Source organism: Pyrus communis, chromosome 3 (assembly GCF_963583255.1).
Source record: "Pyrus communis chromosome 3, drPyrComm1.1, whole genome shotgun sequence".
Taxonomy (NCBI): domain Eukaryota; kingdom Viridiplantae; phylum Streptophyta; class Magnoliopsida; order Rosales; family Rosaceae; genus Pyrus; species Pyrus communis.
The window spans coordinates 17,753,872-17,885,519 of record NC_084805.1 but is presented as its reverse complement, the minus strand read 5'-3'; the positions used below and the strand labels follow the sequence as shown (position 1 = coordinate 17,885,519).

At 36.5% G+C, this 131,648-nt stretch overlaps 14 protein-coding genes and 3 pseudogenes across 15 annotated transcripts; 12 read left to right on the top strand and 5 right to left on the bottom strand.

The window, feature by feature from the left end:
• Window positions 1-4,974: 4,974 nt before the first annotated feature.
• LOC137730311 (large ribosomal subunit protein eL32z) lies at window positions 4,975-6,728 on the bottom strand. The gene is made up of 4 exons (XM_068469381.1): window positions 6,681-6,728; window positions 6,440-6,534; window positions 5,431-5,612; window positions 4,975-5,334 (listed from the first exon to the last, which is right to left on the bottom strand). The coding sequence occupies exons 2-4, from the start codon at window positions 6,527-6,529 to the stop codon at window positions 5,205-5,207; spliced, it is 402 nt and encodes a 133-aa protein (XP_068325482.1). The 5' UTR covers window positions 6,530-6,534; window positions 6,681-6,728; the 3' UTR covers window positions 4,975-5,204.
• Window positions 6,729-6,861: 133 nt separating this feature from the next.
• Window positions 6,862-10,623, top strand: LOC137728336 (protein NRT1/ PTR FAMILY 4.2-like). Its single transcript, XM_068467149.1, has 6 exons — window positions 6,862-6,909; window positions 8,020-8,158; window positions 8,702-8,919; window positions 9,023-9,430; window positions 9,543-9,661; window positions 9,748-10,623. The coding sequence occupies exons 1-6, from the start codon at window positions 6,862-6,864 to the stop codon at window positions 10,460-10,462; spliced, it is 1,647 nt and encodes a 548-aa protein (XP_068323250.1). The 3' UTR covers window positions 10,463-10,623.
• A 12,520-nt stretch (window positions 10,624-23,143) lies between these two features.
• LOC137727470 (protein NRT1/ PTR FAMILY 4.2-like) lies at window positions 23,144-26,055 on the top strand. Its single transcript, XM_068466325.1, has 5 exons — window positions 23,144-23,264; window positions 23,654-23,871; window positions 24,231-24,635; window positions 24,817-24,938; window positions 25,194-26,055. The coding sequence occupies exons 1-5, from the start codon at window positions 23,144-23,146 to the stop codon at window positions 25,930-25,932; spliced, it is 1,605 nt and encodes a 534-aa protein (XP_068322426.1). The 3' UTR covers window positions 25,933-26,055.
• Window positions 26,056-29,629: 3,574 nt separating this feature from the next.
• On the top strand, window positions 29,630-30,523 carry LOC137728928 (auxin-induced in root cultures protein 12-like). Its single transcript, XM_068467735.1, has one exon. The coding sequence runs from the start codon at window positions 29,675-29,677 to the stop codon at window positions 30,440-30,442; it is 768 nt and encodes a 255-aa protein (XP_068323836.1). The 5' UTR covers window positions 29,630-29,674; the 3' UTR covers window positions 30,443-30,523.
• A 4,172-nt stretch (window positions 30,524-34,695) lies between these two features.
• LOC137728927 (cytochrome b561 and DOMON domain-containing protein At3g25290-like) lies at window positions 34,696-36,986 on the top strand. The gene is made up of 3 exons (XM_068467734.1): window positions 34,696-35,363; window positions 35,784-36,038; window positions 36,443-36,986. Exons 1-3 carry the CDS (start codon window positions 34,740-34,742, stop codon window positions 36,731-36,733), a joined length of 1,170 nt encoding a protein of 389 aa, XP_068323835.1. The 5' UTR covers window positions 34,696-34,739; the 3' UTR covers window positions 36,734-36,986.
• A 6,579-nt stretch (window positions 36,987-43,565) lies between these two features.
• Window positions 43,566-49,142, top strand: LOC137729484 (uncharacterized). The gene is made up of 14 exons (XM_068468446.1): window positions 43,566-43,915; window positions 44,016-44,125; window positions 44,220-44,282; window positions 44,384-44,558; window positions 44,653-44,757; window positions 44,860-44,993; window positions 45,111-45,678; window positions 46,193-46,258; window positions 46,419-46,495; window positions 46,932-47,213; window positions 47,311-47,650; window positions 47,737-47,889; window positions 47,988-48,524; window positions 48,698-49,142. The coding sequence occupies exons 1-14, from the start codon at window positions 43,658-43,660 to the stop codon at window positions 48,878-48,880; spliced, it is 3,051 nt and encodes a 1,016-aa protein (XP_068324547.1). The 5' UTR covers window positions 43,566-43,657; the 3' UTR covers window positions 48,881-49,142.
• A 3,612-nt stretch (window positions 49,143-52,754) lies between these two features.
• On the bottom strand, window positions 52,755-54,799 carry LOC137728910 (ras-related protein RABA5b-like). Its single transcript, XM_068467710.1, has 2 exons — window positions 54,368-54,799; window positions 52,755-53,271 (listed from the first exon to the last, which is right to left on the bottom strand). Exons 1-2 carry the CDS (start codon window positions 54,696-54,698, stop codon window positions 52,955-52,957), a joined length of 648 nt encoding a protein of 215 aa, XP_068323811.1. The 5' UTR covers window positions 54,699-54,799; the 3' UTR covers window positions 52,755-52,954.
• Window positions 54,800-64,833: 10,034 nt separating this feature from the next.
• Window positions 64,834-65,740, top strand: LOC137730151 (cysteine-rich repeat secretory protein 55). The gene has a single exon (XM_068469217.1). The coding sequence runs from the start codon at window positions 64,847-64,849 to the stop codon at window positions 65,645-65,647; it is 801 nt and encodes a 266-aa protein (XP_068325318.1). The 5' UTR covers window positions 64,834-64,846; the 3' UTR covers window positions 65,648-65,740.
• Window positions 65,741-65,959: 219 nt separating this feature from the next.
• LOC137730318 (asparagine--tRNA ligase, cytoplasmic 2-like) lies at window positions 65,960-68,958 on the bottom strand. Its single transcript, XM_068469386.1, has 8 exons — window positions 68,419-68,958; window positions 67,976-68,215; window positions 67,168-67,758; window positions 66,899-67,084; window positions 66,733-66,797; window positions 66,516-66,645; window positions 66,334-66,392; window positions 65,960-66,214 (listed from the first exon to the last, which is right to left on the bottom strand). Exons 1-8 carry the CDS (start codon window positions 68,836-68,838, stop codon window positions 66,031-66,033), a joined length of 1,875 nt encoding a protein of 624 aa, XP_068325487.1. The 5' UTR covers window positions 68,839-68,958; the 3' UTR covers window positions 65,960-66,030.
• Window positions 68,959-71,235: 2,277 nt separating this feature from the next.
• Window positions 71,236-72,547, top strand: LOC137727558 (EPIDERMAL PATTERNING FACTOR-like protein 9). Its single transcript, XM_068466402.1, has 3 exons — window positions 71,236-71,362; window positions 71,854-71,936; window positions 72,054-72,547. The coding sequence occupies exons 1-3, from the start codon at window positions 71,287-71,289 to the stop codon at window positions 72,228-72,230; spliced, it is 336 nt and encodes a 111-aa protein (XP_068322503.1). The 5' UTR covers window positions 71,236-71,286; the 3' UTR covers window positions 72,231-72,547.
• A 6,068-nt stretch (window positions 72,548-78,615) lies between these two features.
• On the top strand, window positions 78,616-80,181 carry LOC137730265 (uncharacterized). Its single transcript, XM_068469323.1, has 2 exons — window positions 78,616-78,868; window positions 79,629-80,181. Exons 1-2 carry the CDS (start codon window positions 78,746-78,748, stop codon window positions 79,911-79,913), a joined length of 408 nt encoding a protein of 135 aa, XP_068325424.1. The 5' UTR covers window positions 78,616-78,745; the 3' UTR covers window positions 79,914-80,181.
• Window positions 80,182-81,356: 1,175 nt separating this feature from the next.
• On the top strand, window positions 81,357-81,475 carry LOC137730356 (5S ribosomal RNA; annotated as a pseudogene).
• A 67-nt stretch (window positions 81,476-81,542) lies between these two features.
• Window positions 81,543-81,661, top strand: LOC137730357 (5S ribosomal RNA; annotated as a pseudogene).
• A 5,978-nt stretch (window positions 81,662-87,639) lies between these two features.
• On the bottom strand, window positions 87,640-89,702 carry LOC137729893 (uncharacterized). Its single transcript, XM_068468942.1, has 2 exons — window positions 89,595-89,702; window positions 87,640-88,336 (listed from the first exon to the last, which is right to left on the bottom strand). The coding sequence occupies exon 2, from the start codon at window positions 88,295-88,297 to the stop codon at window positions 87,839-87,841; it is 459 nt and encodes a 152-aa protein (XP_068325043.1). The 5' UTR covers window positions 88,298-88,336; window positions 89,595-89,702; the 3' UTR covers window positions 87,640-87,838.
• A 15,755-nt stretch (window positions 89,703-105,457) lies between these two features.
• LOC137728335 (uncharacterized) lies at window positions 105,458-106,678 on the bottom strand (annotated as a pseudogene).
• A 1,082-nt stretch (window positions 106,679-107,760) lies between these two features.
• LOC137729687 (uncharacterized) lies at window positions 107,761-110,435 on the top strand. The gene is made up of 5 exons (XM_068468692.1): window positions 107,761-108,125; window positions 108,214-108,374; window positions 108,625-108,655; window positions 109,134-109,233; window positions 109,849-110,435. The coding sequence occupies exons 1-5, from the start codon at window positions 107,814-107,816 to the stop codon at window positions 110,019-110,021; spliced, it is 777 nt and encodes a 258-aa protein (XP_068324793.1). The 5' UTR covers window positions 107,761-107,813; the 3' UTR covers window positions 110,022-110,435.
• A 2,397-nt stretch (window positions 110,436-112,832) lies between these two features.
• Window positions 112,833-120,573, top strand: LOC137728945 (AUGMIN subunit 3). Of its 2 annotated transcripts, none has more exons than XM_068467758.1 (18): window positions 112,833-113,147; window positions 113,249-113,285; window positions 113,399-113,502; window positions 113,891-114,086; window positions 114,527-114,593; window positions 114,836-114,939; window positions 115,508-115,592; window positions 116,192-116,246; window positions 116,841-116,972; window positions 117,092-117,161; window positions 117,496-117,553; window positions 117,671-117,726; window positions 117,839-117,991; window positions 118,258-118,369; window positions 118,482-118,623; window positions 119,396-119,471; window positions 120,039-120,134; window positions 120,226-120,573. In XM_068467758.1, the coding sequence occupies exons 1-18, from the start codon at window positions 112,972-112,974 to the stop codon at window positions 120,355-120,357; spliced, it is 1,851 nt and encodes a 616-aa protein (XP_068323859.1). In that variant the 5' UTR covers window positions 112,833-112,971; the 3' UTR covers window positions 120,358-120,573. The 2 variants fall into 2 exon arrangements, with proteins under 2 accessions (XP_068323859.1, XP_068323858.1); XM_068467757.1 differs by having other exon boundaries at window positions 116,189-116,246.
• Window positions 120,574-131,648: the final 11,075 nt, after the last annotated feature.

Genomic DNA, 131,648 nt, shown 5'->3' with positions numbered 1-131,648 from the left:
ATTAAATTAGGAATGTAATTGTGTAAATCCTAGTAGATATGGAAATATCTCTTATATTCTTATTAGAAGTTGATTACCTATTAATGTTGTCATCCTAAGGGGTAAGGAATTAACTTTTCCTATTACTATAAATAAAGACACAATGGGGTGGAATAGTACATACCTCACAATTACACTTCTCTCTCTTCTCTCTACTATTGTCGTACCTTCCCTCTCTCTATGACCTCCATAATTGTTCAATAACTTATGCCTACAACAGAACGCTTAATTTCAACAAATGCAAAAGGGAAATTTCATTGTTTTTATTGATCCAAGTTCAAATTATAGGCGACTTTTCAAGTGAGTTTTTTTTGTTTAGTTATATTTTTTTTGCCTATTTCGCCCTTTGAGGTAGAAAAGGGAAGATATTTGAATTCCTTTTAACGAGTGCATCAGTTACATAATTTTGAATTTTAAATAGAGAGATTATATTCATACACCCTAAATTACTTCTTCCATATCCGTTTAGTTTTTTAATATTTATTTATCAAGTGCTAGTGGTGTATAGAAAATATTAAAAAAATTAAAAAGGTGTGGGAGAAGTAATTTGGGGTATGTGAATATAATCTCTCTTTTAAATATTTTTATTTTTGACAAGAAATGATAGAGTGGCATTTCATTAAACTTCATAAACAATTACAAGGGTTGCCAATCGGATACATAAGCTCAAGTGATCAAGAAATTGATCTGGAGTAAATTTGCGCAAGTAAATAAACGACAATAAACCTCTAAACGGCTACCACAAGCACTGCCCTACCCTGCAAGATGTCTCCAGTACGAATTTGTCACAAAAACATGATAGACGCAACAAATTAACATTGACAAACACATAGGTCATTGCATAAGTGCGAGGCTGCATAGAATCATCGCAAGTGAGTTCACAATAAATCATCGTTGAAGGACAAGACCACATACTAGTTGCATAAAGAGAAGACAAATCTAGCAACCACAAAACATGCGACCACAATTTACAGGACGAGGCAATAAAACCAACCACATACTACTTCGAGAAAGAAAGGAACCACCGGTCAGTTCATAACTTCATCACAGTGACCAAGACCTAAACCAGGACCACACCATTAGTACTTTTTATACATCACAGAGGTTGAAAAATGATGAAAGCATACATGATACCTATATACTGCATGTACAATGTACCTATGTTGTATATAAAGCATACACAAAAAACTCAATATTTTCCTTTTATATAGGTAGAAAATAAATCAATTTGTAATAGGGGAAGGTAAATCAAGTTATAGGGCAAACACAAAAATAACCTATGAAAGTGGTAGGTTTAAAAAAAAAAGAAGATATGGTACATGTAGGTAAATACCTTTAATCTACAACACAGGTATAAAACCCGGCAAAAACTCGTAGATAAGATTGTAGACATGCAAATTTCGGTGAAAATAGATATTTACCAACACATTAAATTTCGGCATCCAAGGGTTTACATGGCATGCAAGAGCATACGTGGCATGCGAGGGCGGATAAGTCATCAAGGACACATGTCAACACTTGGTGAAAAGTAATATTTGATTTTAATTTAAATCAAACAAATTAATTAATTTAAATTTAAATCAAATGAAAATGCCAAATTGGGAAGATTGATTTGTTTGATTTTAATTTAATTTTTATTTGATTAAATGAAATATTAATTGAATGAGTAAAATCACAAATGATTAACCAAGACACAGATCAGGTCTTGGTTCTTTCATAGGAAAAACTTGGAGAATCTATAAATAGGAGGCTCCAAGATAAAGAAAAGGGTCCAAAAAATCATTCATGTACAGACGCTAAAGCTTTGAAACTCTAAAGCTCTCAAGCACTCAAACCCCCTAAACACTCAAGAAGACTCGAAAACCTGTCGTGTTCTTCGTCAAACCCGTGAAGAACCACCAAGCACCCCTACACGTGCCAGTTCCTCCATTGCCAAGAGCCAAAACCTTGCGGCATCCGTTCATTGAAGATCAAGTCATCGCGACCCTTGGATCAACAACCCCTACATCACACATCTACAAATATTGGAGATCGAATCAGAGGATCAAGTTATAAGGAGATTGTAACCCTACAAATTCGTTAATACAATCTTTTTTCGTACACGTGTTCTCTTGTCATTTGTTCCAAAATTTTCGTGTTTAAGAATTAAGATAGAGATAAATTAGAAATTATAGGTAGATAAATAACATGCGTAACTAGGAGAAGGCTTCCATACAAGAAAAAAAAAATGTAGGAAACCTACATCACAGGTTGATGATCCATGATAAAAAAACTGAAGAAAACACAAAACAAAGATCATGCGTAAGGTAAATAACCAAAAAGAAAACAAAAGGTGAAAATGGTGTATATAATTCTTCCACTAAGTAAAAAAGACGACATGTGATGAATAAAATAAAAAGAAAACTATAAAAGGAAGGATGACCGGAAGAAGAAAGTGAGGAGGAGACATACGAATTCTCACGAGGGTAAACCAGACGACTATAAGGTGTACAGGAGACGTGCGATTTCTCACTCAAAAGAGAGAAATTATAAGGGATGACTATAAGAAAGTGAAGAGTGAGCGAGACATATTAAGGCAATAATAGCCTTTGTCCTATTGCATGAGCAATTATTGCCTTGGTGGTGACGTGGAGTTTCTCTACATATAAAATATTTTGAACAACAAAATTTATAGCAACATTTTATCTAACTATTTTCTAGTAAAATAAATAGAAGAGATAATTGGATCAATGGTTCATGAATTTTAGCTCAATTAGAGAATTGGTTCCTAAATCAAAAGTCTTTGAGTATTGGTTCATGAATTTGTTATAATGTAGAGTAATGATCATTTTGACTAACTCCGTTGGAAGTTCTATCTATTTTTTGCCCATTTAAACTAGGGCTGGGCAAACGGGTCATGGACCCGCGAGTCGAGTCGGGTAATGCCAATTCGGGGCAGGTATGGGGCGGGTACAAATTTCAGAGAAAATAAGCTCCTGGCCCAAACCGTTTCAACCGTTCATTATAGGGAGATCAAATATCCACCGTTGATTTCTAACACATAGGACTTGAATTCTCGAATCCTCCCGACTCCTCTCGTCTCGACCTCAATCTCGATCTCGAATTCCAGAATCCTCCCAACTTCTCTCGGCTCGATCTCGACCTCGATCTTGATTTCTTCGTTTCAACAACCATTTCCTTCGCACAAGTACTAACTGCCGCTGCAGCAATCACCCATATTCTCCTTCCCCTATCTTCTGCAGCAATCACCATCACTACTACAAACAAACCTAAACACACCGTTGCAAATTGTAGTGGAGGTGAGCGTGCAGCACGAGAACTAGCAACCGAGCCACCAAACTTCCGTGCCATTTGACTGATCTCTCAGGCGCCATTAAAGCAGCCATAATAGCTTGCCCATATGCATCCAGTTCCTGTATTCATGATCTATTCACTTCTGATGCCATCGCCCAGTTTGCCAATGCCCATGTAGCAAAAGGAACAGCAACATTTTAACAATTCAAATCATCCTAGAGGCCAGGAACAATAGTAGAAGACAAATTACTTTGTGCTAGAGAACTGGCATGCATATTTTGTAGGAGCTTGGAGCCTTTGGATAGGGTGATGTTGATGTGCTTTAGTAATTTGAAAGGAGAGTGGGATACTGAAAATTGATCAATTTCATCGCTCCAGTTCTCTGATTTGTCTCCGGCGGCACCCTCTTCCTGTCCTGATTCAATTCGAACTCGAATCTGAAGTCGGTCGAGTGCAAATTCGACTGGGAATCTGGTTCTGGGTCCCGAAAAAAACAAAAAAAAAAAAAAAAAAAAAAAGGGTACCCGTTGGACTCGTAGGAACTGGCTTGTTTTATACGGGCCGGGTTAGGTCTAATTCTTAGTTTTAATATAGTAAAATCCGCCCCAGCCAGGCCCGTTGTATCTTCAAGCGGATCCGGTTTGGTCCCTCCAATTTTGGGCCCGGTCCGGCCCGTGCCCACCCCTAATTTAAACCCTTCATTTTAAGACCTATTTGACAATTTTCCCATCGAACTTGTATAGAGATGCTAATTTCTCCCATGAACTTTAACTTTAGTCAATAACCTCCTAAATAAATAGTCAATTTCTCCCTGGTGATAGATTTTGAAATTTTCCATCCATATTAGTCATACAGACATCACATAACAAACTGTATGAAGGCAACAATGTAATTCTATTTTAGTAAATTGAACGCAAAGCCAATACATTGTAGCTGCTAATTGGACTGTCATGACTAATTCAACCAAAATGTGTACATAATTAGCTAGTGGGGGAGAAGAAGAAGAGAAAACAATTATGTTGTCCACATTAGGATAAAATTACTTTATCGCCCTTAAATGTTTGCCATGTGACCAAAATTGATAAAAACAAATGATGAAAAATTAAAAAATCTAACGCATAGAAAGATTTGACTAATTATAAAAATTCAAGAAATAATCGGCTAAATTTAAAGTTATTGAAAAATAATTAATATCTCCTTACAAGTTCGGAGGGAAAAATCGACAAATACCTTTTATTTTAAATGAAATTTCTAACATTGTTAATTAAAAAGATCATTACTTCACATTGTGACAAGTTCAAGAACCAAGACTCAAGAATTTTTAGTTCAGGTTCCAATTGGGACATAGTTCAACGAATTGCTCCAATTCTCTTATAAAAATAACGTTTAATCGAGTCTCGGTTCTGAAGAATTTATAATGAGATAAGCATTTCTACAGTTCTAGTAGAAGCAAGCATACGCATAATTGCTTAGTAGAAAGGCAGTCCCAAGCGAGGTGAACAACTAAGTTAAACACGTTCCAAATTATAGCATAAATCACGGATACAGCAATGTAAAACATAGATAATTCGATTCGATTCATTTCGTTTGGCAGATTATGCTGCTTCAAAAGCGACACTAGATAGTAAAAGTGAAAACGAGTAATAAAAACTGAAAATTTACTCAAGGAACCGGCAGTAACATGGCAAGATCAAACAAACTGGTAGAACTTCATGTCGTCTAACAGGGCTAGATTAGTAAAATTCCGAATAAAATTCAACAGTACCAAATTGAAAACAAAAGTAGCATCCTGAATAAGATTTCTCCCAAAATTCTGAAAAGTAGCATATAGGAAACACCCATGGCAAAATAAACCATAACAGTTGCAAGGTTTACTCGTCCTCCTGGCTACGCAACCTGGCAAGTTTGTTGGTAACAACAACATCCAACTGGGCTGCACGCTCGACGATCTCCTTCCTCTTCCTGGTGGAAATGTTGTGTGCAATCTCAGCACAGTAAGTCCTGCAGTTATATTAGAGAAACAAACGGTTAGCAAATTCTAATTCAAACGAGATAGGTGGAGGTTGTGATCAGTAATTTAAAGGGGCTGTTTCATACCTGTTGTGCATCATTAGAAGTTCAACCTCTTTGACATTGTGCACGACAAATTTCTTGAACTTGTTAGGCAGATAGTGACGAGTCTTCTTGTCTGACCCATAGCCAATGTTGGGCATCAATGCACATCCCTTGAACTTTCGCCTGACACGTGAATCAATACCCTTGGGCCTTCTCCAGCTTTCCTGCCATAAGCAAAGTACACACATTAAAACAAAACAACTTAATGCTAAGGCTCCAGGAAGTGGAGATGCACAGAGAAATATGCATCCCCGAGTTACTTAATCAGGTCACAAATGAAGGAATAGCAATGTCTCAGAAATAAGACATTGAACCACATGATCACCCTACATGCATCAACCATACAGACACACGGAGACAGGGGTAGAAACATGGATGCTTAACAGGCCATACTATCTACCCTAAACAGAGGACAGCAACAATTTCATTGCTGATCAGGAAAAGATGCACAATGAATTCATTGCCTCTCTGCAAGTTATTTTTGATCTTTGTCACATTCTAATTCAATTTTCAGCCATTGAGATATACAAATCTCAAACTGCAAACAAAACTACGAATCATTCCAACTTCAGGCAACTGCAATGAACACGCGCCATGATTCAAGGTTGTGAAGAGCACTTGACTACTGCTATGCCCAACATCATTAAAGCGATACAGAACGGGCACTGTAAAAACAGTTTGACACCTCCCATTCAAGATTTAAGTTTAAATGTTAACTTTATTCGACCCAAATCACTACAAACAAATACAACTGTAGTAACTAGTACTTCACACCATTAACTAGCAGATATCACAATTAAGTGAATTAACCCCAATTTACCCATAACTTAATAGGTTATGAATTTATTAATCCCACTCAAATAACCCATTAAAAATTCATATCCAAAACAGAAAATTTCTAATACATTACAGCTGAAATCCCCACATAAATGTAATGATTCAAAAAATTAAATAAATATGAATAGAAATGAAATGAGCCAAAGATTCATACCTTGACGCAGTGCTTCCTGTCACTCTGGGGCCTCTTGAAGTGCGTCTTGCGCTTCTTCACAATCTGCTTCTTCAGCAAAGGGACGGCCATATTTCCTGTCACTCAAAAAACAACAGCAAAATCACGCGTTCAGTAAAATTAAATTTGGGGAAAAAACGCATCTAACCATTGTTGCAGATACTAGGTTAGAAAATCTTGGATTTTTGGAAACGGAGGAAGATCAAAGATTAGGGTTTCGAACCTGACTGAGACGAAGAGTAGTATGGTGCTTTGGAGTCCTGGGAGAGGCACGGATAGAACTAGGGTTTTAAGTGAGGGAATATATATGGAAAAGTTGTAATCCGCTGCATCAGGTACGCACCGTAAGATTATTGTTGTTTTTAGGCTGTGAGAGAAGCTTAGGCCCACTCAATTTGTTAGTGATGGAATTGGTCCTCAATTGCCTTCAATCAAAGTCCAATCCAAAGCACGTATATATTTGAGGTTTAGGGCCCTTAATTTATAGGGCACATATGATGACTATTTTAGAGTCTTTTGACAAATATTTAATTTTTAGTTTGGAGTAGGAAAATTATTTTTTAAAATTATATTTTTTAAATCACGTGATGTGGTGGTAGGTGGTTGGATTCTAACTAAAATTAAAATCTTTTATGATGCATTTTTTTATGCTTTATTTTATGTTGTTTTTTCTCATTCAAGGGAAACTAAAAACATGTAGGACTCATATGGTAGAAAGGATTGGATTGAAAACGATAATTCTCTAAATTCAAGACATATTGATGGTAGATGAAAATGATTTTGCATTTTGAGGGAATTAGAAGAGGATTAGACATAAATAAAATACTCCCATCTAATCCTCTAGAAGATTAACTTTTCTTCTTTAGGGAATAAAGTTGTGACTTTTGAATTACTAGGGGTAAAGTAAGATTAAAATAGAGTTTCATGGGACGTAGCTAAAAATAAGCCTAAAAAATTAATAAGTTTTCTGATATACAAATAATTAATCTACTTCAAATAATATTATTATTTAGACATAAAAATGACACGTTTGTGTCTATACTAGTATATGTGGGATTCATTCATATTAGAGAATAAATGCGTTAATTTTATGAGTCTATATAGAATTACTGATATAGAAACACCTTAAACACCATGAATTGAGGGATTGGAGTCTTTGGAAACGTGTCAAGACTAGTATATGTGGGATTCATTCATATTAGAGAATAAATGTGTTAATTTTGTGAGTCTATATAGAATTACTGATACACAAAAACCTTAAACACCATGAATTGAGGGATTGGAGTCTTTGGACATAAGTGTCTATTTCTGCATAACCTTTTGCCACATCAAATTATTGTTTGCCTGAAAAGGCTGTCTGCACACGGAGCTTAAGTTTCATCTATCTTGCTCTTATGTATCTCTCTTATTTGTGCTTCATTTTTTCGTAACTTTTTGCTTCCAAGTTGTACCAAAACCAAACTGTGAATCCTAATGGTAAGTAAGCCCATAAACTGTTTCTGGTTTTTGTCTCTATAATTTCTAGTTTTCACTTACAACTTTGTTCTTTGTTTGCAACATAGGCCTTGGAGATCAGTACGGAAAGAGATGGGAATGTTCTCTACCAGCAGAAAGAAAGTGATGATCAGTTTGTTGACTGGAGAGGAAGGGAGGCAAATCCCAAAAAGCATGGAGGAATTAGAGCTGCTGCCCTTACATGTGGTACTTTATCTCAGTCCTATCTAACCCTTTACTTAAGTTTAAATTTTTATGAACTACATTAGCAATATGTTAGAATGTGAGTATCAAACTCAAAATTAATTGACATTGAGTATATAGATCATTTAAGCACGTACGTCGTTGGGCCTAACAAGTGAATAGCATAGCCAATGACTCATTACTAACCACACTAGTATTGTCTCTTAACTTGCATATTACCACCTGCACAGCAAGGCAGGTGTGAGAGTTTGTTACAAAAAGTCTCAATGTAATTACTAGTGAAACCTAGCTCCTCGATATAAGTCATATTTAGTTTTGTCAATTTTCTGATGTAGGATTCTCGTGTTCTTTAACACATCCAATCCAAGATCTTTTAAGAACTTAATTACGACTTCTATCTTCAATGACTAAGATTTTTAGGATGGAACCTCAACTTTCACCACAATCTGGGGTGCCCGTCGATTCCACAAAAAATTGATTTGTAACAGTGTAAGAAGTAGTTCTATATGATGAGGAAATTTCTTCATATATTTTTTTTGTTTGCAGTTGTTGGGGTGCTGATCAACATGGTTTTCTTATCCAATGCCATCAACTTCGTTTCATACTTCCGGTTGTCAATGCATTACTCACCTGCTACGTCAGCAAACATGGTGACCAATTTCATGGGAACCTCTTTTTTGCTCTCCATCGTGGGAGGCTTTATTTGTGACTCGCTCTTCACAAGCTTCACAACCTTCATCATATTCTGTGCAATAAACTTAGTGGTATGCTTTTCTTTCAACTATATATATGTTTCATGGCATGTTTTCATGATTTCATCCAAGTATGTAATACGAAATTGAATGAGCTTTTCGATACCAATTATAGGGAGTAATCTTGCTGGCTATCCAAGCTCAATTCACACATTTACGACCGGCTGTGGATGTGAAGCCTACTCTGTTTCAAGCAACCATTCTATACATTGGCCTCTACGCATTTGCAGCTGGTATAGCTGGACTCAATGTCGCCTTACCTGCACATGGTGCTGATCAGCTTGATCACAACGATGCCAGGCTCATCTCTGCCTTCTTAAATTGGTTTAACTTTGCCATATGCCTAGGGGGCCTAATAAGCTCAACTGTTATGGTTTGGGTGGAAGATCATATTGGCTGGAATTGGAGCTTTCTGATAACAGTTACGGCCTTGAGTTTTTCGCTTGTCATTTTCGTCACTGGGACTCCATTTTATAGGCACAAACGTCCCACTGCAGGGAACTCGTTAACACGAATCATCACGGTAAAACTGAAATTAGACAAAATGCTATTGATGACATGGTAATATCAATTATCAAGTAGACTGTTGTCACTGGATTTTAATTTTGTTTTTTTGGGTGCGTGAATTGTGAAAGGTACTTGCTTGTGCAGCTCGAAACTGGAAAGCCTCATCGAACGAAAGAATGGGGAACCAGTATGCAGTATCTCCAATCAATCGGAGCAGAGCGGATGGACAATCCTATGACAAGCTTAAGTAACTTCTTCTCTGTGCCTAATTAAGTTAAGTGATTATTAGTACATAATTATTATTAATCTAAGAAACCCTATATAATTTCTCAGGTTTCTAGACAAAGCATTAATTGGTAACACAATTAGTGTAGCACATGTTGAGGAAACCAGAACTTTTCTTGGCCTTCTTCCCATCTTTGCAAGCACAATCATGATGAATTGCTGCCTAGCCCAAGTTGAGACATTCTCAGTGGTACAAGGGAGCAAAATGAACAGAAAACTACACAACTTCGAAATCCCCACTCAGTCCTTAAACGTACCCCCTCTCTTCATCATGCTTGCTTCGATTCCCTTGTGCGAACGGTTCCAACACAAAAGTCGCATGCTCCAACCCCTTTGGAGGATCGGACTGGGGATAGCACTGGCGTCGGGGTCAATGGCTGTAGCTGCCCTAGTCGAAGCTAAGAGGCGTGAGGCGGCTCACAATGATGTCACATTGTCGGTGTTTTGGCTAGGGTGGCAATTCTTCTTGTTAGGAGTTTGCGACGTGCTTACGCTTGGAGGAATGCTTGAGTTCTTTTACTCAGAGGCGCCAAGTACCATGAGGAGCATGTGCGCTGCATTGTCATGGTGCTCAATATCTCTTGGGTACTTTTTAAGCTCAGTTCTGGTGTCCATTGCAAATTCAGTGAGTGGAAAATTTGGTACACAGTGGCTTGGAGGAGACGATTTGAATCATATGCGTTTGGATTTGTTCTACACACTTCTTGGCATTCTTAATACCGTCAATTTTCTTAATTACATATATTGGGCTAAGAGGTATTGACTTGAGGGATTGGAGAGTTTGTAGGTTGGTACTGTCTAAAAAATAAGAATGTCTGGAGTTCTAGACGTTGCCACTTTATAAGGAAAGGGAGAAACTCTTTATCTTGTCATATAAGACAATAAGACTTTGTTTGAATCCAAAAGGTTCATTGTTTATAAACAAGGGAGAAACTCATATGCTCTCAATAAGACATTAAGACTTTGAATGATAGTTGAAATTTTAGGGATAAGCTTCAATGGGTATATTTGAGCAAAGTGAAAAAGGATTGAGGGCATCCATCTCTAGTTCATAACCCAACTCGAGTGCTAACTTATAAAATCAAGTCACCGCATTATTAGACCATCTCCAACCGATCCACCGTGAACAATTTTGAAGGCAAGAAATGAAGTTTTTCTCTTTTCCTACTGATATGCCAAGTCTAGCTGGTTTGACCTACTTCTAGTTGGCTGCCAAAATCGGCGCTCCCATGTAGAAACCTCTTTATGTTTTATTTAATTCATTTGATCCTGCATTTCAATATTTAGCATGTTGCTATAAAGTTTGCATATTTCACACTTTAATTTTGGGTTCATTTGACTCTAGCAGGAGTTTTAGAATATATCGATTTGCCATATCAACCGTTAAAAATGGATTTAACTTTCGAGCCGTAGTGGGGATGGTTGTTAAATGGTAAGCCTCAAAGCCTTTTTTTATTATTATTATTTTTTGAATTTTTTATAAATATTATTATTAAGGGAAGGATACATTGACTTTCGAGCCTTATTGGAGATGGTTAGGGGTGGGCATAAAAATCGTCAAACCGCAAAATCACATCGAACCATATGAAAAAAAACCGAAAAGAACCATGTTGACAGGAAAAGTCAACTTTGAGTAAAACATCGAACCAGACCGTTCAAATCGATTCCGATTCCGGTTTTGAATGAACAAGAACCAGGCAGAACCGAACCGAACCATTTTATTAATAATAAATAAATAAATTATATACACACACACATGTCATGGTATAATAAGTTGAAAAATTAGTTTCACCACGTTGCAAAGTAGTGGATCCCATCCCATTTAGAGCTTACTCACCTCACCCTCACCTCACAGCCTTACATCCCCATTCCCCCATTTTACACAGTCGACCCCTCTTCCTTGTTGACGCTCTCCGTTGATTTCTTCGTTAATGGAGAAACGTCCTCACCTTAGAGATGGTTTTTGCGCCAAAATAATTTCCTTGATGAAAATGTATTTTATAACATGCCATTGTTCCATAAGCATGATTTCTGTGATCAAGTCTATTAGTTAGACATTGTACATCGTGCTTAGGACTTCTTGCAATAATAACATGTTCCACTCACGAAGCAGAAAAAAACCTACTATTTAATTTCTATTACTTTTATACTTGAGATTTTTACATATTGCTGCTTATTTGTTTCCACTTAATCAGTTTTACTATTATATTTGTTCTTTGGTATCTGCCTTCCAACTCAATTTCAATAATTGAGTAAGGGCCAAGGCTACTATCAAATGTTATATTGTCTCCATTTACACTTAGTATTCAGAATCGTAAATTGGCAAGAACCGAATCGGAACCAAGGTAGACCGAACTATAGGTTCTAGTAATAAATTTAAGCGGAACCGCACCGAACCGCACCATGCCCACCCCTAGAGATGGATGTTAAGTGGTAAGCCCCAAACCTTTTCTTTTTTATATAAAAATATTATCATTATTAAGGAGCGAGGAAGAGGATTCAAAATTATTATATTAATCTAAGGAAGAATAAATTTCGAACTTGGGATGTATGGATAGAAACCTAACACCCAAATTTTCCCAACCCTTAACTCTTATTTTTCCACAACTTTCAACCGAACACAAACAAAATATAAGAAAATTAGATCTTCTACATGGCATACCTCAATTTATATATCCACCTCTTAAGTGTAACTATATTGTGTTATATAAGAAAAAGGTTATATAATGGGTCATTTTGGTTCTGGTCCCTAATCAACCTAATTTTTAGATTGCAACATTATTTGTGAGATCCCACATCGACCAACGGAAATGGGGTAATGTGCCTTATATGTACATACTCCCCTCCTCATAGCACGAGGCCTTTTGGGAACTCATTGACTTCGGATTCCATCGAAACTTCAAAGTTAAGTGAGTTTGGGCTCCCAAGATGGGTGATCCATTGGGCAGTTGCTTGGGAGTTCCCAGAAACAAAACCGTGAGGGAATGGTAAGCCCAAAACGAATAATATCGTGCTGCGGCAAAACTGAGACTGAGATGTGACATTATTAGTTTAAATATTTTGATCGAGATTTGTAGCCTAATTTAAAAGATTTAACTCATGCATTTATGCATTTAATGTCACATCCCGACCCGGGTGGGACCACTTCCCGGGCCCGCTCCACCACCGTAGCACGATATTGTCCGCTTTGGGCTTACCATTCCCTCACGGTTTTATTTTTGGGAACTCACGAGCAACTTCCCAGTGGGTCACCCATCATGGGATTGCTCTAGCCCCCTTCTCGCTTAACTTCGGAGTTCCTACGGAGCCCGAAGCCAATGAGCTCCCAAAAGGCCTCGTGCTAGGTAGAGATGAGAATATACATTTAAGGATCACTCCCCTGGGAGATGTGGGATGTTACAATCCACCCCCCTTAGGGGCCCGACGTCCTCGTCGGCACACCACGGCCAGGGTTAGGCTTTGATACCAAATTGTCACATCCCGGCCCGGGGCGGATCACTTCCCGGGCCCACTCCACTACCGTAGCACGATATTATCCGCTTTGGGCTTACCATTCCCTCACGGTTTTTGTTTTTGGGAACTCACGAGCAACTTCCCAGTGGGTCACCCATCATGAGATTGCTCTAGCCCCCTTCTCGCTTAACTTCGGAGTTCCAACAGAACCCGAAGCCAGTGAGCTCCCAAAATGCCTCGTGCTAAGTAGGGATGAGAATATACAAATAAGGATCACTTCCCTGGGCGATGTGGGATGTCACAATCCACCCCCCTTAGGGGCCCGACGTCCTCGTCGGCACATTTCTGGCCAGGGATTGGCTCTGATACCAAATTGTCACATCCCGGCCCGGGTGGGACCATTTCCCGGGCCCGCTCCACCACCGTAGCACGATATTGTCCGCTTTGGGCTTACCATTCCCTCACAGTTTTGTTTTTGGGAACTCACGAGCAACTTCCCAGTGGGTCACCCATCATGGGATTGCTCTAGCCCCCTTCTCGCTTAACTTCGGAGTTCATACGGAACCCGAAGCCAATGAGCTCTCAAAAGGCCTCGTGCTAGGTAGAGATGAGAATATACATTTAAGGATCACTCCCCTGGGCGATGTGGGATGTTACATTTAATGTCCCACAAATTATGAAATTCAACAAATTCAAATAATATTTTTAAATATAATAAATACTTAAAAATTAATTTTAGAGTAATATATATTGTTCTTCACAAAAATTATAGCATAATAATAATAATAATAATAATAATAATAATGTACCCACATAATTATTAACATATTTTAAAAAATAACTATTGATATATTTAGAACATAAAATAAATACATATAATTAGCATAGGTACATTTAGCAAAATTAAAAATAGGTACAAATAAATTAAAAAATATGGGTACAAATACAAATAAGAGTTTAAAAAATATAGGCACAAAAAGGAATTAATATATGGGTACAAATTGAAACTGAAAAGAAAATTGGTACAAATTTAAAAAAAAAAAAAAGTTGCAAATTAAAAATGGGTACAAACTAAAAAGAAAAATATATGATAAAAAAAATTTAGCCATGAATATAAATATAACAAATGTAACGTTTCTAACACTATATGAATATATTTAGAAATAAAAAAAATATTTTATTGTTGAAATAATTAATGACGTTTATTAAAATCTAAGGATCTTGTTCAAAATTAAAAGGAATAAGGTTTTAATCAATAAAGTAGGAAAAATAGGGATGGAAACCTAATATTTCCTTATATAATATTTTCAAGCTTCAACATTAAGATTGAGTCAATCAAAATATTCTGTTTTTAAGGATAGGTCAATGAAAATTAAATTAAAGCGAATGATATTGCCCTATTGTGAATATAAAATTATTGATAACACTAGTAAAAAAAACACTTTGCGCGACGTAGGGACTTTCGTCGCGCAAAGTAAAAAATCGTTGCCTAAGGGTTTGCGCGACGCAACCTTCGTCGCGCGTTAATCGTCGCGCAAAGTCTGAGACGCTAGGGTTTGCGCGACGGGCCGCGGGGCGTGCGTCGCGCAAAGTGGGTTTGCGCGACGGCCACGGCGTGCGTCGAGCAAAGTGGGTTTGCGTGACTACCGGAGTGCGTCGCGCAAACCCACTTTGCACAACCCATTTGTACGTCACGCAAACCCACTTTGCGTGACTAACGGAGTGCGTCGCGCAAACCCACTTTGCACTACCCACTTTGTGCGTCACGCAAACCCACTTTGCGTGACTAACGAAGTGCGTCACGCAAACCCACTTTGCGCGACGTACGCATGAGTCACGCAAAGTGGGTTTGCGCGACGGAGCCATGCGTCGTGCAAAGTGATTGGTCGTGCAAAGTGGGGAGTAGTTTTGGTCAAACTTTTTTTTTTTTTTTTTTTAATTTTTGATAAATATTGTAATTAAATTCGAAAGAATAATTAATTAACCAAGCAAAAGTATTTAATTATAAAATATATGAAAATGTACATACAAGATCCGAACAAAAAAGAAAAAACTAAAAGTGAACTAGGTTTAATACATCAAGCTACTAGGTATCAGCAGGGCGAGGTGGCTCTGAGGTCGAAGGTGGACCAAGATGAAGTGCTGGTAGTGAGATTTGAAGGCCGGACATCTGTATGGCTTGTACAAGGTCTCTCCACGCCCCGGCATATGACCTCATCTCCTCGCCCTGGGCCCTCAGCTGCTCCTTCATCTGCTCGCCCTGGGCCTTTAGGGTTGTCACTTCCTCCTTCAATGCATCTACCTATTCATATCCATTTCAAAACTGTTTTCCCATAAGAGAAAGAGGACGACATAATTCTCAAATGCAAACTACTTAACAATAAACTCATTATGGTGTCAATGCTGTAAGTGGGTGTATATGCTGGTGGTGCATTTGCCAAGCATGGACAACAATAAGCCAAAGCCATGGTAAATGGAAAACGAGGAAACATTATTTCAATAGGCAGGGTCAACATAATTCAAAAAAGGCGTGCATAAAGCTCTCAGAATAGAATATATATATATATATATATATATATATATATATGGAGAGAGAGAGAGAGAGAGTATACGACAAGCTACACATGTAATATGCAAAAGAAATGCACTTGACTTGGTTAAAAGCATGCCAAAATTGGAATAAAAAAATTCAGTTCAAGCAAATGCAGACTTCAGCCTGAATTAGAAATATATAGAGCTAGTTGATTGCAATTAAAAGAGTGTAGAAGAAAAAAAATTGTGCCAAAAGCTTATTTGTTTTGTTCTGTTCGTATCTTTGTTAGTGCCAAAAGCTTATTTGTTTTGCAATTAAAATGAGAATTTGATGATGTTAGAGAAAATTTAAACATTCATAGAGCAAATTCAACAGACCCCAAATCATATCCAAATCAAGAAAGCAAAATGATATCCAGATTTCTCTAAACAATCGCAACTTGTTCTTTCCAACAGACAAATTGGGTGCAGAGGCAAAATTTTCAAAGCATAGCATAGAAAAGTACCTCCTTTAGAATTAAAGAAATTTGAAAGGCAGCAGAAGTTTAGTTCAGTTGTTGCCGGCTTTGGAAAAGTTAAATACAGAAAGCGCTTTCTGCAGAAGTTCGAATCCAATCCATTGTTCAACCATGTTGCAACTGCAAAACATAGATAGGAATCCCACAGCAGATTGACATGGACGCTTATGAAGCAATGTAAGCAAATATCAAGAATTCGATGCAAAATCACGAAAAACTAGTAAGCAAACCATTATAACATTGAAACTAAGCAAACAATTACTGCGTTGGGTTGGCACAGTTCAACAGCTACACATTTGGGTATAGATTAAAGCAAATTATAAATGCAAAATCGAAATTGAACACTATATTTGGGTGAAAAATCACCTGGGTTCTAAAATATAGTTGAATTTCAGACCAAATTGACAGAAAATATATCCAGATATCAACTTAACCAACAAAACAGGGAACTAAGATGCCCAAAGTTCAAGGTTTTCAAGCGGATTATGATATCAATTTTCAATTTCTACTAATAAATTAAACAAAGAAACATTCTTTACTATAACATCAACAGTTAAGTAGGAATTAAATGGATGAATCAAGTATCAGAATATTACATGTATTAAAGCTCAAAGTGCATGAACTTCCAATATGGATCAAAGGATTCAAATCCCATATGTGGAAAACTAGGACTGAACAAAACCCATGTAGTGAAATTTTGTAATAGGGAGGACATACTAAGGATTCATGCTTTTAAGGTTCTTCGAGAAAACCCACCACAGAGATCATTAAATAGCTAAAACCCAGTTCTGGAAATATGAAATGGAATATTTATGGTATGAGAAGATGGGGTTTCCTGAATAGGGTTTTAGGGGATTGGGATTAGAAAAGTGGGAATCTCTACTGTGCTAAATATGGATTGCGGTTCCAGTGAGAAGTAGAGGACTTGTATTATACATCTGTATGTATGAATTTAAAATAAAAGATTAGAGAATACAGATACAGAAACAGAGAAGAGAGAAGAGATATGGAGGAGTGTAGAGTTGGTGACGGGCTAGAGGTCGTACCTGCAAGTCAAACTCATTTCTTTCGAGTTGGTGCTGGGATTCCTACCCTCACAAATGCTCACAAATCCTAAACCCTATCAAATCAGAACCTCAAACCCTATCAACTGAACAAAATCAACAGACCTACATAACATCAAACCTTCACAAATCCGAAACCCTATCGAATCAGAACCAACCTCCAAAATCAGAAACCCTTACCTTGATTTTAGGGTTCACGGGAAAAAGAGAGGAAGATATGAGTGAGAGGGAGATTTGGGGTCTAAGGGGAAAGAAAGAGGGAGGGTTCAAGATTTAGAGGAGGAGCATCAGAAGTTCCTTGAAGCCTTGAAATTGTACGGCCAAGGTTGGCGTCGAATAGAAGGTATAAGCTCAGTGCCTCGTAACTTTGTCTAGATTCTGGGTTCATGGGAAAGAAAGAGGGAGGAGGGTTCAAGATTTTGTCCAAATTTGGAAAATTGAAAAAAACCGCCTATTTTTTACTATTGCACCGCCAAAATTATCACAACTGGCGCGACGTAGGTGTATAATTTGACGTCGCGCAAAGTTGTTTTGCGCGACGACCACATTAAGGCGTCGCGCAAAGTATTTGTTTTTAAATTATTATAAAAATTACTAAAAATGTGACTTTCTTCTTTTCAAATTCAAATTTTTTTTAGTAAGCCCCACAATAATATATTTTTCTAACAAAAACCCACAATAATTTTTTTTACATATATATCATTCAATTTCTTAAGTGCTATAAGTACAAAATAAATAAATTAAAATCCACTTAGTAAATATATATACCATTGAACTTGATGGGAAACGCATTGTACGAAACTAGTTTCAAAGATCCAACCGTCAAACTTGTTTGTATATACTTCGAGATCGCATACACCAAAAATCGCAAAAAACAAACATGCAGAGATCAAGTAACGGGACAAAACTTTTCGACGGTTATAAACGAAAAAGCACGATTTAACGGTTATTTTAACTCCGATTTTGATGATTTTTTACAGCTACACTCTTTGATCCTATATGAATACAATAAACTAATTCGATTGCCAATTTAAAATATTTACACAAGTGGATACCATAAAATCTTATGTTATACTTAATGAAAGTATAAATAAACTCCAAGTGTTAGTTAATCTAATGTTTTGATGGGATACGCATTATATGAAACTAGTTTCAACGATCCAACCGTCAAACTTGTTTGTATATGCATCGAGATCGCATACACCAAAAATCACAAAAAACAAACATGCAAAGATCAAGTAACGGGACAAACCTTTTCGACGGCTATAAATGAAAAATCATGATTTAACGGTTATTTTAACTCCGATTTTGATGATTTTTTTACAGCTACACTCCTTGATCCTATATGAATACAATAAACTAATTCGATCGTCAATTTAAAATATTTACACAAGTGAATACTACAAAATCTTATGTTATACTTAATGAAAGTATAAATAAACTCCAAGTGTTAGTGAATATAATGTTTTGATCGGATACACATTGTACGAAACTAGTTTCAATGATCCAACCGTCAAACTTGTTTGCATATGCTTCAAGATCACATACGCCAAAAATTGCAAAAAACAAACATGCAGAGATCAAGTAACGGGACAAACCTTTTCGACGGCTATAAATGAAAAATCACGATTTAACGGTTATTTTAACTCCGATTTTGATGATTTTTTAAAGCTACACTCCTTGATCCTATATGAATACAATGAACTAATTCGATCGTCAATTTAAAATATTTACAAAAGTGGATACCACAAAATCTTGTGTTATACTTAATGAAAGTATAAATAAACTCCAATTGTTAGTGAATCTAATGTTTTGCTGAGATACGCATTGTAGGAAACTAGTTTCAACAATCCAACCGTCAAACTTGTTTGTATATGCTTCGAGATCGTGTATGCCAAAAATCACAAAAAAAAAACATGCAAAGATCAAGTAACGGGACAAACCTTTTCGACGGCTATAAATGAAAAATCACGATTTAACGGTTATTTTAACTCTGATTTTGATGATTTTTTACAGCTACACTCTTTAACCCTATATAAATACAATGAACTAATTCGATTATCAATTTAAAACATTTACATAAGTGGATACCACAAAAGAAAAAGGCAATGCAAGAAAAAACCCCCCAAAAAAAAAAAAAAAAAAAAAAACTTTGCGCAACGAAGGTGCCTCTACGTCGCGCAAAACGCTTTGCGCAACACAGTTGTACCTACGTCGCGCAAAGTCTTTTTTTTTTATTTTTTTTATTTTTGCCCCTTTTGCTTATGAGTACAAAATAAATAAATGAAAATGTACTTAGTAAATACATATACCATTGATTTTGATGGGAAACGCATTGTAAGAAATTAGTTTCAACGATCCAACTGTCAAACTTGTTTGTATATACAACGATCCAAGAACCCCCTCACCAAGAAAAAAAAAAAAAAAAAACCTTTGCGCGACATAGTTATACCTACGTCGGTCAAACTTTTTTTTTCTTTCTTTTTTTTAACCTTGTTGCGTATGAGTACAAAATAAATAAATGAAAATGTACTTAGTAAATACATATACTATTGATTTTGATGAGAAACGCATTGTACAAAATTAGTGTCAACGATCCAACCATCAAACTTGTTTGTTTATATTTTGAGATCACATACGCCAAAAATCGCAAAAAAACAAACATTCAGAGTTCAAGTAACGGGACAAAACTTTTCGACGGTTATAAATGAAAAATAACGATTTAATGGTTATTTTAACTCTAGTTTTGATGATTTTTTACAGTTACACTCTTTAACTTTATATGAATACAATAAACGAATTCCATCATCAATTTAAAACATTTACACAAGTGGGTACCACAAGAGAAAAAGGCAATGCAAGAAAAACCCCAAAAAAAAAAAAAAAAAAAAAAAAAAAAAAAAAAAAAAAAAAAGACTATGCACGACGCAAGTGCACGTACGTCGCGCAAAGTTGGAAAAAAATGGTAAAGTATTTTTTGTTTGGCGCCAAGATCTTGCGCAACGTTTGTGTGTTGTGCAACAGGCCTTTGCGCAACAATTCTTTGCGCGACGTTAGATTTCGTCGCGCAAAGATGTTTTGCGCTACGTAGAAACTTGTACGTCGCGCAAAGCTGTTTTGCGCGACGCAGAAACTTGTACGTCGCGCAAAGCTGTTTTGCGCGACGCAGTCTAACGTCGCGCAAAGAACAGTCGCGCAAAGGCCTTTTGCGCGACGTTTTGTGTTTTGTGTCGCGCAAAACTACTTTGCGCGACGAAATTTGCTGCGTCGCGCAAGATTCCGTCGCGCAAACATGTTTTTCTACTAGTGTAAATTTATAAACTTTAATTACCAAGAATTAATGGTGCTCAATATCAATGGGGTCCTAAAGCTCAGTGACTGGTATATATAGCAAATTCAGTGAGTGGAAAAGTTTGTAAAAGAATGGCTAGGAGGAAATGATGTGATGTGAATCATAGACGTATTGGTATTGTCCAGAAATAAGAGTTTCTAGACCACAGCCATTTAATAAGGAAAGTTATTTCTCTACTAAAAGGAAAGAAACTCTTACCGCCCGTTCGACATGTACTGCTTTTCCACGCGGTTTTTGTTTTGCAGAAACGAAAAAACGCTTAGGATCTTATGAGTTCAAAAACTCAGCTGCAAAAAAATCAAAGAATTACCCACCTTCTTCCTCACCTCCACAAATAATCCTCCCGTCTACCCATCCAATCTACTCTCTGTGCTAGGTCTTTAAAGAAAAGCTACAACGGTACGAGGGAGAGTTTTACTCTGATAGGTCTTCCATTTGCGTCTCCTTCAAGCTTGTTCAGACGTTGATGATGAGCATCCACTAGAGTTTCTCGATCCAGCATTCTGGCTTGTTGTAGTCGAGTAATTTTTCTACTATTTTCTTTTATCACCATGCATGGCTTCTACTGCTTCTTATATGGACTATTAATCAAATTAAGAATTTTAATTTGAGTTCATCAAATTTGCAATTATATATGTAAATTTCCCATACCATGAACTATTAATCATCAGTTTTGTTTTAGGCGCTAGACTGTTAATCACTTTTACATGGCTTATTCCTGATATCCTGTTTAAAAATCGATTTAATATATATATATATATGTATGTATGTATGTATATGTATGTATGTATAAGATGGTGATGAAATTCTACTGCAAACTCCTTAATTAAATTGAAAAGAATAATGTGTCACATATTACTTCTAGGGAAAATTTGAAATAGGTCTAATTTTATAGACTACTTTTTGAAATAGGTTTAATTTTTAGTGACTTTTGACTTTTGAAATAGGTCCAATTTTTAGTTACTTTGGACCCATTTCAAAAAACCCCTACTTCTAAACATATTTATTGTTGTGAATCCTTTTATTTTTATTTCAGTGCCAAACATGTACTTGTTACTAGAGAACTGTTCAAGAATTATACCGCCAAATGTATTCTGATCATATCTTAAAACAAAAAAATCGTTATATTGTACTTAGGGTAATGTTAGAGAAATTAAATTTTGTAAACGAAATGACATGGAAGTTTATGATTAGATTATTACTTAAGTGTTGATTAACGTGCTTAGTTCTTATTGCAACACATCGTTTAGTTTGCAAATTTAGTCTCCCTAACATTACTTATTGTGCTTATCTTTAAAAAAAGTTTCAAAAAACAAAAATAATTTACGCATTTGTTTTCTCTCTGCATACCATTGTTTACATATTTTATTACAAGAGGTATTCTACACAAATTTACACTAAGGGAGAGCGTAGAGTTTAAACCTGGGATGCAGTGGTTGAAGAGGAAGACCCTAGCCACCAAGGCAATCCACCACTTACCACTACTATGTATTTTTATTTTTTTGGATGCTCTTTTGATTTATTCAATTCAAAAGCTTGGAAGAAAAAAAAACCATAGGTGTATGTGTACACGTGATAAAAAAAAGATGTATTAGTATTGTAAAAACGTTAAAAGACTAGTAGCATTGTCTCAAATAAGATAATAAGAGTTGTATCAGAGTTGATTCAAAGTCAATGTAAGTCAATGGTTTGCATTTATGTAAGAAAAGCTTACAGGAAAAAGGATTCACTGTACATGATTTCAAACGATTAGCTCTTTGTACATGATTATTCCAACTCTGTAGCATTACACTAAATCAAATCATTTTGAATAAATTATAGTCTTATATAAAAATGAAAAAGCACATTCTTTTGAATTTCTCCATTAAAATTGCCACAAAAAGTAAGAACACATTCTTTTTGAATTTCTCCATTAAAATTGCCCCAAAAAGTAAGTATGATGTGTCAACTGTAACAAAAAGTACCCCAAAAACTCATCAATCTTCATTGTAAATGGCCTAGTTCTTTGCTGATTAAACCTTTGAAATTCAAGGTGCCATGCAAACCAATGGGCAGGCATTGAATGCAGGATTCTCAGGAATCCGGTTCACTCTAACCGCCTTTGACAAAGCTTTAATTAATTTCCATGCAATGTGACATTATTCATGCAGGATTTGGACACAAGTGTCTGCATAGCCTTTAGCCTCATCCCCACAAATGCAAATCAATTTAATTTTTCCCCAAACCTCTGTACAGCCTTATCAGTTCTTCTTCTCATCTATCTGTCCCCAAACATTTCTTGTTTTGGTATAATTGTTCCTAATACCGGTAAGTTCATGAATCCAGAATATTCCCTGTAATTTATGGTACAGATCATGGTGGCCTAACACAACCCAAATTATATGCAACTCAACTCTTCCCTTCTGCAGAAAAGTTTTTTTTTTTTCCTTATTAATTTATATATTTTCTGGCTGCTTGATTTTCTTCTTCAACTGCAAAATCTTCACTTACAATTGTATATTTGTTAAAACCTATAGGGCACAAGGATGAGTATAGAAAGAGATGTCTTTCAGAAAGAAAGTGATGATGACCGATATTTTGACTGGAAAGGAAGAGAGGCAGATCCTCGAAAGCACGGTGGAACCAGAGCTGCTGCCTTTGCATGTGGTATGTTGCAATTGCAGGGATATATATATATTTTTTTATTCGAGTGTGTTTTAATTTAACTGGAAATATATTATTGTGAGAGGATTCGAACTTGGTGTACAGAGGTAGCATCGATCTTAGTTTAATTATCATAAGATGAGGTTCAAGATGGGGATCTAGAAAAAACCCTTAATAACTTGGAGTGATTTGCTATCTTTTTTGCGTCCAATTTTTTTGTTTCTGAAACGAATGAATATTAAGTAATTTAATTACATTCATTATTTTTTTAAACAAAAAATGGGATCCAAGAAGGATACCAACAAGCCCTTAGGATCTAGCAAAAGTTTGCTATGGGCAAATGTTGTATGATACTGGAATAATTTTGGGAATGAATTTTTTTGTGTGCGCAGTTGTGGAGGTGTTGACAAACATGGTGTTTTTAGCCAATGCCAGTAACTTTGTGAGATACTTCTTGTTGTCAATGCATTACCCACATGCTACAGCAGCAAATATGGTGACGAATTTTATTGGAACCTCCTTTTTGCTCTCCATACTGGGAGGATTTATCAGTGACTCACTCTTCACAAGATTCACAACCTTAATCATCTCTTCTATCATAGAGTTGCTGGTATGATTTGTTCCCCCCTTTTTGCGAAAATTTTAGCATAACCCTGAATTAGAAACTTTTCATTTTTCAATCTGCACTTATGGATTTTAATTTAGTTATGAGCCCGTAATTTTCTGAATTGTCTAGTAATTTGTCCCAGTTGTCAAATCTATCAAAAAGAATTTTAAATTTAGAGTTACTTTCATCTATTTGATGGGGTAAACTAATAGAAAATGTGATGCACATGACGGTTCAAGAAAAATTGACACGCTTTAGAAGTTTTAAAGGAGGCTCATAACCAAATTGAAAGTGATTGAGAACCTATATATTTTCATATAAGTATGTGACAGGAAATGGAACAAAAAATTTGTATCATGTAGGGATTAATTTTGCTGAGAATCCAAGCTCAGCACGCAAAATTTCGACCAGCATCGGGTGCTACGCCTTCTCGGTCTCAAGCAGCCATTCTATACACTGGCCTTTATGTCGTTGCTACCGGTGTAGGTGGAATCAATGCGTCCTTACCTGCACACGGTGCTGATCAGCTTGATCACTGCAATCAGAGACTCATCTCTACCTACTTCAATTGGTTTTTCTTTTCCCTGTGCCTTGGGGGCCTCCTAAGCTGTACTGTTATGGTTTGGGTGGAAGAGAACAAGGGCTGGAATTCGAGCTTTACTATTACAAGTATAGCCTTGAGTTTGGCACTTTCAATTTTCATCAGTGGGAGTCCATTTTATCGACACAAACGTCCTGGAGGAAGCGCATTGACAAGAATCTTTAAGGTAAATGTAAATTTAGAAAAGATGCAGTGTTTCATTAGCATTCCAAAATAATCATCATGCACTACTTTTTAAGACTGCAAAGTGGCTATATATAGCATACGCTAGTAACAACTCTCAAAAAATACTATCGAATAGAATGTTGTATTTGGAATTTATTAAATTTTTTTTTGTGGTGTCAAAGGTTCTTGCTTCTACAGTTCGAAACTGGAAGGCCTCACCCGAAGAGAGAGTATTGGAGAACCAGTATGCAGTATCTGCAATCAATTCGAACGGAGTTAATGTGCGATCCCATAACAAGTATAAGTAAGTTCTTTTCCTCTCTTCCAGTTCTTTCTTAATTAGGTGATTAGTGCATATGCATAGTAACATAGGACATTTATGATTCTTTCAATTTAGAGTGGGATTAATTTATAGTGCACACTTGTGGGGCATGCTAAACAAGTTCTGGCCTACCATATGAGATCACTCAAATTTTGAGTGGGACGAATAGAGCAATTTAAACTCTGTACACAATTCTTTTCATGTAGTTTTGGTCTAACAAACACTATACTTTATCAGGTTCTTAGACAAAGCACTAATTGATAGCACAGTCAGTGCAGCTCAAGTTAAGGAAACAAAAACTTTTATAGGCCTTCTACCCATCTTTGCAAGCACAATCATGATGAATTGCTGCCTAGCCCAACTTCAGACATACTCAGTGGTACAAGGGAGCACAATGAACCGAAAACTACACAATTTCGAAATCCCAGTTCAGTCATTAACCGTACTCCCCCTCTCCGTTATGCTTGCTTCTATTCCCTTATATGAACGATTCCGAAGAATCTTAGGAGACAAAAACTCAGCAAAAAGTCACATCTTCCAACCACTTTGGAGGATTGGAGTAGGGCTAGCACTAGCATCTGTATCAATGGCTGTAGCTGCCATAGTTGAATCTCAGAGACGTAAGGTGGCTCATAAAAATGTCACATTGTCTTTCTTCTGGCTTGGCTGGCAATACCTCTTCCTTGGAGTCTCAGACATGCTCACTCTTGGAGGAATGCTCGAGTTCTTTTATTCGGAAGCGCCTGATAGCATGAGAAGCATGTCCACTTCATTGTCATGGTGCTCAACATCAATGGGTTACTTTTTGAGCTCAGTTCTGGTGTCCATAGCAAATTCATTGAGTGGAAGATTTGGTAAAGAGTGGCTTGGAGGAGCTGATGTGAATCATTCACGTTTGGATCTGTTTTACACACTTCTCTGCATTCTCAACACTCTCAATGTTCTTAATTACCTATACTGGGCTAGGAAGTATTAGAAGAATGCCGCCCTTCCTCACCTACAGCTGCAAATCATATACTGGCACATATGCATAAGTAATTTATTACAAGCATTTAAAACAGAAAAAGCTTCTTGTACGTGTCAAACTATGACACTATGCAGTGAGGAATGATATTTACTATTTACATATAAGCAGGAAAATATATATTTTTCGCTGTTGTATGTTGTTGTAACAAATTTCAATTAACCAATAATACCGTCATAATCCATCACATTATTAAATTTATTAATACTGTATGAAGCCACAGTTCAATGGGCCTCCACCACTCTCTTCATGATGAAACTTTTATTTCTGGGGTCACGATGTTTCAGTTTGGTACACAGCAGGCTTGTGTCGAAATATGTTTAGGGGTGATTGTGTCAATATAAGTCGTAATCAAAGTGGCTGTTGGGTATGTTGAAGAGAAATGAAGGTGATGTGGTTGTGAAGTGTTAAACATCATAATCACGGAAAATGTGTCAAGACTTTTATATGCTGTCTTCTTGCTCTATCTGTTGTCCTCATGAACTTTGATCCTGTTTTAGTTGTCAACCCTCTAGGATCATGGCATTAATTCGTATGTTGTATTGTTTGCTAGAGTGATTCATATTATACTGCATTGCAAGGGCTCCGCGAGTCCAAATTTTTTTAATAATGCACATAATCAGGGACGGATCTAGAAATTTCTTTTAGAGGGGGCAACCCGAAAATCAATTAAGAAAACCTTATTATAGTATGACTTATAACCAATATGAAAATAGGGATGATTTCAAATGATAATGTATCACAATTCCAATGTTACAAAAATTTCAGTGTAGTAGTGGAAAGTGACAAAGTGATAAGAAAAATGTTAATACATAATTACGCAAGAGTGAGGTTTTTCAGTTTGAATGATAGAACAAGAGCACTTTTGCTCATATAATATTTGATATGAAGTATACGCAGTATGAAACTATGTTGGATACTAGGTACATATATTTTCTTCAAAAATAATGTGTGTATTATATAATTGTAATCTGCGACATAATAAGCAAATCACTTGAGTGGGGGCATATGCCCCCAGTAAGCCTTCATTGGCTCCGTCCTTGCACATAATCATTTAGTTTAGTGACACTCAATTTACTTAAGAAGTTACGAGTTTAAATCTCACATCAGATTATCAAATTACATACTCAAAAATTAATCTTCCTACTATATGACTTAAATTTATAGATCCAATATAAAATGTCAAGATTATCTCATCCAATGTTCGATTCCAAATGATCAGAAAGGAAGTGGATCATACATCACTTCAATTATACTACAAAGATCTTCAAGACTTTGAAAGCTCTCTTTTCCAAGATGCATTAACATCAAATACAAGAATTCTAGTCAAAGCTTTCAATTGTCAACTAGACCTATTCACTGAATCTTGTGATTTACAAGACATTTTTCCTAATTTTCTGAACTGAAGAAATTATATAATCTTTCAGCTTTTGCATCATCACGCAAACTATTTGAATCGACATAGTGGGAGCATTTAACGGCTAAACATTTCATAATCTAATCTGTTTTGGCTTGTCCTTCCGTTAAAAAATTAAAAGAGAAGTTTCTTGGCCTGCCGTGCATGTGAGGGTTAATAATATCGTTTGGACCATAACGTACAATTTCTCTACATTAAATTTTTAATTTTTTTAATCCCTCTACATCAAATTTTTTATAAACAATTTGAAGAGAGGAAGATAGTTTTTGAATGAAACAAAAAGAAGACATAAAAGCGGAACAAAAATAATTGAAAATGCAAAAATCAATTTCAAAAACATTGGGAGAATATTAAAAAGGTTAGGAGACTCCTAACAACTCACCTGTGGTTCGACCAGTAAATTTCATAGTCAGGGAGACTTGTACCATTACGCTCAACAGCATAATCTTAACTTGAACACGTAGTTGAAGAGTACTTTAGGAATACATGTATCAAATTTGGCTAAGAAATTTGAGGCGTCATATTTTCTAATAACCTTATCGAATTGTGATATTTGGAATGGGGTAAGGTATTAGTGAATTCAACACCAATATATTGGAATAATATAGAAAGTATTCCAAATATAACACTCATTTGAGATAAATGATTACTCTCACTTGCAAAAACAATTGAAAGAAGAAAAAAAAACATGGAAGCATTGCACATGAATGACATTCATTGGAACATCCGTATGTATCACATTTTCAACAAATTAAAGAACGAAGAGGCAAAAGCATTTCTCACACAAGTAAGAGTATGAGAAAGCTTTCTAAAGAAAAATTAAACTTGGGACATATCATATTTATTTGCCACAACTTTGTTCCTCCTGTTCCATTCTTTAGGAGTTGGGATTGTGACAACCGAAAATCGCCATTGATATGTGTGGTAGCAAAATTTCACCTCTTTCAATCTTGACGAAATTGTACTTACACAACAAATAAACACTTTTAATAAAGACAACCTCACACGCTCACGAGGTTGAGGGGTTTGAAGAGAGCGAGTTTAGGGCTTAAGTGCGCAGTAAAATCTTACCAAAATTGGTGGAGATGGGTATTTATAGCAGCTAGGCCGTGACCACATGTAGGTTTGCCACGTGTCGGCATTCGATTGCCCAAGACGAGTTATCGATGGATGAGGAAGGAATAATCCCGAAGATTTTTTTTTTTTAATAAACGATATTATCTACACTAAAGGAAAGGGGGTGAGCTTAGACTCGCAATGAGCAACAATAATGTAGTTCAAATTCGCTTTGGGCGAGAATCGAACCTAAAACCTCTCACTTACAAGTAAAGAGGAATACCACTAGACCGTAATACTAAGTAACCCCAAAGATATATTTATCTTGGGTTTTAGTAATAATCATATTTTTAATACCTTTAACTTTTCTCCTAACAGAGCTTGATGAGGTTGTAGTTAACTGTTGAATCTTCAATAGAGTTGAACTGCCGGTGAAACGAATATGGGATTTGCCAGTTTAATGAGGACATTTTGTCACTTGAGAGTAAAAATTCACTTGTCAACTCTAAAAAATTTTGTATTATCTTTGACTCCATAATATGTTTGTGGCCAATGTAGAATTCACAAAGGGAAAGGAATCAACGTCCAATTCCATGTCTTCTATTTTATTTTCATGGATATAAGTCGTCTCCAACACAAAGTGGAAACAAAGCGAGAAAACAAATAAAAGTCGATCAATTCCCAAATGCACCAATCCCCATTCACCAACGCAAAAGAAAAAGAGTACAATGTATATAACTCACATTCACGGCTCCATTGTTTTAATCTGACGGTACTCTTTCCATGGTCCAAGTAGTCCACATGCTCCTCCTATTTTCTTTTCCATTTTTAATTTTTAATCATCATTTAGTTCGCATTACCCATTTTGCCTCCTTGCAAGAGTGGAAAATGTTCTCAGAGACCATACTAATTACATATAATTATCTTCCATTTATTTATTATTTTGTGATCAATAACGTATCTGAAGATAATTATATATCCAACTACACTTGAAAGATATTATTTTGAACTAGTATCTCCCACTCCATACAAAGATATATTATCGTGTGTGCAGATCCGCGATGTCAGCATGTCACGTGATACATCGGATACACATCTAACAATCATTTTCCAATATAAATTCCCCCACAAGCTTTAGTTTCAGCAGAACACACACGCTCTCTCTCCCCCTATCTATCTCCCTTTTTCTTTCCACAAGGTCCTCATCTCCCCACTCCTCCAATGGCTTCCTCTCTCCCTCTCTCTCTCCTCCAAATTGCATGCATTTCCCTCCTATGTGCTCTGCTAATCTCACCCGCCGCACAAGCAGCCACCTGCACCTCACAGACATTCAAAAACAACAAGCTCTACTCCAACTGCACAGACCTCCCCGTTCTCGGTTCCTACCTCCACTGGACGTACGACCCCTCCAACTCCTCCCTCTCCGTTGTCTTCGTCGCCGCCGCCCCCAAGCCCGATGGCTGGGTCGCCTGGGCCATCAACCCCACGTCCGAAAAAATGGCCGGGGCCCAGACCCTACTTGCCCACAAAACAACCGACGGTACCCCAACTGTCAAAACCTACAACATCAGCGCCTACACCTCCATCGTCCCCGGAAAGCTCTCGTTCGACGTCTGGGACGTCAGCGTCGAGTTCTCCAACGGAACGTACAAGATATTCGCCACCGTCAAGGTCCCGAAAAACGCGGAGTCCGTCAACCAGGTCTGGCAGGTGGGTCCCGGCGTCGACAAAACCACTGGTTTCCCACAAAAGCATGAGTTCGTCGGCTCTAATCTCGTGTCCTTTGGCACTTTGCACTTGGTTGCTAATGCCACTACTGGCACCACTAACTCCACTACCGGCACTACCAACTCCACAACGGGCGGTGCCTCCACGACTAACACCACTGGTGGCAGTGGTAGTGGTGGGGCTTTGAGGATTGGGAGTGGAGGAAACATGGGTTTGTTTTCCATTTCGCTTTTGGTTCTTGGAGCTCTCATTGTTTTCTAAAATTTGGTAATTTTGGGTTTAGTTTTTTGTTCTGAATATTAATGTGATTGAAATCATTGATGTTGATCAATCGAAGTGGAGATGGAGGTTAATTTGAGCATTTTTTTAGGTGGAAGAATATCTTATTGTTATACATGATATTGTGAAATCCCACATTGTTTTAATTATTTGCTCCTTATCTGTATTTTTCTTGGATCGATGAGAGAAGGTCATTAATTAACATCGGTGGTATGTGAGGACGTAGAGAGGTGCTGTTCGATTTAGTTTATCTATACTGTTATTTTAGTTTATCCATTTGGGTTTTTCCATATTTTAAAGATGAGAAACCCTAAGAGACTCTTCCAAGAAGAGATTTTCGATTAACGTTAAATTGGGAGATGGTCGAGAGGGTCGTCTTCACAATTCTCTTTCAGAATTGTATAGTTGAGCAATTTTAGTGTGTCCTACTAGCTTGACTTCTTTTGAATAAATAAGACAATAATAAGGATAATGCTAGAGATATTAAATTTAAAGATAAAATTTTAAAAACTAAATAATATGAAAATTAATAATTGATTTATTAAACTGTTCATTCTTATAAGTGACACATCTTTAGTTTTTAAATTTTTATCTTCGTAATAATAATTAGCAAATGAAAAAGGTCAACTGAAATTTCAAAGTGAACGTTGTGTCAGTTCAAACACAAGTAACTTTTATTATATTATTATAAGACTGAAGTAACTTTTATGATATTATAAAATAGAAATAAATAATTAGAACGAGATAATCACATGGGAAGTGAGAAAGGAACATGGCCATATATCACATGTTCGATGCAAAGTTCGCATATCACAGTCACAATGTGAAGATCCTAAGGTATATATACATTGAATAATACTTATTTTCTTTAGTTAATCAGTTGAGGAATAAGAATCAGTAAATAAAGATAGCTAGAACTAGCTAGATATTTGTGTGAGGAGTGAGAAACGAATATAACCAATTATCATATGGCTGATGCTAAGTTTATAAATCATGGGGTTTTTATCACAAATAGTCTATGAGATTGACTAAACACATTATTTTGGTCTTTCATTTTCAAAATCAATCAATGTCATCTTTGAAATTCACTACCACACATCAATTTGGTCATTCCGTTTAGATTTCGTTAATTATTCTGTTAGTTTGTATGTGAGACCCACAAATCTAATAAAATGGTGACACATGGATTATACAAAAGAAAGGTTTTTATCGCAAATGATCCCTGATATTAATCAAACTCCTCATTCTGGTCCCTGAGTTTCAAAAATCAATAAATTTAGTCCCTGACTTTCATTATCGCACATCAATAGAGTCCTTCCAATAAAATTTTGTCAATATTTTTTGTTAGTGTGCTAATGTTGTCCCACTAATCCAACCATATGGTGCCAAGTGGATTAACTATAAGAAACTAATTTTCTTTTTTAGAGTGAACTAATCGTCGAGTATTCCGCGCTAACATTCTCTTGCATCTCACAATCCCAATTGGAAAATAAAATTCAATCAAAATTCGATAAAATCGAATCCAAATTCAATTCAACTTTGATAAGATTATAACCAATTAGAGAGAATGAGAAGTGAGTTCACGGAGGACAAGAGCTTTGGTGTCATGGTGTCTTCCTTTTCTTTTTGAGCATACCTAGATGAAGATGATGATGTCTTTTTTTTTATTTTTTTTATTTTTAGTTTTAGTTTTTAATTTATTATAGTACTTTTAGTTTTAAATCTTAAAAAAAAAATTTATAGTTAATCCATGTGGCTCCATATGATTGGATCAGTGGGACCATATTATCACACTAACAAAAAAAATATTGACGAAATTTTAACGGAATGACTAAATTGATGTGCAGTAGTGAAAGTCAGGGACCAAATTTATTAATTTTTGAAATTCAGGGACCAAAATGAGGAGTTTGATCAATGTCAAGGACCATTTGTGATAAAAATTCTTCTTTTGTGTAATTCACGTGTTACCATTTTATTGGATTTGTAGGTCCCACATGCAAACTAACATAAATAATTGATGGAATCTAAACATAATGACCAAATTGATGTGCGGTGGTGAATATACGGGACAACATTGATTGATTTTGAAAGTAAGGGATCAAAATAATGAGTTTGGTCAATCTTAGGAATCATTGGTGATAAAAACCCTATATCATGCAAATAGTCGCAAGGGTAATGTGGGGATGCTAGGATTCAAACTCTTCCTATGCCAACTTAATGTAAATTAGTATAGAACAATGTTTGTAATAAAATAGTTAAAAATTATGGGTCATAAATAAATAAATAAAAATTATTATTAGTACTTAAAAATTCTTTTTGTACATGAAAAATATACTTGTAAATACATCATTTAGATTGACGAAGGTGCTTTCCAAGTTGTGTGATGAGATGTTGAAGAGGGGTACAAAGAATGAAGGTGTTTTTGGTGGTATGTAGAAGGCAGCTATGTCACCGAACTGGGTTAAAAGACGAGTGTGTTTTTTTTTTTTTTTTTTTTATAATTGTGTTTTAATAAGACTTAATAGTGTCAATTCTCTTATAAGTGTAAGGACATGTGTCGAAAAATTAGATAGGCAGACATTAGCGGGAGAGGCATTCGGGGACAACAAACCCGCAACCCCCTATTGTAGCAATCATTTATGCAATTGTTTTCTTACCGGGATTATAAACAATTCTTTTGGCTTGAAGTGCTGCATGTGTTGTTGCATCCCATGTTATGTTTACCACGCCCAAAAATTTAACGATATTTAATCTAGGATCTCCTTTGTGAAATTTATATATTTTAACAAGATGTAATAAAAGTACCAAACAAAGTTTGAGGGTTTAGGAATTTGCTCTCGATCAACTAGCCAAATAATTTTAATTTCTCATTCACCACAACTGATTGAATAATTTGTTATTATCACTTCAATAATCTTATTTGACATTCCAAACTTTCCATAATTAGAAAAAAAAATATACTTGTAAACAATGTAGAACGAGATTTTTGTTCTATAACATAAAAGAATGAAACCTGATGTCATCGTGACCTAAAACTTGCATCAGCTCATTCCAGTCACATCTGGTAGGCTAAAAATCGCTGTAGGGTAGGCATAGAATCCCAAAATTCCCAATTAAAATCGACCAGATTCTTTTCTAATAATAAATCCGAATGTTCTAAAATGTATTAAAAGATGCAGTTTCGCATTTACTCCCTAAAGTTGGTCGTGTTCATTTTTGGGTTTATTTATTGCCCCAATTTTACTCTATTATCCATTTAAAACAAATTATTTTTGGTTTAATAAGTCTGATATGAAGTTGATGTTTGTGTAGGTCGAATGAAACTGATATGTATGCTGAATGCCAAGGAGAGGGACGACTCTTTCATAGACCCAATTTTAACAAAATTGTTACTTCAAAGTATTCAAGTGTAATTTTTGAAAGATATAGACCAAACTGTTGCATACCTTAAACTACAAAGATGCAAAGAGTTTAGTTGACAAATTGGTTTTAAAGTGAAAACATAACAAATTTGAAGGACGAAAATGAAAAAGAGAATTATAAAGACAAAAATAAAAACCTAAATATCCAACTTCGACGAAATTTTGCCTCATTAGAGCATCTCCAAAAGGAGATGTCAAAATTACCATATAGACATACAATAGTAAAAAATGACAGCAAACTCTCTCCAAGTGAACTTTTAACTTTTAGTCAATTGAAGGCAAAGTCTTTTGCTGTCAAATTTGACAGCAGATGTCAATTTTTTTTAAATAATTTTTGATAGATTAATATAATAATATATAATAAATGTTGTTATGTATTTTTAAGTATTAGATTTGTTGCCTCAATTATTGGACCCCACAAAAAGATAAAAATGAATTATCAAATGACATTATTATTTAACATATTGAGGGGGAGGAAGCAAAATATTTTACAAAATGTCAAATTATCACATAAGCCATCAAATATCATTTTGATGTTTAAAATTTGACATCTTCTTTGGAAATACTTTTAGATTAGACAGACTAGGTTGGCCATGTTGAGGTGCTAACGATATGAAACTTCAGGGACTAAAATGCAAGAAAAAAAATATACTGAAGCTATTAGTGCAATTTAACCCCGTTTATTAAGTTTTGCCCACGTGGTAATGTATAAATAGCTGAGTCCATCTGTATACAGTAGATCCACCCGCGCTCTATTCGTCCTAAGTAATTCTCAAAACTGTCACTCTCTATAAATTGCGCCAAAGTTAGTGGATACCCTTTGTTCATCAACCACCACCTAGCAGTTATACTCATCCATGGCTTCTTCTACTTCTTCCTCCTCCTCTTCTCTCCCAATATTTCTACCACTCACCCTCCTTTTGCTAATCTCACCCGCGCTTTCCCTCACCTGCACCTCCCAAACCTTCACCAACAACAAGCTCTACTCGAAATGCGCCGACCTCCCCGTCCTCAGCTCCTTCCTCCACTGGACCTACGACCCCGCCAACTCCACCCTCTCCATCGCCTTCATCGCCCCACCCTCTAAAACCGAAGGCTGGATCGCCTGGGCCATCAACCCGAAGGCTACCGGGATGGTTGGTTCCCAGACCCTCCTCGCCTACAAGAAGTCCGACGGCTCTATGGACGTTAAAACCCTCAGCATCAGCTCGTACAAGGAAATTGTGGAGTCGAAACTGTCGTTCGACGTGTGGGACACTGCCGCCGAGTCGTCCGGCGGCGTTTACAGGCTGTTTGCGAAGTTGAAGGTAGAGAAGAAGACGGTGAACCAGGTTTGGCAGGTGGGGCCCTCTGTTACCGATGGGTTTCCGGCTAAACACGACTTCCTGACGCCGAATCTTAACGCGAAAGGGACTCTGAGCTTGACCGGCGGCACCACCACCACAACCGCCAGCGGGGGTTCGAAGATGAAGAAGAGAAATGTGAGTTGAATCTCTAAATTTCCATTTTTAATGTTGGGATTTCTTTTTCCTCTTTTTATACAAGCGACATGGGTGAGAGGATTTAGATTCAGGATATTGCTTGTGGGGTAAACGTTATTAACCCATCGTATTATACGAGTTGTATATATGGATAAATGTTATTAATCAGTCACGTGTAAGAGTAAACTCTTAACCACTTGAACTACAGACAATTAGGAAAAAAGTTCGAGAATCTTTAGAAGGAAAAGAAGGTTGCTTTATTTGAGTAGTGGCTTAAAGATTATAACTTTGAGTAAAGTGAAAGTGTGCATTAATGAAGATTTGGTTTTGATTTTGTGCAAGTTGTGAGAATCTGAGCTAGATTTGAGTTGGGTTTTAATCAAAATTGACAAAGTTTATTCCTTTTTTTGTGTGATTCAGATCCATGGAATTTTGAATGCTGTGAGTTGGGGACTGTTGTTTCCAATTGGAATCATCGTGGCAAGATACCTAAGGGCTTTTCCTTCTGCCGATCCAGCTTGGTTTTATCTTCATATATTCTGCCAGGTATCTGGTTATGCAATTGGTGTCGCCGGCTGGGCCACAGGAATTAAGCTCGGAAGTGAGTCCAAAGGGGTGGTTTACACCCATCACCGCAACATCGGAATCTCCCTGTTTGCCTTAGCAACTCTGCAGGTAAATTCCATTCTTTGTTTCTCTTGATACAAACAATATTTTACTCTAAACTGATAATCTAAACTGCGAGAAGGGGATCGGAACTCTGATTCATAAGGAGAGCACATCCGTTCTAGTCAATGTGGCTTATGTCTACAAAATTCCATTCCAGTTTTACCTACACTAACTTAATGTAGTTCATACAACTTAGTTTACAAATTTATAATAATTTATAATGATGTTTTAGTTCTAAGTGATAAATCTACTAATGAAGATTTGGATTTAGATCATCTCTGTTTTCTGATGCAATCTTTATATAGCTACTGAAGGCAGCATTGTGTCAAAACAAGGCTGACTAATTTGTTCGTGGTACTTAATTTTGGACTGCTTTCATCTAATCCGAATTCCTTCTCTGGATCTTACAGATTTTCGCATTGTTCTTGAGGCCGAAGAAGGAGCACAAGTTCAGGTTCTACTGGAACATCTACCACCACAGTCTCGGATACACGATTCTCGTCCTGGGCATTATAAATGTGTTCAAAGGCCTAGACATACTAAATCCTGCTAAGCATTGGAAATCCGCTTACATAATTGTGATCATTGCATTGGGCGCAATTGCATTGTTATTGGAAGCAATTACTTGGATTGTAGTCTTGAAGAGAAAGTCAAGTAAGTCCACCAAGCCGTATGATGGATTCAACAACGGACAAGGCTGAGCAGCCACGCGCAGCGGCTAAAAGTATGATCATACCAAACTACAGCAGATCTGTCCCATGGCAGATACTGATTTTGTAATATCAGCAGTCCTCACATTTTCTTCCTTCTCCCTTGCTTGTATAATGGTTTAAATTATTTATGATTATTGTTTAGCATGTACATACAGAGTGCTAGAGTGTGCAGTTTCCCAGTTTGTTTAATTTATGTTCTGTATAATTTAGTGGAATTGAGACTCCAACTTTTCTCCAAAAACCCTAATTGCATTCATCTCCTACACATTTTCTAGAATCCTAAGACTATAATGTTCATGAATATGAACTTACTCAAGTGCAGCTGATCACTTTTCAAAGTTCATGTCGTGTAACTATCACATTATCACGTAGTATTTCTAATTTTAAAATATTCGATCACCTAGGTTGCTCGACACATAAGAACAGATTCGGACAGCTACTAGCTTCCATGATACCGACTTCCATTATGTGACAGTTGATCATACTTATATGACTAACCACTAGTAGTCAGAGTGCTTGATAAGTGTATCTTATTAGATCTGAGATGGAAACAAAACCACAGAAGGAACCTTAAATGAGGTCAATTGTCAATTTATTAGTTGGAAATTTCTCAGTCTTGTCGGGGAACTATTAGATGTGGAACTATATGATTAGCTAGATTAATCTTTCCATTTAACAATTAATAAACGATCACGGGATAGCTCAGTAGTTGAGGACGAATTTCAAACCCGTCTTCCACATGGTATGTCCTGGGTTCGATTCCTGCCGCTGGTGAATCACACGATGGTGACTAAGAGGAGGCTGAAATGCCTCTATAAGTCTTCCGATTCCTGAAAAGGTGAATTATTATGGCGAAGCCACCAGCCGATTCCCTTTTTGAAAAGAAAAAAACAACTAATAATTAAGGGATTAAAGTGATCACTAAGTCAGTCTTAAAGCACTATTCACCAAAGCCAAAAGCTAATTTCAATCGGGAATCGATTATCAACTTGACTTTATTTAGGGTCGCCGACCCCATGCATTCCAACTACCAGTCCCCACTGATTTCATCACCTTCATTATTAATCTTTGCTTTAATTTGTTCTCTACTGCATGTTTTTGCTTTGCGTATTTGATTCATTCCCATGTGAATGCATGGGGTTCTTGATCTCTCCCTAATTAGTACTCGGAAGGAGATGAGATGCCTACCTTTTGCAGGGATAGTTTGTCTCCTCACTAACTAGACATTATTATGAGAATTAAAAAAGGGTCTTAAAAATATGTTTTAAAAAATGGTAATGTTAGAGTGACTAAATTTATAGACAAAATTTTGGAAACTAAAAGGTATGGAAACTGATTATTAGTTTATTTACTTAAGCGTTTCCTATTAGTGACACGTTATTTAGTTTGTAAATTTTGTCCCTCTAATATTACCCTTTCAAAAAGTGATTAGTGAAAGGTTTTGGGGCTTTCCGCCGGATTTTTACAAATTTAAGTGGATAAAATTTTAGAAGTAACCAATTGCATACAATCACTTTTCTAAGCAAGGTGAAAGCCTGAAAGGTATGCTGAGTTTACCTTAGAAAGGAGGCGAGATACTTACATTTTTACGGGACACTTATCTTAACTAACAAGAAATTATTAAGTGAATTAAAAAGGGGATTAAGGAAGGGTTTAATAAAGCGATTAGTGAGAGTTTCTTGGCCTTTTGCCGTGACTTTACAAATTGAAGTGTTAAAAAAAAAAAATAGACGTAATTTATCTTGTTCATTACTTGATTGATGAGACACATAACACAAAAGAACTAGTTATTCAGTACTACGGTCTGGTGATATTCCTCTTTACTTGTAAGTGAGAGGTCTTAGGTTCGAATCTCATGGATGGCGAATTTGACACCAAATTAAGTTGCTCATTATGTGCCTTAGCCGAACTCCCTCTCACCTTAGTGTAAAATATATCGTTGTACTAAAAAAAAAAACCACAAAAGAACTATAAATTATATAAATATTTAATATATCTTCATAATATTATAACAAAAAGATTATTATTGTGATTATAGATGTTGGAAATATTAGCGATTTGGATTCTAGTTCTCCTACACCAAATTATATAAGATAAATATAAATGCTCAATTAATAAGTTAATCCAGATTGCAACTTCAAAAAGAAAGTGTGATTCAGAGTCCCAACATTATATCCCCCTTAATACATCAGTTTTGCAAACAAAATTGTTAAGATTAAAAGAAATCATTAAGAATGATATTAACATGACCAATGAAGTTTTGACTAATAAGTTGTATTTTGAAAGGTAATACTAAGGCGACTAACTTTTTAAACCAAATTTTGTAAACCATATGAAATGTTTGTTGATGATTGAATTATCGTCAAAATGTTGATTAGCGTACTTATTTCTTATTAATGGTACATCATATATTTTACAAATTTAATTTAAAAAATTAATCTACCTAGTATTACTCATTTAGAAATCCTTAATCAAAATTCTAACACTAAATAGGCCGTTAACATTCAAGATCGACACGCAAGGTGGAAGGTTGGTGGGATTTAGAGTGGGGTGGAACTGTGTCTACTACTACTGCCTTGTAAATAAAGCAACTGCAACGCAAAAGCGCATGTCCTGCTTTTCTCAAAAGCAACCTTTGATGGTGCCCAGCAACCCACACATGACATGTCTCATAATTCTTTACACACAGAGTCAATGAGCAAGTGCACAAGAAAACAATATTGTGAAACTGTTTACCACCTGGATTAAGAAAATTATCAATTTTTCTTCCATGCATTTAAGAAAATTACCTGCTAATGATTGAATTCTTTATTTAATGATTTAATAAAATAGTCAAACCATCAACGTCATATCATATTATTTTCAAAATATAATTCAAGTAGTTGATCTTTCTAACATCACTCATCACCTAATATTCAAATCTAGCAATTATGGAAAAGTGGTCAAATACTAATTGTGTATGGGCATGTCATAGTGATGCATTGATGATTATAAATATAAATAATAAAAAGTTTAGTTTAAAAATAAAAAGAAAAACTAGGCAACTTCCTTCACCTTAAGGTGTCAGTGAGCTGCTTACCTGAAAAAGATCAATATTTTTAATATGTATTGAATAGATTTTATGTATCTAAATATTAGTATAAATAAGTATGTGTAGGCAAATACCTTTTGCATTCTGGTTCTTGCTTCGATATGAATATGTGATGACGGATTGTTGAACTTGTACTCCATCTCAAATTGTTATATAATTGGAGTTGATGTACGAAAAAAAGTTAAATGACGTTACTTGAGCAGACGAGAAAATCTAATGTCTCACTAATTATATGATTGTATGTAATCTTCCGAGCACCATATTGATAAACCTCTTCTCAATATTTTGATTAAATTGTTGCGTGTAATTAATGGAGCGAGTTAGGTTTTTGTTAAGAAAAAGGTATGCTATTTTATTATTCAAAATTGTATTTATCACAGGCTATAGTGATTGAAAACATCTTTTGTCGGAGAACAAATTCTCTAAATGTAAAGCAGATTATCTTTAAAATGAGTGCTCGGAAAAATCTATTTAAGAAGAGGCTTGTGAAAAATTCTTTTGGATACAACGGTCCCTTCACAAATTGCTTAGTGGGTGGGCCTTCCTAAGATTAGGACTTGTATTTGTTCAAAAAAAAAAAAGAAAAAGATTAGGACTTGTCGGTGTGGTTGTGCCACTAAACGATATAGAGTGTGTATCCATCTCTTTCAACCCATGCCACAAGCCAGCGCATGCAATTTGGCACATCATTCCTATGTAAAAACAACCTTTGCCCTTAACTTCACGGCTGGCAAAGAACCCATACGAAGCCTTCATGAAGTTTCTCAGTTTACACAAATTTGATTAGTCATATTTTGTTTTACACAACCATGGTTAAAACTATTCTATTTTATGTGGACAAGGATTTGATTCTAATTTATGTGGACAAGGATTTGAACTCGGGTGTTAAAAACTAAACACATTATCCTAATCAACTGACCCAACTACAATAAGCAATCATCTTTAATTAGAGAAACTATTGGGTTTATTCCACATGGATGCAATCACTTTACCGAGATAGACTGAGGCATCTAGTTTGGGAGCAGAGTGGGATAGAGCTTTGGCTATTTGGTCAAAAAATCTAATTTGGAGTGAGCTGTAGAACTCTGGCACCTAAAATTTCGAGCGACATGTAATTAACCTAAACTTTGGTAAGAAGTGTAATTTACTATTAATACAAACTTGGTTGATCGAATCCACCTAAAACCATGTCTATGTATTAGCTAGTCCAATGTACTTCAGACACTTTCATAAGTTTACAACTCAAAAATGTTGAGGTTTTATTATAAATTAATTAGCGACATGAAGAGTAGTTCAACTTACTTATAAGTTCATGTAATATCTATTCTTTTATTAATGTGATATTCAATCTCAACACGCCACTTCAAGAGTGGCGAATTTTCAAGCCAAACACATGTTGAATTTTCAAGCCAAAGACGTGGACAACACAAATATGGTGACATGGAGCACGTGCAGCCGTTGGGTTTCATATGTGGGACAACCTGCTTTGATACCATAAAAAAAGTTAGGATTCCACCATAAAACCAATTGGCAACATGAGAAGTAGCCTAATTACTTATAAGTACATGCAATATCCATTCTTTCCCCGACGTAGTATTCACTTTCAACATGCCCTCGTACATGTGGTGAATCTTCAAACTTAGCACATGGACAACACAAATCTGGTGACGTGAAGTACATGTCACTGTTGAGCTTAACACATGGGACAATATGCTCTGATACCATGTAGAATGTTGAGATTCCACCATAAAACCAATTGGCAATATGGGGAGTAGCACAACTTACTTATAAGTCCGTGCAAGGTCCTTCCTTCCCTTGATGTGGGATTCACTTTCATCATGATATATTTACACTAAGAGGTGGAAGATTTGCTACTTAGTACTACGGTATAGTGTTATTCATCTTTACTTGTAAGTGAGATCTTGAGTTTGAATATCGAAATTAATGAGTTTGCAACCAATTTATTCTTTCATCCCTTAATGTAGATATTTCTTTGTATCAAAAATTAGTGTAGATATATCGTTACCTCAAAAATGATTTAAAGAGATGGAAGATTTGGGCTAAAGCGTATAATGAGCAAGTTATAATGTGGATTTGTCTAAAAAAATTATTTTGAGGTATCCAGCCTACCAACCCAACCAATTTCATGAATAAAATTTGTTACATCGATATTACAGCTAAAACTTCAAAAGTTTTGAATGTGCATTTTGGAGGCAACATTTTATACTTCAAGCCGAAAATGCTATTTATAGGATCATGAGATGTTGAATTTAAGGCTCAAAAGATAGGCCTATCAATCCTGTCCAGTTTAATATGGAAGGAACCTGCAGGCCCATTTTAAATTGAATGAATACAAGTGGTCTTATGACGTTTCTCTCCTTTGTGAGAGTCTCTCTCTCCTCTTCTAAGAGTCTTTCTCACCATTGTGTGAGTGAGTAAAACTTTCCTCAATCTGCATCGCCGCCGACTCTAGTTGTGGCCAAAGTTGGTGGCAATCCCATGTTTCTTCTCTATTCTTTCTTTTCTTTATCTTCCCATTATATGCAAATTTTACCCGTCTCATTTTCGTCCAGATCTCATATCACGCCATCATCACTCAGTTGCTCTTTTTGCCCTTGATTTCACCATATTGACCCCAAATCCCAATCACCCATCTCCCCAAGTCCATCCCACTCTATCATTTTCATCAATTGGTTCCATCATCTTTCCATCCATCCATATATTTGATCGACTACCATCTATGTTCTTCTCGATTTATCATGAATTTACGAGACAGTGCGTAGAACTTTGGCTCGGATGTTCACAGCACCACCTTTGCTCGCCCTTGTTTGTCCTTCTAGGTGTTCACCCTTGTTGGAGCTATGTTTCGTGGGATCTTTCTTCCTACGGACTTTCTTTCTTTCGTGGTGGCGATTGTTGTTGTGGTTGTCCTTGGAGGATGATGCGACCTTTCTCTTACTCAACTATGGGGTTCGTGCTAGTGTGATCGCAGGCATTTGTGGGGGGCGACAGATCATGTTATTCGTGGCGTGGAGCTTTGCAACATTAGCAGCTATTGGGACTGTGGCTTCTTTTTTTGTTTTATGTTTTCTATGTGCCAGGCTTCATAGTTTAGGCATTTTTGTGTGTTTTCAGTGTACAAGGCTCCAAGCTGACTATAGGCCTTTCTGTTAGTTGGTAATGTATTTTACCATTTGACCCAAAAAAAAAAAAAAAAAAAAAAAAAGAAGCACAAACTTGATCAAAGTGTGAATTATACTTAAATAACGCATAAAGTAAAAGTATATCTAGTGAAGTTTAGAAATGTTTGCAAACCATTTGTTGTTTGTACCTTTCATTTTTACATTCTTTTTTTTTAATTACCCTTTTGCAAAGTTATAGATGACGAACGGTTTATTTTTGAGATCGTTTAAATCATCAATAGTTGATTATTAGAATACGTTAATCTTGTGAAAAGAGTAATTTACATTAAACCATTAAACGTTGAACTAAAGAATAAAACGATGAACTCGATTTATGAAAGTTGTGATTTATTATTTTACTGTAGAATTAACGGTTCGTTTTAAAAAAGTTAATGAAAACGAAGTAATTCGATGTTTTCCGATTCGCTGGCATTGGCATATGCCTTCACATCTGCACATCTGCACATCTGCACATCTGCACAGGATTCCCTCTCTCCTATCCCAATCTCTAAATTTTTGTAATAAAAAAAAATTAAAAATATAAAAATTAAAAAAAAAAAAAAAAAAAAAAACTCAGACAGACGAACACGAACAATCCCTGTCGCTGCGCTTCGTGACCTTCGTCTTCGCAAATCGTGAATGGAGTCGATACAAAGCAAAGTGGAGGCATGGATCAAGGAGCAGCGCGCCAAGCTCCTCAAGGTCTCTTGGGGACCACTGCAGTGGAGGATGAAGTGGCCATGGCTCGGCAAGGAGGGCGACCGCCGCAGGATCCACCAGGAGTACGAGCGCCGCCGCAAGCAGCTCCACGATCTCTGCGCCGCCGTCAAGGTCGACTCCGTCTCTGACCTCCAGGACATTCTCTGCTGCATGGTCCTCTCCGAATGCGTTTACAAGGTCAGTGAAAAAAAAGTGAAAAGCTTTCTATCTCTCTCTCGCGCATTTGATCAAACACCTTGTGTGCAATGTTAATGTTGTGATCAAATGCTTCGGATAGAGACCTGCTTCGGACTTGGTTTGGGCTGTGAATAAGTTTAAATCCGACTTCGGAGGACAAATTGTTTCTCTCGAGCGTGTTCAGCCCTCTTCGGATAACGTTCCGCACAGGTGTTTGATTTTTTTTGGTTACTTGGAGTGTTCGATTTGAAAGTTTGAGTCTTGACGTCAATTGATTAGCTGCTTTGCGTTTTGATGTTTGCAGTTATTTGTTGGCGGAATCTGGTGATACATTGTTTGCTTCCTTCACTGGAACCAAGCAGTACAAGTAAGAATCGTTTGAATTTGATGTAATTCGTTGAGAATTTCTATTCGCTACGTTGATAATGATTGTTCATTTGTTTGTTTGTTTGTTTTTATATTGCGAAGGGATGTGATGACAGATGCAAACATATTTCAAGGTGCTATATTTCATGAGGATGTAGCGGAGGATACTAATGGAACTGAAACTACTAATCCACCTGAAAGCCGAAAAGGAAATGGAGAACATTTGTGGAATCCTCTCGAATCAAAAGCGAATAAAGCTAAACCTGCCGCACATCGGGTATGATTGCATCCCACCCACAAAACCACGCGCTCTTGTGTATGATGGGCCCTTATGATTTTCTAACATGCTATCTTTTCAAATTTACCTTTAGGGGTTCTTGGCTCGTGCTAAAGGGATCCCTGCTTTGGAGTTGTACAGGCTTGCTCAAAAGAAAAACCGGAACCTTGTCTTATGTGGTCATTCACTTGGTGGAGCAGTAAGTTCGTTAACTTCTTTTCTTAATAGCGGAAGTGTTAGTGATTGCTTTTATTGTTATTGGTTGGAACCTCATACTATCTTCGCTCTTTGGATGATGTAGGTAGCAGTGTTAGCTACCCTTGCTATTTTGAGGGTGGTTGCTGCTTCTTCTTCTTCATTAAAGGAGAACGGAAATGTTAAAGTCAAATGTATCACATTTTCCCAGCCCCCTGTTGGGAATGCAGCTTTAAGAGAGTAGGTTTCTTGTCCTTTTTCAACTGTCTTTTTTGGTATTTCATAGTTAGCGAAGAATACTCTTGTCTATATTCTCTTATACTAAATCTATGTTCTTTTTATCCTTTTCTCTTGTAGTTATGTTAGTAGAGAGGGATGGCAACATTACTTCAAGAGTTACTGCATTCCACAAGATCTGGTACCTCGCATCTTGTCCCCTGCTTATTTTCATCAGTATAGTGCACAATCTCTTTCAGTGCCCGCTGAAACCGAAACTACCAGCATATCCTTGTTAAAAAGTGAGGAAGCAGTAGGAAAAGGAAAAGAGAATGATGGCGAACGGTTGGTTCTGGGTTTGGGACCTGTTCAGACTTCTATGTGGAGACTCTCGAAGCTTGTTCCCTTAGAAGGCATAAGAAGACAATTCAACAAGTATAGAGGAAAGAAAGTGTATTCTGTCGAGGCATCTTCTCAGTCAGATTATGTAGCAGCAACTGTAGTAGATGATGACATGGTAGAACCACAGTCTCTTGAAATACAAGAAGGTTCTGATGGTATATCTCTTAAACCTATCTCTGACACTGATAAAGAGCCACCGTATGTGGCACCAAGTGGGAAGTCAGCTAGAAAAAGCTCCACAAAAAATGGGGATGACAGCACATGGCGCAGAGTGCCTTATTTACCTTCATATGTACCATTCGGGGAGGTATTACAGTACAAACTAGAAACCGGTATTTAATATTCTTCAAGCTGAGGTGCATGCATGTGAGGATGTAAAGTAGTGCAAACTATGCAATGTGTGTTAGTCTGTTGCTATTAGTATATATTTTGTGTGTCTTCCACTCCCTGGATCCCTAATCTTAGATTTGTTTTGCAATTGTTGAGTTTTGGTGCATATTGGCTTTGTCTGCAGTGAGCTGTATGCTAAAGTAGTTAATTGGCAGTCCTCACTAGCTACTTTTTTAATCATTCAAGATGTTGTCTCCTAAGTTGTAACCCAACCTTTATGCCTGGATAAAAACATGTTTAGTAATTGGCATCTCTCTGTTTTCTTGTTGGGAAACAACTATTTTTGTACTTCAAGGTGAATTTTGTTGTGCATGAAGGCGTTATTTGCTCTCTATGATGATGATTTTTTTTATTTTTTTATTTTGGTGCTTTTGTAACTTCCTTTACTGTTGTCAACTGAACTCATCTGATATTCTTTTATGTTGTGCCAGCTTTATCTCTTGGAAAATTCGTCAGTGAAGTCACTATCAGATGCGGAGTACTCAAATTTGACATCGGTAGGTGCTTCCTTTGCTTGACCATCAGTTCTTTCTCTGTCTTTTTTTGGATTATACATTAGTTTCTGCTTACAGTTTTTCTTGTTCACACGTAGATGTTAGTTGTAGTAGTGTGGAATTTCTCATTTTATTTGCTTTCTTCTGGCAAAGACATTTTCAGGTCGGATCTGTTATTGCAGAACTGAGGGAACGATTTCAATCACATTCAATGAAGTCATATAGGTTTCGGTTCCAGAGGTAACAAATGATTCTACCTTACAAAATTTATCTCTTGTTTATCCGATTTTTTGTCGACCTGCTGCAATATCTTTTCTTCCCATATTGGTGGTGTGACACTGGTTTGAAGGATTGTGTTTAACTAATACATATAGGTTATGTTTGCCTTTTGTTTATCTTCTTGCTTTCCTTACGAAATAATCCTTACAAATAGCAAATCACATTTTGACCTATGTCAGTGACCAAGCACTTAACACATGAATATAACAAATGATGTAAATTTACATCCAGGAATGAGACAAGGTGTAGTGTGGTTTGGTCAGGGCATCTAGTTTGAATTTCTTCCGCATTGAATGTGGGATTTGGCATCTAGTTTGAAAATGCAATCTCATGTCTTCACTTAGACCTCGTAACTTTTCTTCCATTTCTTACTTGATTCGACCTTTTTGCCTTGCAGAATCTATGACCTGTGCATGAAAGACAATACGTCACCTTTTCCAGCCATAGAGCAACTACAGCAGTTTCCACATCTACAGCAGTTGCTTGGTCTTGCAGTTGCAGGAACTGTGGAGCTTGGGCATATTGTTGAGTCTCCAGTTATTCAGACAGCTACTTCAGTTGCTCCTCTTGGATGGAATAGCATACCTGGCGAGAAGAATGGAGAGCCCTTAAAAGTTGATATCACTGGTTTTGGATTGCATCTTTGTACGCTTGTGCATGCCCAAGTGAATGGTAACTGGTACTGTTCTGTGCAACTGTATTACAACCTCCACCGATGACTCTAATCTCTATGCAGTCAATTATTTATATTTGTGTAACATTGTATCATCATTTAGGTGTTCAACAACAGTGGAATCCTTTCCTTCAACCCCAACTTATTCTTCAAATTATGGGGAAAAGCTGGAACTACAAAAAATGCGGGTCTTAGTTGGAGCTCCATTGAAACAGCCACCAAAATATCAGATGGAAGCAGATTCAATGATGCGTGTGTTTTCTTCTATTGATTCCAACACAGCTAATCTTAATAGGGAGCACACTTCAGGACCATTTGATGAGGAAAAGTCCATACGTTCTGAAGGCTTAAGTGAATTTTTTATATTTTGTAACAGTGACTTTACCACAGTCTCTAAAGAGGTCCATGTGAGAACTCGCAGGGTGCGATTACTTGGTCTTGAGGTATTGATGCTTTAATTCTTGGTCAAAAAAAGTTGTCTTATATATTTATTTCATGTAGTTACTCACATGATTTATTGCCCATGTAGGGAGCCGGAAAGACTTCCCTTTTTAAGGCAATGTTATCCCAAGGCAAAATTACCAATATTACCAATATTGAAAATCTGCTTCCAGAAACTAACGCCCAAGAAGGTATTTCTCGGGGTTTATACTTCTGTGATTCAGCAGGAGTAAATTTACAGGTACTTTCTCCTTCCATGATAAAGAATTTCCCCGTTGGCATGGTTTATTTTATACTTTCTCATGATTTATTGTCACACTTCTCGAATTTGGGTTGCAGGAGCTGAATTTGGAGGCCACCCGTTTCAGAGATGAACTATGGACAGGAATGCGTGATTTGAATCAGAAGACCGACTTGATTGTTCTTGTTCATAACCTGTCTCACAGAATACCACACTTAAATCTCTCAAATGGATCACAGCAAAGGCCAGCCCTTACACTTCTGCTGGATGAAGCAAAATCTCTGGGAATTCCTTGGGTCCTTGCCGTAACAAACAAATTTTCTGTCAGTGCTCATCAGCAGAAAGCAGCAATTGATGATGTTGTCCAGTCATACCAAGCATCTCCAAGTACCACTGCCGTTATCAATTCCTGTCCATATGTCATGCCAAGTGCTGCAAGCACTAATTTGTCATGGGGTGCAACCACTGGAGATGCTGATGGAAGGATGGGTGCTCAAAGCTTATTGTTTGCTCCCATCAATTTTGTTAAGCGGCCTTTCCAGAAGAAAGAAATCATTCTCCCAGTTGAGGGTGTCAACTCTCTTCGTCAAGTAGTCCATCATGTGCTTCGTAGCCACGAGGAAGCTGGATTGCAGGTAAACAAACTTTTCACCATTCCTAATTTGCAATGGGGTTTTGCTGCTCTCAAGATTTGTTGCCTACTGTTTCACTGTCATATATGCTTCTGTGGACGGGTGTGGTAGTGGTGTAAATACCATTTTATCTACTAAATTTATTCACGAGTACTAAATTTTTTTTCAATTTGAAGGAACTTGCAAGAGATAGGCTTTTGGTGGAAGTGGCACGAGAGCGTGCAATCGCCATGGGACGTGATTCTCAAGCCAAGTCAAATTCTCTTACATCTGCAGCCGTGGGTGCTTCCCTCGGAGCCGGTCTTGGCATTGTCTTGGCTGTTGTCATGGGTGCAGCATCCGCCTTGAGGAAGCCTTAGAGAACTCATATCCCCATAATCTATGCGATGCAATCCGTTGTTTCAAGTTAGTAGTGGTAGTTACAGGCCATTTTTTCTTTTTTGTTGCTCTTAAATTTATTAGAGGTTACAAAATAGTTCTTCTTGTAGATGGGAAATGTCCTCCCGAATACTTTTTAATTTCTTTTAGCTTGTTTTGCATGTACAGATAAATTTATTTTTATAGATTGTACCTTGTTTCTGATGTTGACTATATTTCTCTGAATATAACAAAAAAATCATTGACCAATTGGAAGAGTTTGTAATTTAGCTGATTTAAACTTGCATAAGAGATCCCGAGTTTGAATTGTAAGTTGGAATGGCATTTCTGATTCCAACAGTAAAATTTCTAAATCCGAACCCGAAGGTTACAAATCCGAATGTTTTCTGAAAAATTAGAATGGAAATTGGGATGCAATTAGAAGTTCGAGAATTCCAATGCTTACTATTTTTTATATTTATTACTTCAAATTATATATTTTGTAATCAATTTTTGTATTTTATTGTTAGTTTTTGGATACATTTTATTCATTGAATTTGTACATAAGCATATACCAAATATCAAGAAAGAACAATGAATTGCATGTACGGAAAAGTTAGAGAATATTAAAAAGGGGTGTGATATCCACACCCCATTTTACTTCTCACATACCTTTTTAATTTTCAGTCGTCAGATCGGATGAATTGAAGAAGGTCAACGGACATAAATTATCAAGGGGTGTGTGAGAAGTAAAATGGGATGTGTGGATATCACACCCCTATTAAACAACTTATCAAATATATGAGTTTCTAAATTATGTTCTGAAATTTACGAGATTACTCCGATTGCGAAATTTCCAAATAAGCTGAAAATTCTGAATTTGAAAATTGTTATCTTGGAACGGAAATTGAAAGCGTTGTTTTTGATCCAATCCTAAACACGCCTACTCTCCCGATAATATTTACATCCATCCAAGCATATAATGATTTTTTTTTTTGTTAAATAGAGGAGCTAAAAGCCCGACAATAGAGGAACAACAAAATAATGTTGTGAGGTCGAAAGACTCCAAAAATATTGGATAATAATAATTGCTTACAAGAAGATGGAGCCTGCTCAAAATAAACGTACTCAAGGGATGGGAGAGGCTTAGGCTGGCTAACTCATCAGCAACAAAATTAATTTTCGCAATAGATATGATGAATATTACATTTTCAGTCATGCAGTAACATTGAACGACAAGCTTGAATCAATTCACCGATAGGAGGATTATCAGTGGCCCATATGATATCAGCTGGATAGCAATTGTAGAATCAGTTCATATTGTTCCCTAAACTTATGAGTTTTTTTTCTTTTCTAAGAACAATTGAGATTTTTGGTTTTCTAATTTAGTATTTTTTAAAAGATTTGATTAAGAGGTTTTGATTGACTTGGATACATGAAATTTTTTTTTTTTAACTGATATTGCAGAAGAGCAAGAATTTTAAAACTGATCTTGCAATAGTGCTAAAAATTTTTGAAACTATTCTTCTAGAAGTGTTGGAATATTGAAACTAATCTTGCACAAGTGCAGAAAATTTTGAAAATGATCTTGCAGAACTGCATGAATTGTGAAACTGATCTTGCAAAAGTGCATAAGTTTTTTAAATTGGTCTTGGCGAAGTGCATGAATTAAGAAATTGATCTTGTAGAAGTGCATAAATTAATTTTTACGGATCTAAAATCAGTTTGAAGTTCTTATAGATGGTGTCAGTTTGTAGTTTTGTCTCTCCTTGAATGATTCAAAACTAGTGGACTTCTATCAAATGTATTTTGTGTTTTTGTCTCTACAGTTAAGGCTTACAATTACACATACATCCAAATTATAAGACTATTTTGGAGAGAAACCAAGCTTTTTTATTAGGTAAATTACATTTTACCCCCTCCGATTTGGGGTTGATTTCAATTTCATAAATCTGTTAGAAAATCCGTTAAGTGATGAAGTGGCAAATATGGGATCCACATTTGTACTAACGTGACTGCCAAATTTGTGCCACGTGGCAAAAAGATAAATTTTTATGCATTTAAAATATAATAATTTTTCCTACTTAAAAAAAAAATTTAAATAAAATAATCAAACCTAGAAATCCATCTTCCCCCCTGACCCACCTCCCTCTTCTCCACTCTCCTCCCATCCAAAAACCCACCCCATCCCACCCCACCCCCACCTCCCCCGCAACCCTCACCCCACCCCATCCAAAACCCCAAAAAACCCAGATTTTTTGCAGGAGAATAACACTCCTTCTATTGTCAAATACCAAAATTCCCTTCTGATGTCGCTGTTGGCTACATCTCGTGGGTCCGATCGACGCCAATTCAAGGTTAGAATGAGAGAAGGAGGAAGAGAAAGAGATGGAAGAGGTCACTGGAAATAGGTGGGTGGGTGGGTGGGGGGGGGGGCGGTTGTTTTGCAGGGGAGGTGGGGATGGGGTGGAATGGGGTGGGTTTTTGCATGGGAGGGGAGGGGAGGTGAAGAGAGTGGAGGAGAAGGAGGTGAGTCGGGGGGAAGATGGGTTTTGGGTTTTATTTTATCTTTTTTAAGTAGGGTAAATTATTATATTTTAAATGCATAAAAAATATTTTTTTTTGCCACGTGACACAAATTTGGTAGCCACGATAACATAAATGTGGATCCCATATTTATTACATCATCACTTAACAGTTTACTTAATGGATTTTATGACAGATGTATGAAATTGAAATAAAATGATAAGTAAATGTATGAAATTAAAATATTTTAAAGATATTGTAAAAAATTAAAATCGACACAAACCTGAGAAGGTAAAATGTAATTTACCCTTTTTTATTTATTTTAGATAAGGACAATACTCATTCATGTGGCGAGTGATGTCATGATTATTTTTTAATTATTTTTTTCATTTACAATTTTACTTCTTTATAGTGGAAAAATAGTCTCTCTTAACTTATTTGTATAGTTTCTTTCTCTTTCCTCATTTTTCTTCTTCTTCGTTCTTTTCTCTCTCTTCCTCCTCCTTCGTCCATTTTTTTCTCTCCCTCACTCCTCTTTTTTCCTATCTTTCTCTCTTTCAATCTTTCCTCCTTTGCCATTCTCTTTTATTTCTTACTCATACTTCTCTCTTTCTCCCTCCTTGTCTTCTTCTTTATATTATTTCCTAGATTTATGAGTGTCCTTTTTCTTTTCTAAGAACGATGTTTTGTTTTTTATTTTAGTATTTTTTTTAATAGTATTTGAATTTGATGTTTTGATTGATTTGAAGGCAAGAATTTTGAAATTGATCTTACAGAAATACTGAAATTTTGAAACTTACCATGCATAAGTGCTACAAGTTTTGAAACTAATTTTGCAGAAGTGTTAGAATTTTGAACTAAACTTGAGAAGTCAAAAAATTTTGAAAATTGATCATGCATAAGTGCTGGAATTTTAAAACTAATCATGCATAACTGTTGAAATTTTAAAACTGGTCTTGTAGAAGCATTTGAATTTTGAAACTGATCGTGCAAAAGTGCATGTGAAACTGATCTTGCAAAAGTGCATAGAATTTTGAGACTAGTCTTGCAAAATTGCGAAACTAAACTTGCAAAAATTATTTCTACGAATTTAAAATCAATTTGAAGTTTTGGTTGAATCATATGAAATGTACTTTGTGTTTTTGTCTCTATAGATAAAGCTCCTTAATGATTTTTTTCTATTTTGCAATCGTGTAATTTAAATAGTTTAATTTGAAGATGATACAGCCCAGTGGGTCCGATGGCCTCCAATAAATTAAAATAATAATACAACCCAACCAAAGCTAAACAAAATCCTCAAAAAAATCAGATGGTGGAAGAATTATATTGGTGTTTTTCACAATGGTAGGATATGTAATGTATGCTTCTTTTGATACTTGTGAATGAAATCTCAGGATTCACAACACAACACAGAAATAAGAACTTGAAATTTGAGAAAACTATGAAAAGTCTTCTTAATATAGCTAATCCCCAATCACAGGTTTTTGAATGGCATGCGTGGGGTAAAAAGAACACTATAAAGTCAAACGTAAAACCGAAGGAAATGGAGATCATCCACCACAACAAGAGAGATTCATCCTGCCTTTCGAGTCTGCCCCGTTTTCCACCAGGCTTACTCGGTTTACAGACAACTCGGCCTTGTAGGAATCAGAATTTAGGATTTTCCTGCTGACATTGTTGTAAATCTCCCGGATAACTATCTCAAAAGCGGTTTGAACGTTGGTGGAATTAAGCGCAGAAGTCTCCATGAAGAATAGCCCTTCTTCCTCAGCCAGGCTTTTGCCATCTTCCATGCTCACAGCCCTAATATCCTCCAAATCACATTTGTTTCCTACCAACATCCTTGCTACGGTTGTTTCACAATGAGCTGCGTAATCATTCAATTAAGCATTAACAGTCTGACCTCGATAAAATAAGAAATATGAATATGATTGTCCAAATGATCAGAAGATTGTGAATACTAATGAATAAACAAACCACCATGTTCAGCAAGTGCATTTTTGCTCACCACCATTTATGTGGTGTATGCTCACCATCCTATTTATCACCGTTAGATGAGTTTGAATTTTGAGATTTGTGTTTATCTACTACACGAATCTCAAAATTCAAACTCATCTAACGATGATAAATAGGATGGTGAGCATACACCAGCAAAAATGCTCCCATGTTCAGCAATCCACAAATCACAACACCCTGAATTGCAACATAAATGCTTTACCTAACCTAATAAATGTTCAACAGCAATAATATCCAAGTTTTGCTCCCTAAGAAGACCACATATATATACAACCCATTCCCAATTCACACTGCCACCACATGCCAACCACAAAATCAGTAGCATTTCATTTGGGGTTTCTCATATCTGCACAAAGCTGTTTAAAGTGGCAATCAAACTGTTGAAATGTGCTGCACAAACTCAATTAAGGAACAATATTACCAGGAAACGAAGAATCAAAAACGCAACACAAACTATTATTACCACACCCATAAAAGTCTGCCCTTTTTCTGAGTACACCCATTTCAGGGAAGAAGAACATGTTCCCAAGTAATTAGAAGCTTTCTATTCCCATTATACAAAAACAAATTGCCATTTCTTTACTCTACTAGCACAATGTATAATCAGAACTAGACCAATTGGGCAAAAAGATTAGTGGAAATATAATAAACCAAATATGGCCTCCAAAATTTCATTGACCAAAGATAAGTAGACAACCATATCTTACAAAACCCACTAGTAACTCTTCCTTTTCCTACATTTTCTCACCAACCAAACAGAAAAAACTCAACCATAACAAAAGGGGTAAGCAAAAACTTACTGGTAAAGATAAACACAGCTAAAACAATCACCCTCTGCTAATGAAAACTCATAGCATCAACCAAACAAAATTACCAATCGTTAACCAAAGGGTTGCTCACCAACCAAACAGAAAAATGTTTAACAAAGGGGTCATGCAAAAACTTACTAGTGAGCTCATCGAGCCAGCGCTTGACGCTCTCAAAGGTAGTCTTCCTACTGATGTCGTACACAATCAGGGCGCCGACAGCGCCTCTGTAGTAAGCAGAGGTGACGGCCCTGAAGCGCTCTTGGCCGGCGGTGTCCCAGATCTGAGCCTTGATCATTTTTCCGTCGATTTCCAACTCCTGGGTCAGAAACTCGACCCCAATTGTGGCCTTGTTGTTGGGGTCGAACTCGTTGCGGGCGAACCGCGAGAGGAGGTTCGACTTGCCCACCGCCGAGTCGCCTATCAGCACCACCTTGAACAAGTACTCCTCTCCGCCGAGCCCTTCCTCCATTGGGTCTCTCTCTCTCTGCGAGTATTCTTCGGACTGAATTGCTTGGACCTTTTTTTGGAAAGGAAAGGTGTTTTTGTGTGTCTACGCGTGGAAGTTCGGGTTAGTTTTGTAGTGCTTGAAATTAGCTCTGGACAATGCTGCGTAATTGGCGGGTTAATAAAACTTTGGTGATTTTTTTTCCCCTCCCTTTTCGGTGTTAATAGATATTTCTTAAGGGGTAATACTAAGAAAATTAAATTTGTAGATAAAATTTATAAATTAAATAATGTGTTATCAATAAAAATGAGCATGTTTATCAACGGTTAAGTAATAGTCCAACCATCAACTTCCATGTCATTTAGTTTGCAAATTTTATTTACAAATTTAGTCTCTCTAGCATTATCCTAAGTATTAATTCAATCATCAAGTTCCAAGTCATTGAGTTTTCAAAATTTTGTAGACTCCCTGGTATTACCCATTAAAAAATGGGTAATGTTATATAGGCCAAATTTGTAAACAAAATGACATTGAAGTTGATAGTTGAATTGTTACTTAAGCGTTGATAAACGCGTTCATGTCTATTGGAGACATATCATTTAATTTGCAAATTTTGTTTACAAATTTAATCTCCCTAGCATTATTCTTTTTTTATACGTTGAATATCAGGGTTTGCCCTTGACTTTGCTAAGTGAGAGAAACTTATCTGCCAAAAACAATCCACGATGATGGTGTTTTAAGTTGATTACAAGATGTCATGTGTTTCAATTTATAAGGAAAAAATCATAAAACTACTTCAATTATGAGTCAAACTGCAATTCATATCTTATTTTTTAAACATTGCAATGTCATACATTAACTTCCAAATTTGTTGCAATGTTAAACCTTCGTTAAAAAATTTGTCAATTTATCTATTAACTGCTGACATAGTAGACACATGACCCTTTCTCTTGCCTAACTGGATTAAAAATTTAATTAAATATTAAAAAGGTAAAAAATCTCTCTCAATTCAATTCTTTCTCTCGTCTTTCTCCCAATCCTTTCCAATGACGTCGCCTTTTTTCTTCTCCAAGACCACCATTTCCTTCATTCTCCTCCTCCATCTCCACCTCCCTCCCATGGAGCTCCTCCCCCTCCTCCTTCACTGTCCTCTCCATAGGCGAGAACATTGTCGTCATTCACATGTTTTTCCCCCGAGCCACCTTTCTTTCTCAAAAACGTGCTATTCCCTCGAGCCACCGAGTGGAACTCGACCTGCTCCTAGCCCGAGACTGAGTCAGGCACGCTCGACTCTTGTAGAACGTGGTGGGCGTTCTCGACTTTTCAGTCGAAGGCACCTCCAATGTCTGCAACAGCACGGCGAGACGGAGATGGGGGAGGTCAGGCGGCCGAAGGAGAATCGTACGGATCGGGTCTAGGAGGCGACGTTGAGGTGCAGGGGGAGGGAGGAAGCAATAGCAGAATCCGGTCGGTTAAGTCTTTGCTGGCGAATATGAAGATTGAGAGTGGTGAACCACTTGTGCCTGACTTAGAGAACTCACTGCGCCCTTTTTTTTGGATTTTTCTTTCTGTCAAAATTTTATCTTTTTTCGGCGAGGGAGGAGGAGAGTGGAGAACCACTGTGTGGGGGAGTGGGTTGTGGTTTTGGTGGTGAAGGAAGGGGGAAGGGAAAGAGGGTGAGGATGAATGGCGGTGGGTGAGCCTAGTCTTGGACATGGGTTGACGAATATGAGGCAATTGGCGGATGAGGGCGGCAGTGGGCGAGTGGGTTGTGGCTTTGGTGGTGAGAGTAACTCCACCCTTAAAGACTTTGCGCCAGCACCCAGCCCATTTATCCACTTCAGTGAACAGTAATAGACCCTAATGAACAGTAATAGGCCAAAGCATCTCCACCCCAAAAAAAATGTGCTAGCACCCAGTCTAAAAATGCGCTGGCACAAACGATATCCACCCCTACAAAATGCGTTGGCACCCAATCCATTTAAAATATTAAATAAATTTTTATAAAATAATAAATTTAAAAAATAGTTTTAATTTCGGATAGGATTTTTAACCAATCTAGTCACGCCACGTGTCATTATCCGAACATACTATTTTGTGAATAGATTTCCGCTAAGATTTTCAACCAATCCCGACAACCCACGTGTCACTTCCTATTTACAATAATTTAGGCAAGATTTCGATAAGATTTTCAACCAATCTTGTCACGCCACGTGTCATTATCCAAACGTACTATTTTGTAGATAGATTTCTGATAAGATTTTCAACCAATCCCAACAAGTCACGTGTCACTTCCTGTTTACAATAATTTAGCCAAGATTTCAATAAGATTTTCAACCAATCATGTAGTGCCATGTGTCATTGTCCAGAACCTCATCTTCTCTTTTTTTTTTGTCCACATAAACCCTACATCCCTACATTCATCCTCACACTAAACTCAATCCTTTTTTTTAGCTTAGAATTCTTCTTTATCGTTTTCAAATCTTGAGTTCTTACAATGTCTTTTTCAAGGAGAGTGTATAAACAATTGCAAGAGCAGCAGAAAAGGTTGTTGGCACAACAGGAAGAATTGGTCAATCTTGACGAAGATGGAGGTGGAGATGAGGCCTTCGCAATGGAGGAGGATGAGGATGATCATGATCACCATAGAAGGCGGAGGGCCTCACATTCCCGCAGTATCATGGAAGTTGTGGGTCAGATAGCCAAACCCAGACGTGCGGTAAACATCGATAGAAGAAGGGAAAGACGAGGTAAAGATCTTTTGAAAGATTATTTTATTCCCAAAACTGTACAAGTTAACAATAACATTGATTAAATGAAAGAAGGGACAGCCGAGCTCCCAACTTGGACTCTCTTTCAAAGCAATCGCATTCTCTATGAAAAGAATGGGGGTTGGTAAGGATTTCGTACAATTTATATTCCTATTGCAGCGTTTTCCCTGATCATGTTTTTAGACGTCGTTTTAGAATGCAACGAAATTTGTTCGATAAAATCATGAGTGCTGTTTGCAACCATGATCCATATTTTGTGCAAAAAGAGGATGTTTTTCATGTTCTAGGTCTTCTTCTTGAGCAAAAAATTACGGCTGCCTTGCGAATGCTTTGCATATGGAGCATCTGCAGATCAAGTGGATGAGATCGCAAGGATGGGAAAAACAACAGTTTTGGAGTCCCTAATGCGGTTTTGCTCTGCAATTGAAGCCCTCTACACCAATGACTACCTTCGGAAACCCACGCCAAGGGACATGCGAAGGCTTCTGAGGAAGGGTGAGATGCGAGGCTTCCCTGGCATGATTGGAAGCATCGACTGCATTCACTAGACATGGAAAAACTGTCCAAGTGCATGGCAAGGAGCTTATGGCGACAGAAAATGAGCCAAAAGCATCATTTTGAAAGCGGTGGCTTCTTTTGATACATGGATTTGGCATGCTTTTTTTGGTGTTCCAGGAGCTCAAAATGACCTAAATGTCCTTGCCCAATCTCCAGTGTTTGACGAACTGCTACAAGGAAATGGGCCGAGATGCACATATTGGGTTAATGGTAATAAATACGAGGGACCATACTACCTTGCAGATGGTATTTACCCAAGGTGGTCAACATTTGTCAAAACAGTGCCACATCCACATAGTGAAAAAGAAAAACACTTCGCAAAGTGTCAAGAAGGGTGTAGGAAGGATGTCGAACATTGTTTTGGTATCCTGCAAGCTCGTTGGGCGATTGTCAGGGCTGTAGCTAGAATGTTTGATGTCGAGGCTCTTCGATCCATCATGATGACGTGTATTATTCTTCACAACATGATTGTTGAAAACGAGTATGATTATGATGCTGTCGATGAATACGAGCCGGATTCGATGAAGAACTCAAGAACACAAATCCACTATGCTCATGACCGGACCAAAGATCCCGTGCAACACAAGCTGTTGGAACAGGATGGACGTTACAATGAATTGATCGTTCAGCGGTACACTTCATTGCAAAAGCCATACTGGCACATAACTCGCCAGAATGACTTGATTGACCACCAGTGGGGATTGCACGAAGACGAAGATAATTAAAATAAGGCTTGTGGTTGAAGAATAAAGTGTATTGTTTTTTAAGTAATCTTATTTAGTGTGTTTTTTTTTTTTTTTTTAAGTTTATATGGTGAGGTTATGTAATTTTTTTTGGTGTTTTTTTTTAATTTTTATTTGGTGAGTTTATGTAATCTTATTCAAATATTTAAATAAAGTACAAAAATTACATAAGAAATTAAATAAAGTTCTAAAAATAAATAAGAAATTACATAAGAAATTAAATAAAGTTCTAAAAATGTTAAGAAATTACATAACAAATTAAATAAAGTAGTACAAATAAATACAAAATTATACAAAGTCTGTGGAGTTAGGATATGTGGTGCTAGGATCTTGGTTGCTATGATTTCTGTAGCTGGAACCCCCTTGACTTGTTTCGGCATCTCTTGCATACCTCCTTTGCATGACATCTCTTTTTTCTGATGTCCAAAAATATTTTGAATTCGAAGACAGTCCTACTAGAGACTTGTTCATAGTGTCACGATCTGCTTGAGCCATCCTTTATTCTCTAAGCATCTCATTCTCTCGATGAAGTGCTTCTCTAGTCATCTCGTTCTCTCGATTAACTATTTCTCTTTGTCTCTCAGCTACCGCATCACGAGCCTCAGTAGCTGCTATTATTCCTGCCATAGCAGTAGCTTTTTCCTCATCTCTAGCCTTTTCCCATGCCATGTTCAGTTCACCTTGGCGAACAAGTTCCTCCATATATTTAGTGTAGTCATTTTTGGAAGAACTACCTTTTTTCTTTGATGCCTTTTTACCTTGAGGCCTGAGGGACTGACGAGTCGGTTGGGTCTCCGGCACTTCTTCAGGCGTCCCTTCCGTGTCTTCAAATGTGTTGGCTTCTTGTTCGGCCGTGTCTGCTTCTGGCGAACTGTGTAGACCCATACCGTGGATGACAACTTCTGGACCGGTTGCCACAATTTTGTATCTAGGGCAATCTTTGACAATTTGCCAACATTCTCATTTGTTGAATGATTTGTTACGGTTCTTTGCATTGAAGAATGCTTGTGCTTGTAGTGTCTATAAAAATATGGGATAAGATAGTATTAAAAAATACATGTGTAACACGAATAAATAAATTAAAATATTTATGGGCATGGAATGCATAAAAATTACATAAGAAATTACATAAAAATTACATAAGAAATTAAATAAATTAAAATATTGATGTGGGTGGAATGCATATAAATAAATAAAAATATTGTTACCTAATCCGCTAAACTTGTCCCATTACGCAGATTACCAGAAGCATGAGAGATGGCATTTTTCCAACAAGTAAAGGATGCGTTGAGTTTTTTCCAACGACCTTGAAGACCTTGACTAGATCTGGCATCTTTTCCATGTACATCGCAAAACAATTTCGTAATTTTACTCCACATTTCTCGCTTATCCATCTCATTACCCGTAATTGGGTCATGAGTAGTGTGAACCCAACATTCACACAACGTAACATCTTCAATGAGCTTCCACGAAGTCATTTTTTTCTCTCAAAGTGTACAAAATATTCAAATGTAGAAAGTGTAGAAAGTGTAGAAAATATTGAAATGTGGTGTAAGGTGGAAGATGAGGGTTAGGTATTTATAGAAAAAAAATTTAATTTTTAAAAAATTTTCTGTATTTTTTAAAAAAAATTCACAATTTTTAATTAATTTTTAATAAATTTTAATGTTGTAATTAATATGGATCGTTGGATTTGAAAAATAATCAAATCCAACAGCCAACCAGCTGCCACGTGGCCAACGGTCAAAATTCTGACCGTTGGGCCTTTTTTTTGTGGAAAAAACGTGGACCGTTGATCTGCGATCGAACGGTCCATTTTAAAAGTCAAATTTAAATTTTTTTTACCGTTGGAAATCCAACGGCCTACAAAAACTAGCCGTTGGAAATCCAACAACTCTAAGGAGGGCCAATAGCCCTCATCCGGGTAAACGCAAGTGGCTTGAGAAGCGGGCCCCGCCGCTTGCAACCTTGTCTCCTACTCGCGCCCAATCACAAGTGTTGTGCACGCGCCAGCCAAATAGGCCGGCTTCTGGGTCTGTCCGAAATGGGCTGGTCTGTTGCCTGGCTTGGCCTGGGTGCCAGGCTGTTTTGCGGGCTGGAGGTTTTGGATAGGGTGCTGGCCTGTGTTTTGGACAGGGTGCTGGGCAAGTCCACCTCCGGTGGAACTGCTCTGAAGGAAAGAATGAGGGGGAGACGGATGGACTGGGGAAGAAGGGTGAGGATGATGGGTTTGTAGAAGGTGGGTACCACAATTTTTTAATAAAAATCTTTAATTTATTAATATTTAATTAATGTTTTTATCTAGTTGGGCGAAGGAGTAGGCCTCACCTCATGTTAGCATTTAACAGAGAAATAGACAAACAAATTAACGAAAATCTGACATTGCAACAAATTTGTAAGGTGATATATGACATTGTAATTTTTAAAATATGAGGTATGAGATTGTGATTTGATCCGTAATTGTGGTAAATTTGTATAATTTACCCTTAATATAATTAACAATGTGATACTAGATTTAGGTGTCGTCACCATAGCATCTCATGCGTTTGAAAGTTCTTTTCCATGAGACAATACTTTCGTTCACCTGTCCACTTAGTTGCAATTAGCATATTTTTAGTATATTAAAGTCATGGGAAATGCTTGTGTCCTCCTATGTAGAGGCAACAAATTAACTCATTAGATTGTTAATTGACACTCATTATGACTCATTTAATTTGATTTCACATTGCATCATCATCACCATTACTGATATCTCCTCTATATTATGGTGATATAAAATTAAATGGGTTTTAACGGGTACCCATAACAAGCCAATGCGTTAATTTGCCATCTCTACTCCCATGTGGCACTTACTTGTCATCCCACTTATGATTAACAAATCTTTACCGTCCGATAATCATAATAAGAACAATTTATTCTCTTTATCATAATCTAAAAATCACATTTGCAAACAAACCATTCAATTTGAAGATCGGTTAGTTATCCATACATGTGAAACCAATCAACGGTTTTAGCAACAATTAACATCCTCATGAAGAACCTTAGAATGTATATAACCCTATTCCGGTCTGGTCAGGTATGGAATGATCCGATCAAAATAGGATTTGGTTTGTTTATATTTAAATAAATTATATATATATATATATTGTTATATATAATATGTAATTTTTCATTTTCCTTGGAAGATTGACACACGAGTGATCCCGTTCATTTATTTTATGCATATAAATGGCTAAAAGATCTTCAAATTGAATAACTTTTGCATATATGATCTTTAGAGGGTGACAAAGAGTGAACAATTTCGATTATGATCTTCGGACAATAAATGTTTGTTAATTGTAAGTAGTGGACAAGTAAATATCTCCATGAGCGAGACACATGCATTATCCTAAAGTTATAATCGTAACTATCTATCTGATTAACTGTTTAGTCATTTACTGAACAAAATCAATGACTTTGATAGCTAAATTTTTTGTGAGAATGTATTTGTTATGTATGAATGACTAAAAATCTTTAATTTGATTTAAATTTTTAAATAATTATAAAAAAAATGAAACAGTTTAACTATAATATCTTTTTTCTTGGACAAAAACAGATATTAATAAAACAATAGAGAGAGTAAACACAAAGTATTATCCTGCCCTTTATGGGTGAATGGTGACCATAAATGGCTTTTATTTGCATGCATATACAAATTAAGCTATAATTAATTGACATGGTTGTGTCGGTTATGTGGGTACTGCTATTGTTTATTGGGATAGTATTTGGACATTATGATAGCATGTGGTCTTATTTGATGATAACAAAGAACATCATTATGTTGATCATAAGATAAATGTCACGCTAAGACCGTCACATAATGTTACCAATTTATATACTGTGATTAATGAGTTTATAGTTTATAAATTTACAACTTACGTGACGGTGTCATATTCAAATTAATTGAAGAAGTATGGCTTACCATGCTTAATACTTTGCTTGTTTCATATTTTGTTATGGTACATACTACATAATTATATAGTTTGAAGAAATTGTATGCTTTACGATGCTTAGAAGGAGGAATTAAGGCGTATCCCAAGGACAAATCTTACACAATCAATTCAGTTTATTCGTTTAAATCAACCGTAGATTAATAATACATGTGATTGGTGCCAATCTTTTGCTGTACTCCTTGTAACCACAGATTTGAAGTGATAATGTGGGAAATGGGAACTACATGTGTCTTGTTGCGTCAAATTAAGGAAAAGGGCAAGTAAAGATACACCAAACATTGAATTTTTTAAATAGAGCGATTGATATATAATCATGTAAGGAAGTTTATTTTTATTTTATAAGCGACATTAAAGAAGGTGGAATCAAATTTAGATTTTTAGAGTATACAGATATTATTCTTAACTAATTTTAAGTCCCTACATTTATATATCCTGCACTTACAAGCACTTCTGGACCATTCTATTAGCCTAATGTCACACGTCAAAGTGAAAATTTTGACACATATCCCTCGAGCTACAGCTCTTTGCAGAGTGTTTTCCTTTGTCAACTTATACCTTTCTGGCTGTTCACCAGTTGACTCGAGGAGAAGACTATGGCAAGCAACTTGTAGTTGAGAAGTCAAATCAGAAATGTCAGCCCAAAAAGTTGACCATGATCAGATATTATTTTACATGAAAATAATAATATAAGTATTTGATTTTATACAAAAGAACCTAAACGATGATTTACTTATTTAGAATCAGAAAAATCATGAATATAAAATAAGTTGAATAGATATGAGATCAATCAACTAAAGTCATCTTCAATCAAAAAGGGATCAAAATGTCATGTTTAACCTTATAACTCTGCAAGAAATTATTTTTTAATAAATAGTATCAAGTCATATTTTATATCATCTCCAACCGAGAGGACCAAAAGATCATAGGCTAAAAAATAGCCTATTTGACAAAAAACATATCTCCATCCGAAAGGGGCTATTTTTTAACCCCCTCAATAATTTATTATTTTAATTGAATTAAAATATCATATTAAAATAAGATTTTCGGACATATTTTTAGTGTCACTTGTCGCTAAATTAATAATCCTCTGGATTTCTTATCTTTATGTAATGAGAATGATGTGAAAAATTGGTGAAGAATTGAAGTAAAATGAGGTAAGATAGTATGAAAGGGTGAAAATGATGTGAGAAATGGGATAGAAATGGCTTAGTATTGTGGTCTATTTTATCTGATAAGGAGAGAGAGGGCTGGCGACAAGGAGAAGAGAGAGATGTGTTTGTAGAATTGTAGGGGAATATGTGTGTTGTTATCCCTCCTACATTGTGCCTTTATTTATAGTAGTAAAAGGAGAGAAAATATTCCTTCTTCCCCATGGAATACAAGATACAATAGGAAAAGATAACTAGAATCCAATCTAATCTAGGATTTACATAATCACACTTAAACTAGAAATGTTTACAACACTTAGGTATTTATAGGAAAAAAAATTAGATTTTTTTTTTTAAAATGTCATCTTAAAAAAAAAAAAAAAGGTAAAAATGTCAAACAGTAATTTGACGTCAGGTAGCATGTGTTTGGGCTGGCCTATAAGGCTAGCTGCTCTTGGCCAGCCCACTGGTCGGTTCTCCAATTTTTAGCCAGGTCGGTTGGAGATGGCTTAAGTACTTTTGATTTTGTGTGTATTCGTTTACGAATTGTAATGTGAGAGCAACATATTTTTTTCTATTATATATGTTATAATAAAAACACGAAAAGTTAAAAATCGAAATAATTTAAATATTCATTTCAGTCAGAAAATATACCATAATTATGTGGTGCTAAGCTCACTATATGTGCAGGTATTGAGTTCTGTCGATTGACTTGGACAAAAGAGAGGAGCCAAGAAATCTATTCTCCTTCTAGAAGAAATAAGCCAATACCTAACATTTTTATCCTTCTAATTTTCCAGTCATCGGTAATATAGTGGAGTGTCCCATCAAAGTCAAAAATGTCTGCTTAATTTGCAATGGCTTCCCCACACCCACTTCCATCTCCACTAAACTGCTTGTTATATAAACAACCACCTCACAAGTCTATCTTCATCCCATGCATACTAGGTGAGCCAAAATATGAAGATTACGAACTTTTCATACCATATTCTTCTCTATTTGCTTGTTTTGTGCATTTGCATTGCAGAATCTCAAGATCCCTTGGGAGATTTTTGCAACAAGGATAGCACTAAAATAAGTAATGGCAGTCAAATATCACAAAATATCGATAGCTTGTTGGCTGAATTGGTTCCAAAAACTGCCTCAACCGGTTTTTTGGCTACCTCCTATGGGATGAACGAAGACCAAGTCTATGGCCTGGCTCAATGCAGAGGTGACGTTGTGGGCACCAAAGACTGCTCAACTTGCATCCAAGATGCCGCAAAGCAAATTCGCCAGCGCTGTCCGAACCAAGCCGACGCACGAATTTGGTATGATTATTGCTTCTTGAGGTACAGTGACAAGAGCTTCATTGGGGAAGTTGATACATCTTATGGTATATTTTACTACAATGTTAATAATGTGACCGACCCCGAGAACTTTAACAAGGAACTAGGAGCTCTGGCGGATAAGATTAGGGCACAAGCTGTTGTGCCGAAGAGTGGAGGGCTTGGGAAAGGTCAGACAAAGCTATCACCATTTGTGACACTATATGCCCTAGTGCAGTGCACAAGGGACTTGCCTCAGCTAGGCTGCGCTCAGTGCTTGTCCATTGCAGTGGGAAATTTCCCGACTTTTTGCAACAACAGAAAGGGATGTAGAGTTTTGTATAGTAGCTGCTATGTTAGATATGAGCTCTATCCATTTTTCTTCCCTCTTGATTCAAACAATACCCTGCAGGCCGTGGATGAAAATAATGTAATGGTTATAGTTTATCCATAAATTTTGTACTTCTAGTATACAATACTCCGAAAGGAAGATGTACTATTGCGCAATAAAGGGGTACTAAACCGTGTTTTATTTAGAGTTTATTATCTGTTTTGTTATGTTCATGACTAAAAGTTTATAACCAATTCTATAATCTATTTGTGCCTAATTTTATTCGTTGAATTGTCCTTTAAAGCTAATGGAATTCCATATTTTGGTGCCAAGTCATTCAAATTTCAAAGAAAGAACGCACAAATTTTTACAAGGCTTGCATGTTGCATCCCAATTACAAATCTCCTCATTCATTTACATGTATGAAATCATATGTTTTTCATCATGTATGTATACAATTTTTCACCATTTGGGTCCTTTACGTCCTAATTTGTACTCAAAGTAAACTAGTAGTTGGCTTTGCCACGGCTTCTGGGAAAGGGGATGACATCCCTTACATCATTCAGGCCAGTGGCAAACAGAACCATATGATCAAACTCAAGATTGAATCCCGAGTGCTTCACGGTTCCATGCCGGCGAAGATCCAAGTACCATTCGTACTGCTGTGCTGCCAATCCCAATTCCTTAATCCTGCAAACAAGAAACACCAAAATATGAGATTTATTTATTAATTTCCATGTCCAAAAGAAGGCAAGAACAACCTTTTGAGTTTTTGGCTATTATATAAGACGATTAATGCAAATGAGTACCTTGTAGTTAGAATGTTGATGCGCTCCTCATTTTGGCTACCGGAAATTAACCTCCCAGCCTGCGAAAAATAAGCCTTTTTCAGCATCGAAACCAGTATTTGATTAATTTGGATTTTTATAGGGATGGGGAAGCTTCGATAAAAGGTTTCTCATGGTTTCTTAAAGTGCAAGTATGAGCTTACCTTTGGAACAACCATATCAAATGCTGCAACTGTTTTTCCATCATTGTTAAGCCGAACATAAAATGGCTTGGTTTCTTTTGGATAATTGTATACAATTACAGGCTTCTTGTAGATCTCATCAGCCAAATAACTGTAATGCATGAAAAAGAAAAGGTTAGGAACCTCAATTGAGATATTGGCCAATTTAGATTACTTACCACAATGTTCGAATGCATACCTTAGATCCGCTTCAGTTAGTGCAGCACCCCACTCGATCTTTGTGTCCTTTGTCTTTTCTGTAACCTGGCAGGTTAAAATCAATAAACTTCCGTAAATGATGTTGCTGGAAAAAGACATAGTTGTCAGAATTATACTCAATGAGAATGTTAATTATACAATCAAACCTTCTTTAAAGCATCTAAAGCTTCAGTGTAGGAAACTCTTTCAAATGTACTCAAAACCATTGACTGAAGACGTTCAGTTCTGGTTTTGTCGATTCGCTCAGAAAGGAATTTCATATCTTCCGAACAATTTTCCACTACCCATTTGCAGAGGGACTTGAAAAAGTCACCTGCACAGTTGATTGCTTCCTGCAAGCTCCAAAAGAAAATTGTTAGATATGATAAAAAATATGAGCACAAATTCAGTCATGCCAAAAAACATTAACTTGTACCTCTAATTCTGAAAATGCCAATTCAACTTCAATCATCCACGTTTCTGCAGTATGTTTTGGGGACTCTCCTTTCCCTGCTTGAAATCGTGGCCCGAATGAGTACACATTTCCAAAGGCGCAAGCGTAGCTCTCCAGATGCATCCGGCCAGAAGAGGTTAGATAAGTTGGGCTAGAGAAGTAACCCTCAGAAGATTTAACATTGTCAACCTTCTGAGAAGTTTTCGGTTTTGATTTCTCTCTTGCTTCCAATTGTGATGCTAACTCATTTGCTTTCTTTAAGTCCTGCGTTGCAGCAGCTACTGCTTCCTTATTGCTGTCGCTCCTCTTGAGTTCCTCTAGTAAATTACTTTTCTCTTTTACTGCAGCCTTGATAACATCTATGCTAACACCGTCTATTTCAACAACGGCTTTCATAGGCGGCTCCTTTTCACCTGCTGCTGCGAAATGGCTAGTGACAAGGAATTTTTCACTGGATCCTTTGCCGTCTGTAGTTGTTATAATGGGTACATGCACCGAAAGAAAACCATGGTTTTGACAAAATGTGTGAGCTGCAAACTCCAGGGCATTGCGGATTCGCATGACAGATTGCACCTAAAATAATTTAGAACATGTCATATTGCATTAGGGAATCACTAGACGTCAAAAACTTAAGCTGTTAGAAAATAAACCAACACTGTATATCAATTGTATGCGCCCTTTGTCATGACCAAAAAATCTAAATGAATTATATATGTCAAACACTTACTTTCACAACAGATACCAAAAATTGAAGAAACACAACCAAATAACAATGGGAGATGCAAATTACCGTAGTTGTCCGCGGTCTAATGTGGCAAAACTCCCTTAGTTTATCTAGAGGCACGCGTTTTTTCGATAATGGATACTTGCTATATTCTACTGTTCCGATGTGATGAACTTTATCCACTTTCAGCTCTATAACGTATTTGCCTTGTAGTACCAAAGACTTCTGCAGCAAGCCTTCCACTATGATGCAAGTTCCAGTATGCAAGAGCTGGCATGGGGGAGCCAGGGAGGATTCAATAACAACCTGAGAAACATCAAATATAATAAAATAGTGCCACATAAATTTCACCATTGCCAAATAAAATTCATAAAAACAGTTGGATAACTACTCCAAGTAGCAAAATTATTTATACCACCTCTAAATTTTGTGTGTCGCGCACCTCTATTAGAGATACGGTACAAAGTATCATCAGTTGAGATGGTACAAATATTATTGCTCGTATTTACCTGAAGGCTTGCAACGCAAGAACCATCGCCGACTTTCAAGAAGACAGTGGAAGGCGGCGGGGACTTATGAATCGATGTTTCCAACTTATCCGTATGTGGATAATGATCACCACTTCCTCCTCCCAAGACGTTGACAATTGTTCGTAAAAAAGGTATCCGAGACTGAAGAATTTCGATGCAGCTGACGTCTGACCTTGGTTCGGGTTCACCCGACACATAATCCCCAGCTATATGTGGCACCGGCTCTTTCCTGACCTCCTTGGAGGACTTCACCCATCCTCCAATCACAACCCTCTCACCAATCAACTCCAAACCACCATCCCTTCTCTCCAAGATGGTTTTCAAGAGCACCCGATTCGAGTACTTGAAAGGGCTCAATCGGGTGGTGCTAGCAGCTGTGGCGGCTTGTTCAGATTCCATTTCGAGATAGAGAAACGAGAGTTGAAGAATGAAATGAGATTAGAATGGTGAAGATGTGATTGGGACATTGTTTGGTGGGTTGATATAAGAGGTTTAAATGCTTTGCTTGGGAGAGGAGAGAGTCTGAGATTTTGAGTTTTAGGAGATGTTGGGATGAAGGAAAGGGATTGTTTCTGGGATTTGAAATGGGCAAGTTTTTTTTTTTTTTTTTTTTTTTTTTTTTCAGAAGACAGAGAGATTGGAGAGTTGTGGGAGGCAAGGTTTGGTATTCTTCAAAGTTGGGCATTCGCGGGAATTTTCGAGCCTGGTATAACCGACTTTAAACCGTTCCTTTTTTTTCCAAATTTTTGTCACTTGTTGGAAAAGAAGAGCTATGTTGAAAGCCACATTGTTTATTTGATTCCTATATTCGCAAGATTTAACCTAATCCAATCCAAATAAATGATTTTCATTATTGATGGCTTTTATCAAGAATTGTCGTCCTTGATATTTGAACTCAAAATCTACTTCAATTAAGTGAAGATTGAATGTCGCTAGACCAAATAATCATGTAGTAATGATTATTGTTATTATTGAGGCTTTCCAAGGGTACAAAATTTACAACCGAAATAATCAAAGCCTCATCTTCAAACGTTATGTAGATATATCTCTACCTCCCCATGATTATTTTTAACAGAAAATTGGTTAAATCAACCCGAAAGAGTTGGGCTTTATTAGCAAAAACCCATCTACTTTGTGTTCCTTGATTATACTGTTTTACAATTCTTTCACGTCAATAAATTTTTCATTTGTCAGGTGGTAAAAATTTGAGATGACGTTGCTTTTGGTACACGATTGATGTTGAAGTTAGGTTAAGCTACACAATTGATTAATAATAATTTAGTATCAAATTCTTCATTTACGAAAATAAACTTCACAGTACTCACTTCTAAAAGATTATTCGTTTTTATTTGTGAGAAGAAAAGTTTATGCTAAGAAGCAAAATCCAGAAGCATCAGACCTGAAAACCCGGATGCTGGTATTGTAGGGAAAACATCTTTTGTGTGTAAACCACACAGCTGGGGCTACGCTGCAGAATTGCTGTGTAGGAGTATAGATTCGTCGCCACCCTTCTAGAGGTGACAAATGATTTGCCTACTCAAAATCCCACTCCTGCCCTTTCAAATCTAAAACTGGAACATGTCTCACATAGGGACGACAAAAAGTACCAGGGGTTTGGTTTCCCGACCTTAATAGGGCGGTTATGGAAGAGTGCAAACGGGTATGGGGCGGGTTTGTGGATTGTTTTCAAATTCTGTGGCGGATATGGAGCAGTGATGGCATTACCATCACACGACTCAAACCTTGTCCGATTGGAGATTTTTATGCTAAACTTTAAAAATTCAACGGATTGGTGGTTGTTAAGCTATTACAATTGTGTGAAATTTTTATTATGTTGTAACTATTTTATTAGTTTTTCTTGTTTACATACTTGATACTTCTACTAGGTGGTTGATTAATTTATGATGCATAGAGATAACCTCTATATGTATATATGAGTGAAATATCCACTAATTAAATAAAATTTTCATGATATGCTACGAGTATTTCCAAAGAAGATGTTAAAATGTCTATATAAGATATAACAGTAAAAAAAGATCACACAAATATTCTCCAACTGAAATGTCAAATCCTATGTGGCGATGATATGGATTGGCAATAAGAGAGTTGCTGTCAAATTTGACAGCAGCTTCAAAATTAATTGTTAATGCTTTTTATTGGTTTAATCATCATTGCAATTAATGTTGTTGTTGACCCGTTTCCCTTTTGTTAAATTAAGTGAACGGTTCCCTCTTGTTAAAAAGAAACGTTGAAGGGTCAGGATTTCATAATTATTAAATGCCTTTTATTAAGTTTTTATTAATTTAATCATTTATTTTATAATATAATAAAATAATAATTTAATTTGACATATTTGGCAGACAATAAAACTTTAAAAGATGTCAAAATGTCACATAAGCTGTCAAATTTAAATTTTATGTTCAAAATTTGACATCTCATTTGAAGATACTCTAATTAACGGGTGCGGATTTGGAGGTAGTTTCCCATGCGGAGGCGAGGGTGGGGAACCCCGGATTAAAAACATGGTTATGGATGCAATTATTGGGGTCGAGGTCGCGGTCGGGGTTTAAAGCGAATCGCGAGGTGGGGAATGGAGGGGTACCCCGGTCCTGTCCCGCGTTGTCATCCCGTGACATCATAAACCGTGGGCGTTACGGTCAATGCATTGCGACACACCTCTCCTGAGTCACAGCACAGATTTTTGCCACCCTATCTCTTCTTTGGCTGAGCAGCTCAGCTCATTGCGACACACCTCTCCCCTCTACTTCTCCTTCTCCTTCATTTCTTATCCTTCCAATACATTGGTCACAAATATTTCATCTCTCTTTCAAAGGGAAAAGAAAAAAGATGGCCAAATCCACAAGACCTATATTACTCTTACCATTCTTCATAATATTAGTCTTTGCAGCTCATGTTGTACAAGGTTATCCCTTCATAATTAAGCCCTTTCCTCCTCCTCCTTTTGTTTCCTAAATTCTTGGCTTCCATTTATATGCTCCTTTTTCATAAAAAAAATTATATATGATATACACACACACACACACATATATATCCATGTACATACATATATCTGCCTTTTCAAAGTTTTTGCAATTTGGTTTCCAAATTAAGGTTCCCCAAATCGGTTGTTGCCCAATATTGAATTCCAGCTTCTTGGTTTTATCTTCAAATTTATTTGGATTTTTTTTATATAGAAATGATAGTCTAAACTACTGTAATCTACGGAAACACAAGAATTTGAACTTAGTTTGAGGGGGCAAGTACACTGAACTAGCAATTGGTCTAAACGGGTGTTAGTTGCTTTAAACTCTCCTTTTTCTCCGTGCTCCCACCACCAAATTTCCCAGCTTTAATAGCATTATTTAGCCAAGTTTGTTTCAACATTTTGATTTTGTGGTCTCGTTGTTGATGCAGGGTCCAGAACTCAAGTAGCAGAACTTCCACAGAGTCAAAGGGTCAACGATTTCTTTACATCACAAGGAGAACAACTTAAGCAGGTGATAAACATTGCCAAACATATAACAAAATTAAATCAAAATAAAATCAGCACAATTTTTCTGATATTTTTCTATAATTTTTCTGACAATAATTCTGCATAATTCTTGAGGATATAGAGAAGCAAGGAAAGGATGAACTATGTAAGGAGATTGATGATCGGATCCACAGCACCAACATGCACATACAATGAATGCAGAGGGTGCAAGTACAAGTGCAGAGCTGAGCAAGTCCCTGTGGAGGGCAATGACCCCATCAACAGTGCATACCACTACAGATGTGTTTGTCATGGGTAAAATATTTCTTCACATTTGGGAGTTTGAGAGATGAGTAGGGACCTTGTTTCAATTTAAGATTCAACCATGTATCAGAATCTAAAATTCCAAATCTTTTTGAGGAAAAATAGTCCCATTTTTACTGGTGTAGCAGAATTAAGTTCAATGGGGTTGTCCTGAATTGGCTGTTGTAATCTGCTCTGGAGTTTTGAACAAAGGACAGCGCATCAATTTTTGGTTTACCAAGTGATATATTTTTCACTGTGTTTCTCTCTGTAATATCTGCCATATTCAAAACTCAGAAATGTTGAGAGTGTCTCTCACATCGGAAAATTAAAGCTTTACATGATAATTTACATAATCCTGGGCATCTCAACCTACTGCCAATTGATTTTGGGTTGGAAGCTCACATTCTCGCGAGAAGTACTCAAGCAACATTCCAAAAGTATCTAGGAGACTAGGAATACATATTTTTGCTTTCCATTCCATAGTTCATGTTTTGTGTTTCACATTTGTTGATGCCACATGGTAAATTCAAATTAAGAACAAGTAGGGCTCTCAACTCTCTGAAAAAAAACAGAAAAATGCAGACATAAAGTGAAAGTGGAGGGGTGGTCCTAAAATTTGGTCATAAGTAAACAAAGGTTCACATGGGGAATCTGTTACAATCCTTTTCCCCTGCACAAAATAACAAAAACTGAAAACAATAAAGGCAGAAAATGAGGACCCATTTTGCAGTGTGTACAAACAAGCATGAAACACTAGTCAGTAAAAGCTTTTCTTATACTGTGGTTTCTTCTTTTTTAGCATGTTTCCATGAAATTCCATTTTTTTGCGGGAATTCCAGAGAAAATATCGCATGCACAAGGACGGCGGAGGAAATTTTTAAAGCGTTTGGTTACGTAGTGTTACTAACTCATGTATTATAATATGAGCAAACAAACTTCATGGACCTAAGGTGGTACAAAATGAAAGAACAGATACATATGCTAGGGTTTAGGGTTTAGGGTTTAGGGTTTAGTCTCTGTTGAAATTTCACGTCATGACTTTGAGCCCAGTTGAAATATCATCATTTTGGGCTTTAGGCTTGAAAATGTGCACCTTCGGCCCTTCTTACATAAAGAGGAGCCCAACGCAGTTGATTGGGCCAAGATAAGATAATTATTTGTAGGGTAGTAGTTTCACATTTTTCGTTTTCTCATTTCTTAATTTGTTTTTGTCATCGATTCACTTTGGATTTATCCAGTACAAATGTTCATTATAACTACAAGAAAAGAAAGGAAGTAGGGCAGAGGAAGAAAGGGGAGTCCGGAGATTACAACCCAAATTTGCAAATATCCCGATGATGTTGAGCCTTTTAACATTGCTCAATACACAATGAAATCTTATCAATCAACATTAACAATCATTTAAAATATTCGAGCACCGATTCCTTCCATCTTGTTAGACAAAAATGTCAATTAGTGGACAAGAAAAGGTTAAACAAAAAAAAAATCTTAGCTGCATGATCACAAGTACCCTCCAGAGTCTAGACGATATTAGTTAGTAGTCTTAGAGCATCTCTAGTGGAGTCTATACATAGGGACAATTACTGTATAAAAGGGTATAAAATAAATATAGGGACAAAATGAATCTCCAATAAATCGGAAAGTGAGTCCCTAAAGTCTAGGGACTCACCGGATACAAAGTGTATGTACTCACGTATAGGGACTTTATATGGACATAACCTTGAGTAAAAAACGGGGCCTACAATCTTGATTGAAGTTTTTAATGCTTTTAATTAATTAAAAAAAGTTCACATAAGCAAAAATTGTGCACCTAATCAAATTATCACATAAAATCATAAAAAGTTCAAATTGAGGGATTCTACTATAATAACTCTCATATTGGAGGCAATATTCCTTTAGGAACACAAATATTCCTTTTAAATGAGTACTCAAAAGTGCATGTAAATGATCTTCATTCATGGCAGTAATTTGTCAAAGGGGTTTATATAATTAGCTAGGGTTTTTGAGGTACGTATCTTCTGGTCTTCATTCATGAGCATGTAAATTATCCTTCTCTCTCCATGATATTCTTTTTTATCCTAAATTAATCCTTTATCTGTGTGTGTGTATTCAAATCTAACATGAATGCATGATTTGTCTGTTGCTTTTGGAAGTTATATGACACTTTGACACTCACTGGTTTCCGAGAAGCTTCCCGCCCATGAAACCACGAAACTATGAACATAAATTGGGATGAGTATCGGACAAGTATTGGGTCCCCGGCCTCTTCTCCATTCACTTTCTTTCTTTATTTGTTTGGTGGATCTTATATTAACTTTCTACTAGGACCACGACATGACAACTTGTGCGTATATAACCACCAGCTGAATTATAAAGAATTTGTGACTTAGTTGGTTAAGAGTTTTTTTTTTTTATATTTAAGGTATTGATGAATCCGACTCATACTTTCTTAGTTCTCTTGAATAAGAAAATAAAAAAAGAAAACAAAATTTTCTGCTTGTTTGAAATGCTTCTTTAAAAGTAGTTCTGTTCAAAAGCACTTCCAATAAAAGCTCTTCTACACTCATAACACTTTCACTAAAAGAACTTCTACACAACAAGTACTTCTTTCAAAAAGCATTTCAAACACTTAAAGCTTTTTATACTAAGCATGATAAAAAGCGTGTGCATGGTATATTTAAAAATTCTTTCACCTACCAAACGTTGAAGACAAGACTCTACACACCCGATCAGGTTGTCCCATAACCACCGTACTTCACCATTTCACCTCCTACTTCTTGTCATTGCTGTGTTTTAAAAGAATTTTTGTGGTTATTTATGTTTTCATATGATTATTTTATGAGACGAGGATGTACTTTAACACATAATGTAAATTGGAAAATGTCATAAAAACTTATAAGACTGTCAAAAAATTTCCAGTTTGGAAAAATTGGCTTAAAAGTTCAGCCCACGTCATTTTTATATCATGTGTCCGTGCCTACATCATAGTGATTTCATTTCTAAGGTGATGAATGTATAGCAACCTGAAAAGATTACCATACTCCATTTTGTTACCAATAAAAGATGATCATTGCCTCTAAGTGGTGCTTAGCATGCCTAATACGCGTGGATTAATTAATTTAATTTTATTATGATCCCCAGAAACAGATAGAAAGAGATCAGATTACATGCAAACCAACTATCCACCTTTTTTAGTGCATAATCGTAATTGGAAGCAGCATATCAGATTATAATATAATCTCATTTGAAATGCGACTCTATTTTGTATTCAAAAGAGTGGAAGACTGTTTTAAGCCACAAATGAAGTTATATAACTAGATACTAAATTCAAGACAAAATGCTATTCATCTAAGTCAAACACGTGACTCTCAGTTATAAATATAAAAACAAACGGCTATATGCCGTGTTACTAGTCGGTGCACATTTTTATTCTTTTTATCTCCCATTTTTCCTCAACTAATACATAACGTAAGATATAAGCTATTAATGCGTTGCCTATCCCCCAGGTCTCTCTCACCCCACACGCAATAAACTATAAAATTGCTGCATAATATTCTAAAACAAAACATTATCATGCAGATATGAATGTCAAACATGTAATATATTCTAGGTTGTATATGTATATATATTCTTACAGATAAAATTATATATATGTGAGGTGCATATATGAATATCACCCTCGTATATAATATATTCTAGCTAGGGTTTATATATTCTTAGGATGAGGCTAAACATATTTTAATTAAGATCTGCATACGTATTTGTAGATTCAGTTGCCACTAAATTAGATATGCACTTTGCTGCCTCTCATCATATAAACTAAACTATCCACATGCATACCAACCACAATGATTAGTGTTTTAGTGGTGTGTGATTAAGTCCCTCAATTTTATTTTCCCTTTTTTTACTGTTTTCTGGGTACGGTGCATTGCAGTCGTATACAGAACATTGTATAATTGATGCAGTTAGGTAAAGGTCTTTGTTTGTTCGTAATATCATACTGGCATGTCATGAAAGTTCTCACACACAATATTTTTGTACGGAGTAGAGGTAATGGTAAATTTCAGATTTTGACTCCTTTTGCAACCAAATAATAGCTCAAACATTACATAGAGATCCAACCAAAGAACAAATGTGTATGTAATATTTATAAGTTGCAACGTTACATCAGCATATTACGTAGTTTCACAGGCACATATATACACAATAATTCATTGGTTAAGAAAACTTGTTATTTTTCAGCTTTGACCGCAATTGCACCTATCATTGCTTGCTCAATCTTCATGTACACATGCATCACTTGGAAAAATGCATTCAAACCTTTGGGCATGTCTCTTGCCTAACGTGTTTGTACAAGAGAAATTCGTGTTGTATTCCTTCACATGCATATTTTTTTTTATCCTTGCAACGAGTATATATCAAATATGAAGGGTCGACAAAATTAACAAAGTTTGCTCATGAAAAGACTCAATTAAGAGTTCTTCAAATGCTGAATCATCAACTTATTACTAACTTTTCACATTGTCTTCTCAAGCAACATAATGATTGAGTATTTAAAAATGATTGGTGTTATCAAAATTTGAGATCAAAAGTTAATTAAACTCTAGATCATTTACCAATCTTTTTCTTTAAGAAGTCGAGGTTATATAATGTTGAATCTTCATGGATAAGTTCATGCTGTTGTAAGAGTTTATAGAGATTATATCAACCTGGTATTAGGGTTACAACATCATACAGACAGACCAACAAAGCGTGCTTCGATATTAGTGTTATTATTCTGCAAGAAAACCTACCTAAATGTGTCGCCATTGATGGAGGTTCAGAAGTAGTCTTCTACTTCCAGCACTCGATGGTATCCTCAACTATATGAAGAGGGTTTAGTTCTCAAGGATTAGACTGTGTGGAAGCAGAGACTGCTTCTATCAATATATATCTACCAATAACCTTCTTTTAGCTAACCTAGAGTACACAATTTCCACCTTCAAAAGAAGATTCAGAATCGGGCCTTGAATATACAAGTGTCTGGTACTACGGTGGACTTATAGATTGTTACTCAAAACTTTCATGGCAAGTTCAGAGGTCTCATGTCATAACAGTTGGACACTGTGAGAAAGACGAGCAGAACACATGCTCCCTACAGAGCACAAGTGGTTTACCACGTATCCAACCAAGAAATCATGCGAACTAGCTAACATGTGTCAATTCTCAGTACAAAAAATAACCGACAGTAGCTAGTGTCCATTATACAACATTTTTTTCTATTTCGAGAAACATTTCAATTTATGTGAGGCACTATTATATGGCGTTATTTTCCTCTCAAATTATAGAATTTAACTACAATATTTACGTGTATTTAATATATTCATCATTTCGGGGGTCAGGCATAAATTATATTAAATACATATGTTGACATAATTATATCTGATTGTTATATTAAATACATTTAAGTAGGTAATCCCCGAATTATAATTTAATGGCTACTCTTATTATTTATTATGAAATTGTATTCTAAAAGTGAGATATTTCATCTAGTATACCTGCTCTTATTATTTATTTTAATTATAATCACTTATTTGCAAGTACCGAATTTACTTAATGGTTAAGACATTTTTTTTTAAGCTTCTAATGCTTTCAGGGTTCAAATCATCCCATTTCTTTAAGTATAGATTAGTGTAGGTGCAATAAAAGTTAAACAATCACATATTTTTGTTATAACACGTAAATAACCAATAATAAGTGAAATGATTTATTTCCAAGTTATTAACCAATAAAAAAGAAAATTAATAACTACAAATGTTTTAACCTCATGGAGATCTTTGTGTAATCATTTCTAGTGTTATCGTTAAATTAATTTAATTTAATGATCATAAATAAAATAAAATAAAAAGTGATTTTTGCACTGTCTATTTTGTCTCATAAATACCTTTGTTTAATTTGAACTCTTGATTCGAATTTATTTTTCAATCTGATGGTGTTAAACAAAAAGGAGTTTAAAAATTAAAAAATGGAGAGTTTTAATGAAAAGTTTGCGGTAAAAAGGAGTATAGATCTGTTCACTATGAAAAATTATATTTTTACACTAAAAAGTCAAACATACTGCTATTCACTTTACCTTTTATTTTATCCTTATCGTTAAAATTCAAAATTTTTAAACTTTTTTCATTAATGTTTTTTTTTTAAATAACGTGTAAAATCATTTTTGCAAATAAATGCTTAAAATATAAAAAGATACTCATAAATTGTCATCGATTCCCTTCCAAAGTAACGCTTTATTTTCCAAATCTATTTGTCTCTTTTTTTGTTTTAAACAAAAAGGAAAAAAAAGATTGAATATTTGGTCATCATGAACTCTATATATATTAAAAAACCCTGAGTCGCCTGACCAGGAGTAATTGCTTGCAGGGCAGAGAGAGCTTAGCTGTCTGCCTCTCCGTCATATCTTTCCTGCTTCCTCCCTCTTTAAATTTCCTCCATTTCTTTGCAATTATTCTCAATATTTCCCTTTGTTTTTAGAGAGAGAAAGAGAAGATGACTGGTTTTGCAGAAGGAGAAAATGTCACCCTTGATCTTCTCAAGAAGAAAATGGCCGACTTTGCAAAAGAGAGAGACTGGGATCAGTTCCATAGCCCCAGAAACCTTCTCCTAGCTCTGGTTTGTTCATCTTTCCAACCCATAAATATTCTTTCTGCTTTTTTTTTGGTTGATAATTCTCTCATGCCATTTTTTTATGCCCATTAACTGTTTGATACGTGTTTTATTTAATAATTTGTGTGATCCATTAAATGGGGAGAAACCCAATTAATAAAAATGTGATTGCTTTGCGATTTATCATTATTTCGTATTTTTGCTTTCACTTTCATCATGGGATTTTGTAAGATTTGACCAAATAATATATACACACAGCTGACTCACTGTAGTTTGGATTTTGCATATATTTAATTATAAACAAATTGGGGTTTTGTGGTTTCTGACTTCTTTTTCCTATTTTCCACGCGCTTCTTGACTGCAAATAGGTTCTTATTTTGTTTGTTTCCAACTCCTTTTCACCTTCGTATCAAAACCCAAATTGAGTTTTTCTTGAAGTTTGTAACTTTGTTTGTTTTAACCTACGAGAGAGGAGAAAGGAGAAAGGAGAAAGGAGATTCGAACTTGTTGAGTGGTGAAAGTGTATATTGTTTAACCCGAGTCAAATTTGACTTGCTTTACAATTTACGATTTGGAAAGAGGTGGTTCTTTTTTTATTGTTTTTGTCACATCAAATCTTCAATTACCCCACTTTTCTGTGTTACCCTTTTTCCCCCAAGTGGTTTTGGGCATTTGGCTTTTGCTTTTTCCTCAAAACAGCCAGAAGGGCGTTAAATTTTGGTTCACAAATTGATGCAAAGGTCTGGCCTTTTTGATGAAATTACAGGTGGGAGAAGTGGGGGAGCTATCTGAGATATTTCAATGGAAAGGGGAGGTTCCAAAGGGACTGCCAGATTGGAAGGAGGAGGAAAAGGAGCACCTGGGAGAAGAGCTTTCTGATGTGCTGCTGTATCTGGTCAGGCTTTCTGACATTTGTGGTGTTGATCTTGGTAAAGCTGCCCTGCGCAAGGTGGAACTCAATGCCATTAAGTATCCTGTTTCACAGAAGCAGAGCGAAACAACCACCACCACAACTACCGCCACCAATGAGGAAATTGCACAGTTGGGATAATTTTCTTGGTTTCCAAACACCAACCAAAAGTTTTACTTTTACTGAGCTGTCAATACTATGTTTGGTGTGTTTTGGGGGGAATGTGTGGGGTTGGGGCTGTTAGAATAAGAGCTTTTTTAGGATGGTTTCCAACTTTTCATTGCATCAGTCAGAGGACCAGTAACTGGTGCTGTTTTATGTGCGTTGATGATTCTCAGAGATTTTCTTACTGTTTTGGCTTTACTGATTCGCTGAATGGAATCCCTCTGACAGTTTGCGAGGTAGCCAAGTCCTTGAATTTGACTCCATGTTTAATTTTTCGTCTCTAAATTTTTATTTTAGTTTCTCTTTTTTCAACTTAATTTTGCAAATGGTCCTTACCTCAAGTATGCCTTCTTTTTCGTCCAATTTAGGGTATAGTGATCTTTTTATACATCAATAAAATAAAATAAAAAGAGTTTGGCTCTTTAAGGTTGGGGAGGAGTTCTTACTCAAAATACTTCGTAGCCTATTCACAGAATTATGTGTTTATGATCATAATATTTATATTATAAATTACTATGTAAAGATTATTTCTGAAAAAAATCAACTAAAACTAAGATCTTTTAGTCAAATTCTTAAGAAATTCCGATCATAAACACGAATTTCTATGAATAAGTTACGAGGTATTTTAAAGAACAGTACCTCCTCAATCCTTGAGGAGGCAAGTTTTTCTCTTTAAAAAATTTGTGTTCTTATTTTTTGGATGTAATTCCTATTTTATCCCTCAATTTAACAAAAACGTTGATGGAGTTAACGAAAAAGACTATTAGTGCAACAAATGACATAATTCGAAGACAAGATAAATTATTAGTAGAGTTAAAGGACGTAAACTAAACTCGCGGAATGGATTAGGAACCTTTGCTACAATTTAGCCTAATTTGTATATTTCCTTTTCTTTTTCTTCATAATATATGCTAGCCTGCCCTATTTATCCAGTTTTTGAGTATTGGTTTTACTTTCTTTTCAAATGAGCAAGACTTTATGATATTAAATGATATTTTGTATTCGTCTTTTTTACTTTGTGAACACTCTTCGTCTCACCGATTTATTCAATTTAAAACGAAAGGTAAACAGTAATGTGTATGGTTAATGTGCGGAAATTACTTTTCTGTAAGGTGTTATGGTCAAATCAATTGAAGATTTTTTAACCTACTTTTGGAACAGTTTCACGTTTTGGAGGCTGAAAGTTGTTCAAGTTCAGTGTCTTTCCAAGATAAGGTTAATCTTGATTACAAGGTAATGAGTTGTCAAAATTTTGATTAACTTATATCTATTCGATCAGACAGTTCAACAACACAATAACTTGAATTTGAATTCATTAATCGAACTGGTTCTTATTAACATGTGTTGTTTATATTTACGATTTTTGGATTATGTTTGTCAATAGCATGTGATAGTGCATAGTGAAAAATCCAATTAAGAAGATGCGATCATATCAACTCACATGCATTGGATTCCATCAGAACTCCGAAGCTAAGCGAGTTTGGATGAGAGCAGTTTTAAGATGGGTGACCTCTTGGGAAGTCCTCGTGTTGCATCCCCACCTCTTTTGGATGTGATCATACCAACTCACATGCACTGGATTCCATCAGAACTACGAAGTAAAGTGAGTTTGGGCATACCAACTCACATGCACTAGATCCCATAAGAACTCCGAAGTTAAGCGAGTTTGGCCGAAAGTAGTACTAGGATGGGTGATCTCCTCATAAGTCCTCGTGTTGCATCCCCTATCTCTTTCTTCACCAAAAATAAATAAAAAATCTAATTAAGAGTATCTCCAATGGACTTGCAATTGGGTAAATTGCAAGCCACCCCAAGATTGTTGCTCCACCGGTAAACAAAAAAAAAAAAAAAAAGGAGACAATTGGGTTGAAGGCAAATACCTCTTTCAATATATTGACCAAAAAAAACACTTCTTCAATAATTGCAATAGCATGGGTCCAAGTGAAAGCCCAGCAGACAATGTATGGGACCGGGTCCCCCCTCCCTCCCTCCCTAAATAAAAGGACCTAACTTCTGTGCCGTCCCAGTTCTCATGCATTCTCTTCCTCCCTCCCCCCCTAAATAAAAGGACCCGGCTTCTATGCTCTCCCAGTTCTCATACACTCCATTCCCCTCCTATTTTACGGTCCCACCTCCCCACTAAATAAAAGGACCCGGCTTCTCTGCCCTCTTATTTTATATTGATTTTTTTATCAAGATAATAAAACAAAAAGTAATATTCATAAAAAATGTTGATGTAGCTTAACTGTAATCGCACACATAGAAGAGGATAAGAGTGTATGAGAAGAGCAGAGAAGCTAGGTCCTAAATGAAAACCCAAAAAACACCAAAACCACGTGAAGCCCATCAGACTTTTGATGTTGCAGCCTGCCACGTTGCTCTTTGTGGGCCTTAGATTTTAAAAAAAAATCTCCAATTCAAAGGTTAGGATTAAATCCAATTCTAAAAAATCCAAAAAAAAAAAATATCATAAAAATTACCATAAAAATTAAAAAAATATTTCAAAAATTCAAAAAACTTATAAAGTCCAAACTTTAAGTTTCTAACAAAGTTCAAAACACTTGCAAATTAAATATTTAAAATTAGTCAAAAATTTACGATCATAATGATATGTGGGGATAAGGCAAAGAAAACATTAAAAAAATAAAAAATATATTTGTGAATAGTAATTGCATTTGCCTTGCCCTTCCTCCTTCCAAACTGATAAACTTGCACAAAGACAAATATTGTTTTGAGTGAATAGTGAGGATCATTGCCCTCCAATTGCCATTAACTTCCACCAGCGGTGGAGATGCTCTTAATGGAAGGCAAGGGCCATTGGGAGCATTGCCCTTACTATTCACTCTAACAGTAATTGCCTTCGTACAAGTCCACTCGTTTAGAAGGAAGTGTAAGGACAATAGTGACTACTATTCACCAATATATTTATTGTTATTTTTATTTATGTTTTCTTGGCCTTATCCCCTACATGTCATTATTTCTCAAATAAAGTCTAATTCCAATAAATAATTTCAAATAAATAGAAAATCATAGCACTACAACAAACATTATTAATTTAAACTGGGGGATAAAATCAATGTGTCTCGGTCCATCTTCCATTGGAGTCCGCGAAAAACCTTATTCTCATGACCCGATTTTTTCACTTCTCAAAAAACTAGGGGTGGGCACTTGAAACCGAAAACCGAAACTGAAACCGAAACACGAACCAAATCAAACCGCACTGAATGGTTCGGTTTTGCGGTTTTGAAATGTTTGTGGTTTTGAAACCAAACTGCATTGTAGGAAACGGTTTGGTTTTGGTTTTGGCTTTTGAAAATTGCACCGAAACCAAAATCGCGCCTTAAATTAGATGTCTTGTTTTAATTAGTTGTTTGTTAGAGTCCATACATTTAGTATGTACATGTCATAATAATAATTATTTTTTTCCAAATTATATCCCTCATCAAGCTTGGCATCTCAATGTTTCTTTACAGGAAAAGATGAAAATTTTATTACCAGTAAAAGCACCTCAAAACCCTAATTTAAAAGTTCAGAATGACGGCCTATATAATAGACGAATCAGAAATGCAAATGAAAAATAAAAAAGAAACAATGAGCATCAAATAAGAGTAGTCACAGTAGGAAAGATACAAGGACCGAATCTCTAATCAAGTAATAAGCCGCATCACTCCATTTGGGTACTTTTTCTTGCTCACAGAGTCTATCATCTGTGCAATTAGCTAGCTAGAGTAAAGAAAAGAATTCTCATGTGGGTTGGTTAATTAATGTATTGTGTCGAAAATGAGACCGTGTTTTGTATAGATAAGTATAACTTTTAAATTGTATATATTTTCTCAAAAATCAAACTGAAACTGTTTTAAACTGCACCGAACCGAACCAAATGGTTTGGTTTCATTTCGGTTTTGGCTTCAAAACCACATTGCAAAAAGTTGCGGTTTCGGTTGCGATTTCACTCAAAACTGCACCGAATCAAACCGTGCTCACCCCTACAAAAAACGTTTTGAAGTTAGGAGACTAATCGTCAAGGCGTTGGACATGATCTCCGATCATTCTCCTCTTGTCTTTCTTGCCTATATATTCAACTCCCTTTCTCCCACCTTTACTTCATCTCTAGCCTTGTCTTGCTCATACGTTAACTTGTCTCGTTCCATATGCAGCGCATGTTGGCCAGCCAATTCATCAATTAATTTTGAATAATCATTATTCAAAGAATTCCCTCTTCCAACTTTTTTCTTAGCATCCTTCTTACCAATAAACTTCGTTGTTTCTTTATTTTGTGTGACCGATTCAATCGGAGTCGCCAATGGTGTCTCAAATAAGGTCTCCAATGGTGACCTTTTTCAGTAGTAGGTGATTCGTGCACTGGAGTCTCGTTCAACTGAACTTGTGGACAAATAGGGAAAATTTTGTACTTCGGAGTTTGCTTCACAATATTCCAATGTTCGTGCCTTGTGAATGATCAAGATTAAACCACATTTTAGCTTGTAGTTGCTATAAAAATATTTGTGAAACAACATAAAGATATATATAATAACATTAGAAAAAATTAACATATTAATTACATTTTAAATTTTATTAACAATAAAGAATATTACCACATCGGCTAGATTAGTGCCCCTTTGATAAATTCCTTTCACTTTTGCAAGTGCTTCTTGCCAATCTTTCAAATCTTTATGCATATGACATAGATTGCACACTCCATAATGTGCCTTGAATCTGCTCGACAAATTATGCATGAATCTTATTCCACATGTGTTGTACTTTCATCTCATTTCTAGTGATCAGGTCATGAGTAACAAGCACCTACGCCTAAAGCACAACAACATCTTCCCCAATCGACCAATTTGACTTCTCATTCATTTTTCTTGGTAACAAAATGAGTTGGGAGGTAGAGAATAAATATAGGAGATTGTAGTAAAAATAAATATTGATTATGGTGTGCAGAATGAAGAATATGGTTGGGTATTTATAGAAAAAAGAAATTGGGTGTTTTTTTATATTTCTTAGTATTTTTTGGATTTTTTACCATTAGAATAATCTTAGCATTGATTTTCAAAATTATTACTGTTAGATGGCCAAGATTGTGCCACATGGTAACTGACTAGAAATGATTTATTTTTTTATTTTTTTTTTCAGTTAAAAAACCAATGGTTCAGATGAAAGGATAGTTAAAAATCTAATGATCAAGAAAGAACCATTTGCCTCTGCCACACACCACGTGGGCAGGCAACCTTTTGTCTTTAGCTAAATGTGACTTGATGTCACATCTCCTCGCGGGCACAAGTCGTGGCATTAGTTGGCAGTCTGCTGCCTTTCACATTGGTTTTTTTCCACTGGTGGAGCTAGGGATGGTCAAAATATTGGCAGGCATGGGTAACTACAATTACTCGTTTATTTAAAGTTCACGGTTACAGTTATGAGTAACTGTTTAAACAAATAAACAGTTATTAGTATAATCATTTACCTGTGAAAATTAAATGAGTGATTATGGATGTTACTCGCAATTACAAACGGATACTATTTAACCGTTGAATATTGGTAAAATTAAAAATAAATGAAAATAAAAAAACCCTAAAAATTATTCGACCTCTCCGAGACTCCCGACCGCTCATCTCTCTCATTGCCGCCCTCGCTCTCATCAAGTTTTCTCATTTACTTTGTTTTTCCACCAAGTGTTATTAGTAGATTTATCTCACATTAAGTATTATGAGTAGATCCTTATCAGAATCTCATATTTGAGAGGCACGTACCCCCAATATACATGACTTGATTCCAACAAACAATCTGAGAGTTTAGATTATGTCTCTTTGTTTAACTTAGTGACCAATAAGGGGGACTTGGATCCTCTCCTAAGCTCAAGGAGAGGATCCTCCTGACCAAATAACTTGAGCTGTTGGATGAAAATCTAACGGCTACAAACAGGGAGGTCCCTTTAAAGTTATAATAATTATAACCATTAGATTTTTATCCAACGGCCCAAGTCCTTTGGTCAGGAGGATCCTCTCCTTGGGCTCAGGAGAGGATCCAAATGGTTCTCCTCTCTACCGCACACCATTTTCAGCTGCCTCTCCTTCAGCACTTGCATAGGCAGAGTGGAAGTCCATTGCGTGAATGACGATATTGGTATCGAAATCAAGGTCATATTAAGACAACGAAGATTGATACGAAAGATAATGATTACCTTTAGATTTTATAAACTTTACTTAGGAATCATATGGAGTTTGATTTATTTTACTCTTGGTCTAAATGTTATAATTGAAGACTTGCTGGAGTGTAGTGGAAAAGTATGTTGAAAATGCATGATAAATGTAACAATAATGATGTTTAATTGTCAGAAAAAGAAAATTATGAAAAATTTTATTTTTAATTTTTAACTTGTTAAAACGGGCAAACGGGTAAAGAATCAGGTAAATGGTTACGGTTAAATGGATATGCGGTTATGAGTACAGTTAATCATTTATAAACAGTTATGGGTATGAATATACCCATTTATGAAATTATCCAACGAGTAAACGGTTATGCATGTATAAGCTTAAATGGCTATAGGTAAATAACGCGATTATCCGTCCATCATAACCATTATCCATCCCTAGGCGGAGCCACTTTCTTTGGACAACAAGGCAGTTCCACCCATTTGCAAAGGCAATTAGAGGCTGCTGGAGAAGCAAACTTGGAATATGAAGCACAACATTGTAATCGATTTAACTAAGCCCAGCTGGATAAAACAATGAAACGTGAATCAATTAGAAAAGAAAAAAAAAAAACAATGTGACTTGAGAAACAGTGAAAGTGCAGCGGTCACAGCTCAAAGTATGAGACAAGTCATATTGCTGTAGACATATGTTAAAGCAGCCTGCAAAGTGTAAAAGACAAAAGGATATGCATGTTTGTGGGACCAGTGGTAGTAACACGATTATTACGTTTTCTGAAATTGAAAGAGGCAGCTCAACTGAACTGAATGTTACTCAACACAAGAAATCAAAAAGATTTTACTGCCGGATAAAGTAGGCGTGTGCAATTAAACGTGATTGATCACTCGATTTGATTGAACGTAATTGATCACTCAGTTTAAGCTATTGAACGATTAAATGTGTTGACATTGAGTGTATGTAAGTATTTCTGAAAAATCGAACTTTGGCACCTTCTTTTGCTGACAGAGTTATGAGAATCACATTGCTATCACAAGAAAGTAGTTGGATATATGGAAATTATTGTTCAACATTCACAAAAGAAGAGTGATCGTATGGCATACACCACACATCCAAGGGTGAAAAGGGGGTTAAGAGTAATTGCGTATCATACATCGTTGTATAGTAAAATTTTTCCGCATGAGAAACGATCCTAGAACCTAGAGTCAATATTGGTAAAGGTACAAAAATTGGATTTCTTGGAGAAATTCTTGAATGCAATTATTAAACCGTATCAAAACAATTGGTCAAGTATCCAACGCGTAAATTATTGGATATAAGAGTGTAGATCGAACTTGAGACAACTTTCAACATGAATTGTGCATTGCCATTGCCATTGGTGAATCGTACGGGGATATGGGTTTCATGTTCTGCTTTGCTCGAAAATATTTGGATTGGGCTTTTCCGGCTAAAAGAGCCTTTGGACTACTTTTTGTAAGCAACAAAATTGGAACCATGTAATGCTTTAACTACAATGGGCAAGGACATTTGAACATGTCAAGAAGCAGATACACTGTCTTTTCTAACTGGCTTAAAACTTCAACGTATTATGAATCCATTCATTACACTATCATGTTTTGCTTTCATACACATAAAGCACTTTATCATGTTTAAGAGTGCATATATTGAATTGTTCCTATGTAAATTTACACAAAAAAGGAAAGACCCAACTTGATACAAAAAATTCACAACAGATTTTCACGCCTTATTTTTTCAATGCGAGGACGATTCTTTTCCCCCAAGCGTCTGAATTATAGCTTCCAAAAGTTTGATTTCCTTGTCGCGCTTGGCGATTTCTTCTTGCTTGGCACGCAACTCTTCCATGTGCAGCTCAAAGACCTTTGAGGTGTTCTCGAGCTCTTTTGTAACTTCCTGCGCATGCAATTCAGCTGCCTTTTCTGCTGCCTCGGCCTGTCGTTTTTCTGCACGAGCACGAGCAGCAGCTGTAATGGCAGCATCAAGTTCTCTTTCCAAAGTTTCTACCCTTTGTTCAAGAACCTTGATGGTTCGAGCTTGCTCGGAACAAAGTGAAGCTTTAGCGAAGGTCTCCTCTTCAACAAAGACGGCCTTTTTAAGGAGCAGCTTCTGAAGTGACTCCAAATTGAAAGCCATTTCTGTCAGATTGCCTATGGCTCCGTTCCATCTTTCGCTTCCTTTGCCCTTGTCCTCCATTTTCTTTCAATACCGCTGTTTGAAGACGACCACAGTACCCTAATAATCCATGCAATAGTTTAAAAACAGAAAAACATGTTTCAAAATAACATGCTGAAATACCAACACAAAGGAAAATGAATCAAGAAGAACAAAAAACATCTTCAGACCAGAAACAAAAAAGCATAACCATAGTGGCACAAATACATCGTACACATTACAAACTATATGTCTAAGCAGAATTTTTTTCCTATATTATTCAACATTTATGGGAAGTTCTCCGAAGTTTTGGAAATTGGTTCTCTGAGGCTTCATTTATTTTGATTAAGATGCAACATCCAAACAAAGTTTCAAGACATAAGATCCGAACAAATTTACAGAGAAGACATGACACACTTTCATAGTCTTGTGGACAGACGCTTTCACCATTCGAATCATAACATACACTTCCTAGGGCTAAAGATTGTTTTCTGAACATATTATATATCAAGCATGATGCATCAACTTAAGCACAATCAATTAAGAAAACTGTAATATTGGCCCAAAATCCTAATTTGACAGAGTAATCGAACTTCACAAATTCCATAACAAAAATGCATCCCGAGACCCAAAAGAGAGACAGCATTCATTTTGTTCTTCGACTTCTCTAGTGGTTAAAGAATATGTTAGACAACGCAAAACATAATTTTGTTTAGCAGATTCACAGAACTTGACAAATCATACTGCTTTTGAGAACCAAAATAGCAAATTACCAGAAGCTAACACCCAACACATCAAAGTATGTTAACGAAAATATGGCCTCGAGCGGAAGCTACCCATTTATATTTTAGGCACAAAAATATAGAATGCTTCACAACATCTAGGCTATTTAACCACAGACTAAACATCAAAACTGAATAATCTATGACTTGAGGATCGAAAATCACATTTTAGCTAAACATTGAAGTGCCATCTCTTCTACAGTTTGTACATTTATACCTAACACCCACCACCACATGAATTTTCATTAGAACTTTATTCCCTAAGAAAACTGTAGTAGCACACCACCATTCATACTCTTGTTAAAAAATTCAGCTTCCAAACCCATCAAAAATCACACAAAATCACAATTTGAGATATGGGTATTTCAGAGGAAACAAACCAATCTAAAACCAATAAAAATTCACAAAGTTTTCGAAGTGGGGTTGGATTTGGGGATTTTATTTGATCCAGCAGGAATCCAACACTGTTGGGGTCATCATAAAAAATCAATACCAAGAAAGAAAGAACAAATCGAAGAATTACAAAACTGAGAGATGGGTATGTAAGAGAAACTAACGTGGAAGAAGATGTTCCCCTTGAAAGGCTGAATTCAGAGTCGACGGAATCGAGGGTTCTTCACCTTGTTTACGAGAAAGGGAAAGGTTGGGGGGTTTAAAAATGGGAAAGTGGTGGAATTCAGTTTAGTTTTTGTCCCGCTAATTTACTTTAAGTTTCACTTTAGTCCATGTCTTTTCAATTATTTTAAGGGTAACAAACTCAGACATCGTGTTTTGAATATTGCCTACAACAGTTTACGATCTATTTGTTAGACATCCGTTCCTTGGCTGTGAATTTTTCTGTTAATGGAATATTATGAACAAAATTAAAATTAATGACAGCGTGGACCTTTTCGTGGCTTTAAATTCTTTGAAATTGACCCAGCCAATTAAGATGGTCTTTAAAATTGAAAATTAATTTGTTGTCCATAAAAATGGATAGTGCAAATGTTCTTCCGTTTGAATTTTGTTAAAAATCTGTAAGTGTGCTAACGTGGCACGCCATTAGATGATGACAATGCAGAAACATGGCATTGTGGGACCTACATATTTGATGACGTGGGAAATAAAAATAGTTAAATATTAAAGGGAATTGTTATTAGCACTCTAAAAATCTCATTCTATACCCTAAACTTTCTCTATTAGGAAAGAAAAATACACACACACATTTATGAGGAGTGTAGAATGAGATTTTTGGAGGGTCAATAACACTTCCCATATTAAAAATCAATTAAAAAAAAAATCGGCTCCACCCACCTTCTTCTCTGGGGACCTAACCACGAAGTTAGGCAACGGCGATTTCTAGGTTTAGGTTTCAGAGAATGACGGTTTTTGGGTTTGGGGTCACTGGAAATTTACACATACTTGCAAATCTAGTAGAAGGAGCACATGGGTCTCTTCCACTTTGGCGGCCAACGAGACACAAGAGCCGCGCTGCGCTGGGTAACCCAAATCTGAATTTTTACTGGATTTTTAATTTTGGGTTTCCAAAATTTTATGGGGGGTTTCTTGTAAGGGTGGGCACGGGTTGGGCCAGGCCCAAAATTGGAGGGACTGGACCAGACCCGCTTGAAAATACAACGGAGCGGGGCGGGAAGGATCCTACAAAAATTGAAATAGGAACCGGACCTAAACCGGCCCGTTTCAAACGGGCCGGTTCCTCGGGGCCTCAAGGGTATATTTCCAATTCCTTCCCTATCAAATTTCCCAGTACAACCATTCACCAAAAATCTCAAAATTCAATCATAATTTACACACCCAGTTGATCTTCTCAGGAAAAACCTTCAAACCTTCAAAGCAACAAACTTTAATTAAAAAAAAATTGAATTTTAGACAACCCAAAATCCCAAATGACTAATTTCCTAAGATTGCATTACAATATAATCCAATTGATCAAAATCCAAAATTTAACAATTTACCACAGCTTTAGCTCCAAGCAGTGATTGCATGCATCAGAAAAAATAACCAATTCCTTCTCTGGATCCCTTTTTTTAATTACTTAGAATCTCCCACAAACAACTTGAAATCAAGAAACAAACCAGAGAGATAGCACCAATGGAAGACGCCGATCTCCTTCTCCGTGAGGCCATCGAGGGAGGTGGTGTTGTCCTTGTCCTTCTTGATCATCTTTGTCGTGCGATCGTCATCAGAGCTTGGCTTCCATGCAAATCTGAGTCAGACGGAGGAGATGACTGATTCATCATTTCGAGTTGTTCGACTTCGTTGTTCGTCCCCTTGAGTTCGACAGAGAGAGAGACTGAGAGACTGAGAATCGAGAAGGATAAGAGTTCGATCGAGATGGAGTACTATAGGAGAAAGAGATCAAGATGGAGGACTAAGGAGAGTCTGGGAGAGTCTTTGAGAAAGTGACGGTCAGATTTGAGTGTGTGTGTGTGTGTGAGATTAGAGTGGCACGACACTGGGCTGGGCCTGTTTATTGGATACGGTTCAGGCCGAGGGCCCGTGTTTTCAGAATACTAGATCTGCCCCGCCCCGTTGTTTACTTGGACTCGACCCGCCCCGTCCCGTTTTGTATATAAAACAATATGGACCCACCCCGAACCGCCATTACCCGCCCCTATCTGCGGACCTAGGCCCGTTTGCCCACCCCTAGTTTCTTGCTTCCATTGAAGAATGGAATCAGATATCAGTGAAAGTCTTGCGTCTTTGGATTTGATTGACGATGATGAGATCCATGGTTTGTTGAATAAGTGGCCAAGTGGCCATACTTTAGATTAAACAAAAGAAGGTGGAAACACCTTTCCTTGTTTTGGGGAGGAAAATAAGGGAAAAGAATGTTTTGGTTCCCTAGCACAACCCGTGAGTTTGGTTTTGGCAGAAAGCTAAAAGAAAAAAAGTTGTTTTTAATAATAAGAGTTCATTTCGGTTGTGTGTAAACAAGAGAGAAGATAGAGTTGCAGAGAGTTTTGCAGAGCTCTTTTTGCAGAGAGCAAGGGAGTCTTGCAGAGAGCCTAAAAAGAAGAACAAGTTGATGCTTCAATTGGTTAGTAATCATCCACCAAAGTAGTTGTTGTTGTAATAGTTTTGAGCTATATGTATAGAGAAGAAATTATTCATTATATTTCTTTCTCTATTTGTTTCTTTGGTGTGTGAGAGCTATTGGGTGTAGTGGGCTTTTGGGTTGTGAGATTGCCAACACTTTGTAAACTCCCATTTGGTTGATAGTGGATTATTGGGTGAGCTCCTACTGCTCCGAGGACGTACTCCAGTTACACTGACTGTGGAGGAACCTCGTTAAAATCTCTGTGACTTTTATATTTTGTTCTTGCATTTCCATTTGATAAATTTCTTGTGGGCTAGCTTGAGTTGGTTCCATTTAGTTTGGTGCTATCCTAGCACAACAATTGGTATCAGAGCACTGGTTGCTCTTGGGTACTGTCTAATTACCAAAAATGTCAGACGGGCAAGATGAGAATCCTTTTGGAAGCAGCTCCGGATTTGCAAGAACTACGGTGCAAAATGCAAAGATCGAAGTTGAAAAGTTTGATGGCACAAACAACTTTGGGATGTGGCAATGTGAGGTCAAAGATGTGTTGGCTCAACAAGATCTACTTGCCGCTTTGGGAGAGAAGCCGGAAGCTATGTCGAAGCCGGAATGGGAGAAATTAAATTTGTGGGCTTGCTCTTCAATTCGGTTGTGCCTTGCAAAAACTCAGAAGTATTTTGTGATGCGGGAGACATTGGCAAGTGTGTTGTGGCAAAAATTGGAAGACAAGTATATGACGAAGAGTGCAGAGAACCGGCTACACTTGAAGAAAAAACTCTACCGCTTCCAATACAAAGAAGGTACAAAAATGATTAGACACCTTGATGCTTTTAATAAGTTGATTGCCGACTTGTTAAATTTAGATGAGGATATTAAGGATGAAGATAAGGCCTTAATATTGTTGAATTCCTTGCCGGACTCTTATGAGCATTTTGTTACCACTATTATGCATGGTAAAGAAACTGTGAAATTTGAAGATGTGTCAAATGCCTTGATGAATTATGAAATGAGGCATAGAGATAAAAATCATGATAGTACCTCTGAAGCTTTATTTGTTAGAGGTAGATCATCGGAGAGAAGATCATCTTCTAGCAGAAAAAAATCACAGTCTCGACCTAGAGGAAACTCTAAAGGTAGAAAACCTTTGGAAAGGGATGAATGTGCCTTTTGTCATAATAAGGGTCATTGGAAGAAAGATTGTCCTAGGTTGAAGACCAAAGGAAAAGAAAGCTCTGAAGCTAATGTTGCTGAGGTTGAAACTGATTTTTCTGATTTCGCTTTAACCACTTCCTCATCATTTGATTGTGCTACTAAGTGGGTGTTGGATACGGGTTGTACTCATCATATGACTCCTCACAAGGATTGGTTTTCAAGCTTGAAAGAGTTTGATGGCGGTGTTGTGTTCATGGGAGATGACAATCCTTGCACAACAAAAGGGATTGGTACAATTCGTTTGAAGTTGCATGATGGCATGGTTAAAGAGTTGACAGGTGTTCGGTATGTACCGAATTTGAAGAAAAATCTTATTTCTTTGGGAACTTTGGAAGCCAAGGGCTTCAGGTTTCATTCAGATGGGCAGACATTGAAGGTGACTTATGGTGCACTTGTTGTGATGAAAGCTCCTCGATGTGGCCATTTGTATTTATTGCAAGGAAGCACTGTGACAGGTGAAGCATCTGTAGTCTCAGAAAATATGGGCACATCCAATTCTGATACTACTAGACTGTGGCATATGAGATTAGGCCATGTCGGTGAGAAAGCTCTACAAGGGCTTGTGAAACAAGGTCTTCTAAAAGGTGCCACGACTTGCAAGCTTGATTTCTGTGAGCATTGTGTCTTGGGGAAGCAAACTAGAGTGAAGTTTGGTACTGCTGTACATCAGACGAAGGGCATTCTTGATTATGTGCATTCGGATGTTTGGGGTCCTACAAAGACTCCCTCTTTGAGTGGTAGACATTGGTTCGTGACCTTTGTTGATGATTATTCAAGAAGGTCTTGGGTCTACATTATGAAGCACAAGAGTGAGGTGTTGAGCATTTTCTTGGGTTGGAAGAAAATGGTTGAGAACCAGACTGGGAGAAAGATTAAGATTTTGAGATCGGATAATGGTGGTGAATACACATCCGACCTTTTCTTTAAAGTTTGCAAAGAGGAAGGGATTGTGAGACATTTTAGTGTCCGGGGAACTCCACAACAAAATGGAGTTGCAGAAAGATTGAATCGAACCTTGCTTGAGAAGGTTAGATGCATGTTGTCTCAGTCGGGTTTGAGCAAGCCGTTTTGGGTAGAGGCAGTTACTTATGCATGTCACATCATCAACCGATTACCTTCAGCTGCTGTTCAGGGTAAGACGCCAATGGAGGTATGGACTGGAAAACCTTCTAATGATTATGATTATATTCGTATTTTTGGTTCACCTGCTTATTTTCATGTAACTGAAAATAAACTTGATCCTAGAGCCAAAAAGGCTATCTTTCTTGGTTTTAGTAGTGGTGTCAAAGGTTACAGGTTATGGTGCCCGGAGATGAAGAAACTTGTAATCAGCAGAGATGTGACATTTGATGAAGAAAATATGTTCAGAGACTCTGAAAAGAATGTGAAAGATGTCCAACAGGTGGAGCTTGAGAAAGTTGCCTCTAGTACTTCAAATCCTATTTCCGCTGATGTCGAAGCCACTACAAGTGAAGAAGTGGGAGACCATGAGGATGTTGAAGAAGTTGAACTTGAAGATTCTATTCAAGTTGAAGAGCAAGTTTCACCTCAAGAGTCTATTGCCAAGAACAGAGGAAAAAGACAAATTACTAAGCCAGCTCGGTATAGTGACTATGTTGCTTTTGCTCTTCCTATTATCACTGATGAGATTCCATCCAATTTTGAGGAAGCCATTGAGAGTGAAGAAAAGGAGAAGTGGTGCAATGCCATGGGCGACGAGATGAATTCTCTCATGAAAAACAAGACTTGGGAGTTAGCTAAATTGCCTAAGGGTAAGAAAGCTATTTGTTGCAAATGGGTGTATGCCAAGAAGGAAGATGTTGCTGAGAAAAGCAATGTCAGATTCAAAGCAAGATTAGTTGCTAAAGGGTATGCACAAAAGGAGGGCATTGACTACAATGAAATCTTTTCTCCAGTTGTGAAGCACTCCTCAATTCGCATTATGTTAGCTCTTGTTGCACAATATGATCTTGAACTTGTGCAACTTGATGTGAAGACGGCTTTCCTACATGGTGATTTGAATGAAGAGATTTATATGTGTCAACCAGATGGGTATAAAGTGAAAGGGAAAGAGAATTTGTTTTGCAAGTTGAAGAAATCACTTTATGGCTTGAAGCAATCTCCAAGACAATGGTATTTGAGGTTTGATAAATTTATGAGAGGCCAAAATTATTCTAGAAGTCAATATGATCATTGTGTGTACTTCAAGAAGTTGCAAGATAGGTCTTTCATTTATTTGTTGATATATGTTGATGATACGTTGATTGCCTCAAAGAATGTTGAAGAGATTGAGAAATTGAAGAAGCAAATGAAAAATGAGTTCGAGATGAAGGATCTTGGTGAAGCAAAGAAGATCCTTGGCATGGAGATCACTAGAGACGGAGAGAAGGGTTTGGTTTGTTTGAATCAAAGACAATACCTTGAGAAGTTGATTTGGAAGTTTGGAGTTCATGATTCAACTAAACCGGTTAGTACCCCTTTGGCTCCTCATTTTAAATTGAGTTCTCTACAATGTCCTAAAGCTGATAAGGAGAAGCTGCAAATGAAAAATATACCATATGCAAATTTGGTTGGTAGTTTGATGTATGCAATGGTATGCTCTAGACCGGATATTGCTCATGCAGTTGGCATGGTGAGTCGATATATGCATAATCCAGGTAAAGAGCATTGGCAAACAGCTAAGTGGATATTGAGATATCTCCATGGTACTCGAGACGTTGGTTTATGCTTTGAGAGAGATGACTCTGGTATTGGTCATTTTGCTGTTGGTTATGTTGATTCAGATTATGCAGGTGATCTGGATGGAAGGAAGTCTACTACAGGCTATGTATTTACTATGGCTAAAGGGCCAGTTTGTTGGAGGTCCATTTTGCAGTCGTCTGTTGCTTTGTTTACTACAGAGGCTGAATATATGGCAGTTGCTGAAGCTATAAAGGAGGCCATTTGGATACATGGGCTGATTAGAGATTTGGGGGTTGATCAGAAGCAGGTGGAGGTGCATTGTGATAGTCAGAGTGCCATTTATTTGGCTAAGTATCAGGTTCATCATGCGAGGACCAAGCACATAGATGTGCGTTATCACTTTGTTCGTGAAGTAGTTGGTGAAGGAGAAATCATTCTCCAGAAGATTCCAACTAAAGACAACCCCGCTGATATGTTGACTAAGGTTGTTGGTGTAGCCAAGTTTGTTCATTGCTTGAACTTGGCTCACATTTTGCCTATATAAAGAAGGCGTTGAGCAGTAGGAGTTTTTTGGAGCATTTGGCTCGGCATGAGTTGTTCTCTTGCTAGTGATTGGGAGTGATGTTGTGTGTTAATTATGTTGTTTGGCTTAGCATGGCGTTTTTCGGAACTTGGCCAAGGTGGAGATTGTTGAATAAGTGGCCAAGTGGCCATACTTTAGATTAAACAAAAGAAGGTGGAAACACCTTTCCTTGTTTTGGGGAGGAAAATAAGGGAAAAGAATGTTTTGGTTCCCTAGCACAACCCGTGAGTTTGGTTTTGGCAGAAAGCTAAAAGAAAAAAAGTTGTTTTTAATAATAAGAGTTCATTTCGGTTGTGTGTAAACAAGAGAGAAGATAGAGATGCAGAGAGTTTTGCAGAGAGTTTTGCAGAGCTCTTTTTGCAGAGAGCAAGGGAGTCTTGCAGAGAGCCCAAAAAGAAGAACAAGTTGATGCTTCAATTGGTTAGTAATCATCCACCAAAGTAGTTGTTGTTGTAATAGTTTTGAGCTATATGTATAGAGAAGAAATTATTCATTATATTTCTTTCTCTATTTGTTTCTTTGGTGTGTGAGAGCTATTGGGTGTAGTGGGCTTTTGGGTTGTGAGATTGCCAACACTTTGTAAACTCCCATTTGGTCGATAGTGGATTATTGGGTGAGCTCCTACTGCTCCGAGGACGTACTCCAGTTACACTGACTGTGGAGGAACCTCGTTAAAATCTCTGTGACTTTTATATTTTGTTCTTGCATTTCCATTTGATAAATTTCCTGTGGGCTAGCTTGAGTTGGTTCCATTTAGTTTGGTGCTATCCTAGCACAACATGGTTGTCCAATTCACCAGTTTGTTTCATTTCCATCTGAGGCTATGGCCAAATTATTAGAGACCCAAACTTTTTAAGCATCCCCAATCTTAAAAACAATCATCATTTTTGTAATGGGTTGATGTGTTTTTCCAAGCCTTATACTCTTCCGCCACTCTCAGATTGGGAAGCAAGAAGGAAGAGGGTGAGACAGACGGAGCAAGTAAGAAGGGTGAGGACTGATGGGTTGGCAAGGGTGGGGCTCACAATAATTTTTTTTTTTTTGCAAAAAATAATTTAATTTTTAAAAATTTGGTAAGGGTGGGGTCCTAACGTGACACGTTAGCATACAAACAAATTTTTAACATAATTCAAACGGAATGACGATATTGATTTGCACCACCCATTTTCAAGGACTATATTGATCGATTTTCAATTTCAGGGACTATATTGATTGAGTGGGTCAATTTCATGATTCATTTGTAATAAAAACCCTTTAATAAATATTTCAAAAGCTATTTCAAAAGCTTCAGATTTATTTTTTCTGAGGAAAAATCCAACAATATCGAGAAATGAGAATAATCATCTACAAACAGTAAATAATAATGAAAACCTTCATTAGCATAATTGGAGAACACCAAACATCCGGATGTAAAATTTGCAATGAAAATCGAGAAACAGACTCTGAAGAACTAAACGATAACTTGGTACTTTTTCCTAGTGGACATAAATGACAAAAGGTTACATCTGAAACACCATGAATTGGTACTCATTCATTGAAAATTAAAAACTTGATTATTGATGACGCAGGATGACCAAGCTGAGAATACCATTTTTGGGCTGAAACTCGAATGCCTACCCACGCTGGAATAAGGTAATTTGAATTTTCCAACATCACCTAGAAATGGGTACAAACCATTCTCACATCTCTCGCATAAAAGCGTCTTCCGAATCTTAAGGAAAAATCGGTAAGTAACATTTATTGTCTAGGGTAAACCTATGGGCAGATGTAATATTTGTGGAAGCAATAGGACATCTTAGGATATTGTTTATTTCATATGAGCAAGATTTAATATGAATTTTATTCGAACCACAATGAGAGATTGAGAGACCAATATCATTACCTATTCCACCAACATTCTCATTACCGATGTATTTTTTTCACATTCACCAAGTTTTGTATATCTAGAGTAACATGTATATTAGCACCATTTTCCAAGAGCCATTGTCCATTATTCTACCTATTAAGCGTGATTGGAGAAGACGTCATTGCATGTAGGTGTTTGTTGGAATTCTACCTTCATAGGCTGCATTCATCATTTGATAACAATTAAGGGCAAGATGCCCTAGTTTCCCACATATTTGGCAGGTAATCCTTTCTCCTGCAGGATTAAACCTCTCACCTTGGCATGCAGCATTGCGTGGATTATTCATAGGAGCCGCCTCCACAAGAGGAGCAGCTTGTTCTGCCATTATTTGTTTTCGTAGCCAATAAGAGAGCTTTGAGGGTAAGATACGTGATTGGAGTATCACGTGCTTGAGTCGCACTCATTGTCATCTTGAATGCAGGTCCAAGATTGTTCAGGATGATCAGAACTAATTCATCATCACTCACAGGTTGTCCAACTAACACAAGACTGTCAACAATAGTATTCATGCGATCCAAGTAATTCGCCACAGAGATGTCACCTTTCCTTGTCTATAAGAATTCATTTCTCAAAACAAAATATGACTTTGGGATGTAGAGGCATGCGTTTGCTCAAGAGCTTCGTAAGTCGCCTAAGCAGTGCATTTGCTAGTAACCACAAACAAGAGACAAAAGTTCCAGGCAAGTTCTTTTTTTTGGGGGGGTGTGGTGGTGTGGGGCGGGGGCATACCCTATAAGGTCTCTGCTATTGAGGATTTTGGGGGGGGGGGGGGGGGGGGGGGGGTGGGGCACATACCCTATAAGGTCTCTGCTATTGAGGATGGGCAGGATTTTGGCCAACCATAAAGGATTGCTAGTCTTGTCCAGTTTAATATTGACAACAATCGTCATTGAAGACGAGAATGGGCAGAGGCGGCATTGAAGGGGAGCGAAATGTGCAGTCGCACAGGATCCCCAAATTTGAAAGGCCCCCAAAATTTTTTGGTATCTTATATTTATATGTAATAATGTTATATATTAAAAAAAAACACTTTTATTAGCACTTTAAAATCTTATAGTGCACTTTTATAAGTGTAATTTTTTTTTTCGTTCTAAATATAAAAATTTGGAGTACACAATGAGATATTAGGAGTACTAATAACAACACCTTAAAAAACAATTTTCTTTTCAATTTTATTAATTATATAATAATGCTTTATATTCAAGTGAAACTCTAAAGTTAGAGTTTTTGAAGCCCCCCATTTTTTTTTTTATTTGATTGCTTAAGATTGAACAGTTTTTTTATTATTTAGTGAATGTTATGTTTGTAACTCTTTTTACTTATTTAATGACACTTGTAAACTTACAATCAGTGAGTCCTAAATGTTGTTTTGTTTTAAGTTATTATTTTCTAGTACCAATATATTGTCATACTTCTAAAAAAATACATCTTAAAAAGGGACCTTTTATAAATTTCGTACATGACCCTCGAAATCTCATAGACGGCCCTGAGAATGGGTTCACAGGAAGCATGGCTGGGGAGGGAGTGGTGTTGTTGGTAGTGGCGGTAGTGTTGTTTTCAGCAATTGCACATGATGGTGGGCAAGACCGGGTGACGTAGGAGACATCTTTATTTTCCCTGGGGCAATCCTTAGAATTACCATTGCTTAGCTTTCAATTTGCCTCTAACCATCAAATGAAATGTGAATAACCCGTCCTCCTTTCTTTGAAACAACGGGTGCTTCTGGTTCTATAGGTGCTTGAAACAATTTTGTCTTCTTCATATTACTATATCTCTACAGTCAATAATTTTACATGATTATCTATTGAACTCAATCACTAACTGTCGTTACTCTTCAATTTTCTATTAAGGTCTATCATGTAGAAGTAGTACTCAAATTGGAAAAAAAAAAACAAGGATTTTTGTCTTTAGACTTTAAAGGCTCTAGAAACCAGGTAAAACTTAAACACTGGAGGTTTTCACTTCAATTGCATAACCATGTCGACGGTGGGTTACATATATTTATAACACTTTCAGATTACATCTAGGATGTTGAAATCCTTATTTGCAAGGGAAGTTTGAAATTCAAAAAGATACAGCAGAAGCTAATTCAACATGTACAGCAAAACCGTATAACCAATAATTTAAAATAGTTATAAACCTAGCCTACTTCTTCGTGGATAAGTATTGAGATTGATCACAACTACGTGAAACCGTTGTAACAGCAACTGAAGTGGGACTTGGTCTAACACTGACATTCCTGCATCAAGGGTTGACACCGTGAAGGGAAATAGATTTTTTTTCATTACCTTTAATTTTGTTGAAGCAAAAAAAATCCTTGATTTATTAAAATTAATTAATTTCTCAATTCAGTTGAGTGAGGAGTGGGATACGCGCTTGCTACGTCAGCAGTTAACATACAAATTGATGGACAAGGAGACGGATGTCTGATATTGCAACGAATTATTAAGTTGACATTACAATGATTTTCTTAAGGGATATCTTTATATAGTAATTTCCCTCATAAGCATGAAGTTTTGGTGAATCGATAATAAATCATCTTGAGGAGGAACTTCTTCTCATCTATTGAGAAGGCAAGTTAATTTTGATATGTTAGAAAAGAGATTGGCTCCTTAAGATTGAGAAGTTTCTCCTCAAAATACTTCGTGGATTATTTATAGAACTTCATGCTTATGATCGAAACTATTCATATTATAAATCATACTGTACAAATCATGTATGTATAAATTATTTGAGACTAAGATCGTTTAGTTGGGCTAAAAACCATCATAAGCATGAAGTTAAGTTAAAGAAAATACCCCAATCGTTGTACTATTGAGAATCTGTCTTTTAGAATTTAGAGTAGAACATCCTTGCGTCAAAAGAAAAGAGAAAAAAAAAAATATGCCGATCCCTCTCAGACGCATGCAGCATAAAACTAATTAAAACTACTTGTATTCAAATCGAATCATTGATCTAAACCATCAATTTACCAACTTCTTTTCTGATGAAGAGATTTAAGAACTTCATTTTCACGCCACATGTCGAAGAGGCGGACAGAACAAAAGTTTAAGCATCTTCTACTTCAATAGTCAAGTCATTAAAGTTGCTTTATAAAAAGGGAAGATTTGTGATTCCCATCTCGACGAGAGAAAATTACTCAATGACGAGTGTATATTCTTATTACGAGTCACATGATGCGGGAGATATAAACAATTATGCTAAAAGCTTGTGATGGACACATCTCACCTACAAGTTCACTAAAGTAATTGTCTTTTGATCATAAAGTGTTACTCTAATCATGACTACCACAACCCTAACAATGTAAATTGAATAAAATCCATCCTGGGGTACATTGCTTTATTCCACACTGGCATCAGGGGATAAAAAATCATGATTGTCATAATTGCTGCCATTATCATTGATCATCATTGTTAACACCGGCAATTCATCTTTAATCCACACTATATAAGCAATTAGGAATGAATGAGCATCACAAAATCACTACGCATAAAATTGCATAACAACAACAATAGGGATGTTGAGGAGAGGTGGTGTCACCATATCTATTCTGTCAAACTCCACCGTGTTGGTTGGCTGGTGCCGGCCACGGAGGCGGCTGAAAAGACGGAGAGGCATCACCGTGTGGCTAGGGAACAAGCGGCGAGGGTTCAGCCTAGGGTCGCGGCCGGTGTTACAATGGGGGGCGGTGTCCGGCTCCATTCGGATGATAAAGAAGATGTTCATGGAGATGGTGCCTAGTGAAAGGTGGATAGAAGCATACAATTGGTCTCTGCCAATTTTACGTCCCCAAATGTTTCCTCTTTGTTAGTTCTGCAACTTCTTTTCGCTTGTTTTTCATTTCTTGTTGAAATATGTAAGGAGGGTTGCAACAAAACCTCTTGATTGAAATCAAGTTCTCTGTTTATAATCCACACAAGTGTTAAACCAAATATTACCTAGAAATCTTTAAGTTCACAAGAAACTTGTACAAAACCAACTGTGGAGAGACGAACATGTTTTGACAAACATCCTAAATCTTTGATTTCAGTATACCAGAAGTTAAAATACAAGTAGTACAGATACAAAACAGAAAGGATGACTATATTGCCTAGCCAAAGTAGAAAAGGGGAAACCTAGCAGACAACGAATACAGCATGATTCTCTTGTTGGGCAAATTTTCCATGAGACCACCACCTTAACACCTTTATCTTGTCACTTCTATAAAGTTTACCTTCTATTGGAACACCAGCTAAATGATCATACAAGTGCAAGAATCATTTTGTTTGATTCAAGCTGGCGGCCAAAATTTCCAATTTCGCAGTGTCGTAGAGATCGGGGTAAAGATTATTGCGTTTAAGTCCCCCTCCATAATTTTAAAACATAAGCACCATGGACATAAGAGAAAACATGACACCGCCTCACCTCATCGATGCACTCTGGACCATCAAAAGGCACCTTACCCAGTGCCCGTGTCACCGGGTACCATACCTGGTGAATAAATTTTTTAGCAGTCAATAAAATGTACTTCCAACGTTTCATACCCGGATCATCCAAGATAACAGGCATCCTGTCTATAATGATAAATTAACCAAAATATTAGAGAAATGCTACTCAAGTTTGTCAAAGAGGGCCACAGCAAGAATGCGGCAAAGGAAGATACTTCACACAAGAAGGACTAAATTCATAGCTCAGACAAGAAACTTAAACTAGAAATCACAAACTATATCTATACAAATATCTTTTTATATATACACGCACATATATATGTATACATAGGCCCTTTCACAAGAGTGATCCTCATTTTTCCAAAAAAATAGAAACACTTTCTTGACCGTTGAATTGGCTTTAATGAAATTATATGGTTGAGATTAAATCACAGGCCACACAATCTCAACTATACAATTTCATTAAAGTCAAATCCAACGGTCAAGAGGGTCTCCCCATTTTTTTAGAAACATGAGGATCCCTCTTGTTAAAGGATTCCTTATGCATACATATAGAATCACCTCCAAGTTACTCTCATCAACATAAACTAGATAATCACGCAGTAATTCATAACTTATAGGCTTCTAGTACTATCCAGACATTACGGTATTCAAATTGTAGTAAAATTGTAAAAATCAACAAACATGAGCAGGGCTCACCATGCAGCCATCCTAAAGTCATCTCCAACCGAAGGCTGGCCAGAGGGCTCGTTTTGGCCCTCTGGCCCTCCAAGATATTAATATTTTAATGAACAGTACATGACTATATTTGTCTCCATCTCCAACCGAGGGCCAAAGGGTTATAGGACTCGTTTTAGTCATGTTACAAAAAATCATCTCCAATCGAGGGCCAAAGGGCCAAACATAATTTATTATTTAAATTTAAAAACAACAACTTAAATTTAAAAACTACAATTTATATTTAAGAACTACAACTTAAATTTAAAAGCTACAAATTAAATTTAAAAACTACAAATTAAATTTAAAAACAACATTAACTTAAATTTAAAAACTACAACAACTTAAATTTAAAAACTACAACAACTTAAATTTAATATCCATAATCAACATCATCTTCATCATCCGTCATTGTAGAAGTATAGTCAGAGGTAAACAATTGCCGCAGGGTCATAATATCTTTTTTTTTTTCTATCAAAATAGGCCTTACTCATTGGAGTGTAATTTGAAGTGTTCCTTTTTATATTCTTATCATCCATCGCTTCTTGTATTTGTTTGGCCTGTTCTTCATGCCTACAGTTCCTTTCTTCCGCGTCAATGGCATTTTGCTCTGCCATTAATTGCAATGAGGCCGTCACTTCCTGTTGAGTGGTATAATCATCATTTGCCTTACCCTTTTCCTTCAACCTTTGGGCCTTGTTTTGTCTCATAGCCCTAGGTATGAAACCTTCACCCGAAGACAGATTTTCTACCCTTGTTTGCTGAATGGTAGGAGATCCATTTTCATCCATATCTATAGCTGAGGATGTAGTTCCGAACACCCGCGTAAAACCTACTCTACGTTGAGGTGGATCTTCAAATAACATCCACCCATTACAAATTTCCTAACAAGTGTGAAACTGAAAGGGTTTCGAGTTGCCTTCCATATACAATTTCTCCGCTTGGTATACCTAGAAAATATAATTACAAAAATTAAAGGAAATTAATTTATGAAATTAAATGTAATATAATTAAATATATTTACAAAAATTAAAGGAAAGTAATTCATGAAATTAAATGTAATATAATTAAATATTTAAAATAAATTGTGAAAACACTTACTTCGTCGTAGTAGTTAGCGCCACCTTCATGTTGACTTGCGGCTACTAACAGTGCTTGATGCCATTTGTTCAAACTTGGCTGAAGATGTTTCTTCTATCTTGAAGAACAACTCTCGTGGTTTCGGATATTCGGTGGAGTGGTGCCTTCGTAGAACTTTAAGTATTTTTTGGACACACAAGTCCAAGCACCTTCACTTGTTTGAGAACTCCCCCTCACTCTATCTTCCGACACCCATCTATAAGCCCTGCAAAGAGCTTCATCTTCTTTTCAGGTCCAAGCCCTATCTTTCATTGCAGATGAGGACATTTGAAAATTATTGAAAAAATTAAAGGAAATATTATTGGAAGATGTAAGAAAATATAATGTGAAGAATTGAAATAAAATGAAGTGAGATAGTATGGAATGATGAAAATTATGTGAGAAATGGTGTAGGAATGACTTAGGTATTTATAGAAAAAAAAAAAAAAGGAATTTTTTAAATTCATACAAAAGAAAATTGATCCAACTAAAAAAAATAAAAAAATTGTATCCAACGGTAACTGACGTTAGCTAGCCATTGTATTTCAAAATTTGGCTTACAATTCTTGTTAGATATAATTGACCGGAATAAGTACAATGTTGTTGGCTATAACCGACAAGAATAATGAAATTCTAGCCTAGCCCGGGGCTGGCTGGCTGGTTTGGGTTAGCTGGTTGGCCCTTCGGCCCTTTTTTGTCCAGTGAGACCCACGAGCCCTTTGGCCTAGCCCTCAGTTGGAGACGGTTTTCGGGTTATTTTCGATCCTCTGACCCTCTGAATCTTTCAGTTGGAGATGACCTAAAGCTGATGATGAAGTTGTTATGATACTGAAGGTGTAAAGTGTCCCGCGTGCTTGATAATGTACACTGGATATATCAGCGCCTAGAACAAACTTATCTCAAACTTGAAATTTAATTACGAAGAATTTCAGATAAAGTCGGTTTTGAAAACAAATTATCATCGCCTAGACCAAAACAAACAGACATAATAGCATAACAAATTAACAAAAGCGGAGGTCACGGGGAGCGGCTTTTTCGAACAACATAGTTGTCATAACTACCTTCAGAGTTCTCCCATGAATCATAACGATCTGCAAACAGGAGAGGTCTGCCGTCCTTGAAATAGACGTAGTGCGGGTGCTTTTTCGAACCATCTTTTTTCCATTCATAAAAACTGGAGAATGCAAATTAAATCATGAAATAAGAAACTGCTTTATGATACTAATCAAACAGCAGCAATGAAAGGGAAAGACGCACGGAGTCCCTCCAATACAACCACAATTTAAAAAAACATGTCCCGAATGATAATAAACGTAGCAAAATCAATAATACGTACCCTTCAACCGCAACGAGGCAGAGGCTTTTACGAGCCAAACGACGGAAGGAAGCCTTTTCACAATTGGACTCAGACCGAGCATTAAACTGCAAACTTTAACACAATTCACAACATCACTGCAAAGCCCATTCAATTTATGTAAACAATCTAGTAATCAAGACAGTGGCTGACTGCCAATGCTAATGCTAACGTTATTACCGTCCTGTAGAAATCGGGCTTTTCGGTTTTCTTGGTGAAACTAGGAATCCGCCGCCATTTCATTCAGTTAAGAACGACGCCGTAGCCATCCGCCCCGTCTTCTCTGCGAACAACAGGCACATTCGATCCCGCCGGCAACACGTTGTACGACGGCCGATACCTAAGCATAAACCGAAAATTCGTTTCAATCAGAATGAGCAAAGCAATTGATTAAAGAGAGCATTAACACGCAATTTAAGACCTGTTTGGTTGCTAGGAAAATGAGAGAAAATTACAACCAAAAGAGAAATCAAAAGAGGGGAAAGAGTTTTGAATTATGTGGTTTGCTCACCGGTCCATGTGTAATGGTACGGACAGGGGCATGGGCGCGGTGGTAAGCCCTAATGACGTTGTCAGTACAGCGAGCCCTTCCACACATCTCGATCGAAAGACTCGAATCAACTGAACAAAGGGCGGGAAGCCAGCGAATGCGGTGGGACTTTCTTTCAGTATCGCACTATTGGTGACCGTTGGATTTCAAATGGTTTGAATTCGAGTTCCTCCCATCGTGGCAGTTTCCCCGATTTCCAGATGTCAACACCCTTCTCAAGACACGTGTACCAGAAAATCGCCATTTCTGAAACATTTTTGTTCGACTGGGCTTGGGCTTGGGCTTGGCATGCCTGTCCTTCCAGCCGGTTCGGGCAAGGTTTAACTCTCCGGTTTAATGAGACTATCTGAAAGAGAGATATCAAATTTTAAACATAAAATTTAAATTTGACAACTTATGAGATACTTTGGTATTTTTTAAAGTTTTGCTCTCTACTTGATATGTCAAATTTTAAATATAAAAATTTACATTTACTTTTTTTGCGTTGGGTACCGTTTGGTACGTGGGACGGGACGGAACAGAGTGGGACAAGACGTTCCGTCCCACGTTTGGTGTGCCTAAAACGGGTGGAACGAGCTGTTCCACAGGACGAGTTTTAGGTGAATTTTCGTTCCACCTCACCTCCTGGAACGAGTCGTTCCACATCCGTGGAACACAAAATTATAACCTCTCTGTCTCCTTCTTTTTCCTCCTTGTTTCCATCCGAGGACATCTTTGCTCCCGCCCCATTCCATTCCGTCCCGTCCCGTCCCATTCCATTCCGTCCCGTCCCATCTGCATACCAAACGATACCTGAAAGAAAATGAATTAAAATGTATAAAAGTACTTAAAAATGACATTGGTATGACAAGAAATTAAAAGGTAAGGCCTTCAAGCAATAAAAAAAATAAATAAAAAGTATTTAATAATTAATTAAAAAATTTGAAGCAGCTGTCAAATTTGGTTTGTCCATTGAAAAATATAACTACTGTTTGTTTCACCATTATTACTTATTTTGACATTTTGATATTTTCTTTAGATACGAGGAGTAAAAAGAAAAGAAAAAAAAAAACGTAATGCAAGCGGTTCGAACCGGTTAAGCCTTCGGATAAACTTAGCGGGTCTCCTTGCAAGGACCAAAATCCCCGCAACAGACTCGACTGTAACACTCTACTGCACCAAACTCAGAAACACTGCTTCCCAAATGCTCTCCCTAGCAAAACGACTCAAGAACTCACCGTCATGCTTCCAGACTGCGGCCGCCGCCACCCAACTGCGATGGGCCCGGACCGAGTCTGGCCCATCTCGGCGCCGCCACAAGTCACCCGCCCTGGCCATGCGGAAGCAGGAGGAGAAATCCGAGTGGTGGGTCGTTGACGGCGAAATCCACGAGATCGGCGATCACGTGCCTCCACGTGAGCGGTTCGTCATTCCCAGGGACAACATCCCCAACAAGCGCCGCAAGCAGCTCCGAGACCAGTTCATGCGCCGCACTCGCCTCGTCCTCAAGGAAACGGTTCGTCTTTGCTCCTTTGTGATTACTTGTGTGGTTTTGGATTAATTAGGGTTTGTATTAATGTGGTTTTACTTTAATTTGTTGACAGGAACACGAGCCTTGGTGCAAAAGATACATGGAGCTTTACCAGGAGCTGAGGGAAAATTGGGAAAGGCTGTATTGGGACGAGGGTTATTCCAAAAAAATTGCTCAGGATCATGCGAATTATGAATCCGCCGAGGACGATGATCACGATTTCTCTCCGTACAGGTGTGCCATGTTGATTAATTTCTGCAAATGGTTTTTCAGTATTGCAAAGAATTGACATTTGTAGATTTTAATTTCAATGTAACATGGTTATATAAAAGATGGAAATTTTTGAAAAAATCTGGGCTTGTTGATGTATACGAATGTAATTATTACTCGGTTTGTTCTAGTAGTGTAAAATCTCACTGGCTCACTGCCCATTGGCGTCTAATGATATTCAGATGCTAATTTTGCTCGGTTGCTTGTGTTTCAGGAACAAGCGGTTTCATCCTGAGCCATTTAAGGTAGGAATTTGATGCGGTTTATTGGACCTAGTGGAATATGTTAGCTTTGCTGATGTATATAACATGTGTTCTCTCGGCACCTACACCTCGCTAATTACATGTTAGGAATCATGAGTAGACAGCCCAGCATTTCACATAGTTGTCCATTATCATCGACTTGAAACTCCACACTTAATAACATGTTGTTTAATCTTCAAAGCGGGTCCTTTGTGTTATTGTGAATGCAATTATTTCTTGCTATCTTCATTGGTAAATGAAGCCATCGGAATCAAGCTTTATAACCGAAGTAAATAGGATTTTGTCACCAAACTATGATTTATGACACCCTGATTTTTTTTAGTGTAAGATGTGATACCTCTGTATTCATAGGACCCCGCTATACTAGAGGGATGCTTGTGCTATCTTTTGCTTTTGACTACTTTGGTCACATGGTTATGGATGTGTGATGATACACTCAACTGACTTTATTTTGTTGCAGGACAATGGTTTTGCAAGTAGGCAAGGTGATACCTGGGAAAAGGTCAACCAGATTCGGGATAAATTTGAGTATGACAGAGAAAGGAGAATGAGAGAGAAAGGTTAGTTGAATGTATTTTAACAAGTTTTATGTTGTGAACTTCCGTTTTTGTGATTTGGTTTGCGAATTAATTGGCCCTTGTACACCATTAGGTGAAGAATGTTCTTCTACCAATATCTCTGATTGTAGATTGAGCATTGTTCTGTTTATTTGGTGTTCATTAGTTTTTTTTGTTGCGGTAGTCCAACGTTGTTGCTCACTTCTTTTGTAGATTCCTAGATTTGATGGGCTATAGAACTTACAAAATTTTGTGGATTGATGATTGAGTGAGCTACAGTTCCCATAGATTGACTTTTGACTCATCCTGTTACTGTGGCCGATAGAGTGCTGACCTCGTATTACAAATCCCTGAGTGACTCTGAAATATCTTTCTTGAAAACTGAAAAGATCATTAGACGAACAAACTTGCACCTACATGGCAAAAACATCTAAGAATAGTTTATTAAGCAAAATGTATATTAGGATGGTCTTCGTTGAAAGTGACATTCACATACACGCTAGTTAAGTTATATTTTTATCTCGTACTGGCAAGTTTTCTCTTTCTGTTAAATCATTTTCCGTTGAAAACTTGCCTTAAGTGTGCATTTCTCATTAGTTTTATGTATTTGAGCTGCAGCATTTGCTCCGATGTCTGGAGAAGCTCCTTCTAACTTCCATGATATGAATTCCCCGAGACAGCCTAACTTCCATGATATGAACTCCCGGAGACAGCCAAATGTCCATGATATGAACTCCCGGAGACAGCCATTTGACGCCCAGAAATACTTCTCGGATTCTGAAACAGAATGAAGAACTACTAATGATCTATGTACTTATATATGTAAACGACAAGAGGCTTGGAATGGTCACCATGTCCATTTCATCTCTTCCTCGACTGTCACTGTGACGGCTACTGATATCTGCACGACTACCTACAACAGGCAGCTTATTCTTGTGGCGGTTGGCAGATTGGAATCGATTGATATTGTTCTTCGAAATGCATAGGAGTTTTGAGATTTTAATCCCATCAGAGATGAGAAAAGGTGTCTAGGTACTAATAGACATGTTATTCGACGATTATACTGTTTTTATTTAGTCATACAATTTTGTCTAGTCGTTTTTTGTTTAATTGCATATTGTATGTATGAGCCAAAGTATGACTTAGGTCTCATTTGGAAAGCGGTTCTAAATGTCTGAAACTGAAAGTGCTTTTAGAGAATCTTGTCCGAGGAAGATGATGGCGAAACAATGAAAACTCCAAAGAAAATGAAAAAGCCCAACTCAACCCATGAAACCACTCTGACCACGAAACAATGAAAAAGCCCTTATCCGAGGAACACGACCGGGATCCTTGTTGGAGGAAGACAATGACGACTCTTAGCCGTGGAAGGCGACGGTGGCGGCAAGGGCTCACCCCCATTGTTGCTATCATTGAACTTTGCAATTGATTTGGCTTAAACTGATCACCACCAAACTGCATTATGTATGCTGATGAGCTTCGAAAAAGAGTGGATACACTTTATATCAGGGCAAATTTGGAAGTCAACGATTTAAAAGAGGATTTTACTCTCCTAATACTTCAGAAGAAAAAAGAAAAAAGCAGAGCAGAATAAATTACACGTGGCAGCTTTTGGGGGTTTAAGTTGGTTAATGGTGGTAAGCATATGGAGATAGGAGGATTCGACGAGAATCTTTTAATCGTGTTCGTGCATTGTATATCATACAATTTATGATGAATGAACACGATTAAAGGATCATCTAGATCCAGGATCCTCATTCAAATTTTAAACACAATTTAAATTTAAAGACTTAGAGCATCTCCAAGGGAGATGTCAAAATTGCCACGTAGGCATACAACAATAAAAAATGGCAGCAAACTCTCTCCAACCGAGCCTTTAATTTCTTAGGTGGCGTTGAGTCATTTGAAGGCAAAGCCTTTTGCTGTCAAATTTGATAGCAGATGTCGAATTTATTAAATGATATTTTAATAGATTAATATAATATATAATAAATGTTATTATGTTTTTTAAATATTTGATTGGTTACCTTAATCATTGGATTCCATAAAAAGATAAAAAGTTTATTAAATAACATTATTATTTAACATATCGGGTGAAGCAAAATATTGTATAAAATGTCAAATTGTCACATAAGCTATCAACTATTACTTTGATATTTTAAAATTTGACATATCCTTTAGAAATGCTCTTATGTGGCACATTGATCTTTTTTGTAAGTTTGGTTCTCCATCCGCTATGTCAAATTGAAACTATTATTAATTGCTTTATTAACTTTTTATAATTGTAATTAGTAATTTTAAAACAAAAGGTAATAACAAAAATTATAAAGAAATATTTATGATTTACTGAAAATAGATTTGAAGTTGCTGTCAAATTTGACAACAACTTTATCTGGTGCATTCCATGTCATGCCATATAGAAATTGACATTTCCGTTGAAAAATACTAGTAGTGTCTTTTCTAACTATTATTACTTATGTGGACTTTTTGACATCTTCCTAAGGAGAAAAACTTGTGTAGGGCTTTACTTGCCACTGGATTTTGTTGAGTAATACTACAATCCAATCAAAGCTCGCCACGTGGCAGGTTTTAAATATTATCTTTTATTATTTTTCTTTAATATTTAAAACTTTCATAATTATATTTCCTATTAATTGATATAAGATTAATTTAAGATTTCAATTTTCCTCTGATCTCCTCTGTCTTCCCTTTTTCTTCTCAAATTTTCTCTCTGCTAGTGCCGGCTTCTTCCCCACCCTGTGCATTTCCTTCCTTCATAAAAATAATGGGAAAAAAAATTAAACCATCTTCTCTATCTATAATGAAATAAAACTGTGATATGTGTACATATATATATATATATATATATATATAAATATTCTAACACATGCTTGATGTTTAACAAAATTTGTCTGTTCCTTTTTTTTTTTTTTCCTCTTCTCATTCTCTCTTATTTGTCTTCCGCAATTTTCTCTGCCGTGTGCAGTCTTCTTCCCCCTCTTTATTTCCTTTCTGCATAAGAATATATGTTTCTCCTATAAATGATTAGAATATTTTGTAGCAAACTCTAAATACAATCTTGCAGACTCACTCCATACTATCGAGTTGATCTTTTCACAATTTATTGATTATCCTTCACTTTATTTTGGTTGAAGTACAACTATTTTGGTTGATTATCCATCTTTAACATGATGGTAGAAGTGGGAGAGAAAAGAAACTGAAGACTTCTATGGCAAAACATAAAAGTACCAAAAGGGAGGGAAGAAAAAAAGGGAGGGGGAGAAGAAAAATATACATCAAATCAATCTCATGATGTATAGTAATTAGTAGGAAAAATAATTATGAGAATTTTAAATATAAAAGAATGATAAAATATAATATTTAAGACTTGTCATGTTATAAGTTTTAATTGGATTGTAGTGTCATTCCGCAAAATTGTATGGCAAGCAAAGCGTCCGACAAGTTTTCCTTCTTCCTAAGATCATCTGTCCGGAAGAGAAAAGGACAAAATTGTTCACGACGATTTTTTTTTTTTTTTTTTTTTTTTTTTTTTTTTGTTTTGTTGGAAATTACACAAAAAACACAAATGAAACGACGTCATACTTCAGAGGCCGGCGCCAAACGGCCCAAAAAATTCACTCGTCCCTCAGTCGCTGGCAAACATTTGAAATCGCAAGATCTGATCCCGAGGCACCGCCGTTCACGACGGAGCAAGAGAAGAGATAAGAAAACGACCGGAAAATGAGCGGGGCGACGCTGTGCGCTCTGTTGGGTGAATTAGGGTACGAAGGGGCGGACGCATTGGACCCTGACAGCTTCGAATGGCCCTTCCAATACGACGACGCTCGACCCATCCTCGACTGGATCTGCTCCAGCCTCCGCCCCTCCAACGTCCTTTCTCTCCCCGAACTCTCTCAGTTACTCTCTCTCCCCTCATTCATTGTCATTTGGTTGAATTTTGAAAATTTGTAATAATATATAATTTCTGATTTTTTTTTCTTTCAATTTTTTTGTTTAGATATGATCAATTTGTGCAGGAGGGGAAGCTATTAGAGGTAATATTCTCGTTTCTGTTGTTTGTAATCAAAATTGTTGAGTTTTTATATGCTGTGTTCGAACTTCAAAGTATATGTGTATTGATACTTTGATATAAATGTTGGTTTTGCAGGGGGAAGATTTGGACTTTGCGTACGACAGCATTTCAGCCTTTGCTTCCAGGCCAGACAACCAGGAGGCGGTTTTCGCAGCTGAGGAGGGACTCAAAGATATCCGGTACCATACTTGTACTGCATACTTTTTACATTCATTTATACTCATTTTGTTATTTTTCCTCTAGTGATGCATTAGTTCTGGCCTGTACATGAGGACTGAGAAGAGATTTTCGCAGCACATTTTTTGGTGTGGGTATCGTTTACTTGATTTGTTTATTTCATTTTTCTTGCGGGTAAATCATGGCGAGAAAGGAGGACATTAAACGAGAGGATAATGTACAGAAAATAGGCGGCGAACTAGCATGCCAGTAAATTCTCAGTAATTTGTATAACATAAAGTATGCTTGGTCATTGCATATTCTAGCAACTTGGTATCTCTTTTAAGATGTATCTTTTTTTGGCTAGTGATGCCCTGCTCCCAGTACTAATGGACTTGTTTTCTTCCTTAGGGATGCAACTTTGGCCTATAAAGCTGAAGCTTTACAGTTGCAGAGACAGCTTAGACAACTGCATTCTCAGTTCGACATGCTTACTGATCAGGCTTCGGCTTTGATCCAAGGGAGACGGGCTCGAGTTGCTGCAACCTCTACTGTCAGTGGACATCTTACAACTATAGACGATAGCCTTTCTGCAAGAAATTTGCAGGTATATTAGTAAAAAGAAGGCTCCCTTACTAGAATAGCTACAATCACTGAAGTATATTCTGCGCATTAGTGACCCATTTTGAAATGGATTTCGTCATTTTCTTGACTAAGTTGTAAAAGCAATTTATTAGACACTGGTGGTGTGATAAATTGAGGACAGCAATTATGATAAGTTTGATCCATTTAGCCTTTTTGATATTGTTTGATTGAGCATGGTTTTCCATATATTATGTATACTATGTTGTCTGCAAACATGTGAATGAGCATTCGAATGCTCAGTGATTTATCTGCAAACAAACGTGTGCAGTTCAACCTGCCTTTGTGTATGCAGAGAACCATGTGTATTGGGTTTTGATTGATTTTTTAATGAGAAAAGTACTTTAAGAAGTTTATTGCTACTTCAAATTTCATAAGATTTTTAATTCTTTCACTCTACTCTAGATGAACGCAGTTCTTGGAAGGATGGCTTCTACAGCACAAGAGTTGGCCCATTATCATTCTGGGGATGGTATTGTATTCTTTTACCATTCAGTACTTGCGTTGATTTTCTAAACATTTTACTATAACCTTTGTTGTTTAATGCCCAGTATATGTTTTGCATTTTAATATGAGAAATTGAGAATAATTATGTGATTTGTGCACAACTGAAGGAGGAATGCATGTTCACTTTTCTGCTTAGGAATTCCACATTCAAGCTCACTATTTCTGCCTTTTCATATTTATGAACTTTTAGCCCTACTTAATTTGCAGGGGATGGCATCTATTTAGCTTACGCAGACTTTCATCCATACTTAATTGGAGATTCATCTTGTATCAAGGAGCTAAATCAGTGGTTTGCCAAGCAGTTGGACACGGTGTGTAGATAATTCCCCCCCTTCCCCTCTCTAAGCATTGTTAATTACTGATTGTGTATGAATGAGTATCCTTTTCTTTTCCAGCTTTAATTATTGCTAATCTAATTGGTCGCGCATCAGTGTGTCAGTGTTGCTTTCACTTAGGATGGAAATTTAGCCAGTATTGCTGCAACTTATTTTTCAGATATCCATCATTACTTTGTGCCAGGCTGCCAGCTTTTATTTCTAGATCCTCTGCATTGAAAGTAAATTGTAACACTCTGTCCCAGTTGAATATTTTTTTTTTGGGGAATAATTTCAAGATCACTATTTATCAAAAGAAAACTAAGAAAAATTCAGATTTCCACTATTCATATTTGACAGAAGTTCATCTCATGGAATTCTATCTTGTTAGTGTTGAAAATCTTCTCAATAAGTTCTTGAAATCATGTTTTTTCCCCTCATCTCTTGTATATTTCTTATGGCCCTATCAATTATGCTGTATCTTTTTTGTGTCTTGCCGGTTTTTCTATTGTATACTTCATATTATTAAAAGGAAAATGAAGGCCTTACTAAGTGATATGAACAGGGTCCTTTTCGTTTAGTTGTTGAAGAGGGAAAATCTAAGTGTTCATGGGTGAGTCTTGAAGACATCTCAAATATCATAGTAAGAGGTAATCCGTCCTATGGCTTTTGCTTATTTTTCACTCTTCTAATTTCCTTTCTCTCTCCGCATTAAGTATTGAAGATTAATAGCTCCAGATTCTTTTTCTTTTCCAATGGAGTAGAGATTACATGTGCTTGCTGGACGCTTATGACTTTGAGAAGATTTTTTTATATTTGATGCTTCAACTGGTACCGAGGCTATTTTTGATATGAAAATTTACTTTTTTGAGTCATAAAATCACTTTAACCTTCTCTTAAAAAAAAAACAATTACACAAACCAATGAGTGGAGTGATGTACACAGCTTTAGTCATGTAGAGAAACTTAATATGTATGCCACAAATCATTTTCTTCTTGTTTTTCTGCACATACTTCCTTGAAAAAATGAAAAATAGGAATATGTTTTTATTTGTAATGTTATTTTTTTGCTTTTCTGAATTCAGAAAATACCTGACATCCATATGTAATCACATCATTATCACTTTGATGCAAATGTTGATTATTTGCATAATCTAGAGTTGCCTAGGTATTCGGATATCCTAAGCTGTTTTAATTTTTATAAAGTAGCAAATATTGACTCCTTTTACTCGGCCTTTTGATTGCAGCAGATTTAGAAAAATCCCATCATCAGCGTGTCTCTGAGTTGCAGCGACTTCGTTCTATGTATGTAACTTTTTCCCCTATTCACAAAGTTTTAACTTTTATAAAATGAAAGAAATACCTACTTATTTTGTCTGATTTCAGATCCCCACATCCACTTTAAGAAACTAAAACAATTGCTGTTATTATTACTTCAATTGTTTTATTTCTTTTAAGAAAATCTACAAAGAAGATACAAAAATATTACATTTTGATTCCAGTATGACGAAAATTAGAGGATGTATTCTGTTTGTGTAATCAGAGTGAGAAGGTATATTCTAGTAGTAAATTATTTTACTTCTCTGACACCTGAGAGGCACAGAAAAAATTTCTTTTTTATTCGTTTGTATTCTGTATCTACCTCTCTACACGCATGAATGTGTATCACTATCAGTCTATGACATACAAACACGTTCTTTGAAATGATGTGGTATTTTGATAATTCAACCTTACTTTTGTTGTTTGGATGGTTTATCTATTTCTGGTACTTGAATAGATGTGGTATTTCTATATCTGTGGCTGGTTAACCTTTTTCTTGTCAACTTTCATGCTGGCATTTTTTTGTTGTTGGTAAATTTGGAATCCCTGCTCACTCTGTTACTGCTAAATATTGTGCAGTTTTGGGACAAGTGAAAGACAATGGGTGGAAGCCCAAGTTGAGAATGCTAAGCAGCAAGCAATTCTAATGGCACTTAAATCTCAAGTATCATCGGATGAAGCTCACATCCATCTTGATCTTCATTCCCTCAGGTACAATGCATTTTAACAAGTCAATTCATTACACTTTGTGTAGTGGTTGACTTCAATTGTTTCTTATCTGCTACATTTCACAATATCTTTTGACTAAGGAGTATCTAATGTGTATACAGGAGAAAGCATGCAGAACTTGTTGGAGAACTATCAAATTCTTATCACAAGGAAGAGAAATTATTATCTGAGGTTTGTATTGTTCTTGGTTTTTAAGTTTCCTACGTTTACCTGTTATATCCAAATTTCCAAAATCTTCCGCAGAAAAAAAGTTGAATTCTAATTGTAGTCATAGAGAGAACCCCCATGAGGAAAGGATCATGGACATGCTACCTGCTTGCTAATCACGTTGCCTGTATTTATACTTTCATTTATCTTGTGGGGTTTTCTCTTGAAGTTGTTATTCTTGGGGGTGGCACCTATTCTGATACTCTTACAAGATTCTTGTGTATGCTTATTTCTGCCTTCAAAACACATTCATATCATTGATTGATTTAGTTTGAGGTACTGTGTATTCCTTTCTCAGACTATTCCAGGTCTTTGTTGGGAGCTGGCTCAACTCCAAGACACGTACATATTGCAAGGTATTATTAGTAACTAAACCAATCTAGAACTGTAAGATGAAACAACATCAAATTATTTGCCTTGCATGGCTCAAAAAGTTCTTCATAGCTAATGTGATCTGAATTATCAATTTGTAGGTGATTATGACTTAAAGGTCATGCGACAAGAATATTACATTAACCGGCAGAAAGCGGTATTGTCAGCTACTAATTGTCTTATCATCAATCAATTAAGCATTGAGTTTATATCACAAAGATTCCTGATCTTCTGGTCTAACATTTTCTTATTCAATTTTTCCTTGGCAGTTTATAAATCATCTTGTTAATCAGCTTGCAAGGCATCAGTTCTTAAAAATGGCTTGTCAGTTGGAAAAGAAAAACATGCTCGGAGCATACTCCTTGCTTAAGGTTATTGAATCAGAGGTGCAAGCCTACCTGTCAGCAACAAAAGGCCGTGTGGTATCTCTCTCTCCCTCTTTAGACTTCTCATTCATTTCTCCTCCTTCACCTCTATCAAATATTCTCTTACTGTTAGATGATTCTACATGTATTCAAAACTTAAGTCATAACACATCTCATTGTAATACTATTATGCTCAGAACTGGTAAGTATTATGCTCCAGATTATTTGGGAAACCTTGCTTACAGTTGCATGCTTAAACCCTTCATCCTCTTTTCCTTTTTCCACTATCATGGCGTGTTTATGTTCCTTTCTAATCATTATAGGGTCGTTGCCTGGCATTAATTCAAGCAGCATCTGATGTTCAAGAACAAGGAGGAGTGGATGATCAGGATCACTTTTTGCATGGTGTTAGAGATCTTTTAAGTATCCATTCAAGTAATGACAGTGCATTCTTCTTCAATAAACACAAAGTTGTTAAGATTTTATATTAATACGATTATTTCCTCTCTTTTTTCTCAATTATTAAATTTATGTGTTCTTGTATTAGATGCTCAAGTTGGGCTATCAACATATGTATCAGCTCCGGGTATTGTGCAGCAGATATCTAGTCTTCATTCAGACTTGATGACCCTTCAGTCTGATCTTGAGAACTCACTTCCAGAGGACAGAAATAGATGTGTTAATGAGTTGTGAGTTACCCCGCTTTTTCTTAACCATTGAGAGTATTAGTATAACAAGTTTTCATTTTGGCCTATAAATAGCTGTGTGCAACTTAAGTAGTATATCTTGTGCCCGTTGGTTATTGCAACCATACAAGTTAGTACTCTTAATTTCTTTTCCTACTCACTGCAAATGGTAGGATTTCTACACGACTCTAGTTAATGAATTTACACCCCAAAATTAAAGAATGTACATTGCTTATTTCATAACCTATACAAGCCTTGCTCTGTATGGTATTCTTTTTTGCATCCATATGGACAACAACATCATGTGGTCATAAGGCTTTTTTCCTGCTCTTTGATATCTTTTATGACCATTCACTTTGAAAATTCGATAGCTGAATGAATCCACATCCATAGTACACTAAATACATTGGCAAAGCAGTCTTGCTGGAATGCTGATAGCCTGATATGACAAGCAATTCTATACAATATAACATTCAGAACCTCAATGAAACAAACAAGTTATCTAATCTTTGGCATCTTTTCCTGTATTTTTAGTGAGAAATGAAAATATGCATGGTTGATGGTAGAATTTGATGTAATTTGGCATCATGGGTGTGTCTGGCGTTTGGTAGACTTTATGGTAGTGGTCTAGCATGTCTTCCCTATCTTTAACACGAATAAACATGCCTCCTCAGTAACACTGATTTGGCCATCTCTTCAAAAGTATCTACCATGAATGTGTATTTCTCCACCTTTTCGTTTTGTGGGAAAACTTCTAACTTGTTAATTGTATCAGGTGCACTCTAATTCAAAGTTTGCAGCAATTGCTATTTGCGTCTTCCACAACTGCACAACCTATATTGACACCACGGGTATGACATCACTTTTACACCTTCATTTCTTATTACTTCACTTGTTTCCATTTTTACTGGTATTGATTTTTCCCTCTTATGGTATTCTATGCTTCATGTGCTCTTTAAGTCGCACAAAGTAGAAGATCTGACCATGGAGAATCGTGTCTTGTTGAGATCTTGTTTCAACATTGAAGAGTTCTATACTTTAACTTGTTTTAAAATTGATGGTTTTCGTGTGCGATATGTTTGATATCTAAATTTGGTTGAAAGACAGAATACAAGTATTCTTCATAATATAGCAATAACTCACCGTGGTTAACATGTTATGTTTCCTTTTAAAATGATGGTTATATGAATACTAAAGAATGAAAAAACCTTCAGTTGTCCTTATGTATCGTAGCGTTGAAATCATAATTTCATGTTAGACATGTTACTTTTCTTTTTCTTCTACATTTTCTGATCTGCTATTGGCCATTTGAACATCATGTCATCATGTTGTTATTGCAGCTTGTTGTGATAATTCTTTAGTATTTTCTCGCCTCTGTTCCTGTACAAAATTAATATATCTTTGTCTTTGTTTTCCAGCCATTGATGAAAGAGCTTGATGAAATGGAAAAAATAAATGCAAAACTCTCTGCTGCAGTTGAAGAGGTGACACTGGAGCATCGTAAGAAAAATGAGGTAACTACTCTCTGGTGCATATATTGGTTTAGTTAAATATTTTCTGGACCTTAATCGTGTTATTAATATTCGCAATATGCATGGCTTGCAGATTGTTAAACATCATGCCAAGGAAATTGGGCTTCAGCGAGGTGTCTTTGTTGAGTTTTTCTGTAATGCTGATCGTCTGAGGAGTCAAGTTCGAGAGCTAACTGCACGCGTCAGAGCTTTGCAGGTTTCATAACGCTTGCAAAGATTGTCCCTGCCTCTGTGTGTGTGTGTGAGAGAGAGAGAGAGAGAGAGAGAGAGAGAGAGAGAGGGAGATGGATGTTGAGCTGAATTATTGTATTTGACAAAGCCATGGATGGGGCCAATGATCTCTGTACTCAAATCCATAAGTACAATCTCAGTGAATGTGAGTTTGTTTTCAGGAAATTTATTTCGTGTTGTTTGTTCAAACGTCAACGGCGCACCTTTTATCTCGTTGTACCAGTAAGAAAATCAGTTTCACTTATTTTCCCAAGAGGCCAGGAAGAAGCTCCGAAGATAGTAAACTTCAGTGTTACTTTTCATTCAATATTCTTGGTGGAAAAAATAATTGAAACTCGCCACACCATATAAAATGACTTAAAAGCGTTAAATAACTTTTAGACTGAAGGAAAATGAAAAATATAATTTCGAAGGATTGACATTTTTCTGTAACATGAAAAGGCTTATGCATCACTTTTTGTTTATAAATTATAATCGAAACTACTGAATTCTTTGTTACGAAACAAAAAATAAAAGCCATAGGGAAATTGGGCTTAGCAGCCCCCATTCACAAAAAATCGCTCTCTTCTCAGATGCAATTTCTATTAGTCATTTTTGACAAAACACTTTTATCATCGACACAATACTAACACATTCTCGACGCTATATTGGTAGATTATTGACACAATAATGAGGATATTTTCATAAAAAAAGGGCTGGGCTAGTAGTAGAGATTGCATTTTGAGCATAGGGTTAATTTTAGTTGGTGTATTTGTAAAAGGGCTAGTAAGACCAATTTCCCAAATCGATATCAACCAAATCCTCAAAATTCACTGTAATAGGATTGCAGACCACCACCATCACAAATTGACAGGGGAATGAACGATGCAAGTATAAATCCCCCTCCAGAAACATACTAAATTCTTGGCCATGAACTCATGAAATGATCCCGTAGTAACAGAAAATAAACTCATCTGTTAGCTTCGTCTTCGTCGTCTTCTCGATTAGGTTGGTTTCCATTACCTCTTCATTAAACCAAGCACACTTTTAACAAAGAAATCAAACACACCACCTGTAATTATAACACGAAGTAAGTAGAATATTGTCATCAAATTTTGATAAGCCAGTTCGTTTATTTGATCCATCGGCTAGTTGCCTATTAACTCTCGTACTTGATCTTGCCATGGTTCTCTAGATTCCTTGTCATCCTCCCTGATTGTTTACTTTGGTACGACGGTCATTTGACGCCCAGAGATACTTATCCGATTCTGAAAGAGAATGCGTTGTTTCTGCCTCTGTGAGTATGGTCCTGCTGGCTATGTGTACTCAAATCCATAAGTTCAATTTTATGAAATGTGATGGCGTTTTCATTATTTTCTCTCATGTTTTGATTATCTTCTACATCATTACGCTTGTCATGTTTTGATTGTTTTGATTATTTTCTACATCATTACGCTTCTCATGTTTTAGTATTGTATGTCACTATGGTTTTAGAAATTTGAATGGTGTTATACTGTCTTCTGTAATCTCCTTGGGCTTAGATTCTTCTTTAGTGCCATCTTCCTGTAAAGACTCAATTTCTTACGTCGGTGCCATTGTTTAGCGAAGACTCATGAATTTTTACTTCAAACAACTGAACTACGACAGAAGCCTGATCGGCATCTTCTTGGCTAGACTCAATACTGGTAGCAGCTTTTCTCAATGCCCCGGCGCCTTTTTACAGCCTGATGCCAGCGAGCAATGCTCCTTGCAGTATATCACTGCTAGCAGCTTTTCTCATTGCCCGGCTCCTTTTTACAGCCTGATGCCAGCGAGCAATGCTCCTTGCAGTATCAAACGCTTCAAATATGGCCGGCTTCATAGAAGTTCCCATCTTCGTTACCAATCATACATAAACATATATATATGTCAATGACAAATGTTCAAAAGGATTTAGCCAACAGAGAATACAGTGTTGGATTTATTCCGATGTAAATCAACCTTAAATGGTCTACAACATATAATAGGAATGTAATATTAGAGATTAATGTAGATATTGTGACTTGATTTCCTAAATATATCAATCTTATATTAGGTGTCTTGTAATACAAGTAAGATTGATGGAATCCTTGATTTTATGTGATTATGATACCTAACTGATAGGCTAAAAAGTGGGATTTGGGATTCCTTTATGGACGGAACCTTAATGCCTTAGCCAGTATAAATATTAAGGTCCTAGCAAACCCTAGATACACAACAAACGCTTCCCATAAAGTAGTTGTATCCGGCTAGGTGCTTTGTAGAAGACTTTGGTGTTGCCGCATCCTACATCATCTCCGCTTGGTATTCAATGGCTATTGCTTCATGATTAGGTCAGTCAACTCCTTGTTTGTGTTTTAATTATACAACCACATAAAGTTTACATGTGATATTAGAGCCTCTGGTTATATAATTAAAACCTATTAGGTTTAATATTGGATTACATAATATTCTCATTAACTGCGTGTGTTTAATCCGAGTTGTGATTGCATATGCTTGGCAACACCACCATGCCGGACCTCCTTCAAAACGGGATCAGTACGTTTCCGCATATAATTGCATATACTTGGCATATTAATATGATTTGCATCAGTTCCTATTTGGTCTTAGAGACCGAAATTATCAGTTAAATAAAACGATTACATAATTGGATAATCTGTTTCTGTGAGTGGTGTCTCTTGAGTTCAAGTTTTGCTTCCACCGTCACCACCCTTCAAACCCAAACGTGGGCCTTTATTTTAATTGAAGCGCTTAATGATGATACTGAATTAACTATAATAAAGAAAGATTGAAATAGTTAGTTCATTATTTTATTGAATTAGTTTGTATTGGAAGGCCTGGTGCTTTAGGCTTCTTATTTCAATGTTAATGTTTTGGTTCAATTGAAATAGTCATGTGTTCTAACTCTGCACTAGAGAATTTTTGAGATGATCAGTGAGCCCAATGAGGAGGTTCATATATGCATCGGCATATGAGATCCTGTATTTTTTTTCCCTTTGATCTTATGATTAGAAAGGGTTAGTTAAATATAAAAGAAAACAGAATAAGATGGAGGTCGGTTAAAGAGTGGATAAAGCCAACGAACCGTGCCGAGGCATAAAGACACCATCGTCCAATGGAAGACAGATCGTGGACGTCACCTCCCAAGGCATGTGTAGCCTTGCGGAGAATCACATCTCCTTGGGATCACATATTCTGCTATCAGATATATCACTCTTAAATTGGTAAACTAATAATTGTTGTATGGTAGGTTTTCAAGCACTTCAAGCTTTCTTTCTCGTATTCAGTTCTCATAAAGAAAGATTGGAACAGTTTGTTCGTCTTTACTAAATTAATCGTGACTGAAAGAATATGGTAAGCTTTAAGTTTTCTATTTCGACTTTCATGCTCATGGTTTTGGTTGAATAAATTTAGTGACAGATACAACCACTTTCGGCTAATGTCGTTGTTAATTTTATAAGCATATGCAAATATATACTTTTGTTCTGGCCTTGCCAAGGAATACTGATGAAGCGTCTCAACTCGGCAAAAGCTCGGTAAAGTCCTCTATCAAAGCAAACGGTGTTGATCATTATAGATGTCAAGTACGAATTAGTCAATCATACATATGGTTAGTTTTGATTATTAAGTTTTGAACTTGATAATTATAACAAAGAGAAAATATATGCTTTAAACATGATAAATTCTTATATGCATATGAAAGGTAACATGGGTAAGTCTATTGCTCTGTTTTTTCATGGGTAATATAAATTCATGGAAATATTTTCAATGAGTTGTGTTACATGATAATGTGTAGGAAATATATATAGACCGAATGTAATAGCCATGTCATTGGTTGTTGTTGGAAATAATCAATATGGATTAAAATTTTAAGTTTTGCAAACATGTAGTAAAATGACATATGGCATATTGCTTTTTAGGGGGATTGGATTGTCCTATATTGCTTGAGATGATCCTATGCAAAGACACAAATATATGATAAATCTAGCAGATTAGCACTAATAATGTGGTAAAATTATTGTTATGTCCAGAATATATACACTATGTACTCGTACTTGAGTATGACATGAGATTAATTAAAGTAGTGTTTAAAGTCATATTAACTCCTTAAGGAATCTGCATGACTAACCAAAATTAGTTTTGTCTACAATTTTACTTTCATATCTCAGTATAGTCATTTAATTGTACATGACTAGTTAACTATGAAATTGATGCATAACTTGTGGATTGACTGAGAGTGACAGAAAGCATCTGGTGGCAAGAACAAAAACATTATACAAATGAATGAGGTTTGTAGTAATTATGTGACAATTCTCATTTGTATTTTGTCTATTTATATGAGAATTGTGGTTGGTCATGTGATTATATATATTTTTATAAAGAAGTGGTGAACATATGAAGGCATGAGGTATGTATTTTATTTAAAGCATATGACTAAATTGATAAGCATAATTTTTCAAACTTGTATATAGTTTGTTAGTTTTTCCTATGCCTAAAGAATTTAAACAATGTTTTGATCAGTCAATTGTTTTGTGCTGTAAGGGGAGAAGAAAAGAAATTATTCAAGGCTAATATATGGAGTCTTGTACTATAGAAAGAAAGGCACAAAAGGAAAGGAACCCGTTTGACTTAAGAAAGCATTTAGGTGATATCACAATTTGGCTCTTGAATTAAAGCGATTGTATTGTTTAAAGTGTTTCTATTTTGAATCTATTAGCTCCATCATGTTCTCTCATACGTATTGACATCCTTGTGGTGGAAGATTGATATTACAATTCTTATACAACTTGTTCTATATGTGATTAATCTCTTTCAAGTATGTTGTCAGGTTTCTTGAGATTAATTGAATGTCGAAGGGAGTCATGAAGGAGATTATTAAATTAAGGTTGGAGATGATCAATGTTTTGTCAACTAAGCAAGCCGTATCGGCTTAGTTGATGTTGGGACTGTGGTTTTAAGTTACTTCGATCAACATTGCATCTTAATTAGAATAAAAGGGATAATCTTCTTGCCCGTAGGTGTGGATTGTTTCCTTTGTTTTAATTAAGATGCCATAGTTTGTGAAAGCTTCATCTTGCCCGTAGGTGTTGAAGTGTTTATTTTTTATTTTTATGAAGGTAACTCTTGTGACATATAATCCAGTACTAGAAACTAACTAATTTGCTTGCCCGTAGGTGTAAATTAATCTAGTTTCATGAAGTTTATAGGGGATAAAGTTCCATGCTATCGGTTACAAAATCCCACTATGAGCCCCATAATAGGTTGTGGTTTTAAGGCATGGAAATCGGTTGCATCATGACATATTTTGTTGTCTCTTCATGAGATTTGTTGATGCAAAGTACTGGACCCATGAAGGTTAATCAAGGATTGCTAAGGTACACATTGTTTAAGTCTTATGCTTGTAAATCTTTTCAATTTGAACTATGATGTCGGTTTAGAGGATGAAATTTGACTACTAGAGTTTCCTTTGGATATCAAAATTGAAATGATATGAAATTGAATTTGTTATGGATGTATAAATTCATGATAGATGCACATAATTGTTTATGGCAGATTTCGTGTCTTGATTTAAATCGGGTGAATGACACATCTAATGGTCACCAAATGACCTGAATTTTTGATATGTTCAACATATAGATGTCTAATACGTGTCTACAAATTTTAGTAATTTTTTGCCATGTATTTTAATTCATTACTACAAAAGTGGCTTATTGTGTCGGTGGCTGGTGTCGATTTTATATAATATACTAGCAGATAAGACATTTCCGACACCCTCTTTATATGATTTCGGAATTACTGTCGGGTATAACTGACATAGACCGTTAATGTCGCTTGTAACCGACATAGCTTTTAATCTTTTTAAATGATGGTGTCGTTTAAAAAGAAAATCGTGTCGACATGAAGAATCGTGTCACTTCTACCCGACACTAATAATAATTTTTAAATATTGTAAACCTGATGTCTGTTGTAGCCGACACTAACAATTATTTTCCAGTTCCCATTACTTCACGTGACTCTCTCTCTCTCTCTCTTACACACACATCAGTGCATCACATCATTTTTTTTCTTTCCTTCTCTTTGGCTAGTTCCCTCACATGGGTTTCTTTCTCTCTCTCTAACACATATGCCTCATTTTTCTCACTTTCTTTCTTCTTCTTTTTTTAACTGGTTCTTCTTCACCCCCTCTCTTTTTCGTCTCTATCAATTCTCTATCACGTCTCTCTCTGTACCCACCCACTCAACCTTCTTTCATCCCTTTCTATCTTTCCTATTCTCTCTCTTTTTCCTCGACTTCTCCATTTCCCATCCCTCCATCTTCTCTCTTTTGAAAAACCAAAAATTAAAACAATGCAATCATCTCCCTTTATTCTCCATAACATATCTCCCTTTAGCCTACAACCTGCCAGGTTTTATCCCTTCTTCTATCTCTCCACTACACGTCTCCCTCTATCCCACCAATGCACTTCTCCGTTTCCACGCACAAAGCTTCTTGATTTGCTAAGGACACCAAGCCAAGCCTAGTTTTGCATAATGGGTTCCACCACTGTTCATCGCGTACCCCAACTAGTTCTCAAGCTCTCGACTTGGTAAGCCTCCATACTACTCCCTGTCATTTCAGTTTCCGTTTTTCTAGCTTGGTTTCGAGCTTGCATGTAATTTTAGAACCCACTCTGTGGTTGAAAAAATGAATGTGGGTTTTGTTCATTTCGATGTGCTCGATGCAAAGAAGATGAGAAAATTAGTGTGATTTGGAGATCTCTGTGCTTAGATTGGAAAATGTAGGAAAACAGATGTGACGTTTTGAATTTTGAGGGAATAACAATTTGTTTTCCCTCCTAAACGAATCGTTTTCATTTCCTCAAAAACTCAGAGAGAATGGAAGCCGCAAAAGCCACCAAGGGCCTCGGCGGAAGAAAAGGCGGAGAGAGGAAGAAGTCGGTGTCCAAGTTAGTTAAAGCCGGCCTCCAATTCCTCGTCGGCCGTATCACTCGTTTCCTCGAAAAGGGATGCTACGCCTAACGTACTAGTACCGACACTTCCCTCGCCGCCAAAGTAATTTCCCGATCCACATTTCTCAGATTTAAACATTTTCCGCTTATATATATATTTTTACTTTGGCTAATTATTATTATTAACTGAGACAAATTTTTTTATTTATATTTTTATTATTAAAAATTGTGGTATCGCTTATGGGCGACATTATATTGGTTATTATATGGTATGTGGTGTCAGTTTTGACTGACACCAGTCTGCTCTATCAACAGCCTTTGTCAGTCTTGATGTCACTTTTAACCGATGTTACTATTATTTTTTATTTTATATTGCTTTCTTCTTCGTGGCGGATTAAGGGGATTAACTGACATCAAAAGCCTTTTCGTGACAGTAGCATTGATGTCGGTTCCCCTATTCGACATTGCATGATTTGATGTTGAATTTTTACCAAAAATTCGACATTAATTAAGCGTGACTCATTGCTGAAATTCTGTTTGATAACTTTATGTTAGTTGTCATGTCTATTTAATTATGTCTAAAATATGAAGCAATTTTGTTTAGGTACATCCTTGAAAGAATTATGAATGAATGTTTGCCCAAGTGGGAGAATTAGTGAAAGAAAATTGGGCTTCACACTCATTAACTTATTTGCAATAAGTGTATAAACTCTAAAAGTTTAGTGGGAGTTGTTCTAAAGTTTTGAGCATTAAGTGGACTTGCATAAATCTATTAAAGTGTTATTCTATCTTCCATAAATATGTTTTTTGGTTGATGAAATTAGAATTATGCCATGACTCGAATGACAATAATATGTTTAAGTTGCAAAATGAGTACTTGGTGTATGTGTATATTTTTACTTGCAATCATTTGGATGTCTTGATTGATTACTTGTTAATCTTTAGAAAGAATTTTGAGGCTCATGGGGACTTAGCAAAAATATGGAATTATTAATGCAAATAAGATGGTTGTGGGATGCTTGATTTTGTATAAACAGCGGTGAATGTCTTAGTTTTACCTTTCATTAAGATTATGCTATTTAAGGTGTTAAGGAAAGGTTAAGGAAAGACAATTTTGTAGTGATATGCATTCATTGACTAAGTAAGGGTGTTCCCACAAGCATATTTCAAAAGGTATGATTTAAGTATGGATCTGCAAATTAAGTGACGATGTTGCAGATCAGTGTGAGCTTGAGTTTCATGTTAGTAATGCCTTACATTTGCAGATGTCCTATAAGGTATGTATGGGTTTTTTTTAATCCATGTATTCAGTTTAATCTCCAGTTGTATTCATTGAGTCACATGTTTATGTGTTGGTCAATTATCAGATAACGATATATCTGATATCCAGTTAAGCAAATTGCATTTTAAATCATAAAGGAATGGTTAATCTTCTTGCTCATAAATGTGGATTAATTCTTTTGGTTCAACTTAAAATGGCATGACATGATTTATATGTTGTATTAGTTGTGAGGGTTTTTTCATCTTGCTCATAAGTGTTCAAAATTTTCTCATCAAAGTAACTGATATGGTATATGAACCAGTGTCAAAAACATGTTAATTCATCTTGCTCGTAGGTGTTGAATTAATTATGTTTTATGAAGTTTTGTTTGCAATTGCAGTAGAAGTTTGCATTAAAGAGGACTTGAGATGATAAAAGTTGAGACACATTCAGGTAATTAAAGTTCATCTATGCAATCATAATTTGACGGTGTTTCATGTGAATGAGGATTTTAGCATGTGTGATTATGAAGGTTTTGGGTTGTGTCAACCTTACAACCTTGTTAGTTCCATGTTGAAAGACTTATTTGACATAAACTTGTATCAAGGATAGGATGTTATCACAACTACATGCCCATTAAAGTGACATTAATTTTCAATTTCAAGTATAAACATAAATATTATACGTGTAGACTAGTGAGAGAATGTTGGATTTATTCCTATGTAAATCAACCTTAAATGGTCTACAACATATAATAGGAATGTAATATTGGAGATTAATGCAGATATTGTGATTTGATTTCCTAAAGATATCAATCTTATATTAGGTGTCTTGTAAATACAAGTAAGATGGATGAAGTCCTTGATTTTATGTGATTACGATACCTAACTGATAGGCTAAAAAGTGGGATTTGGGATTCCTTTATGGACGGAACTTTAATGCCTTAGCCAGTATAAATACTAAGGTCCCTGCAAACCCTAGATACACAACAAACGCTTCCCATAAAGTAGTTGTATCCGGCTAGGTGATTTGTAGAAGACTTTGGTGTTGTTGCATCCTACATCATCTCCGCTTGGTATTCAATGGCTATTGCTTCAGGATCAGGTCAGTCAACTCCTTGTTTGTGTTTTAATTATATAACCACATAAAGTTTACATACAGTGCAGCAATATCTATTCTCAGAGTAACAAGGGGTGTGTGGATAGCACAACCCGTTGTTATAATATCCAAAGGTGTTTTATAAAAAGACAAAATAATCACTGAATTATAACTAGAGATGTAGAGATTAAACTTACAACGAGCTTGTCAGTAATTAACAAGCTTGTCAGAACAAGGTTGTTTAATTCAAATGACAGAAATTAATCGCGTAAAACCTGCATGATGGGGGAAGTTGGCCGTTGAATTAGATGAATTAAACAAGATCAAATGATAGAAATTAACAAGGGGTGTGTGGATAGCACAACCCGTTTTTATAATATCCAAAGGTGTTTTATAAAAAGACAAAATAATCACTGAATTATAACTAGAGATGTAGAGATTAAACTTACAACGAGAGGAGCGAATGTGATCAAGAAATATGCATGCCAAACTGCATAGAAACCTAACAACTGTTGATAACGAATTTCATGAACCACGTCAAAATGCAAATGAAGATTATGGCATGTCTTTACTGTGGATCGTGTTTAAACTCCACATTTACGAACTTTTGATTCTTGTCAACAAAACTATGTGATGTGTGCATATTTTCATATATTTTATCAATATTTTCTTTGAATTTTGTATATATGAATGGGTTAAATGCACTAATTATATTGTTTTGATATTTAGGCATTTGATAACGGAACAACATGAAAAATGAGAAGAAAATGACAATTTTGGGTGTCTAGAGTAATTCTAGTGGAGTAAGAGGCTAACTAACCGCACAAAGACAGGCATAGTAAGAAGATGCGACAACAATGATTTTGGAGATCAAAGACATGAAAATACTATTCAATAGACTTTAGGAGAGAACTTAATTACTAGTTTTATTATTTCCGTTTATTTTCCTTTTATTTAATAACAACCTAAAGTCCATTAGTTAGAATGTTAGTGGGTTGTTTATTAGAATTTCGTAGGATTTATGTGTATTGCCGTGAGTGTTATATTTGGGAGATTCATTCTACATTTGATTAGGAGATCAGCCACCAAACATAAGGCTGCGGTAAGAAGTGAAAAAGGAGAGGGGCTTTGGGGTGTTTTCTTGCTAGGGTTAAGATGGAGCGTGATCATGAATATTTAGTTTTTTTGTGGCATGGTTATTATCATGTTTTTCATCTTCATTGAGTATTTTGCTATTTGTAATGTGCTTAATTTTAATTTAGATGCTTGATCACCATCTAAACTCTGCTTGTATAAGTTTATCTTACATTGCCGATCCCAAGCTCAAATAAAGGAGGAGGGGGAGGGCGTCAGGTAGTCGATAGCCGGCACTCCTAGGTTACGTCGAATCCTTAGAGCAACTCCACCGTGGGAGTTTGCTCGGGGGTCAGGCCAAGAAAAGGGCCTGAGAGCCAAGCAAGGTTGCTCCAGCGTAGGGAGCTCGATGGACAGTGGAGGCCCAAGCACCAGGCCTGTGAGGAATTGCTAGCCCACGAGCCCGAAGTGGATTTGACGCAGGGCTGATGTCATCCAGGCGTTAGCCTAATTTTTTATTTTTTTTTCTGTCAGGTGCACCTCACCCACGTTTGGGGACGCGTCACCCGACACGGTTTCTGCGCCTAGAGCTCGCGGGGCAGTTTCAAAAAGTTACCGTTGGGAAGCCACATGGCTTCCCATGGTCCGTTGGATCTTAATGGCTATATAATGTGGACCGTCCAATTTGCATCGGTAAAAAAAATCTTATTTAATATCAACCGTTGGATCTGAGATCAACGGTTGATATTATTCTCCTTTATAAATAAAAAAAAAGAAAAAACAGTTTTGAAATTCAGAAATGTTACCGTTCTGCCACGTGGCACAATTTGGAGTGTTGGAATTCAATTTTTTTTTTAATTCCAACGGCAGAGATTAATTAGTTGA

Coding starts and splice junctions, on each gene's coding strand:
- LOC137729687 (XM_068468692.1), top strand. CDS start 107,814: ATGCTCTCCCTAGCAAAACGACTCAAGAACTCACCGTCATGCTTCCAG. Junction 108,126..108,213: donor GCCTCGTCCTCAAGGAAACG/GTTCGTCTTTGC, acceptor ATTTGTTGACAG/GAACACGAGCCTTGGTGCAA. Junction 109,234..109,848: donor AAGGAGAATGAGAGAGAAAG/GTTAGTTGAATG, acceptor TTTGAGCTGCAG/CATTTGCTCCGATGTCTGGA.
- LOC137728910 (XM_068467710.1), bottom strand. CDS start 54,698: ATGGAGGAAGGGCTCGGCGGAGAGGAGTACTTGTTCAAGGTGGTGCTG. Junction 53,272..54,367: donor CTGGCTCGATGAGCTCACTA/GTAAGTTTTTGC, acceptor ATGATTACGCAG/CTCATTGTGAAACAACCGTA.
- LOC137727558 (XM_068466402.1), top strand. CDS start 71,287: ATGGCCAAATCCACAAGACCTATATTACTCTTACCATTCTTCATAATA. Junction 71,363..71,853: donor TGCAGCTCATGTTGTACAAG/GTTATCCCTTCA, acceptor TTGTTGATGCAG/GGTCCAGAACTCAAGTAGCA. Junction 71,937..72,053: donor AAGGAGAACAACTTAAGCAG/GTGATAAACATT, acceptor TTGAGGATATAG/AGAAGCAAGGAAAGGATGAA.
- LOC137730318 (XM_068469386.1), bottom strand. CDS start 68,838: ATGGAATCTGAACAAGCCGCCACAGCTGCTAGCACCACCCGATTGAGC. Junction 67,759..67,975: donor TTAGACCGCGGACAACTACG/GTAATTTGCATC, acceptor AAATTATTTTAG/GTGCAATCTGTCATGCGAAT. Junction 67,085..67,167: donor TGGCATTTTCAGAATTAGAG/GTACAAGTTAAT, acceptor TGGAGCTTGCAG/GAAGCAATCAACTGTGCAGG.
- LOC137727470 (XM_068466325.1), top strand. CDS start 23,144: ATGAGTATAGAAAGAGATGTCTTTCAGAAAGAAAGTGATGATGACCGA. Junction 24,636..24,816: donor CATTGACAAGAATCTTTAAG/GTAAATGTAAAT, acceptor GTGGTGTCAAAG/GTTCTTGCTTCTACAGTTCG. Junction 24,939..25,193: donor CGATCCCATAACAAGTATAA/GTAAGTTCTTTT, acceptor ATACTTTATCAG/GTTCTTAGACAAAGCACTAA.
- LOC137729893 (XM_068468942.1), bottom strand. CDS start 88,297: ATGGAGGACAAGGGCAAAGGAAGCGAAAGATGGAACGGAGCCATAGGC.
- LOC137730151 (XM_068469217.1), top strand. CDS start 64,847: ATGAAGATTACGAACTTTTCATACCATATTCTTCTCTATTTGCTTGTT.
- LOC137730265 (XM_068469323.1), top strand. CDS start 78,746: ATGACTGGTTTTGCAGAAGGAGAAAATGTCACCCTTGATCTTCTCAAG. Junction 78,869..79,628: donor GAAACCTTCTCCTAGCTCTG/GTTTGTTCATCT, acceptor ATGAAATTACAG/GTGGGAGAAGTGGGGGAGCT.
- LOC137728927 (XM_068467734.1), top strand. CDS start 34,740: ATGGCTTCTTCTACTTCTTCCTCCTCCTCTTCTCTCCCAATATTTCTA. Junction 35,364..35,783: donor CGAAGATGAAGAAGAGAAAT/GTGAGTTGAATC, acceptor TGTGTGATTCAG/ATCCATGGAATTTTGAATGC. Junction 36,039..36,442: donor TTGCCTTAGCAACTCTGCAG/GTAAATTCCATT, acceptor TGGATCTTACAG/ATTTTCGCATTGTTCTTGAG.
- LOC137730311 (XM_068469381.1), bottom strand. CDS start 6,529: ATGGCCGTCCCTTTGCTGAAGAAGCAGATTGTGAAGAAGCGCAAGACG. Junction 5,613..6,439: donor ACAGGAAGCACTGCGTCAAG/GTATGAATCTTT, acceptor TGCTTATGGCAG/GAAAGCTGGAGAAGGCCCAA. Junction 5,335..5,430: donor CTTCTAATGATGCACAACAG/GTATGAAACAGC, acceptor ATATAACTGCAG/GACTTACTGTGCTGAGATTG.
- LOC137729484 (XM_068468446.1), top strand. CDS start 43,658: ATGGAGTCGATACAAAGCAAAGTGGAGGCATGGATCAAGGAGCAGCGC. Junction 46,259..46,418: donor AGTACTCAAATTTGACATCG/GTAGGTGCTTCC, acceptor AGACATTTTCAG/GTCGGATCTGTTATTGCAGA. Junction 48,525..48,697: donor ACGAGGAAGCTGGATTGCAG/GTAAACAAACTT, acceptor TTCAATTTGAAG/GAACTTGCAAGAGATAGGCT.
- LOC137728336 (XM_068467149.1), top strand. CDS start 6,862: ATGGAATTGGTCCTCAATTGCCTTCAATCAAAGTCCAATCCAAAGCAC. Junction 8,159..8,701: donor AGCTGCTGCCCTTACATGTG/GTACTTTATCTC, acceptor TTTTGTTTGCAG/TTGTTGGGGTGCTGATCAAC. Junction 9,662..9,747: donor CAATCCTATGACAAGCTTAA/GTAACTTCTTCT, acceptor ATAATTTCTCAG/GTTTCTAGACAAAGCATTAA.
- LOC137728928 (XM_068467735.1), top strand. CDS start 29,675: ATGGCTTCCTCTCTCCCTCTCTCTCTCCTCCAAATTGCATGCATTTCC.
- LOC137728945 (XM_068467757.1), top strand. CDS start 112,972: ATGAGCGGGGCGACGCTGTGCGCTCTGTTGGGTGAATTAGGGTACGAA. Junction 113,286..113,398: donor AGGAGGGGAAGCTATTAGAG/GTAATATTCTCG, acceptor TTGGTTTTGCAG/GGGGAAGATTTGGACTTTGC. Junction 117,992..118,257: donor CAGCAACAAAAGGCCGTGTG/GTATCTCTCTCT, acceptor TAATCATTATAG/GGTCGTTGCCTGGCATTAAT.